The sequence below is a fragment of the Leucopleurus acutus genome (genome assembly GCF_964270905.1).
Source record: "Leucopleurus acutus genome assembly, chromosome: 12".
NCBI classification, from domain to species: domain Eukaryota; kingdom Metazoa; phylum Chordata; class Mammalia; order Artiodactyla; family Delphinidae; genus Leucopleurus; species Leucopleurus acutus.
The window spans coordinates 13275177-13419355 of NC_139154.1; the positions used below are offsets into that span (position 1 = coordinate 13275177).

A 144179-nucleotide genomic window follows, 5' to 3' on the forward strand; every position below is an offset into this window, starting at 1 on the left:
TGGCGGGAGCTCTCCCAGAGTCACCATTAGCCCCACCCAAGGGCCAGGTACGCTCCAGTGTTGGGTCGCCTCAGGTCAAACAACTAACAGGGAGGGAACCCAGCCCCACCCAACAGCAGACAAGTGGATTAAAGTTTTACTGAGCTCTGCCCACCAGAACAACACCCAGCTCTACCCACCACCAGTCCCTCCCATCAGGAAACTTGCACAAGCCCCTTAGATAGCCTCATCCACCAGAGGGCAGACAGCAGAAGCAAGAAGAACTACAATCCTGCCTGTGGAACAAAAAATTCATTCACAGAAAGACAGACAAGATGAAAAGGCAGAGCGCTATGTACCAGATGAAGGAACAAGATAAAACCCCAGAAAAACAACCAAATGAAGTAGAGGTAGGAAACCTCCAGAAAAAGAATTCAGAATAATTATAGTGAAGATGATCCAGGACCGCAGAAAAAGAAAACAGGCAAAGGTGGAGAAGGTGCAAGAAATGTTTAACAAAGACGTAGAAGAATTAAAGAACAAACAAACAGATGAACAATACAATAACTGCAATGAAAAATACACTAGAAGGAATCAATAACAGAATAATTGAGGCAGAAGAACGAATAAGTGACCTGGAAGACAGAATGGTAGAATTCACTGCTGCAGAACAGAAAAAAGAAAAAAGAATGCAAAAAAATGAAGACAGCCTAAGAGACCTCTGGGACAACATTAAACTCAACAACATTCGCATTATAGGGGTCCCAGAAGGAGAAGAGAGAGAGAAAGGACCCAAGAAAATATTTGAAGAGATTATAGTCGAAAACTTCCCTAACACAGGAAAGGAAACAGCCACCCAAGTCCAGGAAGCACAGAGAGTCCCAGGCAGGATAAACCCAAGGAGAAACACGTTGAGACACATAGTAATCAAATTGACAAAAATTAAAGACAAAGAAAAATTATTGAAAGCAACAAGGGAAAAACGACAAACAACATACAAGGGAACTCCCATAAGGTTAACATCTGATTTCTCAGTAGAAGCTCTACAAGCCAGAAGGGAGTGGCATGATATATTTAAAGTGATCAAAGAGGAGAAACTACAACCAAGATTACTCTACCTGGCAAAGCTCTCATTCAGATTCGACGGAGAAATCAAAAGCTTTGAAGACAAGCAGAAGCTAAGAGAATTCAGCACCACTAAACCAGCTCTACAACAAATGCTAAAGGACCTTCTTTAAGTGGGAAACACAAGAGAAGAAAAGGACCTACAAAAACAAACCCGTAACAATTAAGAAAATGGTAATAGGAACATACATATCGATAAATATCTTAAACGTGAATGGATTAAATGCTCCAACCAAAAGACATAGGCTAGCTGAATGGATACAAAAACAACACCCATATACATGCTGTCTACAAGAGACCCACTTCAGACCTAGGGACACATACAGACTGAAAGTGAGGGGATGGAAAAAGATATTCCATGTAAATGGAATTCAAAAGAAAGCTGGAGTAGCAATACTCATATCAGATAAAATAGATTTTAAAATAAAGAATTTTACAAGAGACAAGGAAGGACACTACATAATGATCAAGGGATCACTCCAAGAAAAAGATATAACAATTATAAATATATATGCAGCCAACACTGGAGCACCTCAATACATAAGGCAACTGCTAACAGCTATAAAAGAGGAAATCAACAGTAAAACAATAATAGTGGGGGACCTTAACACCTCACTTACACCAATCGACAGATCATCTAGACAGAAAATTAATAAGGCAACACAAGCTTTAAATGACACAATAGACCAGATAGATTTAATTGATATTTATAGGACATTCCATCCAAAAAGAGCAGATTACACTTTCTTTTCAGGTGCACATGGAACATCTCCAGGATAGATCACATCTTGGGTCACAAATCAAACCTCAGTAAATTTAAGAAAACTGAAATAATATCAAGCATCTTTTCTGACCACAACACTATGAGATTAGAAATCAATTACAGGGGAAAAATTTTAAAAACACAAACACGTGGAGGCTAAACAATACATTACTAAATAACCAAGAGATCACTGAAGAAATCAAAGAGGAAATCAAAAAATACCTTGAGACAAATGACAATGAAAACATGATGATCCAAAATCTATGGGATGCAGCAAAAGCAGTTCTAAGAGGGAAGTTTATAGCAGTACAAGCCTACCTCAAGAAACAAGAAAAATCTCAAAGAAGTAATCTAACCTTACACCTAAAGGAGCTAGAGAGAGAAGAACAAACAAAACCCAAAGGTAGTAGAAGGAAAGAAATCATAAAGATCAGAGTAGAAATAAATGAAATAGAAACAAAGAAAACAATAGCAAAGATCCATAAAACTAAAAGCTGGTTCTTTCAGAAGGTAAACAAAATTGATAAACCATTAGTCAGACTCATCAAGAAAAAGAGGGAGGACTCAAATCAATAAAATTAGAAATGAAAAAGGAGAAGTTACAACAGACACTGCAGAAATACAAAGCATCCTAAGAGACTACTACAAGCAACTCTATGCCAATAAAATGGACAACCTGGAAGAAATGGACAAATTCTTAGAAAGGGATAACCTTCTAAGACTGAACCAGGAAGAAACAGAAAATATGAACAGACCAATCACAAGTAATGAAATTGAAACTGTGATTAAAAATCTTCCAACAAAAAAGTCCAGGACCAGATGGCTTCACAGGTGAACTCTATCAAACATTTAGAGAAGAGCTAACACCCATCCTTCTCAAACTCTTCCAAAAACCTGCAGATGATGGAACACTCCCAAACTCATTCTATGAGGCCACCATCACCCTGATACCAAAACCAGACAAAGACAGTACAAAAAAAGAAAATGACAGAGCAATATCACTGATGAATATAGATGCAAAAATCCTCAACAAAATACTAGCAAACAGAATCCAACACACATTAAAAGGATCATACACCATGATCAAGTGGGATTTATCCCAGGGATGCAAGGATTCTTCAATATATGCAAATCAATCAATGTGATACACCATATTAACAAATTGAAGAATTAAAACCATATGATCATCTCAACAGATGCAGAAAAAGCTTTTGACAAAATTCAACACCCATTTATGATAAAAACTCTCCAGAAAGTGGGCATAGAGGGAACCTACCTCAACTTAATAAAGGCCACATATGACAAACCCACAGCAAATATTATTCTTAATGGTGAAAAACTGAAAGCAGTTCCTCTAAGATCAGGAACAAGATAAGGGTGTCCACTCTTGCCACTATTATTCAACATAGTTTTGGAAGTGCTAGCCACAGTAATCAGAGAAGAAAAAGAAATAAAAGGAATCCAAATTGGAAAAGAAGAAGTAAAACTTTCACTGTTTGCAGGTGACATGATACTAAACATAGAGAATTCTAAAGGTGCCACTAGAAAACTACTAGAGCTAATCAATAAATCTGGTACAGTTGCAGGATACAAAATTAATGCACAGAAATCTCTTGCATTCCTATACACTAATGATGAAAAATATGAAAGAGAAATTAAGGAAACACGCCCATTTACCACTGCAACAAAAAGAATAAAATACCTAGGAATAAACCTACCTAGGGAGACAAAAGACCTGTATACAGAAAACTATAAGACACTGATGAAAGAAATTAAAGATGACACAAACAGATGGAGAGATATACCATGTTCTTGGATTGGAAGAACCAACATTGTGAAAATGACTATATTACCCAAAGAAGTCTACAGATTCAATGCAATCCCTATCAAATTACCAGTGGCATTCTTTCCAGAACTAGAACAACAAATCTTAAAATTTATATGGAGACACAAAAGACCCCGAACAGCCAAAGCAGTCTTGAGGGAAAAAAACGGAGCTGGAGGAATCAGACTTCCTGACCTCAGACTACAAAGCTACAGTAAGCAAGACAATATAGTACTGGCACAAAAACAGAAATATAGATCAATGGAACAGGATAGAAAGCCCAGAGATAAACCCACACACCTAAGGTCAACTAATCTACGAAAAAGCAGGCAAGGATATACAATGGAGGAAGGACAGTCTCTTCAATAAGTAGTGCTGGGAAAACTGGACAGCTACATGTAAAAGCATGAAATTAGAACACTCCCTAACACCATACACAAAATGAATTCAAAATGGATTAAAGACCTAAGTGTAAGACCGGACACTATGAAACTCTTAGCGGAAAACATAGGAAGAACACTCTTTGACATAAATCACAGCAACATCCTTTTTGACCCACCTCCCAGAGTAATGGAAATAAAAACAAAAAATAAACAAATGGGACCTAATGAAACTTAAAAGCTTTTGCACAGCAAAGGAAACCATAAACAAGACAAAAAGACAACCCTCAGAATGGGAGAAAATATTTGCAAACAAATCAACAGACAAAGGATTAATCTCCAAAATATATAAACATCTCATGTAGCTCAATATTAAAAAAACAAAGAACCCAATCAAAAAATGGCCTGAAGATCTAAATAGACTTTTCTCCAAAGAAGACGTACAGATGGCCAATAAGCACATGAAAAGCTGCTCAACATCACTAATTATTAGAGAAATGCAAATCAAAACTACAATGAGGTATTACCTCACATCGGTTAGAATGGGTATCATCAGAAAATCTACAAACAACAAATGCTGGAGAGGGTGTGGAGAAAAGGGAACCCTCTTGTACTGTTGGTGGGAATGTAAATTGATACAGCCACTATGGAGAACAGTATGGAGGTTTCTTAAAAAACTAAAAATAGAATTACCATGTGACCCAGCAATCCCACTACTGGGCATATACTCAGGGAAAACCATAATTCAGAAAGACACATGCAACCCAATGTTCATTGCAGCACTATTTACAATAGCCAGGTCATGGAAGCAACCTAAATGACCACTGACAGACGAATGGATAAAGAAGAAGTGGTACATATATACAATGGAATATTACTCAGCCACAAAAAGGAATGAAATCAGGTCATTTGTAGAAATGTGGCTGGATCTATGTCATACACAGTGAAATAAGTCAGAAAAACAAATATATTAATGAATATATGTGGAACCTAGAAAAATGGTACAGATGAACCGGTTTGCAGGGCAGAAACAGAGACACAGATATAGGGAACAAATGTATGGACACCAAGGGGGGAAAGTGTCAGGGGGAGTGGTGGTGGTGGTGTGATGAATTGGGAGATTGGGATTGATACATATACACTAATATGTATGAAATGGATAACTAATAAGAACCTGCTGTGTAAAAAAATTAAAAAATTCTAAAATTCAAAATAAAAAAGAAAAATGTGCCACTTTCTCCTGGCCTCTGTGGTTCAGGTGAGAAATCTGCTGCAATTTGTTTTGGTTTTCCCCTATACAAAATGGTGTCATTTCTTTCTGGCTGTTTTCAAGATATTTTCTTTTTATTTTTCAGAAGTTTAACTGTCATATGTCTTGGAGTAGAATTCTTTGGGTTTATCTAACAGTATTTGGTATTTGTTCAATTTGAATTCATAGGTTTATATCTTTTGCCAAGTTAGGGAAGTTTTCAGCTATTATTTCTTTGAATACTTTTTAAGTCTTCCTCTCATTCTCCTCTCCTTCTGTGACTAGAGTGATATGATTGTTACTTTAAAAAACAAAACACCCCACAGTCACTGAGACTCTGTCCATTTTATTCCAGACTATTTTCTCTCTGTTTTTCAGAGTGGGTAAGTTCTACTGGTCTGTTCCTCAAGTTCACTGATTCTATCCTCTGCTATCTTCACTCTATTATTGAGCCCAAACAGCAAGTTGTTTTTTTTTTTTTTTTTTGCGGTACACAGGCCTCTCACTGTTGCGGCCTCTCCCGTTGCGGAGCACAGGCTCTGGACGCGCAGGCCCAGCAGCCATGGTTCATGGGCCCAGCCGCTCCGTGGCATGTGGGATCTTCCCAGACCGGGGCACGAACCTGTGTCCCCTGCATTGGCAGGCGGACTCCCAACCACTGCACCACCAGGGAAGCCCAACAGCAAGTTTTTAATTTTACTTATGTATTTTTCAGTTCTATCATTTCCATTTCATTTTTTTAAAATAATTTCTATATCTTTGCTGAATTATTTGTCTTCAGTTTCAAGAAAGTTTGTAAATGATTGAAGTATTTTTTGATAGCTTTAACATAATTATCAGATAATTCCAACATTTGATTCATCTCATTGTTGGCATCTATTGATTGTCTTTTCTCATTCATGTTGTGATTTTCCTGGTTGTTGGATGAGTAATTTTTTAAAAAATTGGATAGTGGACATTCTTGATAGCATATTAACAAAGCTCTGGATCACACTTCATTTTCGTCTTCTTTTTCCTTATTCTTTAGCAGGCAGTCCCCTGTTGAGATTTAGCATATGGGCGGCTGGGTATGTATGTTTAGTTTCTCTCTAAGCCCTGCCAACACCACCTCGGCAAAAGTGGAGCACTGACTCATGCTGCCTTGTCGCAAATAGGTTGGGTGGAAGTTCAGCACTCCCCTTGCTCCACTGACAACTTCCCAGTGCACTCGGGGCGCCAACTACCACTGTCTTGTTGCCTCTTAATGGGGCTGTAAGCTCAGCTCCCTGCTCAACGCGTTTGATACCACTTGCTGGGGGAATTGGAGCACCACCTGCTTTTGCCAGGCAGGAGATGGAAGATCAGCTTCCTGACTCAGCCCTGCCAAAACCATCCTGCAGAGGAATTGGAGTGCTGCCTCCACGTCCATGGATTAAAGGGGGTTGAGTGGAAATTAAGTCCCTGCTCAGCTCTGCTGATACCATGCTAGGGGTAGAGGATACAGTTTTTTGTGTGTTTGGCTGGAGTAGGATGGGTATTGCCAACAAAGTTTTCATTGTTAGGCCATTCTTTTTTCCATTCGTTGGTGAGGGCTTTTCTTGGAGCTTTTGTCTGTGCCTGTTTGTGGTGCTGGGTTGAAGGCTTCTGCAGTGCCCCATCTGAGATATGAGAGGAAACCTGTGAATTTACCACCATGGCATTTCTCAAGTCCCAAGACCCCTATGTGGCCCAACTTCTTCCTACCTTTCAAAACATTCCTATGTTTGTTCCTATGTATGTTCTTCCTACCTTTCAAAACATTCCTATGTTTGTTTTCTGTGCTATGTCCAGAGTTTTTTAGGAACAGCCTGGAGGTATGGGATTACTTCACGTTTGTGGAACTGGAAGTCTCAAAAGGCCATTTTTAAGCACTTGCTTAGTTTACTATCTGGAGTCTCCCCCAGGTTGTCAAAAGTCATGAATCTTTACAACCTAGACTCTGCCCTGAAGAGAGGCATAGTAAGATACATAAACAGATGAATCAAATGCATACATAATAAGAGGAAATAACAGCACCCCAAATTTTTATAGGGCTTCATGGTTTACAGAGTACTCTCTATATATCTACATATACATATATATTCTTATACATTTACTAATTACATGTATGCATTTACTATTGAAAACATATTTATATTACTTTATAAATAAATATATATAACTCAGAGATGTTGTAAGGTGGGTGAAGTAGATACTGTTATTTAAAAAAAAAATAAAGGCTGTTTGGTTAAGATTCTTACCAAAGAATCTTAAGTAGAAATGTTACAATTTTTGTGAATTTTAGCCCTAGACTCCTATTACCTAACCACACTACTTAGGATAAATGATCTTTTGTTTTATTAGAAACCCCATGTTAACAAGTAATCATGGAGCATAATTTTGCTTTTTTGAGGTACACTGCTTATGGGTTTTGGAGTCAGACAGACTCAAATTCAAACTCCAGCTCCACTGTGTACTAGCTGTGTAATCTTCGAGAAATTACTTAACTCCTCTCTGCCTCAGTTTCTTCATCTGTAAAATACGGATAAAAATAATATTTACTTCAAAAGATTGCTTTGGATAATCACACATTTAAAGCAAAGTGCCTGGCATATTGTAAGCACTCAATAAATGACAGCTATTATTATTACTAGGATAAATAAACAAAGCCGGGTGGGGGGGAACCCATTGCATTTCCATAATGAGGAAGTAATGATTCAGAATCAAAGATTTCAAAAGCAGGGAGGGTGCATCTACCCATTCCTGTTCGGCTGTGTAGCACCTCACATGTTGCTTAATGAACACTGACATCTCTGTAATTCTAGAACTGGAAGGGACTTAAAGGTCATCTATTTCAAGCTTCTCATTTTACATATAAGGAAACTGAGCCTGAGAGGGGTTGAATGAATTACTTCAGGGTTACAGTGCTAACACCCTTCTCGTTACACCTGACCTGGTAAACCACACAAAAGAGTGAGCAGGAAACAAAGTAAAGAAAGACACCAGGATTCCAAAAAGAAAAAGATTCAGACCAATACAACTTGAGGGAGCAGGTCCAAAAGGTGTAAATACCTCCCTACGGGACGTCATATACGAGAGCAGTGCCTACATATCATCCTCGTCGAGATCTATAAGGGGGTATCTAAACTAGAAGGCAACCAGTGAGTGGCTTACAGAAGGGGTGAAGGCTACATTGGGGTGGGCTTTGCTGGTGAGAGAGGCTGTCTCCTACAAACATTAGTGATGCGGAAAGAAGGTGGTAATGGATACAGAAGGAAAGGCATTCTTGTCAACACTGCCTGTCCAATCCCTAACAGTAGGTCATTATGGTAGGCAAGTATCATCCACGTCAGCAAACAGGCACGTAAGTGGCAATATGCCCCAAACCACAGAGGAGATATAAAAGAAGTGAAAAACATTCAGATCAATATTTTTTGCTAGTAGTTATGCTTTCACCCATTTCTTTTTTTTAATTTTATTTTTGACTGCGTTGGGTTTTCATTGCTACTCGCGAGCTTTCTCCAGTTGAGGTGAGTTGGGGCTACTCTTCGTTGAGGTGTGCGGGCTTCTTATTGCTGTGGCTTCTCTTGTTGCGGTGCACGGGCTTTAAGTGCACGGGCTTCAGTAGTTGTGGCTTTTGGGCTCTAGAGCACAGGCTCAGTAGTTGTGGCACACGGGCTTAGTTGCTCCGGGGCATGTGGGATCTTCCCAGACCAGGGATCGAACCCGTGTCCCCTGCATTGGCAGGCATATTCTTAACCACTGAGCTACCAGGGAAGTCCACCCATTTCTTAAATTATTCTTAGTAGCAATTTCCAGAAATGTCCATGTGGAGATTATTTTTTTGGCTTAAAAATGATAAAAATTGATTTTTAAAGAAACGATGAAAAGGAATGTTATTTTTTGTAATCCAGCATTTCATAATAATGCATTTTGTCAATTTAACCTTACTTTCATATTGGCTGTCAGCTAGAACAGTCAGTAAATGAGCAAGGTCTCTTAAACAAGGTCTGTTTTTTATAATTATAAACATAGTCTTTCTTACTCATATCTGAAAGTGCATTTTGCATAAAAGCATATTTTTAAAGCAGTTTTTTAACAGATTCTCAAATCTGAAAGATGAAATTTTGACTTTTTCTGTCTTGTCTCTGTCTAGTTTCAAGCTAAGAATAAGTCAAAATGAAAAGAATACATATGAGAATAAGGGTGAATTCTAAGTTATAGTTAACTATTAAACATTTCAAAAAGATGGCATGAGCAGTTCTAAAAACTTCTTTTTGTTAGAGAAATGTTAAGTGGACAGTAAAAGCGGTTTACAAAATAGTTACATATAACGAGGGCTACCCTTCACATATGGGTCTATGTGTATATGCAGGAAAAACTCTGGAAATTCACCCCAGATGTTAAAACTGATTTTTTTTTCTGGGTCTTGGGATTTCACGGGTTGATTATTTCTGTTCAGCTATTTGTATTTTCTGATTTTCTTACAATGAACATGTATTTTGGTCATAAGACAAAGGGGTTTTTCCCCTCTTCTTTCTTTCTTTGGATTGTTTTCTTAAATGTTACAGAGAAAGGAATCTGGAGTGGAGGGGAGGACCAATGCAAAGACCAGAATAATTGCAAATGAAAGGTTCTCTAGATTGAACAAAATATGGGGCAGGAGTCCATTTGATACTGGATGGGGTTTTTGTTTGTTGGCTGGTTGGTGTTCGTGTGTGAGTGAATTATTTTTTGTTGTGTGGTAAAAATGCAATCATAGAAAAATAATTTGCAGTTGTTCTGAAAATGGACTTTTTTGGTTGTTGCTTCTACAGACGCTTCTCTGAGAAATCAAGGTTTAGGCTTAAAGCAATTGTGCACTGGGTAGGAAGGGCCAATACAAAGTAAGGAGAGAACGTAAAGATCTCTGCCCTTAAAATTACTATTTTTCTCTCCTCGGTTAAATTTGAGGCCTCTTCTCCTCTTGTTTATTTTCTTTCCTTTAACAAATACCTAGAGCACTTTTTCTGTGTTGATTAAATCATAGGAGAGGAAAGAAAAGTCAGCCCTGACCTAGGTGCTAACAATCTAGTTGAGAAAACAAGGTACACACTGGAAAAGTTAACTAAAAATACAGGGGCAGTATGCATTTAAGCATTAAATGACTGAACAGTGAAGTCCTCCAGCAGTTAAAGGAGTGGCTGGTAACTTTACTATGGTCATGGTCTAGATCAGTACTGTTCAACTGAACTTTCTACAGCAATGAAAATGTTCATACTGTGCTGATTAAGACAGTAGCTACTAGCCATGTGTGGTTACTGAGTAGTTGAAATGTGGTTAGTACAATTGAGAAAATGAATTTAAAAATTTTTTAATTAAAATTTTAAATAGCTACATATGGCTGATGACTACCATATTGGGGAGTGGTAGACCAAGATCTGGAAAAAGGTATCAATAGTGAAAGGTATCAATAGTAATAGGAATTGTCCTGTTACTTGAAGAAAGGGGAGGATCTGAGTAGCTGAGAATAAAGAAAAGCATTCTAGAAGAAGAAAAAGCATGAAGAAGCTGTACTCAGCTCACCTTGAAAGTATGAAAGTACCCAGTGTTTGGATGGGGGATTGTGATGTGTCACTATGCTGGGCAGACCATGCAGCTGAGAATTAGGATTTGAAGCTGCAAGTAATGGGGAGTCGTGATTACTTCTGTTCAGTGGATAATAATAGGTCTTACCATATGGCAGGCATTATTATATTGAGTGCCTTACATGGATTGTCTGATTTAATTCTTCTGTTTTTTGGTCTGATTTAATTCTTATAACAACCTTTTGAGGGGAATGAAGAGTCACCTGGTGGGACTGTAGAGGTAAGAGATAAAGGCGGGTAAGAGAAGCAATTATAACCTTGGAAACATGTCAAAAGTACTAAGGAAGGTGAAGGATGTAGAAACTAAAAAGCCTCATTTAAGACATTAGGAAGTTAGACTCAACAGAACATGTGGAGGGTGAATGGAAAAGGGAGTGAGACAATCTTTATCCTTAGGGATACTGATGAGGACAAAATCCTGGGAAGCACCAATAATTCTGGGGTGACTGAAAGCAGCTAACTTAGTAGACGGATCTTGAGAAGGATGTAGTTGGCAATGGAAACAGGTTAGTGGAGTCAAGAAATCTGATGGGGAAAAGGTTTTCAAGGATCCTAGAGGTAAGTTAATGATGAGGATGGTGAAGTGGCAGAGGAACATGGGAGAGTTAAGGTAATGCTGACAAAAACTGAGGAGTCAAGAGGAGGAAAGTCTGTTGTAGAAGGGAAATACGGATTCTGTTCCTGACATGTTGACTGGAGGTAACGAGTCCTCTGGATGATGATGCCTTGCTAGTTGGGGGGAATGTGAAGCTGGTTTATGAGACACATCAAGGCTGGAGAGGGGCAAGTTTAATGTGTTCTCACAGTAGAGCAGGTAAAGGGAAAAAAGAAGGTTGAGGATAGAAGCTGGGACGAATGCTCATCCACATAGGTGACTGAACGAGAAAGAAGAGCCAGGAAGGGAGAAGGGGTGACGGAACCATACCACGGCAATGCCTTGACGGTGCAGGAAGAATTTTAAAAGTGATGGTTAGGCACAATTTTCATGTGTTGCATGATAAATAGTGATGGTGTGAACCCACCCGGAAACCCATTCCGGAGGTCAAGGGAAAAAAGAGTGAGAAAAGGGTGACTGAGTTTATCAAGGAAATCCTTGGAGAAACAGGAGGAACAAGTGCAGAGGATTTGTTTGGGCAGTTTGGCCATGGAAGGACTGAGAGGAAAAGGGAAACAGCTTGAGGAGGGTTGCATGAAGGTTTCCCCCATGTCCCCAGGTCAGCTGGCAGCTTAGGAAGGGAGAAGGGACCCTTCTTCCTTTAGGTATTTGACAACAGTTAACAAAATGGATGCTACAGGTAGACATACTTTGAGAAGAGTGGCAGAGGGTGCTGGAGTTGGATGTTTTTCACTGTCTCAGTGAAGCCGGAATCAGGGCCACCTGCCAAGAAAGGAGAAAGGAAATCAGGTTAGGTGGGGAAAAGAAAGAAGATATGTAACAGCAACCGTTGGGGCTGCCCTTGAGAATTACCAAGAAATAAATTACAGGATTGGGTGCTAGACCAACATGATCCCATGACTTTAAACTGCCATCTCAGATTTACTCCTGGGAACTGACAACAACAGTAACAACCACCATCACTATTTATCATGTGGTTATCACGTGCTTCTGGGTGTTTACACAAATTATCTCACATACTTTTCCTAACAATGACGTGAAGTGTTATTAATTCTGATTATTTCCAAATTATAAAAAAAGGAAATTGAGGCTCAAAGAGATTTTACCTTAATTAAAAAAAAAAAAAAGATTTCATACTATGTTGCCAGACAGTTCCAGGCACAGAAAAGACGGGCAAGGGGGCTGCCTTCGTGGAACTTTATTGAAGAGGTGCAAACAGAAAAGTAAACGAATAATTTGATCCGATCATTTCAGATTTTAATAAATAGAGCGAAAAGAATAAAACTGGTAGTATAATAGGTATTATAATAAATGATATAGTTTATTACATCCAATGGAGGAGGGAGTGCGGGAGGGTAGAAGATACATTAGTGTGGTCAGGGGAGGACCCTCTGTGGGACAAGTGTGCTAATGACAAGGTGGATGACAAGGTGGAAGAGATTTCCAAGGCCAAAGAAAAGCTAAGGACAGAGGCCCTGAAGCAAGAACCAGCTTGGCTTCTCGTGCAGGTGCAGCTCAGTGGGCAAGCAGGTATAGGCCAAGGTTGGAGGCGCCACGGCAAGTCAAGGAAAGGATTTACGCAAAGGGGGTTACTCTATCCGATTCAAAGGAGTAAGGCGCCGAAGAGGCAGGGGCCAGGCCGTCAGGATCTCCGACGCGAATTTGCATTCCGCGAAGCTGCCCGCATTAGACGCGGGGTGAGGCAACCGGTCAGGAGAGGCTCCAGGCCTAGGGGCCAAAGGGCCGAGGCCTGCGGGGGTGGAGGTGTGAGGCGTGTGACCTTCCAAGTGTCGCAAGAGTCGAGACAGCACCGCGGACCGCGCCCGGCCAGCAGGCAGCCCCCCTCTCCCGCCCCAGAATCACCCCCGCCTTCCATTCTCTTTAGCGACCCTCGCCTGCAGCACCACCCACCACTCCTGGCCAGGCTTGATTTTTCCTCCGGGGTGGAAAGTCGGTCTTCCAAAACTTCGGAACGACAGTACCCCCAGGAGTGATGGGGGATGAAATAACTCAGGGCTAGAGCGAAGTCCTACGGGAAATAGACCTTTTTATTTCTGCCTTGTTTTCCCTCTTGGCTTTCTAGAAAGGACTTGCTTCCCGGGATGCTCTCCAAGTCACCCCCTCCAACAGCGAGCCTATTGGTTTGGCCCCGAGTCTCGGATTGGCTGAAGGGTTACGCCTCGGCCAGGGATTGGAGGACGTTTGTTCCTTACGTATTCCCGGCGCCCATTGGTTCGTTTTCCCCGTTTCTGGGCGGAGTGGTTCGGGACGGTTTCCACCCTCTTGTTTACGGAGCGCGTAGTTGTAGCGCTCTCAAATCTCTGGGGCTGTCTCCAAAGTTCCCTATTTAGCTCTTCGGACCAATTGGGTCCTTGCTCCACCCTCTCCCGCTCCCTTGCGCGCCTCCCGTGTGGTACGGCCCACAGCTTTAGAGCGGCGGCGCAAGCGGACGCTCGTCGCGTTCCTCCGCCCGCGCTCGCCGGGTTGTCCCCCCCTCGAGGGTGCGCTTGGTACGGCCCGCGCCTCCTCCTTCTCTAGCTGGGGTGGTTGCCTCCCCCTCGGGTCGGTGGCGCTTGGTGCCGCCCGGGAGAACCAGGTCATCGGTCGGTTCCCGTGAAAACAAAAACAATCGGCGGCGCCTAGGCTGGCAGCCGAACGCGGGGATCGGGGGCGCGGGGCCGGGTGGGACCAGCGAGCGGGAGCAGCGGCGACGCGCCGGGGTCGGGGCGCCATGGGGCAGGCGGGCACGGGCTTCGCCGGGGTCCCCCGGCGCCGGGGCTAGCGCGTCCGCCGCCTCGGCCGCCCGCGCCGCCCGCCTGGGGGACGAGGAGCAGGACGCGGCCTCGGCCGGGCCCGGGCCGAACGGCTGCGGACACCCGGGCACCGGGGAGCCGAACGCCGCCGCCGCCGCCTCCGGGATGGATCAGTGCGTGACGGTGGAGCGCGAGCTGGAGAAGGTGCTGCACAAGTTCTCAGGCTACGGGCAGCTGTGCGAGCGCGGCCTGGAGGAGCTCATCGACTACACGGGCGGCCTCAAGCACGAGATCCTGCAGAGCCACGGTAGGGCGGCCCGGGTGGGCGCGCGGGGCCGGGCCCACCCGCCCGCGTCCCTCAGGCCCCGGCGGGCTGGGAGGGTGCCCGGTCCCGCCTTCCCCGGGGCGCGGAGACCCACCAGGCCCTTGTGACTTTTTCTCCTTCTCTCTCCCGATTTGTCTCGAACCTGCCCCGTCCTCGTTGTTAATTACAAGTCAGCGCGAACCCACCCGGAAACCCATTCCGGAGCCACGGGCTCCAGCCCGGGTTAAACGGGGATGGGGGCCGGTCCTTCGCACCTGCAAACTGCTACACTCCGGGGTGGGCGCTCCTCGTCAATTGCCTTGGGCCCAAGGATCTGGGCCATGAGAGGGTCAGTGCAGCGAGCCCCCCTCCTCCCCTGCTCCGAACACTTAGCCCAGGGACTTTCCTCGCCTTTCTTCTCTTTTTTTTCTTTCTTTTTCTTAAATTAGAAACTCGAGTGTTATTCTTAGCTGTGGATTAACGGAACAGCCGCTCCTGCAAGTCCATAATTTGACTCTGTGTAGAAGTAGCTTTTCTTCAACTCCGCAGCGGCACCGACATGATTCCTAGGAAACTGGCTAAATCAAACTGTTCAGCTCTCCTAGCCTGCGAAGAGACAGAGGCAACTCTCCGGAAACACATTGTAACATAAGTTGTTAGTTAGTTGCGTTACCTGGTCAAGTTTTTACTTGATTTCCTTTCAGAAAACAGATTTTCTCTAGAAGGGGTTTCCCCTATATTATTGCCCTGGGCCCTGGGGGCAGATACGTTGCCAGAGTTAACTTGTGGAAGCTGGTTGGGAAGGGTTTTGGGTTTTGGTTTTGTTAAAGGTCTGGTATCCTTAGATTAAAATATCCATAGTGTTTTATCCATCTGGGATGGGCCCCAAATCCCATCCCAGATGGGAGCAAGAAATAAAGGACTTTATTTAATGGATTTATTGAAGAGGTTGGGAGGTCTCAACTCAGAGGCTGAACAGAAGTTTCTGACAAGGGAGGTTTGGTAGCTGGGGTGATGTCGATACTGTGGTAGGAGCGATTGAGGACAGTGACAATAGCCGAGCTTCTCTCCACCTCTCCTTCCTTCTTGTACACCTTCCTTTCCCAGACTGCTTTCAGTTGAGAGTTAGTGCTCATCCATGGTGAGGGAGTCTTAACAGCAACATCTCATCGTGGACACCGGCAGTCAGTCACGTTTGAACTCCGGGGAAGAAGCAAACTAGAGACCATAGTGGGGGTACGACTTGGAATATGAATATGGAAAAATGAGCAGACCTAGACGGCTGCCTGTGATGGGGAAGGAGAGGTGGAGTGGGGTGGGACTCCTGGCAAGGCTCTGGTGAACTTGGTTTTGGACAAAGTTGGCCTTGAAAGACCAATGAAGATAGCCAAGGGCATAATGTCTACTGGTGGCTGAAGATGTATAGATGGAGTTTAGGAGGAAAGTAAGGTTTAAGATGGTTTCCTGGTGTCATTCCTACAGAGGAGAGTGAAGGAGATTACTTAGGCTGCAGGGAAGAACGACTCTAGGATCTAACCACAGGCTTGAACTCCTGTTGAAGAGCGGAGGGCCAGGAGGTGCCCCCGGAAACAGAAAGGACAGGCTTAGAAAAAGAGAGGTTGGTCAACTCGTATTTGCTATTGGGAGTCAGTGACCCTCTTTGCTTGCAGTTTCATAGAATTGTTAAAATAAACTAGGTGACTGGGAGTTAAGAAAAATAATGCAGATTGAGGGGTGAGGGGCTGCTTAAGTAATGGGGCTGAAGGTGTGCCTCCTCTGCCTTAAACTGGAGAGGAGATCTTTGTTTTGTTAAAGACAGAAAGGGAAGGAGTGGGTGCAGGGTGCAGACTTGGAGCGGTGGAAGGAACATTTCATTTTTGGGGACCAGGTCAGAGATTGAGGGCTTGGATAGGCAGAGCTTGAGAGGCAGAAGATGGAAAGTAAAATCCCTTTCTTCCATGAGAAGACAGAGGGCATATTAATTGAAGGGAAATGTGATTGTGAGCCTCATTTTAGGGGATTTGGGGCCCATCCCAGATGGGTAAAATAATTTTGAGAACTTGCTGAAGCAGGAATGTGTTTTAGACCTCTTTGCTTGGGAACTTTTCAAGGAACTTACGGTCAACGGGGTATTAGCCACAGAATTTGCTGTGCTATTCAGTCTGATGTGGTGAATTGTGTGTGTTCCCTCTTCAGCCTCCTATTTTTTAACCTTCTTGTCTACCAAATTGCAGTCTTAAATTAATAATCTCTTTGATTTTTAAAAAATTCTTTAGTAATAGGATTAAGTGACTAAAGGCAGCTATAAAACATGAAAGAAAAATAAGTACCACAAGTGCCAGGTCTAGTTTTCAAAATAAAGTCTACTTTCTTATGGTGTTCTTACATATAAAAACAACAGACATCATGCTTTGCTATCTGGGTTATGGTATTTTTCAAAGCAGGTAATTTCTAAAGTTCTCTGCAGGGTATTACATTGAATCTTAGATATACCCTTCTCAAAGTTATATCGACTGAAATCTGAATTTGGAACTCCATTTTCAAGTTTAAAGGGAAGTTTGCAAGGCTCTGAATGTACCTGTCTGGGCAAGTGATCTGGTGGCCTCTGGTGACCTGAGGGAGGGGCTCCAATTGGGACCCTCCATTAGGGCTTTGGATCTCATTCTCTGGGCTCATTTGTGGTGATATTCTTGTAAGAATGTGGTGTGAATAAAGTAGAATCTTGGACTTCATAGATCCCCTAGTTTGCATCATACTATTGGTGAGTGACTGCCTGATTTAGAAGTGTCCATTAGCGAGGGTCAGGGGATCAGGTCAGTTTTGGAGGTTGAATTACACTTTCTTATGTTTAAATTTCTTTTTTCTAAAGTTGTGAGTGGACAGCTATACCAAGTGAGGACAGTTAGGATGGTTTGTGGTAGAAACTGATCAAACATCAGTGGAGTTTAATTTGTAAGCCCATTGACAACCCAGGTCCACTCTCACCACTCTGATTCCAGATCGAAAACACTGCCCAAAGGGTGCTTGCCTGGCCTGCCCTAAGATCTCTCATTTGCTCTAAATTGCCCCATGTGGCATTTCCTCAACTCTGAGGGAAGAAGAGAGCACTGTTGTCATTTAGTTGTATCAGCTCTTCAATGAGAGTTTCCCTGTGAGTGTGAAGTTCAGTCTAATTTAAGAATCAGTATAGTTGATGCCGTTGATGCTGTTCGGCGATTGTTCACAGAGTGCCCTTGATCTCACGTGGATGCTGTGCTGGTTCTTCTCAAACTTCCCTCACGCATGTGCACTTTTATTTTTCAAATGGATTCACAATTTCACCTAAGTAGATTTATCCTCATTTTAGGCAGTGATATTTGTGAAATCATAGATTTGGTGTGTTAGGTATAATCAACTACGTATTAAAAATAAATTTGTAACTATTAAAATATTATTTCACATACAACTAAAGTCACCATTCACATCAGTGGTATTGGAACCACACTTTGGACAGCCCTTGATTAACAGATAAATGGTATAGATACATTTTGGTGATTTGACTTGTGATTATTTATTGTCTTTTTTTGGCAAGTATATTTATATTTTGTTTCTCATTGTACTTCTGTGGTGAAAGGGAGAACATAAAAGAACTATATATCATGTATTGCTGATACTCTAAATTAATATTTCGTGATAGAAAATTAGGCTGAAACAATTGGGTAACGGCTTTATGACATGTATGTGGTATACTTGAAAAAATTACAATCTTTGTAAGTGTAAAGGATGTACAGTATTTTAAAAAATTATTATTTTTAGGCTCTTATTAAAGGGAGTTCTCATATAGTTTCTGAAAGTGATTCTCAAGGAATTTTCTAAATTTAAAATTGTATTTATTTTGAGTAGATAATACATGTAAATGGTATAAATTCAAATGATAAAAAAGGATACCCAGTAAAAAAATCTCCATCTCAGTCTTTCTTATTCTTGGACCACTTCACAGCCAGAGATGCTAGTTTCCAGAAAAAATTTTAAGAGGATTCATGTGTGTGTGTGTGTGTGTGTGTGTGTGGTCTGACGCTTAGTAATAAAACTGTTTTAGGGCTTCCCTGGTGGTGCCATGGTTGAGAGTCCGCCTGCCGATGCAGGGGACACGGGTTCGTGCCCCGGTCCGGGAGGATCCCACATACCGCAGAGCGGCTGGGCCCGTGAGCCATGGCCACTGAGCCTGCGCGTCCGGAGCCTGTGCTCCGCAACGGGAGAGGCCACAACAGTGAGAGGCCCGCGTACCGCAAAAAAAAAAAAAAAAAAATCTTTTAAAGTATGATCCTCTATCTTTATTTATCTCTTTGGAGAATCAAAGAGAATTTAGTTACTATCTGCAGAATTGCTTCCTTTTTTTTTAAATTTGAGGGTGACAAATGAGAAGTAGGCAATTAAACATGAAAGAAAAAACAAAATAGATGATCATGTTTTAAACTAATTTTTGTGGTATTGTGTCAGTAGACAAAAACCAGAGGTCCATGGTCGCATGTTAGGCATACCTTTGCATTCTAGAATTTGGGTTGTATATACTACATACATATTGAAAAGTATGTTTATTTATATATGTAAATTCTCTGCTTTTCAGAGCCTACCAGTGTTGAGTGTACTGTGTTGAATGAATTGTAAAAGGATCAGGGTTTGGTGGACTGGTGCTTTGTCTTTTTATTCACCTTTATTCTTTGGTGTACTTCAAGTAGACTATGTAGCTTGGTCTTCCATTTGTTAATCAAACTTTTTGCTAGACAAGACACTCCTGAGAGAATAATGCCTTTAAAGTTCTGAATTGAATAAAATTTGACATCTACGTTGAACATCTAGTCTGGAAGGTAGCAGATAAGTAGGTCAGAAAAGTTTGCATGGATTAACAATAGCCATTGTTCAAATACTCAAGGAAGAGAATAGACCAGTCACCAAGCTACTTGGGCCTATTTTATATATGGTGAGAATAATAATAATAGGTTAGTGTTGGTGTTTTCAGTTGGGTTTAGAAGCAGATTTAACTGTCACCCATTCCTTTTCAGGCTCATTTAGGAGATATTCCTTTGTCCTTTGGCACCATACTCATTCAGACTAGTATATTACTCAGGATCCTTTTGGTTGCAAGTGGCCGAATAGTTTTAATTAAGATGGAATTTGTTGACTCATAACTAAAAAGGCTGAGGTTAGGTTAGCGGCTCCAGGGGCACAGAGGGTGTTGTGAGGACTGATTTTGGTCTCTTCCTCTCTCAGCTGTGCTTTCCATGGTTGGCTTCATTCTCAGCAGAGCTTTTTCCACATGGAAGTAGAGATGGCCAGTGGACTCATGTCATCCTTGTACTGCTTGTGATCCCAGATACAGGAACATGCCTGTTTTCTGTATTTGCAACAAAATTACCAGGGAATATCTTTATTGTCTTGGTTCAGGTCATAAGCTTCTCCTGAATCAGTAACTGGGCCTGGTGGGTGGAGTCCATTAGCCACCTTGGGCTGTGCTTAGCAAATGTCAGATGTATGGCCATGTGATCCACTATTGCTCAGAGGAGAGAGTTCTAGAAAGGAAGACTTGCACACCCAGACAGAAGTGATAGATGTCTGTGATAGTTGAGCAGCTACAAGTTACATTTGATAACAGTGTTCTTTGAGATGGTTTCTTTGTTTCTCAGCTTTTGCCTTGGCTTCTAACTGTAATGTTCATGTAATTCAAATACTGAGTTGCTGGTATGACTTAATCTGTAGACTAGAGAATACAACTCAATTCATGTTACCTTTGGGAACTTATTTGAAATTGCTTTAATGATTGGTATAATTTTCCTAGGGTTATCTTATCTCTTAAGTAGTTTCAGACTCTGGATAATAACATCGGTAAGGGAGAAACTTGCCAACACTTCTGTGATACTGTCATACTAGAGTTAGTAGAGAAATTTCCATTGTTTTCATGTCTTAATCTTAGTAGTTCGAGTAGTGAGAGTGGTGTTTTAGGCAAACTACTATTCACTTGGGATATTAAAACTGTCTTGTTTTTATTTTGGGCCCTGCTTCTTGATCTGTAAAATCTTTGAAAATGACCCCAAAATGCAGTTGAGGGGAGAACTGTTGGGCGGGGGGGCCCTGGCCCTGAGTTGTGTACATGTAACTCCCAGAAGTAGATAGACACCAGGGAGGTGATGCTCTCAACAGGGCATTTCGTCTGGCCTTCCTCTTAGATTACGTGCAGTCTAATGCCTCAAAGAACAGAGACTAGAATCTCTGGCAGAACTTGAGGCTTTTAGAAATAAGTTTTCATCTTTGGGAACATTGTTCAGGGAGTCCATAAGGCTTATGTTGCCAAGTCTTTCTCCACTTAAGAGGCCTGGGCACAGTGTGTTATCTTTGATGAGTTTGTTGTATCTGTGGAATCCATATAGATTTAATATCTTAGTATTGGTATATGAAGACATTTGGGAGGAGATAAAGAGAGACTTCTTTAAAAAGAAACATTGTATACATGGCCTCAGTCCTCCAGGAAGGTGGAGGCTAGTTCAGGAGGTAAGAGGATGAGTCTGTGCTTGTGGAGAAGAACATAAAGCTTTGTCTGTCCTTGAGCTCAGGAGATCTGGGTTTGAGTCCTTGTTCTACCACTTCACTGGTTCTACAGTCTTGCATAGCCTCTTTCCTCTTCAATAGACTGCTAAGTTATATTACGGAGTTATGGGAATTAAATAGATGATATGACCTGGCTTTGAAATCTGTAAAACAAGGTTTACTCGTTTTTTTGTTGTTGTTTGTTTGTTTTGCGGTACGCGGGCCTCTCACTGTTGTGGCCTCTCCCGTTGCGGAGCACAGGCTCCGGACGCGCAGGCTCAGCGGCCATGGCTCACGGGCCCAGCCGCTCCGCGGCACGTGGGATCTTCCCGAACCAGGGCACGAACCCGTGTCCCCTGCATCGGCAGGCGGACTCTCAACCACTGCGCCACTAGGGAAGCCCCTACTTGTTATTTTTAAGGTCTGTACCTTTAAGCAGTGTTAAGCAGTGTTTTAATTGAGACACTCTGACTATTTAGATATCTTTATTACTGGTGTTTGTTAACTACCATTCTATATCCAGTGGTCTGCTTAACACTGTAAGGCAGAGGTCCCCAACCCCTGGGCCAGGACGTAGCCGGTTAGGAACTGGGCTGCACAGCAGGAGGTAAGTGGCGGGCCAGCGATCGAAGCTTCATCTGTATTTACAGCCGCTCCCCATCACTAACATCACCGCCTCAGCTCCACGTCCAATCATCAGGCATTAGATTCTCATAGCAGCTCAAACCCTACTGTGAACTGTGCATGCGAGGGATCTAGGCTGCGTGCTCCTTATGAGAATCTAATGCCTGGTGATCTGAGGTGGGGCTGAGGTGCTGATGCTAGCGCTGGGGAGTGGCTGCAGATACAGGTTATCATTAGCAGACAGATCTGACTGCACAGAGACCATAATAAATCAACTTCTTGCAGACTCATATCAAAACCCTATCAGTGAGTGGCAAGTGACAATTAAGGTGCATCTTATGGAGTAGACTGGACATAAGCAACACACTTCAGGTGTCACTGTCTCCATCACCCCCAGATGGGACCATCTCGTTGCAGGAAAACAAGCTCACGGGTCCCACTGATTCTGCATTATGGTGAGTCGTATAATTATTTCATTATATATTGCAAAGTAATAATAACAGAAATAAAGTGCACAATAAATGTAGTGCACGATAAATGTAATGCGCTTTAATCATCCCGAAACCAACCCCACCCCCCGGTCCGTGGAAAAATTGTCTTCCACGGAACTGGTCCCTGGTGCCAAAAAGGTTGGGGACTGCTGCTATAAGGAATATTCAAAAGCTATACAAAACAGAGTCTTCAAGGAGCTGTATTTGGATAATGAGGCCAGACTTTTACATTTGAGAGGGGAAAAAACCATGGCCATAGCACAGTACACTATAATAGATAAGTGTTTCTGCTTGGTATAAATACTAGCAATTCAGAGAAATGGGAAGAGAGGACCCCTTAGAAGGAGCTGCTTGGAGGTGGGCTATTTCAGTTGAACTGTAGAGCACTTGGTCAGTAGTTATTAATCACCAAGTATATGTGGAACTAGGCTAAGTCTTGTGGAAGTTACAGAGGACAAGCAATCGTCCTCATCATGCTGTAAGAACTTCCTGAGTAGTTGGGGAGATAAGCCCAGTATGTTTTTACAATGCAAGGCCATGTGTAGAGGATAGGCCAAATGCTGATTGAATGGTACCAACAATAGGGTAGGGTTTGAGACAGGGACAGACTCTTCTAACCTGTGGGAAGTTTCAATAACAGACTGAATGTGGAGAGTGGGAATATAGGGCGGGGTGCCAGGAGAGGAGGTTGGCGAGAACAAAGGTGTCCTGGGAACAGTGAAGGACCAGAGTGGGGAGATAAGAGTAAAAAGAAGGAAAATTAAATTGGAATCAGGTTTTATAGGGTCATGGCTATCAGGGAAGGCGGTAGACTGGGAAGATACTGAATGACTTGGGGCAGGGGAGGGAGGTGCATTTTGAACAGGGAAGGGACAGGGACATGATCTGAGACCAGTTAGCATTTAAGTTGATCGGAGTTGGGAGTGAGGTTTGACTAGAGGCAAGAAGCCTAGTTAAGGTTTATTGTCAACCTCGATCTGATGAAATAGGCACCTGTTTTGGGGTAGCGATGGTAGAGATGGAGACCCATGCGTGGGCTCTCCTGAGGGAAGGAGTTACCAGGACTTGGTGCAGAGTAGGAGAGAAGGGCTGGAAGAATCAAAGGTTAATCTAAGGTCTGAGCATGAATGACAGGTAGACAATTATAGAACCAGGAGGAAAATGGGAAGTTTAGGAGAGGGGAAGGTAGAAATTTGGGTTTGATTTTTAAATGTGAAACTCACATTCAAATGCTAAAAGAAGCCCTATCTGGTTCACCTATTCATTTCAGAGATAAATAGATGTCTAGAGATTAATTCTCTATATTTCTAATTTGAACGACGCGAACAGGCTCTCTAAAAATATCTCGCAGACATTGAAAAACGTGTGCCTGCATCTTCCTCCTCTTCTCTGGGTAGTTCTTGCCTCACAGGCTACTGTAGAGCGTCACCTTTCAAACTTGTGCCCGTCATGTTGGACTTGCTCTCTGCTCCAGGAGCGCTGTTAGTCTGTACCACGTCACTTAGCTCTCAAAGATAAATTTTTGTGTTTTTGTGTTCTCTCGTGGTTGGTTTTGCAGCCCACTAGGCTGTGATTTGGTGCAGTGGATCAGAACACCTATCTGAATCTACCTTTCTGTTCAGAAAGGTCAGAGGTTGACCAACAAATACTATCCTTTACTTTGTACATTTGCCAGTACATTTGTACATCACATATACCAAAAAGTTTGTTTTGTTTTCAGGATGTACTGCCTCTAGAAAAAAAAAAATGAGTGTTTTCTCTTTGTGCCTTTTCCTTTTCCTCTGAGTAAATCTCTGATGAGCAGCTGCTGTGTTCTAGGTGCTGAGGTAGCTCATAAGAAGCTCAGAACGTCAATAGGCCACAGTTTGGTTTGCTACTCACAGTATGAAGTAGCCCTTTTATTATTATTTTTAATACCAGCCTTACCTTTTAGAGTTTCAAGTTTTTCTGTTCTAATATCTTGCAAGCACATCCATGTTCACCTTGTCCACAACTTCTTTAGAATCAGTCTTGGACTCTTATCCTTTATCTCCTTTTATTCCCATCCTAAATTTCTTTTTTTCTTTTTAAGCTTTTTTGTCTTTAGTCATGCTTACTGAGATAATATTTCATTTTATTTTAATTTGGTTTGGTTCGGTTTGGGCTTTTGGGATCTTAGTTCCCTGACCAGGGATCGAACCCGGGCCCCAGCAGTGAAAGTGCCGAGTCCTAACCACTGGACCGCCAGGGAATTCCTTCCTATCCTAAATTGCTTAATCTGTATAGAACACTTAATCCGTACCCTCAACGCTGCTGACAACATTCAGCACTCAAATGTTCATTGACTCTTAATGTTGTGATTTCTCCCTCCCCTTTTTAAAAAAAAATAAATTTATTTGTTTTTGGCTGTGTTGGATGCTTCGTTGCTGTGCACAGGCTTTCTCTAGTTGCGGCAAGCAGGGGCTACTCTTCGTTGTAGTGCACGTGCTTCTCATTGTGGTGGCTTCTCTTGTTGTGGAGCATGGGCCCTAGGTGTGCGGGCTTCAGTAGTTGTGGAATGCGGGCTCAGTAGTTGTGGCTCATGGGCTAGAGCACAGGCTTAGTAGTTGTGGCGCACGGGCTTAATTGCTCCGCGGCATGTGGGATCTTCCCGGACCAGGGCTCGAACTTGTGTCCCCTGCATTGGCAGGCGGATTCTTAACCACTGTGCCGGCAGGGAAGCCCCTCTTTAATTATTTTTTAAAGGAACTAATCTAGAATGAATTCTGGAGTATAGTTCTGTGAGGTCTGAGTTTTCATTTAGGTACAGTTAGGATTATGTTTAGTAAATGGATTTCTTTCTGTTTATCTGGATTAAAACTTGTGTGCCATTTTGCTTTCCCCTTAATTCCAAATTTAAAATCTCTGTCCATTTTATGAAAGCGGAGTTAACTTTTAATAACTCAGAAGAGCTCAAGTGCCATATGTTTTATTTATAAACTTGGATATTTACATTTTTTCCTGCCTCCACAATATTCATAAAAGCGTTAAGTAAAGTCTTAGTGATTTCTGGGGAGTCTTATTTATTTCTACCAAAATGTCCTAATCCTAGGTGGTGAGGTTTTCAGCTTTTTGGGAAACGTTAATAATCGTCATCATAGCAACACCTTTCTATGTTGTGCCTCACCATCTTTTATAGAGTGGTCTCAATTATCATGAGTCTCATCTCTCACGTGTTTGACTCTTAGGCAGCAATGTACTTTGTGGTGTAGTTGATACCTCTAAACTGCCTTTTATGGACCAAATTAGAACTTTTCATTATCTACTGATGAGCAGACATATCAACTGATGGCATTTGTAGAGCTACCTACCAACCAGCTGTTCAGTTTTAACAACACTTTCTTAACTGTGTGGGTGTAATTTTTTGTGGTTTTTTCCCTGGGCTACCATAAAAGTAAGTGGCAAACAAAATTGAAAATGCAAACGCTGAGTAGGGATGCAAACTTAGTTTTCAGTCTTAATGATAACATTGTCTTGCTTGTATTAGGTGGCCCAAAATGATGAGTAAATCATGTCACAAAGTTGTTCACATGGCTGTTTTAAGCCATGTGATTAGTAATGAAGGAAAATAATGGAACAACTATGAGCAAAATGATCAAACTGTATTAAAAGTTATTTGTAAAACCAAGTTAAATTAGGAATTTTATAATTTTTTGCTTTGTGGGAACCAAATACCCTTTTTTTTTTTTTTTTTTCCTGTACGCGGGCCTCTCACTGTTGTGGCCTTTCCCGTTGCGGAGCACAGGCTCTGGACGCGCAGGCTCAGCGTCCATGGCTCACGGGCCCAGCCCCTCTGCGGCACGTGGGATCTTCCCGGACCGGGGCACGAACCCGTGTCCCCAGCATCGGCAGGTGGACTCTCAACCACTGTGCCACCAGGGAAGCCCCTGGGTACACTTTTATAGGAACACATTATGTACTAAAGTTGAGAAGTATTTCACTTCTTTGGCAAGCTTTGGGATAATTTTCTTTTACAAACAAGGAAACTGTGGCTCAAAACACAAGCCTGTGAGTTCTTATTCCAAGTCTTCACCTACATGTTTAAGGGTATTTTGGGGGGAGTGTCGTTATTTGGAAAAGAGAAGGAACTTATAACTGGGGGGACTTTACTTTGTGAATGTGTTTTATTTAAAAATTGGTGTGTGTATTGATTGGTGTATTTATTTGGTGTTTGGGAAATTTAGGGTGCAATGCTCTTGGGAGTAGTACAGCTTAAGCATCCTGGGAGAGAGCAGAGGAACAGCGAGCAGCTAAACGTGAAAGGTTGGCAGCTGAGAGGGCGTTGGTTCACGGTGTTGGTAGTGCCAGAGCCTCCAGTGCTGGGCTTGAAATTGAGACTGTGTAATACACGATCTGTTATTTTTCTGTTCATTCAGTAAATAGTTATTGAATGCCTGATATGTGCTGGTTGCCATGCTAACCGCTGGAGATTAAACACTCATATTTTCTACCTTCAAGTAATTTCGTGGGGGTGATAGACAAATAAATATTTACAATGTAGTGTGAAACCCTGATAGAGAAGTACAGGAAGCTATGCAAACAAATATTTTTCTAATTTACAGTTTCCGTGAAACTAATGGACACAAATCCTGAAATGGCTAGGCAGTGAAGCTGAAGGGGGGCAGAGCTTGAAGTCTTAGCTGGGCTCTATAAAAACAATTTAGGAGTTAACTCAAATATGTTTAATTTAGTTTGGCAGATGTCTGATTTTGGAGGAGACCATGCCTATTCCAATTTCTGAGAGTATCATGCTTAAAATTTGTTTATAAAAGGTACTATTCTATTGCACTAAAAGAAAAATTATCTTTAACTTAGACCAACCATGTGTGTTGGTTCTTTGTTTGGATTTAAAATCTCTTACTGACATGCTAATTATTTTGCCTGTTGAATCAAGTCTAATGATAAAAGTGACCTTAAAAAAAAAAGTGCTTTTCTGGTACAGCCACTTGGGAGGACAGTTTGGTGGTTTCTTACAAAACTAAACATTACTCTTACCGTGAGATGCGGCAATCAGGGCTCCTTGGTATTTACCCAAAGGAGTTGAAACTTAGGTCCACACAAAAACCTGCGCATGGATGTTTATAGCAGCTTTATACATAATTGCCAGAACTTGGAAACAACCAAGGTGTCCTTCAGTAGGTGTGTGGATAAGCAAAGTGTACTTATGTCCAGACAGTGGACTAAATAAAAAGAAATGAGCCGTTAAACTGTACATGTATAGGGGCAACGTATATAGGGGAAATCTCAGTGCCTCCTCTCAATTTTGTTGTAAACGTTTAGCATGGCAACCAGCACTTACCAGGCATTCAATAACTATTTACTGAATGAACAGAAAAATAACAGATCGTGTATTACACAGTCTCAATTTCAAGCCCAGCACTGGAGGCTCTGGCACTACCAACACCGTGAACCAACGCCCTCTCAGCTGCCAACCTTTCACGTTTAGCTGCTCGCTGTTCCTCTGCTCTCTCCCAGTTTTATAACTGCTCTCAAAAAATAAAGTATTAGAAAAAAAAAGTACTCGTGGTGACTAAGTGGTGAGCACTGTCTCAGAACGATTTCTTTCATGTTTGTGTATGGGTTCTGAGTACAGGGAGGTCTATCGCATTGCCAGACACAGTTGGCACGGGACTTCATCCTGGGTAAAGAGTGGCCACTCCAGTGGCAAACCTGGAATCCAGCGTTCACCTTCATAGCTGGTTTAGTTATGGTAAAGATGGCTGTCACAGTAATTGCCCAGCTTTCCTCCTAGGAACTGAATCCAGTTAGATTTCTTTCACAGAATGGTTCTCCTTGAAGCACGTTTTGTTTTCAGACAAATAAATCAAAAGAACATTAGGACACTCCCTTCAGGACTTAGAAGTTTGGTCTCAGTCAGTTTGTTATTACAGTGATTTTCAAACCTGTTTTTACCTTTGGCTGCTTTCCACTGAATCCATTTGAAAATGCATTAGTGGAAGCCTTCTCTCTGAGCAGGGCTTTCCCAGGGTTCTCTTTCAAATTATTCCATTATACTTTTCTTGGGCTTCCAAATAGTTTGTAGAAATTATTTTTCCTTGGGGCATACTGAAGACTCTCTCAGTGTTAATTAATTGACCTTATATTACTAGTATCTATCATTTATAAAAACTAAGTTGCTAAGATTCGAAAATATCGATGGATTTCAGGGATGGGGCATAGAAGTTCAACTGGTAAATTCCAAATGCCCTCTCTCCAGCTTGGGCTCTGCTTTTCTGTTCCTTAACCATTTGCTTACTTTGTTGTCTACTGACTGTAGAAACAAACATGTCTGGATGGATAGGAGTTATGGTTTGCATTTTTTAGGTTTTTTTAAAAATTGAGTTACAGTTCTCATACCATAAAAATCACCCTTTTAAAGTGTGTATTTCACTAGCTTTTAGTACATTCAGAGTTGTGCAGCCATAACCATTATCTAATTCCAGAGCATTTTCATCACTCCCAGAAGAAAACTCATATCACTAACAGTCACTGTCTATTCCACCCTTCCCCCACCCCCTGGCAACCATGAATCTCCTTGCCTATTCTGGGCATTTCATAGAAGTAGAATTAAACAGTTTGTGGCCTTTTGTGTCTGGCTTATTTCACTTACTGTTTTCGAGGCTCCTCCATGTTGTAGCATGTATCAGCATTCCTTTTTATAGCTGAATAATACTCTGTCATATGGATTTGCCACATTTTGTTTATCCATTCATCATTTGGACATTTGGATTGCTTCCATTTTGGAGCTATTAAATGCTGCTATGAACATATATAAGTTCGTGTATGGACATACGTTTTCATTTCTCTTGGGTATATACCTAGGAGTGGAATTCTTGGGTCATGTGGTAACTTTGTTTAACTTTCTGAGGAATGTTTTCTACCGCTTTTGCACCATTTTACGTTCCATCAGGAATGGATGTGGGTCTGAGTCTATATTCTTGCCAACACTTGTTGTTGTCCATCTTTTTTTTTTAAATTTTATTTATTTATTTATTTATTTTTTGCGTTACGCGGGCCTCTCACTATTGTGGCCTCTCCCATTGCGGAGCACAGGCTCCGGACGCGCAGGCTCAGTGGCCATGGCTCACGGGCCCAGCCGCTCCACGGCATGTGGGATCTTCCCGGACCGGGTCACGAACCCGTGTCCCCTGCATCGGCAGGCGGACTCTCAACCACTGCGCCACCAGGGAAGCCCTGTCCATGTTTTTTGTTATAGCTATCCCAGTGGGTGTGAAGTTGTTTCTCACTGTATTTTTTTTTATATATAAATTTTATTTATTTATTTTTGGCTGCGTTGGGTCTTCGTTGCTGCGCACAGGCTTTCTCTAGTTGTGGCGAGCAGGGACTACTCTCCCTTGGGGTGCCAGCTTCTCATTGCAGTGGCTTCTCTTGTTGAGGAGCATGGGTTCTAGGCACGCAGGCTTCAGTATTTGTGGCACTTGGGCTCAGTTGTGGCTCACGGGCTTAGTTGCTCCGCAGCATGTGGGATCTTCCCGGACCAGGGATCGAACCTGTGTCCCTGCATTGGCAGGTGGATTCTTAACCACTGTGCCACCAGGGAAGTCCCTCTCACTGTAGTTTTGGTTTGCATTTCCCTGTTGATTAAAGATGTTGAGCACCTTTTCCTGTGCTTATTGATTATTTGTATATCTTTTTTTGTTGTTGTTGTTTTGACTGCACTACACAGCTTGTGGGATGTTAGTTCCCTGACCAGGGATTGAACCCGGGCCACGGCAGTGAAAGCGCCGAGTTCTAGCCGCTGGACCAGCAGGGAATTCCCAGTATATCTTATTTGGAAAAAATGTCTATTCAGATTCTTTGCCCATTTTTTTTTTTTTTTTTTTTTTTTTTTGCGGTGCACGGGCCTCTCACCGCCGCGGCCTCTCCTGTCGCGGAGCACAGGCTCCGGACGCGCAGGCTCAGCGGCCATGGCTCACGGGCCCAGCCGCTCCGCGGCATGTGGAATCTTCCCAGACCGGGGCACGAACCCGTGTCCCCTGCATCGGCAGGTGGACTCCCAACCACTGCGCCACCAGGGAAGCCCCCAAAATTTAGTTTTGATGAAGTCCAATTTAATTACTTTTTCTTTGGTTGCTTTTGCTTTTGGTGTCATATCTCAGAAACCATTGCCCAATCCAGGGTCAAGAATGCACCCACTTTCTTCCAAGAATTCGATAGTTTCAGCTCTTACATTTCAGTCTTCATTCCATTTTGATTTAATTTTTCTCTATGGTATGATTCTTTTGCATATGGATAGCTCATTATCCCCAGCCATTTGTTCAATATGACTTTCTTTTTAACTTTTTTTTCCCCCTTTATTTACCATCAATCCAAATACTTATATTAATAGTGCCTGCAGATGTGCAAGGCATATAAGACTGTGGAGTATACAGTTTACAATAAGAACTTGTCTTCCCTTTGGGTCTTACATCTAGTTGAGATTGATGGTGGCATATATACATGAAATCGTTAAATAGTGTATGATTCCGTGCCAGAGGAGTGGTGGAGAGAACAGAATTCATTAGGAACTGAGAAGACTGAGTAAGTCTGTGGGCGGAGAAGTTCATAGAGAAGATAAAGCCATTGACCTTAGATAAGGTTTAGATACAGAAAGACCAGAAATGGTCAGAGCAGAGCTTACTGAAGCAATTAGATTCTTTTGGCCCCAAGTATGTATGGGACACCTTTTAGACAGATTTAAAAATTTTCCTGGATTACCAAGTATTCTCTTAGCCTAAACTGTGTTATTAGAAATTGGAAGCACCTGATATATACTTTGCAGTTGTATTTAGAAGTGAGGGTAGTTTCTATTTTGGCCACCCCACATTGGATTGGGTACCTTATGGGCACTATCTCCAGTTTACTTATCTTTTTACTTCTCTCAGTGGTTGTCATTGAGTCAGACTTACTATATTCCCTCTTCACAGTCCCTACAATCTTCAAGATTCCTTTTCTTAAAACTCTGGAAAAACTATTCTTGTCATGGTCACTGATTACTTCTGTATTGTAGGTCAGTAGTCAGCTCTCAGTCCACATCTTACTTGGTACATAGCAGCACATTTAACGCAGTTGGTTACTCCCTCCTCCTTGGCACACTTTCTTCACTTGGCTTTCCGAACACCATATTTCCTTGATTTTCTTCCCACACCAGAGTGAGTATTTCAGTAGTCTTTGTTAGTCCCCTTTTCCAGTTCTACTCTGTCTTGGTCTCATAAACTTGGAGTTCCCAGGACTCCCTCCTTTTATCACTTCTGTGTGTCTGCCCCGACTCTCTCTTGTTGATTTCACTTAGTATCATATGTATGCCAGTAACTCACAAATTTGTATCCAACCTTGACCTTACTCTTGAACTCCAGGTTTATATATCCAACTCACTCTTACACATATGCACTGGGGTGACTCCTCAACATCTCAGCTTTCACAAGCCCCAAACTGAACTCTTTTATGTCTCCCTCCCCCTCATAACTGCTCAGCCTTTAATCTTTTTCATCTGAATTGAAGACAGCTTTGTCTTTCTGGTTGACTTGGGGTGAAAACCTTGGAGTCATCTGTGAGTCCTTTTCATCCCTCATACCCAGTCAAAATCTTGTTGGCTTTGCCCTCAGAATATGTCCGGAATCCAACCCCTTCTCACCACCTCCACACCTAACACCCTGGGCTGAGCCACTGTTCTCATCTGGATTGCTGCCACAGCCTCCTGACTCATCGCCCTGCTTCTGTCTTGTACTCCTATCATCAGCCAGAATGACTGTATTAAAATGTTACGTCAGTTTATGTAGCTGTTCTGCTCAAAACTTTGCAATGGGCATTCCTATCACTCAAAGAAAGTGAAAGGCAAAGACTCTACAGTACCAGAAAGGCCCTACAAGATCGGGACTCCCGCCCCGGTCTCCTGGGCTTCCTCTCCTACTGATTTCCTTTGCCAGAAATCTACTTTAGCACACTGGCCTCTTTGCTATTTCTTGAATAATCTAGGTATATTTCTGCAGTAGGGCTTTGTCCCCCTCAGTCTGGAACGCTTTCCTCTGTAGGGGAGGAAGAATAATTTTCTTTCTACCCTTGCAAGTTCTTGGCTGAGAATACTATATTAAAAGACAGATTAACCAGTGAAAAACAGACAGTTTGTTAACAGTATACCTCATGTGTATGTGGGAGATTCTCAGGGAAAAATGAGTAACTCAAAGAGGTGGCTTAGAATTCAGGCTTAAATACCATCTTCAGCTAAAGACAAAAGAAAGGTTGGTATGGGGAGGCCAGTAGTGGAGAGGTTACCAGGAAAAGCACAATAAACGAGAATAAGGTTTGTTATACAGATCTAAGTCTGAGCTGTCATCATGATAAAAAATTTCTTTACGGGTTTAGAGCCATTCTTCTCTGCCTGGTACAGAGAGGGAGATACCCTTACAAATGGAGATTTATTTTATAAATTTAGGTTTCCTTTACCAAAGGGTAACTTCTACTCTGTTTTCAGAGCTTCTGTGTCTGCTGTTTCTCAGAATAATCAGCTCAAAATCATCCTTACGCCAAAGAAGCGATTTTGGGGTGGCGTATTCTGCTACCCTTCACCCCCCCGAGGTCTCCACATGGCTAATTCCCTCACTTCTTTCAAGTCTTTGCCCAGATGTCATTTTCTCAGTGAGGCCTACGATGTCCACCTGTTTAAGATTACAGTTGCTCAAGCCACATACACTCCGCATTTGTTTCACTCTGCTTCCCCCCACCCCTGCCAGTGGCACGTATCCTTTTTTGTCGTACTGTATAATTGACTTACTTTGTGTTTATCTTCCTCACCAGAAGGTAGGTTTTAGGGCAGAGGGTTTTGCCTGGACACTTCTGTACCTGTCACATAATCGAGTGCCCAATAAATAGCTGTGGAATGAATAAACATCCTAAGGCTACTGTACGTTCAGGCTTTTTTTTTTTTTTAATTTGGCTGCGCTGGGTCTTAGCGCAGCCAAATTCCTGATGTAAATTAAAGTTTAAGAACCACCAGTATGAGCAGGATTTCAGGAGCCAGGTCTGTTGCTTACAGGTATGGATGTGTAGATCTATGAGGTAATTGACAAGTATAACTGAATTTGTCCTCTCTTCGTTCTCCTCTTTCTCTTCCTCCTCCCTATTTCCTGAGGAAGTAACACAGGGAAAGAGGATATAAACTGTAGTAACTTCCAGTTGATTCATTGTGTGTGTCAGGGTCCCCAAGACTACCTTTAGGTTCTAGCAATTACCAGGAGGACGCACTGGACTCAGCAGGTAGTCACACCCATACTTATGGCTAACATTTATTACAGCAAAAAGATACAAGGCAAAAATCAGCCAAGGGAAAAGTCACATGAGACATAGTCCAGAGGAAACCAGAAGAAAGCTTCCAAGAGTCCTTTCCCAGTGGAGTCACACAGGACACGCTTAATTCCTCTAACATCAAATCCTAACGAGTGTGAAGTGTTACCTACCAGGGAAGCTCATTTAGAGACACAGTATTCAGGTGTTTACTGGGTACTAGTCATACAGGCCCCCTCTGTCTAGCAGATACCGAAAGTCCAGGGATGCCAAGAAGAAAGGTAGCTCAGCACAAACCACATTATACAAACAGTTTAGGCACAGTGAGCCATTCTTAACCAGTTAGGGTGGTAGGAACCCTCCGGTTCCGGGCCTGCTTGCAAGGCTGACCCTTGGCTGGCATCTGGGAACTTGGATTTCAGGAGGGTTCCTACCCCCTAACTGGTTCAGAGTGGCTCACTATTGCTTACAGGTGGGGGTATGTTAACTCTTTTCTGCCCTGTTTCTCTTTTCACTGTTTTCATCATGGTATCCAAAGAAGTTTGTTCTTTCTTCTTTATGTAGAACATAAAGCATTTAGATTTCTCTCTCTTTAGGAAATTTAGTAATAATCAGAATGTGAGAATGCCTTGGACAGTTTAAGTGGATTGAAGAAGTGAGTTTATTCATGTAGGCATATCTTCTGAAAAATGCCTTCACAGTAGTATTGTCTCCTGATTTTAGTAATTACGAAAGTGATTTATTTCATGGTAAAATTTTAAAGTTTATTCCAAACAATAAAAAATTAAGATAGCTTTCTTAGAATTCACTTGAAAAATATTATCTATGAATGTGACCATCTGTTCAAAGCAGACACTGATTTTTCTTCACTTTACTTCCATCTTTCATGTTCCAAAGGGCCAATGTGTAACTTGCCATCTTTGGATTTGCTTTTGTGAATAACCAGTCTTCTTCCTTTCTTTCTTTTTTTATAGGTCAAGATGCTGAATTATCAGGGACGCTTTCACTTGTTTTGACACAGTGCTGTAAGAGAATAAAGGATACTGTTCAAAAATTGGCCTCAGACCACAAAGACATCCACAGCAGTGTTTCTCGGGTTGGAAAAGCCATTGATAAGGTATGGCGTTGAAGGGAGTGTCTGGCGTGCTTTACCATCATCCTTCATCTCCTGTCACTGCTTCAGTAACATCAGCTGTCTCAGATTATTTTATGTTGTTTCTTTTATCCTTGCTTTTAATAAACTTTTGCACATCTGGTTTTACTATGTTATTCAAGTTCCCTGTTGCTGTTATTTAAAAAACAAAAAGAAAACAAACCAAAAACCTTCTCTTTTTACAGCCTTGTTTTTTACCCATTTGCTTAAATGATTACCGCTCCTAGTGTCACGATGAGTAAATTTCCAAGAAATTTTAACTTACTGTGAGGGAGTTTGTTTATAGAAGTAACTTTTCCTACTTCCTGAGTAATTCCCAGGCCATGACTCTGCCTCTGTTATGGGATGATTAGGATAACACGCTTGCATCTGTCTCCCCTGCATCATTCTAGCTCTTGTTGTCTTCCTGTGAGCATGCTAGACACTTTTCTCCAGTGTTGCTTTCTGTGTGAGTGGGTTGGTTGCTAGCTAGCAAGGCCTGTCACTTGTATTGGGTGATTTTTCTTTTTTAATTTTTATTGGAATATAGTTGCTCTTGCGACATCTCTTAAATCTTTAACTTGGTGGTTTACTTTTAAGCAGTTTTCACCTTTAGCACTGGGCCAATTTTGCCCTTGGAGTTCATAGTCCTAGTGGCGACTAAGAGAAGTGGCCTAAGGTTACCGTGTGATACCTCTGACTCTTTCAGAGGAGTTTGAAATAGTCAAACGTTGGGGAGTTTGTGACTGGTTATGGACATTTTTGTTCACACATTGTAAACTTCCGGGAGGGTAGGAGGAACTTTTGGGGAGAGCTGTTTGTAGTAAAACCAGTCTTATGAGCTGCTCCATATGTATACACGAGAACAGTAGCTGTAACGTAGAAACTCGCGGAATCCAGAGAGTGGCTCTAACTCGTGGGTAAGTCTGTTAGAAATAATCCTACAGAGCAGTAGTGCTGAAAAGCTAGGCTCGAGGCAGCCTCAGTGAGCACCAGATGCTTGGAAGGAGATGTGGTTAACTGGTAGGTGCAGTGTGACAGGACTGTGAGTGGTGGGGCTCGGGGGACTGTTTGGGTAGCTGTGCCTTCAGAAGTGTTAGTGACCCTTTGGAGAGCTCTCGCCACCCCCACAGCGCCGTGGGCTTCGCCTCAGCCAGAGGCAGAGGAGTGGTGTTGGCGGCAGCAGCCTCATTCTTGGGTCAGTGATGGCCGTTGCCAGCAGGGTCTGGGAAGGCAGCAAGTGTGCTCCGAAATAGCTTTGAGGTTGTGATGCCTGTTTGTTAATTGCAGGGGCGCGAACACAGCTTGGAAGTGGCTTCAGCCTCAGCCTTCTGGGGGCTGTGGCGCAGGATGCGGTCAGCTGGTGCGTGAAGTGATTGTTGGCGTGTGCTGCTTAAAGACCTCCTGGAATGGTGACGGGGGCACTTTAGAGGTGGTCTTAAATCACTGTGGGTGAGGAACCCTCCGTTTCTTTAGGGTGAGGTAACTGCTGGTGGTGTTGAGGAAGCTTCGGATTTTGGTGGCTGACAGTGACCAAGGCGTTCTAATGATGGTTCAGACCCCGGGAGGTTCCTGGAGGCATTGACCACCAGGCTGCCTGCAGTTATGCCAGTGTCGGGGGGCAGCAGGACCAGAACGTGCCATGACGGTGAGAATAGCTGAAGCTTCCAAAGCAGCCAATCAGAGAAAGCGTCTAAGAAAAGAGCCCAGATTCTGGGAATAGGTAGGGACGGCCTCAGCAGTCGCACCTCAAGTGTGCGGACTACTGGCCACCAAGATTTGGAACATTTGGGCAAATAATTCAGGAGCTTTGCATTCTGCCACTGGTAGGGTGACCATATGTCCTCATTTCCTAGCTTATGTCTTGTCCTGTCATAATTATCATCAGAACCCTCTTTCACTCTTGTCCCCCAGCTACTGGTGACTTGCTAAACATGTCTTCCACCCGACCTGGCAAGTCTTTACAGATATTCACAAGGGTTATCATGCTCTGACTAATCTTTGAGACAAAGCATTTAAATGTATTTGGTGCTAGAAATGGAAGTTCTCTTTTTGAGATTGGATAACAAGGGAACACATAGTGAGTAATCTATATTCTGACTTTTTTAGGGGGGATGTGTTTGAGGTGAATGCTGCTAATTAAATATTTTAATTTACTCATTTCTCTTTTGAAGACATTTTTCAGGTACTTGGAAGTTATAAGGGCTTTTTCAAGTAATTTCTTTTTTTTTTTGGTAGGTTTTATGTTCCTGTGAAAGTAGTTTAGGTTCTAGGTGACCCGGCTTCTAGATTCTTCTGATCTATCATACGAAATAAGATCATTAAGTTGATAGTGGTGATATTTGTTGAATTATAGTCCTGGGGCACAGCAGAAAGCTTGGATCTCTTAGCCCAGTTCGCTAACATTTTCCAGTGCATTCTCTCCCCTTTTTTGGGGTGGGGTGGGGACATCTACTTAGCCTCAGCTGTAAACGAAGCTGTTACCCTGCTAGAACTACCTAGACCTTGTACATGAGCTTCCCATGCGTATGAGGAACTCTGTGTTGGCTGCTGTTGTCAAGACTCCTTTGCCTGTAAAGTCTTCGGGCTCTTCTAGTTTGCACCTGGTAAATTTGTGCAAGCTTCCGGGGCCGCCTGCTATAAAGGCTGGGTGGACTTGTGTGGACTGGTAAACAAACAGGATGAAGCTGAAGCCATTGTGGCTCAAGCCTTTACACAACAAACAGCCTTGAGTAATAAACTGGAATGTCATCCAGCGGCCTGTGAGTACCATGTTATGGACACATGTTCCCACCCTGCTGAGAGGAGGACAGTAAAGAAGCCGGTGACTCCTTTATGAGCAGGTTGGTTGTTGAGTGAGGAACTTCAGTAAATTTTTGACATGCTTAAATGATTTATTTTTTCCTTTAATGTTTCAGTGCTCCTTTTAAAGTTCTTTAGTCATCACTTCGCTGAAAATGTACACAGAAGAGAAGTTTATGATGTTAACCAAGACATTTTCTGGCTTTTAATTATTGCCAACATAAAAAGTTATTGAAGATTTGTGCTTTAACGTGTTGACTATCTCCAGATGCTTGTAGTATAATCATAGTTTATAATATATAATAACAACAACCATTGGGTTTTGTGGTAAAAATTTTTTTAAATGTGTTTTTAATATTTATTTTATAATTTTTAAATTCCTTCTCTATTTTAAGAAAATCTAGAATTCTCTCCTGTTTAGTGTATTTTAGTGTTTTACTTAGTCTTTTGACTTTTTTAAAGTTTAATTCCTAAGAAAAGTCAATGAAAACAATTATTGCTTTAGACTCCTGTGTGTGTGTGTGTGTGTGTGTGTGTGTGTGTGTGTGTGTGTGTGTGTGTGTGAAATAGTGCTAAGATTTTAAAGTGTCTAAAATTTGCTGTGGGACAGTGGAAAGTGAAACATACAGTTCTTTAGAAGATTGTGGTCTAGTTTGTTCATGTAAGGGTGCTTTTTGTACACATAAAAGAACTGGAAAGATTCCGAGGCAACATAAAGTAAGTTTGCATAGGATGGACTCTGCTTACTATAAAAGGGAAAGGGAAGGGCTTCCCTGGTGGTGCAGTGGTTGGGAGTCCGCCTGCCGATGCAGGGGACACGGGTTCGTGCCCCAGTCCAGGAGGATCCCAGATGCCGCGGAGCGGCTGGTCCCGTGAGCCATGGCCGCTGGGCCTGCACGTCTGGAGCCTGTGCTCCGCAACGGGAGAGGCCACGGCAGTGAGGGGCCCGCGTACTGCAAAAAAAAAATCAAAGGTTTCTGGAGTTGATATTTTAAATTTGATTTGGAAGAATGGGTAAGATTTAGAGCAGCAGAGCAGTGAGGTGTGGTTCTTCTGTGGCACCCAGAAAGGAGCCGAACAGCTGAGAAAATGCTCGACTCCTGTTAAAGACTCTCAGGGTCTGACTGGATTGGAGCGGCTGCCCTTGTCAGGACTAGGACAAGATCAGGCTGGGGACAGGCCAGTGATGGAAGGCGTCAGGATTTGTTCCAAGGAGATGAGGGGGAAAGGGAGGGAACGATGAAAGCATTTGAGCATTTGCTTGTCTTCGTTAGACAGGATGAAATTAGACTAAGGAGAAGTCAGGAGTAGGAAAATACAGCTGTCACTTAATGGAGTGCTGACCGTGTTCCAGACACTGAGCTGAGAGCTTTATATACATTCATAGCCCACGATGCACGTACATTACTCCCATCTCACATATGAGGAAACTAAGATTCAGAAATACTAAGTAACATACCCCAGGTGCACAGCTTGGAAGTGGTGAATTGATGCTTGGGAAAAGGTATCACTCAAGAGTTTGTTCTTAAACACTGTGCTGTGCTAGGAAATCAGTTAGGCCATTGCAGGGCTGGTCATGTTTTAAGGGGGAAAATCTTCTGCCACTAGATGGAGCATCTACACTGGTGAGGCAACATGATGATTGTTAAAAAAAATGGAGTAAGGCTATAAAAAGTGAAATAGAATATTTTAAGATAGTTCTGGGTGAGCCGTTTGGAACTGCCTTTTATGTAGGTATGACTGGGGTATGAGAGGAGAAAAAGGTACTGGCAGGAGAAAATTTGGGGGCTTCAGCCTTAAAAAGTCATTTGGTTTGAGTGGGTGAGGTTGGCTCTAAAGTTCTTACTGTGTAATGGATAAATCCTCGTAGTAGAGAGACGTTAACGAAGGAAGGAGATTAAGGGAGGAAATGAAGGAAATGAAAAAGGCTAGAAAATTTAGTCTAAGATGAAAAAGCTAAGTTTTGAGTTCTGAAATATAGGCAGATAATTTGATTTATGTTTTGGGTGGAATTTTTAGAATTATTGAAAAGGAATGTTGAACAAAGTTATAAAAAGACAACAGTGATTAGAAGCTAGGAACACATTCCCTAAAAATAAAACATGTTGGACTTCCCTGGTGGCGCAGTGGTTGAGAGTCCGCCTGCCGATGCAGGGGACACGGGTTCGTGCCCCGGTCCGGGAAGATCCCATATGCCGCGGAGCGGCTGGGCCTGTGAGCCACGGCCGCTGAGCCTGCGCGTCCTGAGCCTGTGCTCCGCAGCGGGAGAGGCCGCAACAGTGAGAGGCCCGTGTACCGCAAAAAAATAAAAAATAAAAAATAAAATAAAATAAAATAAAACATGTCAAACTAACCGCCTTCCCCCCCGCCCCCCGCCACCAACTACTAGCAAGACATTTAATAAAAATCCCATATTTTTGTGGTCAGGATGGAAGCTGTTCTTTTTAAATTATGTGGTTTGAATAGGAGCAGCCGTGTTCTCGATACCGTGTCCACTTTGGCCACAGTGCTGCATGGTGTGAGGATGGGCCTGAGCCATCCAGGCTTGGCCACCTTCGTTTGCTCCAGGGTGGGTACCTCAACGTCCTTCCCTAGGATCTTTCTCATTAGAGCCCTTATGGAAAGAAGGGCTGAAAATATGTGAGCCCTGGAGTGATTAGTAGCCCTTGAAAGAATCTGGTCTCTTGTGGGAAGCAAAACCTACATGTCGCGAGAATAAGGGAGGGGAAATCTTTTGAGACGCGTTTATCCTCCTGTCTACCCCTGGTTACCTGTGCCTCTTTTTATTTTATTTGGTAGTACGCGGGCCTCTCACCGTTGTGGCCTCTCCCGTTGCGGAGCACAGGCTCCGGACGCGCAGGCTCAGCGGCCGTGGCTCACGGGCCCAGCCGCTCCGCGGCATGTGGGATCTTCCCGGACCGGGGCACGAACCCGCGTCCCCTGCATCGGCAGGCGGACTCCCAACCACTGCGCCACCAGGGGAGCCCCTGTGCCTCCTTTTAAATCCTACTTGCTTGGGCAAAAGAGATTTCTGTTTGTAGGAACCAAGAGTCCTGACTTAAGCAGCTAGTTGCTCTCTGGGTCTCTTCACTTGTACTGGGCTTCAGTTTCTGTGAAACGATATTGGTTTTGTCCTTTTCAGTCTGGAGATCATTCTCAGAAGAGGAGTTGAGTTCCGCTTTCTCTGCCATGTGTCCCATTACGTTATTAGTTTTAGGCTCTGAGCAGAATGAAACTACATTATTTAGTTGGTAATGATAATTATTTGTTGAATTATAGTCTAGTCCACAGAGGAAAGCCTGGACCTCTGCAGTCAAGTCGCAGATTAGGATACAGGGTCAGAGAGCCCCACTGGATCTGGAGGGAGCACAAACCCACTTTTGCCTGCGTCAAGAGGAAACAGCTTGCTTGGTCTAGCATCCAAGCTAGGTTGGGTTGAGAGGGGAAACAGACCCCATCCCTATTACGCTGTGCCAACTAATCCAGTCTGTAATAGTATTCAGGTGACTTTAAATTAATGAATTTATTATTAATGCCTCTGTTAAAGTGCTTTTGTGTTTTTATTTTTATTTTCTAAAATGAAGCTCTTTTAAATGTAGAATCAGAAGATTTGGTGGCAAGGCCTGGCCCTCAGATTCAGCATCTGTATTATTGAAGGCTTACCAGGGGCTAGGTACTGATAGTAGATATCTTCATGTACATTATTTAATTTAGTCGTTAGCAACACCTTGTGAGCTAGAGATTGTGGTCGGCATACACAGATGTGAAAACCAAGACTTTGGTTAAGTAACCTGCCTGAGATCACAGAACTAGAAAGCAAATGGAAGAGCTGGGATAAAAGCCCAGATTTTAAGACTTTGAAGAGCCTTTCCCAGCTGGAGTTCTTTGAAAGAATTAATTCCTAGTACCCTGAGGGCACCCACTGTATGTATGAATTTCTGTCCTGTGCTTCTAGAGTGGTAAGAGGTGTGTGCCTTCTTTGGGAGAATTAGTAAAATAGTCACTCAGATTTCTGTAGTTGGTTCAGATAAGGAGGAAGTTGGGGAAGCAGATTGACCAGAGCAGAAAGGTATGTGAAATAACATGTAAAATAATTGTGAAGGACGGGGATGTAAATGTGACAGGTGGTTAGATTGTGGGGCATTTTAAGGATCTTAAAAGCCCAACAGAGTAGTTTGACACATGTCTGGCCACGCCACATGACTCCCCTTTGTTTATAAAGAAATAACTTATCAGTGTGCACCCCCTAACCCCCCCCCCCCCACCTTTCTTGATCTGGCTAATCTACCTATCTCTTAACTTTGAAAACTAAAGGAGAGGTATGAATGTCATGCAGAGGAGAGACTGGAATGTCTAAAAGGAGCAACATTTATAAATGCTCATTATGAGACACTACTAAATTTATTTTCCAACCCATAGTTGGCAAAGCACTGCTGTCTGATATGTACCTACATACGGATTATTTTATTACAGGGCATATACCTCATCATCACCTTTACTAAGTTTACTAGTAAAAATTTAGCAATTTTTCCCTAAAGGGTTTATAACAATTTATAGTCCTACTGAACATATATAAGTTTCTGTTTCCTCAGTTCCTACTTACACTTGGTATTATCAGACTTTTGTTTTTTGTTTTTGTTTTTGTTTTTTGCGGTACACGGCCCTCTCACTGTTGTGGCCTCTCCCATTGCGGAGCACAGGCTCCGGACGCGCAGGCTCAGCGGCCAATGGCTCACGGGCCCAGCCACTCCACAGCATGTGGGATCTTCCCGGACCGGGGCATGAACCCGTGTCCCTGCATCAGCAGGCGGACTCTCAGCCACTGCGCCACCAGGGAAGCCCTATCAGACTTTTAAAAAATTTAAATCAATCAGATGGATGTGAAATAGTATCCATTTGTATTAATTTGCATTTCCTTCATCATCTTTGAAGTTGAGCATCTTTTCATATGTTTGACCATGTGAATTTTCTCCTTTGTGAATTTCTTGGTTATTTGTCCATTGTTTTCTACTGGGTTATTTGTCTTTTTTATTGATTGGTAGGAATTTATTTTAAAAAAACCTCTTTTGGATACTAATCTCTTGGGGGTTGTAGTGAAGTCGGTATCTTTTCCCAGCCTGCGTGGAACCAGAATCCAGGTCTTTTTGTTCTCTGTTAAATATGCTTTGCAGTTTACCTCTCACTGCTAAATCAGATTGACTGGGTGCTTAGAAGGGAGGTTGATTCCTGGTGGGTGCAACAGTAGCACACAGTTAGGTTCACAGGCCAATTTTTCTTCAAAAGTAGATGGAGAAGTTTAAAAAAAATGAACAGTATTCAAGAGTTGGCACTTAGGAATTAAAACAAATGCTGAGTTTTATCGTGTATGGTTATCACTGCCTGCTCAATAATTATAATTTCATAAAATGTGTTTCAGAAATGGGTGGTGGGCAATGAAAGCCAGTCCTTAAATCTAACCAATTTGTAAGCATGTTCATGATACGGCAGAGAGGTAGGATGGTTTTAGATTTCATGGTTTCATAGTGATGGTCTGTTAAAGTCATTTACTCCTCCTCTGCCTAGCTTCCAGATTTTAAAACTTTTAACCCATCAAAAATGTGAATGATACTAAAAGTACATGAGGTGGTGTATGAATTTATGTGTCCTGATTTCTTTTTTTAAGCCATAATATCTTTTCTAGGCGGACACACCCTTGAATGTGTGCTTTTCTGCTTTTGATTCTTTTTTGAATCCTGCCTTCACATTTAAGAACATCTTTCCACTCTTTTTTTCTTTTCCTTTAAAAATATAAAAGGAAAAAGTATAGTGAAACAGAAGTGGTAATAGACAGATGTTTCTCGTCACTAACCACTTCTTGGCTGGTTTGCGGTGCTGCTGATTTCCTGGGCAGCCATGCAAATGAGTTTGGTCACCTAGCAACAGGGGCTAGAACTGATCCTTGCTCTGATGCAACAGTAAGAATGTGCAGTTAAAACAAAAGGAGTTCTGATACTATATTGCATTTCCTCAACCTTTTTTTTTTTTTTATAATTTTAGCTTTAATTTTTACTGCATGTGAGCAGAAAATAAGCTATGAAAAAAATTTACTTATCGACCTCAGTGGTTTAAACTGGAAAATCAGAACGGTAGAAGGGAGCTCAGAAATTTTCATCGAATGCATTGCTTATTCATGCTTAGTTGTATTTTCCAAGACTAGCAAATCAGTTCTAGAACTTGAATGTAGAAGAGGTATCCTGAGTGCAAGGGTATTCAATTTTTCTTACCACCTGTGTAGTAGTGACCATGGTACACATTATAGGAATAAAGTTACATGAAGAGCATCATTGTAAAACCATCTAAATTTGTTTAAATGTTAGACTCTGGGCTTCCCTGGTGGCGCAGTGGTTGGGAGTCCGCCTGCCGATGCAGGGGACGCGGGTTCGTGCCCCGGTCCGGGAAGATCCCACATGCCGCGGAGCGGCTGGGCCCGTGAGCCATGGCCGCTGGGCCTGCGCCTGTGCTCCGCAACGGGAGAGGCCACAGCAGTGAAAGGCCCACGTACCACAAAAAACAAACAAACAAAAAAAAATAAAATAAATGTTAGACTCTTTCATTTTAAAGTCATCAGGTTTTCTAGATGAACATTTACCTTTGGTATGTATATCAAGGAAAGATTTAAAGGAATTGTTTTGTTTGATTGGAGCAGTTACTGTCTGGTGGTAGCTATTCAAATCCTGACTAAGTATATACTACCAAAAAAATTGTCTGTTTTAATGTGGTCTGTGCTTTGAGCTGACCATTGTGTCTTCCAAAGTTTTTTCTTTCTTTCCTGCAGAATAATAGACACCTGATAAATCTGTTGGGGGTTGATGCGGTTGGGGAGTAATCATTAAATGAATAAGTAGAAATCTGAAGGTTGTATTTGGAGTGAATGAGGCTGACAGATCAGTGAGGAATCTTAACTAGTCTCAGTGATTCTTGCTTATAGGGTGCATTCAGACAGTTATACAGTTATAGGCAGATTTCTGAGTTCATAATAAATTCTGTCATCTGATACCCATTCCTTTAGTCATTTGAATGGCCATTTGTCAGGGGAAATAAAATATGGGAGAGTGTACATCAGCCACCCTTCTAGGCTTGTACCTTAGTCCAGAAGAGGAACAACATAGCACCATCTTCACTTCTAGTGTTCTAGTTGTCATAGACAGCATAAAGATATAATAATTTGCTTAAAAGTATTGATGAACTGTTATGAAATCCTCTCTCAACAGGCGGAATCTGATAAGCAGATGGGAAATTAGAGAACCTTATCCAAACAATTCTGGCTTTTCTTCGGTGCTAGATAGTCTATTCAGTATGGGCATGGAGACTATTGCTGTAGCATCTAGATACCCTGTATTATTTCCATTCTTTAGATTAAGTACCAGGCCAAGAAAGAGGTCTATAAAAAGAAAATGAAGAAAAATGAAGACTCAGAGTAATTTTGCTTTTTGTTTTTGTCTGAGTAATTCCAAATGTTAATGTGCACATTTAGTTTTAGGCTACTGACTTGACACCTAAGAAGAGATAGCTCTTTAAAGAAAAATGGGCTACTGTTGGAGAGGAGAGCTCTCCTGCATTGTAGTGATCGTAAATGGTAGGTGGTTTGCAGTTCTATTACTACCTGTTCGTGTATGTACTGTAAAATAATCCTTGTCGTGTGGACTGTATTTAAGCAATGATTGACTAAGATTGTAATTTCAGTAAATCTAAATGATCTCGTCTAATTAAATTCATGTGCTTCAAAAAAAAAGAAAGAAAGAAAGAAAGAAATGCAAGAGGTTTACCAGGGGGTAATGCCTATGAAAGATAAGGCGGTGGAAGTAAAATTGAGCAGGGAAAGCTTTCAGAGGTAGCTTTGTTTTTCCTTCACTCTTGATGTTCCGAGTTGTCTTCTACTAGTATAATTTCCCTTCTATCAGGAGAACTTTTAGCGATTCTTTTAGAGCAGGTCTTCTGCCAACAAATTCAGCTTTCCTTCATCTGAGAATGTCTTTATTTCACCTTCATTCCTGAAGGATATTTTCACTTGGTACAAAATTTGGGGATGACAGTTCTTTTCTTTTAGTACTTGAAAAGTGTGCCACTTTCTTCTGGTCTCCATGGTTTCTATTGAGAAATCTGTAGTCATTTGAATCATAGTTCCCCTATAAGTAGTGCATCACTTTTCTTGATAACTATTTCAAGATTTTTTCTTTCTCTTAAGTTTTTAACAGTTTGATTACGAAGTTTCTAAGTGTGGATTTCTTTGAATTTATCCTTTTAGGAGTCTGTTGAGCTTCTTGAATCTCTAGATTTATGTCTTTTGCCAGGTTTGGGAAATATTGAAAACATTTTTTTCTACACTATACTCTTCTGTTGTTCTAGCACTCTATTGACATGACTGTTAGATCTTTTGTTATTGTCATGCAGGGCCCTGAGGCTCTGTTCGTTTTTTCTCAATCTTTGGTTATCCAGATTAGATCATTTCTATTGATCTTCACTGACTTTTGCTCTGTCACCTCTGTTCTGCTGTTGAGTCCATGCAACAAGTTTTTAATTTTGATTACTGTATCTTGTTTCTTGCTGAGAATTTCTGTCTTTTCAGAAGTGTTTGCCCTTCCTTCTTGAAGCAATTTTATAATTGTTCTAACGTCTTTGATGATACCAACATCTGTCATCTTTGCATTGTTGTCTGTTGAACATCTTATGTGAATTTAGGTTTTCCTAGGTCTTCATATGACAAATAATTTTGGATTGTATTTTGGACATTTTTAATATTATGTTTTGAGCCTCTGGGTCTTATTTAAGTTCTGTGGAGAATATTGATGTTTTTGTTTTAGCGGACTTGACCTGGTTGGGTTCGGGCTACTCAGTCTTCTCTGAGTTTTAAAATAGTTTCAATGTCAGCTTCGTTTCCAAAGCAATTACAGAGCTATTCAGATATGTTCTGTTTGTATGCCGACCAGTGGCCATCCTGGGACCTGGAAACTAGGGCTGTCTCTTAGTTCAGTTTTCAAAGTCTGTGGTATGCTGCTGAAGGTCAGACCCATGCCTGTATAACTTGAGGTTGAGCCCAGGAGTTCCTAAACAACTTGGTGGGGGGATCACTTTCCTGCGTTCCTTCCTCTCTGTGATCTCCCTGCTACTTTATGGTTCTCTGGGGCTGCCTTTTTAGTCACCCAGCCAGAAATCCGGGACCTTACCTACCCTGCTCTCCTGTATATTTACCATAACTCTGCCTATATCTGGGGCTACAAGGTGGAAGGACAGAGAGAAAAGATGCAAGAGGGGTTTTTGCCCCTCGCTCCTGGGACCATAGCTTCTCTGACTGGAGAGGAAGGATCCCTTTCTAAAGGTGCCTCAGAGTTTTAGGCTTCCTGCTATGGTAGACAGAGTTCTAAAGTTCTCCCAAGATTCTTGTCCCATGGTTATTCAGTCAAACATAATCTAGGTACTGCTGTGAAGGGTAGAAATAGAAACTGATTTAACTACAGACTGCCTGGAGCTACAGTACAAGAAAAGGGAGGGAAAAAAGCATGCGATTTCCCCCGCTCTCTGTGTGGTAGGAGAATACACTCCTGTTCCCCATGCCAGCACCGAAGGGCTTCTCCTGGAGTGCTCTGTCTACATCCCGGGTGCCCAGTTGTGGGTTTTGGCTGCATTGCATCCAGGCTAAGAGATATTGGAGGGAGAAAAGTAGTAAGCTCACTGCCAGTTCTTTGCCTTCCTCCCCAGTCCACTTACTACTATTCACTTTTTTGTTTCCTCAGGTAACTACTCCATTCAGTCCTGATTTTGTAACTGCATTCAGTGGGAGAGACAGGTTGGGTTTTTAAGGATTCTTTTTTTTTAACAAATGGAGTCATAACTTTGTAGTTTTGTAGAAGTTGCTTTTTTTCACTTAAGGTGTTATGGACATTTTTCCATGTTAGTAGATACAGAGCAATGAACCTCAGTTTTTAATTATGAATAGTAATACTAGCATAGTAACAGCTACCATGTCATTGAACCAGTAAGGAAGTATATTAATTTATGAGGGCTGCTCTAACAAAGTACCACAGACTGGGTGGCTTACACAGACGTTTATTTTCCCACAGTTCTGGAGACAGGAGGTTCCGTATCAAGGTGTGGCAGGGTTGGTTTCTTCTGAGGCCTTTCTCCCTGACTTGCAGATAGCCATCTTCTTCCTGTTTCATCGTGTGGTGTCTTCGTCTGCTTGCGCTAGCATAACAAAATTCCATAGACTGGGTGGTTTAAACAACAGAAACGTGTTTTCTCATAGTTCTAGAGACTGAGAAGTCCAAGATCAAGGTGCTGGCCAATTCATTGCCTGTTGAAGGCAGACACCCTCCTTCCTGGCTTGCAGATGGCCACCTTCTCGCTGTGTCCTCATGTGGTGGAGAGCGAGCTAGCAAGCGAGCTAAGCCCTGGTGTTTGTTCCTTGTCTTTACAAGAGCACCAGGCCTCCCGGATTAGGGCCCCACCCTTAGGACTTCATTTAACCTTTAGCACTTTCTCCCAGACTCTGTCTCCAGATACAGTCACACTGGTTGCTGGGGCTTCCATGTAGGAATTTGGGAGGGACACAGACATTCGGTCTGTAACACATGGTCTTCCCTCTATGCCTGTCTGTGTCCTGATTTCCTCCTTTTATAAGGATACCAGTCCTGTTGGATTAGGGCTCTCCTTAATGACCTCATTTTAACTTTATAAAGTATTGGGAGTTAGGACTTCAACACAGGAATTGTGAAAGGATGCAGTTCAACCCATAAAAGTATTTTTCTCTGCTTAAGATAAGGAAACTGAGGTTCACAGACCTTGAGTAATTTTGGCCAAGATCACACATCTAGTAAGACAGAACCAGGATTCAAACCCGGGCAGATTGGCCCCAGAGCCTGTTCTTTGAACTATCTGGCCGTTCTCCTATCCCCAGTCTCCACCTTGGCACGGCAGTTGTTGGGATGTGCCACGGATTATTGAATAATCCTATGCTGGACATAATGGGTTTTCTTTTTTTTTTTTTTTTTTCTGTTAGACAGTGCTGCATTGAACATGCTTTTACAGGGATCACTGCACACCTTTGAAAATATTGCTATTGTATAATACCTAGAAATCAATTTACTCACAGAAGTCATTGTTAAATTTATGTATTTCCCCAAAATACCCTCAAAAAATGTGCTTGTTTACCCTCCCAGCGATAATGAGTGAGAGTGGCAAGTTTTAGAAAAGAGCAATGGAAAAGCTACTTCCTGTCATAGGCTACAGATGAATTGGAGTTGGGTACTTATTTGAGGCGTCTCAGAGTGAAACAAAGGCCATTGTTTCTGTTAAGTTAGGTGAGGTGAAAACATACCAAGTGATGTATCCTGGTCAATTCATGACGTGCTTTCTTGTTTTTCAGAATTTTGATTCTGACATTAGCAGTGTGGGAATAGATGGCTGCTGGCAGGCAGACAGCCAAAGGCTTCTCAATGAGGTGATGGTGGAGCACTTCTTTCGACAAGGAATGCTGGATGTAGCTGAGGAGCTCTGCCAGGTAACAGTGTGCCACCTGTGAGAGCACGAAACGGAAACAAGGGAAGTCCTTGCAGTTTTTAAGTGTTCTCAGCCATAGGCAGATTTTTACATTTTAATCATCTGGGCTGACTTCAGTTTACTAGGAAGTTTTGTTTTTTGTTTTTTTTTTTAAAGTTGGTGAAAATTATAGTCCTAGAACTTGTTATTCAAATTATTTCCTTATTCCTGCCCCAGAATGTTGGTCCCAGGTCATCAATCAAGGGTCAGAAGTGATGCTACTTTTTCAAACATCTCCTCTTTTGTTTTTTTTGTTTGTTTGTTTTTTTGGAATAAGGCCAGGGCATTTTATTTATTTTTTTAATTAATTTTTTTATTGGAGTATAGTTGATTTACAGTGTTGTGATAGTTTCTGCTGCACAGCAAAGTGAATCGGCCATACATACACATATACACACTTTCTTCTAGACTCCGTTCCCATATAGGTCCTTACAGAGCACTGAATAGAGTTCCCTGTGCTATACAGTAGGTTCTTATTAATTATCTTCTATATACAGTAGTATGTATAAAACATCTCTTTTAAGAGGGAAGGTTAGTATAGCAGAGGAGAAAAGGACAAAGAGGTTTATATTGCTTTTCTCATCTAGCCCAGCTTAAAGAACTTTGTTTATCAAATGAATTTCAAGCTAAAATTTACTTCAAGTGAACAGCATTTGTCTTTTATTCCATTAGACATGAAGTTAGGGGTCTCAGAACAGTTTACCAATACCACATAGTCATAATATTAGCAGCTGCCCTGTATGGAGTATTTACCACCCTCCAAGCCCTGCCTTATTCCTCACTGCAACCCTGTGAGGAAGAAATGGTTGAGGAAGAAATGACTGCTCCCATTCTACAGAGGTGGAATCTGAGGTCTGGAGAAGCAACCAGCCCAAGGCCATACAGGTTCTTAGTGGAGGAACTTGGATTCAGTTCCAATTCGTGTGTCTTCAGACTCTGTTCTGTGGCTTACATTCTGTGCTGTTGTACTTTCCATTTAGAAAAATGAAGGACCGTAAGGATTAAATAATTTAAAGCCAGTCTGTAAACCAGACCTCTAATGTAAGCCTTTTCTGTTAAACAATTCAGATAAGCAATAACTCAAGTCTTTCTCTGTATGTTATGGGATTTTGTGTATGTGTCCATATAAATTTCCTAAAATAAATTGTGTCATTTAGGATTAAGTTTTGTTTACAAGTAACAGAGACCCAAAATACCAATGCCTTAAAGAAGAATGAAGTTTATTTCTCTCACACAGAAATCGGAGGTAGTAAGCCATCCACTGCATATGTGGTAGCCACGTGCCATGAAGCTCTTAGGGACCTCGGCTGCTTGTAGCTCTGCTGTTTCTAAGGTGTCCCTTGTCCACATGGTCCAGGACAGCCCGAACCACAGCTAGACATTTTGTATTACAGGAAGGGGCAAAGAGTATATACTTAGTTTCACTGGCCAGAACTTACATCTTGCAAAGCCATGCCCAGCTTTATTCCATATGGTTATGTGCCCAGCTAAAATTTGGGGTTTACTATTATAGAAAAGGAGGAAGAATGATACTGGGGCTCAGTCATCAGTCTCTGCCAGAGAAATGCATGGTAAAAAGAAATTATCTTTAGTGATTTGCCTCACATTTTATAATGTAGAATATGCTTGTACCATATCTCTTTATTCTGATTACTGCTAATGAAAGTTCTTTCAATTTTTTCAGGAATCTGGTCTTTCTGTAGACCCAAGCCAGAAAGAACCATTTGTGGAGTTAAACCGAATATTAGAAGCGTTAAAAGTCCGAGTTCTGAGACCTGCTCTGGAGTGAGTTACTGAGTTTGTTTTCTTTTAAGTACTTTGAGAGAACTCTGTAAGAAAATGGAATCAGAAACACGTTAGAGATTTTGAGATTATATATATATCTCACCTGGGGTAGACTTCAGAGGCATCAAGGGAGAATTATTTTATTTCTTTTAGCAAAGTGAGTTTGGGGGATATGCAATATGAGAAAATGGTTAGGGCTTATTTCACTTATCAGTTGGTCTGAATTCCCATGAGAGAAGAGGGTTTCCTCTAGCTAGGCTACACCTCCGCTTTAGACTAGCTTTATAACTGAAGGACTGTTGTTCAGATGGTCTGAGTTTGATATTTGAACTTCCATAATGTTCACTGCTTGCATTCTAAAAAAAAAAAAAGCAGTTTAATTGGTTATTGGAACCAAGTGGTATACGTAAAGAGAACAAATATTGTTATGGAGTTTTACTCTAATTGCCGTCATAAAATAATTCACTGTGAACTGGTCATTGATGTGAATTATACGAAATTACTGGGTTAGCTCTGATAAATATTACCCTAGTACAGAGTCAGCAGAGTTTTTCATAAAGGGCCAGGTAGTAAATATTTTAGGCTTTGCAGGCCACGTAAGGTCTCCGTTACATATTTTTCTTTATTTTATTTTACAACCCTTTAACAATGTAAAAAAAACCGTCTTGACCATCTGGCATACAAAACAGGCAGCAAGTCCTGTTTGGCCGGTGGCCATAGTTTGCTGACCCCTGTCCTAGAATTTTTTAATGTGAGAATTATCAGGTTATTTGTTTTAAAAAGAAAGAAAGGAAGAAAGGGAAGGAGGAAGGAAGGAAAGTTATAAAATAAAAGGAAGAAACTGGGTGATAGAAGCAGTGATATTATTTTGAGGTCATAGCCTTAGAATCCTGGGATTTTAAAACTGGAAGTATTTGATATCGTTATCAGGAAAAAAAATAGTTGGGAAGATCCTTCATGAGTTTTAAAAAATACACTTCCTTTTCCTTCTACTAACCCATTTAATTTTTCATAGGTTAGTTTTCTGTTTCTCATCATTTCTCAGTTCTTAGAAAATTTTGCAGAGTTCTAAAACCAGCCTAGGTGAACAGGCAGAGATAGAGTCCTGTGTAAATATATAAATATCAAATTTCTGTATAAATTGTAAATATGAGGTAACTCATTTATTTTATTTTCGTTGCTGCATGTGGATTTTCTCTATTTGCGGCGAGCAGGGGCTACTCTTCGTTGTGGTGCAGTGGCTTCTCATTGCGGAGCGTGGGCTTCAGTAGCTGCAGCACACGAGCTCAGTAGTTGCAGCCCTAGAGTGCGGGCCCTAGAGCGCATGGGCTTTAGTAACTGTGGCACGCGGGCTCTGGGGCACACAGACTTCAGTAGTTATGGCATGCGGGCTCAGAAGTTGTGGCTCGCAGGCTCTAGAGTGCAGGCTCAGTAGTTGTGGCGCATGGGCTTAGTTGCTATGCGGCATGTGGGATCTTCCCGGACCAGGGATCGAACCCGTGTTCCCTGTGTTGGCAGGCGGATTCTTAACCACTGCACCATCACTGCACCACCTCATTTATTTTAATTCTTTAACGATGTAAACGTCACTTAAGCAGCACCACTGTGTACTATGCATATTACCTTTATAGTTTGATTTTTTTTAGATTTTATTGTGACATCCCTGTGAGATTAAATTTAGTCAAGTACCTCTAATAACACCTCTTAAACAAAATATGGCAGCCATTCTTCTGTCTACTTTTTATATTCCACCTAAATGATTAAACAATTATAAAGGAGAGTGAGGGAGCCTAAATATGAAAATGTAATGGGTTTCACAGTTGTCTTATAGTGATTTAGAAATAATGTATGAGTTGTTATTTGAGGTAATAGTCATTTATCCATTAATTTCTCAGGTTCATCATCAAACTTTTATTGAGTGCTTATGTACCAGAGACTGTGCTGAGTATTTGGACTGCCTTAGCCCTCAAAATTCTCAAGGCTTGTTCCTTTTGGAATGAAGAAAATTCATAAGACCCTTTTAACTTTGGGCTTTTTCTGTAAGATCTAAGTTTCTGACTGGTAACTATGGCATATATATCAATGATTTCTGTAAATGTTTTCTGTTATTTGTAGCCTCAAGCAGTGCCTCTCAGGCAAAGGGAGGACTCATTCCATCCACTTGGCACTAACAGTGGAAACTACTGTACAGCAGTCCCTCGGTATCCATGGGGGATTGGTTCTAGGGACCCCTGTGGATACCAAGATTCATGGATGCTCAAGTCCCTTACGTAAACCGGCCTGGTAGCCTTGCCTGTCCGTATCCACGGCTGCGGAACCTGCAGAGGCCCTCCATATCTGCAGGCTCCGCAACTGTGCATTCGGAGGGCCAACTGTACAGTAGAAATTTTCTCCTTTCGCTTTTCTGGGAATATTGCCATGTTAAATATCTGCATATGGGGATGTAGTCCTAATTATAGTTGTCTCTTTTGGAGTGCTTATCATATGCCTAGCATTGTTCTAAGCATTTTATTTGTATTAGTTTATTCAGTCCTCATAATAACCCCATGAAGTAAGTACTGGGTTTACAGAGGGGGAATTGAGCCTGGAAGTTGCTCCATGAAAAAAAGGATATGGAGTCAAAAGGTCAGTCGAGGAAAGCTTCACATGGTATTCCCTAATATTCTCCTGTAAGAGAGTCACTTTAGAAGTAAGGGAGAAAGAGAAAAACAAATAGCATATTAATATTGCTTACATGTGGAATCTAGAAAAACGATACAGATGAACTTAGTTGCAAAGCAGAAATAGAGACACAGATGTAGAGGACAAACATATGGACACCAAGGGGGGAAGGGGGAGGTGGGATGAATTGGGAGATTGGGATGGACGTGTATACACTATTGATACTATGTGTAAAATAGATAACTAATGAGAACCTGCTGTACAGCACAGGGAACTCTACTCAGTGCTCTGTGGTGACCTAAATGGGAGGGAAATCCAAAAAAGAGGGGATACATTTATACATATAGCTGATTCACTTTGCTGTACAGTAGATACTAACACAACATTGTAAAGCAACTGTATTCCAGTAAAAGTTAATTAAGAGAAATGAGAGATTCACTTTAGCATATTAGAGGGGCCATCAGCAGTCCTACGGTAAAGAAACTCATTTAACTTTGTAAAACCCATGCGTATTTAACCAAAGACTCCCTGTCTCCTAACACCTATTAAAACTCACAAAATTGGCGATCTGTAGAACATAAGTTTGGAAAATCTTAGTTTAACAGAAATCTCCATTACAGAAACTCAGACTTCTCCAATTCTTGCCTATTGGTGGATGCAAAGCAAATACTCATTCAACATATTTTATGGGCAAGGTATGGAAAATTCACTGTACTCAACTTGTACCAAAAATTTAAAAATGTGGGACATGAGTTTCAGGAATTTTGGTTCAGATACACAGTGGAAAATCTTTCATATTTCATGTGTGGCATCTTCTTTTGTACCTGCTGGGGGGTACAGAAACCACCGTGGAACCACCCGAGAGAGAAAGCAAAAGGTGAAAGCCTGCAGCAGTTCTCGAGGCAGCCTAGGCAGTTGAGGCAGCGGCCAACCAAAAAGATTAATGTGGATAGAGGTCATGGAAGGCCTAGATGAGAAGGAAGTCTGGTGAGCATTACCTGTTAATCGCAACGAATAAAAGACGGTGGAAAAGAAGTGAGTAAGGAATGGTGACATGGCAGAGAGAAGCGGCAGAAGAACAGCTAATTATATATACAGATGTAGTCAGGACCCTGCCTACTCTTCTGTTCCTGCCCCTATATTTCTGAGTTTGTGTACAGATTTTTCTCCTCATCCAGATCACTTTATCTGTTTTTTGAGTTCCTCTTGGCATCTAGCATAGTGCTTATTTCTTAGCAGGCACTCAATAAAAGATGGGATAATTTGAAGGAGAACTTTGAACAAACATGACCTCCTCCTTCATGTGGCAGATAGAAGCAAAGCCAAAAATAACTGGTGTCAACAAAAGAATAACAGTAACTTACTTTGAGGAGATGGAGAAAATTAGAAAAATAGAAACTGTCTGTAACTCTGTGCCAGTTACTGACGTTTTGAAAGTGCTGTCTCGAGGGGAAGCTGGTTGGTTGCCTTCCTAAAGGTGTTTCAAAGAGTAATCCTGCCTTGGTGGATTTGCCGCAGTCTAGAATCTGACTCTCAACCTTGCAGACTTGGGAACCTGTTTTTTTTCAATACCCAGAGCAGGCCCAGGGGCCTCATAGCACTTGTTTAGAGGAATTTGCAGCTCTATTTGCAAAGTCTCAGTAGAATGCCATTAAGAGAACAGAAACTAACTGAATGATTATAAGAAAGAGACGTTATAGAATTTTTCACAGAAGAAGAGAGAAAAACTATTTCATTAGTCTAGATCACTGCAGAGTTTTCGATTAGACAGGCCATGAACAGTATCAGGCAAGCTGTTGAAGTATGAGAGGAATCCCATCTCTAAGCCTAGCGATTAGGTGAGGCTAGAAATAAAAACCACAGAGGAATGCGAGGTGACCTTGCCATTGTGGTTTCTTGGTGCTGTGTGAGAACAGTGGGTCTGAGGAGAAGGAAATGGTTGCTGGACTTAGAGAAATTGTGTATCAGTGCATAAAACACAATTTATAAGCAGAGAAGGGTTTTAGAAAGTGAAAATGAAGGAAGCAAGCCAAGGTGCCTGGTCATAGAGCCTTGGCCGCCACTGGCAAAGAGGGTGACTGGGATTACGCTGTTTCTGGTGTCTGTTTTCTCGTTGTTAGTTTTGTCTTCCTGTAGGCAGGCAGTCTTGCTGATTCAGGCATTTTTAATAGCTACATAGAACCACAGAATAAAGACTCTGATAGATGTACTTTTGGAGAAGAGGAATCAAGGTTTGAACAAGTTGGGTTTCCTTCCCCCAGTCTGAGGGGGTTCTGTTTTGTCTTGTTTCTTTTTTTGTTTTGTTGTGTCCCAGGGGTTGTTAATTCTGAAAGGGCAGAAGAGCTGAGTTGAGGGATATTGTTTTAATTCACGGGGACCATGCACTAAGTCTGGTGGAGAGAGCGACTATTAAAAAGAAGCTAATTGAAAATGGAAAGAGGTGCCCAGTGGCAAGAACACAGAAGAGAAAAAAGCACAATGGAATATAAAGGCCAAAGGGGAAAAAATATCTGGGGTGAGGACATCATTTTCTGTTGTCTGTTCTATGTTTGTTGCTGGCAAAAGTCTGTATGAGGTTCCAAGACAGTAGGTACTCCTCAGGAAGAAGAAGAGACATGGCCATCTCTTAACCTGGATCCCTCCTCACCAAGGACCTGGGCATTACTGGAGATGAGTGGGCAAGCTATGACTATAGAGAGATTGAGAATCTTCTTTTACAAAAAGGGAAAATTGAAAGAAACTGTCACTGAGATTACATATTTAAAAGAATAAGGAGTTGAACTAGGCCAGGAGGGGGAACTAAAGGGACTCTAGAATTTGTTCTTATAAAATGTGAACGGTTATTAATTTAAGCTTATCAAAAACTTGGTTTTGTGGTGGGAAACTAGCAGTAAATAAGGCAAAGTCATATTTAAGTACTTTATTAAAAAATCACGGGCTTCCCTGGTGGCGCAGTGGTTGAGAGTCCGCCTGCCGATGCAGGGGACGCGGGTTCGTGCCCTGGTCCGGGAGGATCCCACATGCCGCGGAGCGGCTAGGCCCGTGAGCCATGGCCGCTGAGTCTGCGCGTCCGGAGCCCGTGCTCCGCAACGGGAGAGGCCACAGTAGTGAGAGGCCCGTGTACCACCAAAAAAAAAAAAAATCCCTAATCTATAGAACTGTGCTGTCCAATGCGGTGGCCACTTGTCAGAGGTAGCTATTGGGTATGGCCGCCAAGCCCTGTGTTACTAAGAACTTCATGTAAAGTTGAAGGTGAAACACGGTAGTTCGTGTGGTTTCTTAAACAGCATGGAAGAAGGACAGAAGAAGGACAGAGATCCACAGCAACTCTGAGATGAGTAAAACGTTAGTAGTTCCAGCGATGGACTCAACTCATATCTGAATTGCCATTTGAAAATATCCCAGAAATCCAATGCTAGCTATCCTAAAGCAAAGTGATAGGGTTCTTCACTTTTCTGGCTGAATTCCAGTTTCTGGATTTTTTCAGCACTTGATTCGGTCACCAGTAACATTCAGCCAGTCCACACCTGTGGAGTAAACGCATGTCACTCATTTCCCTGAGCTTCAGCCTGTACCCCCAAGAAGATAGCCCCAAGGTAGACTAGAAGAAGAAGGTATTTGTAAGCCTTTTTAAAACGCTGTGAAAGGTTTTAGTGGAGTGTGCCGTAGGAACTGGAGAGAGGCATTTTTATTCACTATTATCAGAAACAGATCCCAGCCCAGGCTGGCAGAATGGTGAGAGGAGAGATAAACAGACCAGTGCTGTCAGTTAGGTTTCTGGGAAAGAACAGCTAGCTCTGAAGGTAGAATCTTGTTTTAATTATTTTTGGATTAATATGGAAATTCTAAACATGGAGCTAACAATGGGCCAAGTCTTTTTGGAGGCCTGACGCTGAAGATAATTAATGCTTCATGTTTCTGTGGGATAATTGCGTCGATATGGGTTGCTTCTGACTTAATCACCTAAGTAAGTAGTATTGTTTTGGGGTCTTTTAATGGAAGAGGCCCAGAAGTTCTCTCTACTAGTCACTGCAGTGGCAGTGAGCAGAGAGAATTGTGACATGGTGACCTTATTGGGTGTCATTGTTTTGGTCTCCAGTGTTTCTCTAAACAAGGAATGGTTCCAAAGCTGGCATTGCTCTTGTGGCACACATTGGAGATGTGGGAGCAGAATTTATTTTAGAAACCACAGTAAAGCTAATAATTTACCTGAATGTTTACATGTAGCTTGCTGGTTGTAGTATAGTGATCGTTCGTTTTTTAAAAATTTTAAAAATTAAAAATTTCTGCTAGGAATGCCATTAGCCCGAATACAGCACCCCGTTCACTTATTAACTGTTTTTTGTCTTTCCGTCACGTCTTCTAGTGCTTTGTAGACGAGTGGATTCAGTTTTTGGTGCTGATTGTAGTTTTGTGCTTTTGCAGTCTCGTGTGCTTTGTTGGTTTTGGATTTGTTGTTACCAGGTTAATTAAGGTCTGTTCTACCCCTTATTCCTGCTCAGTGAATCACACAGCCCAATATTCAGTGTGAACTTCTAGCGAAGACAACTTCAAAAAATTTTGAAGGGGATTAACTGGTACATGCTGATTCCCACAGAGTTGGTTCTATAAAAATCAAAGCAGCAGTGAGTATTACATGGAAATGCCCAAGTAACTCTTTTAAATGTAATTTTCTTACTAATGACTTTGGAGAACGTTAAGCCTATCCCCTCGGTAAACACATGTTAAGTAGCTTATTATTGTCTGTGCCAGTCTCCCGGCTCAGTGCTTCTTCGAGACCCCTCATTTAATGCCCATAACCCTCTGAGTTGCCCCCGCTTTACAGTAAGGAAACGGACTTGAGAGCATTAAGTGACAGACTGCCCCGATTCACCCCACAGAGCCAGGATTTAAAGGGCCATGCATGTTTGGCTCTATTAACCTGTGCCCTCTATCACTGTACCCCATGCAGAGTAGAAGGGGCACCGAGCTGAGCAAGGCAGAGCCCCTACTTTAAGAGGCCAGAAACTGTCCTACCAAGTAGATTGTGTGTGAAGAGCTGGGAGAGGTTCAAATAAAGAACCTCTCGAGTTCTGTGGATGGAGAGATGAGTAGGGAACTTGTAGAAAATATGGTCATTGAGCCTGGGCCTTGAATTTTTCAATTCCGTTCTCAGCGACTCAATTTGTTTGATAGTACTATTGTAAAAATGTAACTAGCACCTGCACTGGGAGATAGTACCATGGCCTCTAATGTCATAGAAGGAACAAGTCCTCTATCTGGACCAGCTTTCATTCACCTGGACACATCACTGTTGATGGTGATGCATATCGCTACCTCAGGTTGTCTGAATCTGTTTGCATGCTTTTCTTGGCCTGCACCTCACTCTGCCTCCATTCTGTTCTGAAGAGGCCTCTTATTTTCCTCCTTTAATTCTTTATACACATGGCAGATGCCTCTAATTTACCCTGTTGGCCAGCCACCGTGTTCTTCACCTTCCCTGTGCTGCCTGTCGGCATCAACCTCTTGGTTTTCCAGCCTTCCCTCTTAGAAACAAGAGTGGAGGGGCAGAGATCTCGGTGATGACAGGCCCCGTTCCCAAGCTGCTTTCTCCATGGTATCACTCTGGGCTGTCTTTGCCTTTATAAAGTAGCCTCCTGCCTCTGAGAGCCTTATGTTTTTCCTCTCCTATTTCTTTTCTCTGTTGAACCGATGGACAGTTCTCTCTGCACGATTCCAGTGTGCCCAAATTTCATTTACCACAGTTTAGTTAAATAACACCAATTCCCCAACAACACAGTTCAGATTTCAGTCACCATGAAGTATTGTGAGTAATTGCATTAAATAAAAACTTCTCTGCCAGCTCTTCAGTCCACAGATACATAATAACACACGTGCATCGTGATCATGACTGGTCACCTCACTGCTTTTTCCGTCTGTTGGTGATTGGTCACAGTGCAATTCATTTCGCCCTCAGACAGCAAAGGTGTGGTTGTATTGCTTCCTTGCCTCTGCTGATAAGCCCACATGGCACATTACAGAAATGGATCATTGAAAGAGGGACTTGGTCCACAAAGATGAATTGCTAGAAGTGAAACTGAATGCATTGAGGAAGATTTGAAAATGATGACAGCAAAGTGAAGCTAGCACAAGACCTAGGCCTCCATGAAGCTATGGTACACTGCATATTGAAAAGTCCTGTGAATGTAAAAACCAAGGTTGAAGTCGCTTCAACACCTTTTAATTTAAATCGCACTGGGAACAGAAAGCTGCTTGTGATTTAAATGATGGCGCATTTACTTCTACTTTGTTTGTAAAAACAAACGAAACAAACCAAAACACCTCCCATCAGTTTGGCTAACTTTCAGGCCAAAGTGCTTAAGTTATTAGTTGCCTCATTGAAAGAAAACAGTTTAAAAAGGAGATTGAGGAAGGACTTTACTGTCAATAAAGGATGGTTTCAGCATTTCAGAAATCATCGTGAATCGACTAACGTTAAACTGTCTAGGGAGGCTGCTAGCGTGGATAAGAAAGCTGCTGTGAAATTCGTACCCAGATTCCAAAGATTAGGTAAGGCAGGTGTTAACGATGGTTGTCCAGAGAGACAACCCCATCAAGAACTTACACAACTAGAGATGTGGGACCACGAAGTGATCATGAAGGATATCAAAATAGATGAACTCTCTCGTTAGGAGGCAACACAGAGTGTTAAACCTATACTCACCTGGCTGGTTAACTGTGGCCCAGGAATTAGGGTCAAGAAAATACAAACATGGGGGCCCGGGTACAATCCTGGGGATGAGGGAGAGGCCGCATCAGCAAGCGTTTCACCCTAACGCTTAAATGTGCTTTTACGTGTCTGCGGGGCTAAAAATGGGGTAGACCAGCCTTAGCTTAGAAAATGACATTTTGCCAGAGAGGGAGAAATTTAGAAATGTTTATTCTAATCCCTGGCCTTGTGAGATTTAAGCTCAATATACTATTCAGAAGTTAAATGAAGATAATACAGTGTTTCAGAATAGAATGACAAGAAACATGACCCTTGAGAAACACGGGAAAACTTGTATTCTATGAATTTAGGTTTTGCATTCTCCCTACACTCTCTCTGCAGCTCTTTTTTGTAATCGGTATCTACTTTTCTAAGAATATTGTAGGGGGACAGCAATTAGCAATGCTAGTTTTTCCTGATTATTTTGTAGCCCTGTCTATAGCAAAATTTGAAAGTGTGTCAAAATAAATTCAAGGTGTAAATTAGGAATTACATTGTCTAAATGCCTCTCCAAGTTTAAAAATGAGGTATATATATCTATAGCTTGAAAAGCTTGAATTTCTAATTCATAGCCTGAATTACTTTTAACAAAAGTAATTTGCAATCACCATTAGCTCTTTGATGAAAAAAGAAAGTTAAGAAATTTTGTTTAGTTTTACATTAGCTAAAAAAAGTTAAGTATAAAAATAAGTAATATATGTTCATTATAGAAAACTCTCCTTTTTTTTTTGCGGTACGCGGGCCTCTCCCGTTGCGGAGCGCAGGCTCAGCGGCCATGGCTCACGGGCCCAGCCGCTCTGCGGCACGTGGGATCTTCCCGGACTAGGGCACGAACCCGTGTCCCCTGCATCGGCAGGCGGACTCTCAACCACTGCGCCACCAGGGAAGCCCAAATTCTTCTATCTTAAAAATCACTGTCATCTGGACTGCTATTAGCTGCTGTTCATCGCTGTGTCCTCCTGGGTGTTTTTAGCCCCCTGGTGCTGCTCTAATAGCTGGTGCCCTATTCCAGTGAGTCATAATCCACACGGTAGCAGTTGATGTGTGAATCCAACTTTCCTAGAGTCATTCCTGTTAAAAATTTTGGCGAGTAGAATTTTTTTTTCCTATATATCACAACTTTTCCTCCCCTTTAACATTGTATCGTGAACATTTGCGTATAAAAATAGAGTTTTTCCTCCTTTGTGAGTTGCCCACTTAAGGACTTTGCCCTTCTCTGTTGGTCTTCGTCGTTTACTAAAGTTTGTAGTTACTCTCTGTTAGTTCCCTTCTTTGACTCTTGCAAACGCTTGGATATATACCTCATTATCAGAAACTGAAAAAAGAAAAGGCTCACTGCCTTTCTTTACTTGGTAGTAGGAAAACATACTCATGTTTTTATGAGTTAGAATGGAGTAGGAAAAACTTTGGTAAGTGATCTGATTTAAATATGCTTGCTTGGACCTGGAAGTCGGGAAGGTACCTGACAGACTGGAGACGGGCAAATGCACAGCACTTTTGGTACTGGCAGCTGGTGTTGGGCATTCATAAAAGAGAGCTGCTGGAGGTACCTGGTTGGTGTCACCAAGTCTCCAGACTTGGTGTTGCAGCCAGACTGCATTAATCTTAGTGCCACGTAAGGATCCAAGACTTACTTAAATAAATTTAAGCAAATATTTCCAAGGCCCAAGTGATTATTATTTTTAAAAATCACATTGATTTTGAGGTCAGAGAAGCTTCATGATTTGACTCTAAGACGTGGATGTGTATCAACAAGTTGATTCGAATATTCATATGCATGTGCAGACCTTTTTGGGAAGGACAGGATCCAGTGAAAGTGCTGCTTCATGAGATCTGATCCCAGTCAACTGATTCATTATGAATAACTTGAAGCATTTTACTCTTGTAGTTTGTAGAGTAACTCAGTGTTTATATTCATACCCAATAGTTCAGATTCTGAGGGTCCTTAGTGAATCGGGTTAGGTGGGGAATATTTGTCCAACTAAAGATCAGATTAAAGAAGAATGATACTAACATCTTCTACATGTTAATATGTTTAAAGAAGTGAAGCAGTGTTTCTTACCACTTGCTTGCAAATCTGATTTTAACAGCTGTCTGATAATGCTTTTCTGCTTTACTGCTCACCTTTAACTGGTAGTCCCAGCTCAAGGTTATTCCAACTGTTTGTACTCTATTATTATTATTTTTTAATTTTTTTTTTTTGGCGGTACGCGGGCCTCTCACTGTTGTGGCCTCTCCCGTTGCGGAGCACAGGCTCTGGACGCGCAGGCTCAGCGGCCATGGCTCACGGGCCCAGCCGCTCCGCGGCATGTGGGATCTTCCCGGACCGGAGCACGAACCCGTGTCCCCTGCATCGGCAGGCGGACTCTCAACCACTGCGCCACCAGGGAAGCCCCAACTGTTTGTACTCTAGAGGCCTGCGTCACTGTACTTTGGATGATTCAAAACTGCATGTTGTTCTTTCCCTCATTAGCACTGTTTGTACAAATCTTTTTGGTGCTGTGTTGACACTGTATGTTATTTACACAGCTTTATCTGCCTGATTAGACTGAAAGCATCTTGAGGGTAAATACTTATGATTACTGTTTGTAATCTCAAAGCACGTATAGCACCAGATCTTGCACCAGTGAAAGTTTAAACATAGATGTTCCCCTTCAGCATCTTGTGTTTCATTTATAAACATGCCAATTTAACAGGAAAAGAGTAGTGGATCTAGGCAGTCAGTAATCAGTCTCATGGCTGACACCTGCTTCATATTGTGGCCTGGTACAGTTCCAAATATGTCAGAGACAGTCTTGTCTTGGTGTTAAACCTTATTAAATATGTAATTGTCATCTAACTTAATATTTTTTCTTTCTTTCACTGGCTGCAAAGCATCTTTAGGTATAGTTTGTTTACTTTCTTTATGAAAGTCTCTGGGCCTAGGGCTTGATGTTACCACTGACTTCCACAAGATGGCAGACTAAACCCATTTTTTGGTGTTAGGTGTTTGAAACCATTTTTAACACACATGCTCGTGCTCTTAATTACTGTTAAAAATCTTTTTTGAAAAAAAAACTTTTTTGCTTTTTCTTTAGATGGGCGGTATCAAACCGAGAAATGCTCATAGCCCAGAACAGCTCCTTGGAATTTAAGCTACACAGGCTCTATTTTATTAGCTTGTTAATGGGTGGAACTACAAATCAACGAGAGGCATTACAATATGCGAAAAATTTTCAGCCATTTGCCCTGAATCATCAAAAAGGTGAGTCTAGAGTTAGCTGTTTTTAATGGTTGGAACAGGACCATGGCCGCCACTGGAATTTAAGTTTATCTTAACTAGATCTAATATACATTTGCTAATAAACTGAAACAATTGCAGATGATAAATCACTTACTAAAAAAAGCTTCTTGGCTGGCTCTAGAACAAAAGTAAAGCGTTAAAGCCTCTTAGTTGAAAAGTCAGAGAGAGACATTGCATTTTGGGGGATTCTACAGTAACCTAAGAGGAGACAGAGAAAACGTGAAGTATGCACTTGCATCCCCCCACCGTACTGCTGTTATGGCCACGACAGAGTGTCTGAAGGTGCAACAGGGTAGCAGCAGTTACTCCCAGGTGTCAGTGTAGAGGGACTGACTAGTTTTACAGCCAAAGATATGTGATGACCCCATTTATGACATTACTATTACTTCTCTAGATAATGGTAATTATACTATGCTGTGTATAAATTATAAGTTCAGTATTTAGTGCTTCCCTTTTCTTCTTCTTTTTCTCTGTGCTGTTTCTTTAATAGAAACCAAGCTTAAGTACCAGAATTTTAAAAGACATTGTCAGTTAGTTATTTTATGCCATGTCAGCTGGGGGAATTCTTGCCTTTTTCAATGTATTGCCTGACAGCTCTGTTTCAGGTGTGATCATCACACCTCCAAATTGCTTCTGCTTTTGTTTAGACATTCAGGTTTTGATGGGAAGCCTTGTGTACCTGAGACAAGGGATTGAGAACTCACCATATGTTCACCTGCTTGACGCAAACCAGTGGGCTGACATCTGTGACATCTTTACACGGGATGCCTGTGCCCTCCTGGGGCTCTCCGTGGAGTCCCCGCTCAGTGTCAGGTATGGAAATTGTCCTGTTATTGAAATGTGCGTTGCATTGGTTAGTTCTGCTTAATTTGTTGTCTAGTTCTTGATGTTTAAAGCTGAGAGAACATGTGTCTTTCTGAAGAAGAGTACAGTTGGTATTTCAAGAGATCGTCACAATTGGCAGTGACCTAGTTCTAAGTGTGGTCTGTGATCCTTTGGGGGGTCTCTGAGAGCCTTTTCCACTGTGTTCACGTTGTGGGGTAAACTGCTCCAGCCTTAGCACAGATCGGGGCAGTGGTCCCAAATCCCACAAGGACTGGCTGTATTCCTCATCCACCACACACTTGCAGATATTTTAATTTTACTTAAGACTGTTCTTGACAAAACGTTAAAAGTCACTCACTTTATTAAATGTCGACCTTTGAATGTACATCTTTTTAACATTCTGTGTGCCCAAATAGGAAGCTCAGATAAAGCACTTCAGCTCATGCCAAATCAGACAGTATGATGATCGTCTCAAGAAAAAGCATCTGTATAATGTTTGAGTTATGAGCTAAAAACTAGTTGCTTTTTTCCTGGAACACAGTTTTCACTTGAACACAGTTTTTGCTTTTACCTCTTAGAAGACAGACTATAGTTACTCAGACTCAGGTTTTTAGCAGATATGTATTCAGATGAATGAAGTAAGCTTGTCACGTCAGGGAAAGCAACTGGTGGTATCTTTTGCTCCGGTGGTAAAATTCAAGATTGTAAGCTAAAATAGAAAGTTGGGAAAACTTGAACCGACCACTGTAAGCTTGACAGTTCCCCAATGCTTAAAGACATTTCTGATGAGATTGGTGGTAATAATAATGAATTTGAATTTTTTGATATTGCATAATGAAATGTGCTAACACTTGGAAGATCAGTAAGATCTCACAAAATCATGCATGAGTAAAAGATTCATTCAGAGTCCGAGACCATTGGGTTTTAGTGGAGCAGGGTACGAAAAGTACAATGGCAAGGATTCAGATTCCACTTTCCAACTAACATTTAAAAAAACTAGTACTTGTTGGGACTTCCCTGGTGGTCCAGCGGTTAAGACTCCATGCTCCCAATGCAGCGGGGGGCTGGGTTCGATCCCTGGTCAGGGAACTAGATCCTGCATGCCACAACTAAAGATTCCACATGCTACAACTGAAGATCCTGCGTGCTGCAACCAAAGACCTGGGGCAGCTAAATTCAAAACAAAACAAAACTACTATTTGTTGAGTTTTAGTGTGGCATTAAAGAAGACTATCCACAGTTACCTGAAAAGGTGGTGTAAGTGCTACACATCTGTGTGAGGCTAGATTTCTTTCACTTACTTCAACCAAAAGAATACATTGCAACAGATTGAATGCAGAGGAAGTCGTAAGAACCCAGTTGTCTTCTGTTAAGCCAGACATTAGAAAGATTTGTAAAAACGTAAAACAATGCTGCTCTTCTCACAGGTTTACTTTTGGTTTGGAAAATACAGTTATTTTTTGTGAGACTGTTATTTATAACATGTTTTTTATTTTTAAGTGAATTAATCAATATTTTAATTCTCAGTTTTAATTTCTAATACAATAAATAATGATAGGTATAACCCACAAAATTAAATGCTCTTTGAGATCCTTAATGTTTAAGCCGGTAAAGGGGTCCTGAGATCCAAAAGGCTTAAGAACCACTTTTAAGAAATAACTTTTTGGGGACTTCCCTGGCGGTCCAGTGGTTAGGACTCTGCTTCCACTGCAGGGGGCGCAGGTTCGATCCCTGGTCGGGGAGCTAAGATCCTACATGTGCCTTGCTGCGCAGCCAAAAAAAAAAAAAAAGAACCTTTTTAGCTCTTCTATTTATTTGGCTCCTCCAGTGTTTTGAATCCCTGCTACGTGCCAGGCATTGTGTGAGACAAGAGATGAATAAGGCGCAGCCTGCATTCCACAGGGGCTCCACCTGAACGGAGGAGACAGACTCGTGCAGTTAACTGTAAGGTGTGGTGGGGCTGCAGGTCTGGTTCTCTGGGACAGACTCTGAAATGAGCGGAGACTCACGTGCAGGAAGTGTGCTGGGATCAGCTCCTGTGGGGAACGAAAGCAGCAGGGTCAGGCAGAGGGAGAAGCTGGACTGTGATCCAGTCTCACCAGAGGCCTCAGTCCACCCCTGCGGAGCTCTGGAGCTGCAGTGGCCTGTGGAGTTGTCCCAAATTGGTGCAACTTTTGTATCCTCAGGTGGAGCAGTCATCGAACGTGTCCCTGGTCAGGTCGCTTTCTCCAAATGAGGACAGTCCTGAAGGGGACTCAGTGGAGAGCTGACCGCCAGCACTTCTAGATGAGAAAGGTGCTTCTGCCCTGTACAGGGGTGATCTGGGTCTGGAAGGAACTGTGAAAGAAAATGTTTCAGAGTGTCATTAATGTTAAGAATGCCATTAATGGACTTCCCTGGTGGCGCAGTAGTTGAGAATCCGCCTGCCAGCGCAGGGGACACGGGTTCGAGCCCTGGTCCAGGAAGATGCCACATGCCGCGGAGCAACTAAGCCTGTGCACCACAACTACTGAGCCTGCACTCTAGAGCTCGCGAGCCACAACTACTGAAGCCCACGTGCCACAACTACTGAAGCCCACGTGCCACAACTACTGAAGCCTGCGTGCCTAGAGCCCGTGCTCCGCAACAAGAGAAGCCACTGCAGTGAGAAGCCCAGCCACTGCAATGAAGAGTAGCCCCTGCTCGCCCCAACTAGAGAAAGCCCACGCACAGCAACAAAGACCCAATGCAGCCAAAAATAAAATAAAATAAAATAATTTAAAAAAAAAGAATGCCATTAATGACTGGTAGGCAGAGCTTATTAAATCTGGTGGTTTTGTAAACTAAGACTGTGTGTGTGCGTGCACGCACGCAAAATAGGGGGCTTTGTAATGCTTTGAATCCAATGGCCAGGGTCCTCTGCACATAGCACGGAGTCTGGAGGAGTTGACGTTTCCTAGGACCAAGCTTTCTGACACCTGGCCTGGCATTAACATTTCCTCTTCTGCCTTCCCAGTTTCTCAGCAGGTTGTGTGGCACTGCCAGCTTTAATTAATATCAAAGCTGTGATCGAACAGAGGCAGTGCACTGGAGTTTGGAACCAGAAAGATGAATTACCTGTGAGTGCCATTTTCTGTTAGTTATTACCTCTCCTGTCATTAGAAGAACGTGGATGTTAAGGATTTTAAATGCCTGTCTTGCCTTTTAGTCAGGGAACATTACTGTAGCCTTTTGACAGGGGTTCTTTTATGTGTATGTAGACATGATTAAACAGTAGAAGTGGGGAGCTAGTACATTTTGGAGGCGCTGGAAGATCTTTCTTACCATTTTGACTTAGAGTTGCAGTGACAGCTAATGAAGGAAAGCATCAGAAGTGGGGAGGGTGGATATACTGTAGCATGTGGTATGTTCTAAGTGCAGGTGCTAAACCACTCATACTGTGAGCTTTTTAAAATATGAAAGCAGTGAGTCCACTTGATTTAGTTTTGTCTGGAACGTTGATATTTATGAGATCATGGGCTTGTGCTGGTTATATTTTTCTAATACCAATTAAAATAAGTGTATAGCTGTTAAAGGTCGTCGCAGTGACATCTGCGGTCATCAGTGGCCCTCCCGTGCTGTGTGTCCACCGTTGTCATGGACTGGGCCATGGTTTTAAACATCTGCTCCAGTCACTTGCCAGCTCTGTAACTTCTCAAAGCAGTAGTTTGTCCGTCTCTGAAATGGGGACCGTCCTTCTCTTTATGGGGCTATTAAAGGCTGGAGGTAACAGAGGGATGCTTAGAATAATATAGGACACATAGTAGGTAGTCAGGTTTTGTTGCCGTAGTAGTTATGACATGGAGCAATAACAAAGGTCATCGTGTGTGTATGTTTCCATCAGGCCTCTGACAGTAGGCACTGAAACTTTGACGGGAATTATCATTCCTGTCTTGACTTGGTCACAGATCCTAAAGGGCCAAAATATGCATTTGGCATTTTTGCTTTTTTTCTGCCACCCCTGTGCGCAGGTTTATCTGCAATTACCCTGTTCTTCCAGCTGGTAACTGTCAGTTGGTTGCCCCAGCTTCTCAGAGATCTGTCCTGATTAAAGGCGCAGGTGCACTGCCAGTCCTGAGCGTGGTCGGGACACGAGCAGGACCCTGCATGGCTGCTGCTCATCTGAGCAAGTGAAACGAACTTGAGTCTTCACTCGCTTTGCTGAGGCAGGTGCCTGCAAGAACCTGGCAGTTTCCCAGGTGTATTGTCAGTATCTTTGACACTTGCGCACTAGAGCAAAGCACACTGAAATCTGAATTCACCCAAAGCCTGTGTGTCAGGGTGATAAAACAGTTGCGGGGAGGGCGGTGGGGGGGATGATCTGGTCATTTTTTCTCAGGATTATTGTTACCCTTTGCCGCCTTTCTTGAAAGAATCTGAGCAATAGACTCTTATGTTGATACAGCCATTTTAGGTTTAAAAGGAAGGAAAACAGTAAGAACTCATGTTTGTGGAGCCTCTGTGCTGTGCTAACCACTATGCTAAGGTGGTTTCATAGCGTTTGTTTTGTTCACTGCAAAGAGAGAGAGCTGATACAAGTGCTGTGAGCTCAGATGGATGGGCTGTGAATTCTCCTGCTGAACTTTAATTTAAAGCCCTTGTTTCAGGTAGTTTCTCTGGACAGTTACACATAAAACATGGAAAAGATCTGGATCTGAAGCCCACACAGCAGTAAACAATGTTTAGTCTGCCTTTAAAGGAATTATCACGCTGAATTGTATCACCTAGCTAAGGGTGCTGTAAAAACAGTCAGGAGTCTCGCGGGTTTACTCTTCGATATTTGCTGATGGATTTTCAAGAGTATTTGACTTCTAGAGTGTTGCCTTGCCTTTGACTCTTGCTCTCAGGCAGCAGAATTTGGTTTGATACGTAGTGTTAAAAATAATTTAGAATTGTGAGGTAATACTTTGAATCCCAAAGACTGTCCATCTTTGGTTAGTTTAGAAGAGTGCTGTAAAAAGTTACCTTCAGATGAGTAGGTTTGATAAATGTTCTTTGCTGCAGAGTACGTACTGACATGTGGATGGTTTTCTGTAATATAACTTGAGCCTTTTACCTTTTTTTAAAAACAGATTGAAGTGGACCTTGGTAAAAAGTGCTGGTATCACTCAATATTTGCCTGTCCTATTCTTCGTCAGCAAACCACAGATAACAATCCACCCATGAAATTGGTCTGTGGTCACATTATATCAAGAGATGCCCTGAATAAAATGTTTAATGGTAGCAAGTAAGTGTCTGACTTTTTCAGTGGCAGTAAAAAAAAAAAAAAAGAAAGAAACAAATACTCTTTTGGAACTTAGTGGGAAGATAAGTAACAAGGATAAATAAATGTAGCTAGAATTTAGAAAGAAATAGATTTCTTAACTACTTATTTAGTTTAGTGGGTGGTATCTTTTCTCAGTCTTTATTAGTCTTTGTTCATGAATTTATTGATTAGATTTATAACCGTGATCTTTAACTCTTAACTTTTTGGGTGGGTGGTACATTGTCAGCCCAGCCCTTCCCCTCCCTTTTACACAAATGGTAGCATACTATATACACTGTTCTGAACTTTGCTTTTTTTCACTTAGTGATACATCTTGGAGATTTTTTTCTGGTGTAGAAAGAGCCCTCATTCTTTTTTAAAGCTGTAGATTATTCTGTCCTATGGAAATGTGATAATTTATTTAACCAGCTCCCTGATGATGAACATTTAACTTTTGTTACTATAAAGTGAATTACCGTATCTATATGTGATTTATAAATTTGTAGAATTGTAATTCAACAGGTATATACATTTATAATTTCTATACATAATGAACCCAAACTTAAAAATACAGTCTCAAAACCCTATTTCTAGCTAAGGCAGCTAGAAAATTTCTCATTGGAGTTCATTTCAGACCCATTATGGTGAAGTCTTTCTTTTAAGAGAAGGCCCTGGAGCAGTTCATGTTCTTCCCAGAAACCCTGGGAGTGCAGGTAGGTGGTGACTTGAAGCCAGAGCTTGGTCTTGGTTCAGACCATGTTGGTTTCACGTGCCACTGCAGGGTATTGTGTGCCACGCCAGGGCACGTAGGCGGCTCTGGGTAGGCTGCATGCCTTGTAGGCTTAGCAGCTGGCATCAGGTTTGCTGCATGTGAGTGGATTGTGACACCAGTACCTCTGAAAGTCATTTTGAGATAGGTATAAGCTAAACCTTGGAGAAGAAAAATTGGATTTACTTCTGAAACCCCTAAAGCAATTTTCAGAACAGTTGTCTTTGTTTTCAAAATAGTTTTCACTGATTTCCACTGAAGAAGAGCCTTGGAGTTTAACGTCTGGCTTGGATGGTGTTTCTTTGTGACCCTTCAAAGCTTGGCTGTTACATTAAGGGAAAGCACAGTTAATCCTCAAAGCAAAAAACAGACGTGTGTGTGTGTGTGTGTGTGTGTGTGTAATTGTTAAAGACTCTATAACTAGATAAAAATTGAATGCTCAGTACTGATCCTGTTCCTTGATTTAATGTTTTCTTTCTTGTCTTTAGATTAAAATGTCCATATTGTCCAATGGAACAAAGTCCAGGGGATGCCAAACAGATATTTTTCTGAAGAAATAACTTTAGTTTGCAATTTGTAAGTGAAACTGAATCGAGAGAACGTTCCATTTAATGCAGCTAACCAAGGACTCCCATGTTTATATAAGCTAATGCTCCGGAAACTTTGCCAACATTTTAGTGTATACACACTGAGGGGAGTGCTCCAGATGAATATTATCATAGGGCTTTATTATATTCTTGGTCTTCATTTCTGATCAAGTAAATACACCAGCAGTTGTCATTCAATGCAGGTTTTTGTACTTAATTATATGGTGATTTTTTTACTTTTTAAGAGCAGAAACAGAAATTTACCTTCCTGCCATGTGTTTAATATCTCTCCTGCTTTTACTTTTGTCATTCTCCTGATAACTGTAAGCCTTGAGAATGTTTGTGAAAAAGTTTTATTTCCTGTTATGTGTACATAATTAAATGAAAATTCTTCAGAAAAAGTTTGAAAAACTGAATTGTGGTTATGAAACTAATTTGCAGGGGTTTTTTTGCTTAAGGAAGAGAGCTGTGATAGATTCCAAATTTGCTTTTTGATGTTTTCCTCTGCTCCAGCTCTCACCAAGTAGTCAGCAGACCTGCATCTGAGGTCTGCTTGTAGCCCCAGCAGGCTGCCTGTTATAAAATTCCATCACCAATTTATTAGCAGGTTGGTGTGAGCAGTCTTCCACTAGAACAGAGTGGAAGCAGAACTATTGTTTCTTTGCTTTTATTGCCAAGAGGTGCTTGTTTTAAAAGAGTGTTCAATAAAACAAAATTGTGAAGTTAGAAGTGTTCTTAAGTTGATATTTGCTCTCTTGGTCTTGGTAGCCCTCTTCTCTCAAATCTGCTTTCAGGACTTGGCTGTTTATATTGCGTCTGTATATCATTGCAGGCACAGTGTTGCGTGTATGTGTATATATATATATATATATATATATATATATATATATATATATATATATATGTGTGTGTGTGTGTGTATATATATATGTGCACCAGCATCAAACATTGTGTATCTGGAGGGGAAGAAGCATGTTCCAGTCCTAAAATGCAGTTACCAGACTCATCACTTTCAACCCTTAAACTTAGAAGCTAACAGATTTTCTGTAGTGCAGAATATGTTCATTGCTGTTTTTATATTTGAATAGTATATTGTTCAATGCCTCTCTTCTGCAAAGCATATCATCTCACTGACTGTGAATCTGTATATTATTCTAATGGATACAGATAATGATCTTTTCTCTTGTGAGGTATCTTCATTTAATGCACTGTCCAGAAATAGCCATGCGTAAGAGTCTTTCTCTGGATGCTGAACTACGTGGAAAAGACTTCTGTGGACATAATTCTGACTTAAACCCATGAAGTTACTTCATTTTGAGAAGAATGTCATATGGAAATCACCAAATACTTTGCAACTCTGTGTCGTCTGACATGGAACTGAATACCAATAGAGGAAAACTTTCATGAGAAAATGAAGAAAGAAGAAAACACAGAAGCAAAGAGAAACGTGACGCTTCACATTTTAAACTGCAGATTGACTTCGTTTGCGGGGGAGGGAGATACCAGATTTGGTGCTAAGTTAATTGGAAACGGGCAGCATTTGCTGTAGTGTATCCTAGCCTGGCTGGTTTATCCTGAAACGTTCACCTGAGGGAACGGGGATTTGTTTGTAAAGGAAAGGGGTACTGCTTGATTGCTGTGTGTGATCAGGCTGATGGCAGGAGGTACTGTGTGCTGGGGGGCTTAGCCAGGGATCGATTGGCCTGCCGAGCCGCTCGCCGTGCCCAGCCTCCGGCTCAGCCTCATGGCTTTCCTGTTGGCACCCTCTGTCCACTAACACAGTGAAGGAAAGGAGCAGAGAGAAGCTCCTTGGACTCCAGGAGAAGGTAGAGAACTCCAGGCGACACTCTGGCCGAGGATGTAAAATTGCTTTATTATGTATTTTTTCCTTTGAATGAAACCCAGAGTGTCTTTTTTTTTTTTTACCTTTTTCTCACTAGGCCAGATGTAGTTTTAGTTTTAGTTACAACTTACTCTCACCTTTCCACCTCAAATACCTGCACAACATTTAGGCTTTACATAAGGTTGGGACAATACAGACATTGCTCCAGAGGCTGGTGGTAAATGTCTATTGGCGGCCAGACACTTCACACAGCTGGCTCAGGCCAGTTTCAAGGAGAAAATCAGGAGAGAGCTCTGCTTTGTCCCTCTCCCCGTGTTGGAAATCCTGTTGACAGTTTTCTGTGCAGCTCATGAAACTTTAGAAAGAATATGCTTTAATGGAAGCATTGGATTTTACAGCTTCCTGTGCAAGGTCCTTGTGGTCCCACTGGGCAGGGTTAGGGCCAAAAATTTGAAACTCTATTGATCTGACAATTTAACGTGCAAATGATGTCTTCTAACCTTCTTTAATTAAATGCATGGACTTCAAATTCACTGGTGACTAAATGTGACGGAGAGGTGGATTTGAAGAGGCCAGACCTTAACCAAAGATGCTGAAATACAACGTGCTGTCCTTTCTACTCTAGAAACACCTTCACCAGTGGTGTCAGGACCATGTCATTACTGAGGCCGTCAGTCAGCTGTGCGGGAGGATGCGCTTCGTCGCTCTCTGCTTCCTCCTGCAAAAGGTCGTGGAAAAGAGCCAAGGTTTTTACAGTCAGACTAGTTATGTCCATTGAAAACAGAATTTCAGAGTGGTTTCTTAAATTTCTTTAGGAAACCATTTCCATTTACCAGTCATGGACAGAGGCCATGGGACTATGCTAAACCAGTAAAACCTGATCAGATTCTTAGATTCTGATTTAGAGCATCTGTGCTTTCAAGTACCATCTGAAGTGCAGTGGCTAAGGTTGTCTTTTGATCTTTTTTTCTCCTTTGTGTGATCATCACAAATGCCATTTCTGTTGCTTTAGTGGTGATTCTAAGATACTTCTAATACATAAATGAACGGGTATTGGTGCCTCTTGATTTTTAAAATTTTGAAGAAAAGAGCCACCTCATATTCATAGGGTGTGTGAGTATTTTGTGGGTGAATGAGCCTTTGATTGAAACTAAGGAGATTATGAAGTAAATCTTTTGTTTTGATTTTTGTGTAGCAGCTGATGTATACCGAGACACTAAACCCCACGCCACATTTTGTGGGGGAATGAGGATCCTTTTTTCTCTCCAGGTAGTCCCACAGGTTATGCAGTTTCAGTTCAGTATATTTTACGCTGTGAGTTATTTTCCACCTCGGTGGTTTCAGCCTTTGGGACAGTAGATACTGCAAAAACCGGGAACTCTTGGTTTATCTGCACAAGACAAGCTGCTGGTAGACATTAGCCCTCTGGTTTTCCAGCTCAACCTCTGATTAAGTGGATTGACGGTCAGGCTGGCCAGTCTACTTAGTCAGCTGACTCAGGTTATTTTCAGGGAAGGCATGGAGGCATGTTTGGTTAATTTCATCACTAGGATGTGTAAGGTGAAGACACAGACCAAATACCTTTAATTACTTAACTCTTCGTACATTGTCTTTGGTAACACCAGCATGCTCTGGTCTTGGGGGGATGTTAGCAAGGAACACAACAGAAGGTTCAGTGCTTCGAAAGCCCGTCCAGCTGTGGCAGGTTTTATGTAGCACGGTGGTGTTTACCATAAGCAGGTACAAACTTCATGAACTGTTCTTAACGATAATTGAATAGATACCAAAAATGGAATGACAAGTGTATTTTAATAGCAGATGAGGCAATTAGTTTTAGGGCGAGTTTTTCCGCTGTTGATTCTACTTCAAGACGTAGGGAGAGAAAACAGTTTCGTTTTCAAGACATTTCCCTCTACAGTTTGATACTGTAGTGAGCATATGCTTCACTTACTTCCAAAGAGGCAGAAGCAGCTGGAACTGGCTTATAGCACATGCTTTGTTTCACGTTATGGGTGATGACCTACACTCTTATTTTAATGTTCTCCAGCAAGGCAGATGTGGGGCTCACGAGGACTTAGTGCCTGATCTTTTCTTTGGGGAAGGGGTGGGAGTGAATGTATCGGGGATGGGAGGGAAGCTAAGAGAAGAAAATGGGAGCGTGAATGAGTGTGCATGTGTCTGAAATTCACCATTACCCCCACCTGTGTCTAGCAAGGAACAGGTATTTAATGTATTTTGCTCCTGACTGCAGTGTGCATGTATTTTTTTGCCCTCCTCCATGTTTTCTAGACTTATACTAAAAGGATTCATCAAATCATCTTGTTCAGATGGCTCAGGATTGTATTTCTTTTGCTTACCCTGTGCTCTTGGGTTCTATAGTATTTCTATAATTATGTAACAATAGTGTTGCACTGTAATCTATCATATAGAGCTATATGTATGGAAAATTTTGATCAGTTTTTTTAAGAAATGTATTCTGTTTGCAAAGGCACAATAAAGTTGCATCTTATAGACTATAGGCAATAAAGCTAACAATAAACCTTATTTAACACAAACCATATTCACATTCTCTGTTCATTTGATCTTGAGAAAAGTCTAGCATATCCAGTAGTTTCAGGGATATCATTTTAACTTAAAAGGTTCTGATATATTTAATTTATAAATTTCAGACTGATATAATAGAGTTTTGGAAAACTATAAGAAATGCTTTGTTAATGTGTGTATTCCTATGTAAAACACATGGCTTCTCCTGTGTATATTTTTAAAAATTAAAAAGAAATGCACATTTGAAAAGTGTTTTGTGGAACCAGTCTGTATAAATGTGACAGGTGCCAGAGGTAGGAGGGAGGGAGTATGGAGGTAAGAGAACATCGCTGTCTGTATTTGCTGAGGGTCTGCATGTGAAGAATTTAAGCAGATATCTTTGTCACCATCTCATCCTGTTTCTGGGCCACCGGCAGTGTGAGAAGAGAAGGTGGCTGGGCACTGTCCCCAGTTTCTAAGGGGGGAATCGAGTTAATGTTTACAGGTTCCTGCCCCTCATACTCATCCTGTGCGTGCCTGGGACCCTCTGACCAAGTGAATAGTGTGTGACCGGGAAGAGGGGCCCGGAAACAGCTCTGCCCAGGCTGCTGGTGGAGTGGGGCGTGAACACCCAGCTTTGCCGAGGAGGAACAGAGGACGAATGGTCTCGTCATACACCGTGACACACTAAGGTGGTAGAGACCAAGGATCTGTTTGTGCTGCTTCTGTATGTTTTCTCAGAGAGAGAGACTCATCAGAACTATACGTTTAATGCTTATGTGTGGTGCGCTCTGATATTTTTTATTATTTGGTTAATGCTCGTCAAAACAATTGATTTCATGACTCTCTAAGGGGTCGGGATCCACTGTTTAAAAAAGGCTTGCATTGGGAATTCCCTGGCGGTCCAGTGGTCAGGATTCTGCGCTTTCAAGGCTGAGGGCCAAGAAGCCGTGAGGTCCGGCATGAAGGGATGCGTGCATGCATGGATGGATGGATAGATGGATGGGTGGTTAGGCAAGCCAGCCAGCCTTGCATTAATGGACGATAGTGTAATGATCCAGTCACAAAACTTCACTGAAATCTCCTGTCAATATATATGATAGAAAGTATTTTTTCTTTTTCCAAAAACCTTTTCCTTGCAGCGGGGTGTTACGCTCCCGTGAGCCTTCCACGCTAGCAAATGTAATAATTCTGAACATTAGAAGCACTGCCTAAGCAAGGGCTCACGTGTGTCAGGGAATTTTGTACCTCCTTAGCTATGCTTCCTTCCAGCTTAGAAAAGTGCAGAGTGCTTCAAGCTAAATACTGGCTTGTGCGATAGAATCCATTAGTAACTTAAGCAGTTGTGTGCCTGTTAAATGCAGAAAGTATTTAACATATCATGGAATGGCATCTTCAGTCATTCAACATGGAATTTTTTTTTTTAAGTGCCAGGCACTGGGAGGAAGCAAGTTCCTGGGCCTCCAGGAGCTTATGGACTGCTGGTAGGTGCAGAAAAGTAGAAAAGTACAAAGACCCTGTAGTGAGGTTAATTCCCACCAGTGACCTAGCTACTGGAGGAAGATGGGAGAGAAGAGAAAGGAGAGATGTAATGATTTATGTGTGTGTTGGGGGGGGGGGTTGGCTGCACCCCGCAGCTTGCGGGAATCTTAGTTCCCTAACCAGGGATCGAACCCGCGCCCTCGGCAGTGAAAGCGTGAAGTCCTAACCACTGGACCGCCAGGAAATTTCCTGATTTGTGTGTCTTTAAGGTCCACTCTGGCCACAGTGGTCTGAAAGGTGGTTGGGGAGAGGAGGAGTTTAGACCCTGGGAGGCCAGTACAGTAGGTAATGAAGCTGAGTAAGTTTCTCTCGAGCACTCTAGGTTCCGGGAGGAGAGTGGTGAACAAGACAGACTTGGTCTCTGCCCTCAGCGAGGGTGATCTGAGAGAAGTGTGACGAGAGCGCAGCGAGGTGGCGCTTTTGTCACACAGTGCTCCGAAATCTTTCGTAATATATAGAGGCATTGGAGCGTCTTGTCTCTCAAGCCAATGGGACTCCTCGCTCTGGTATTCTAGAAGATATTCCCATTTCTTTCTATTGTCCCCAGTTTCTAGGTGAGTTTCTAACTTCTCCACACTCTGCTACTTATACTGGTCCCCTACACTATGGGGGTTGTGTAGTGATATGCCAGTCTCCCGTTGGGACTGGTCTTTTTTTTTTTTTTGCGGTACGCGGGCCTCTCACTGCTGTGGCCTCTCCCGTTGCGGAGCACAGGCTCCGGACGCGCAGGCTCAGCGGCCATGGCTCACGGGCCCAGCCGCTCCGCGGCATGTGGGATCTTCCCGGACCCGGGCACGAACCCGCGTCCCCTGCATCGGCAGGCGGACTCTCAACCACTGCGCCACCGGGGAAGCCCGGGACTGGTCTTTTTACTCCGTCTGAAGACTGCATTCAGCCACAGAGCAAGTGCTGCCCTTCAAATGAAGGTCTTTGGTGTCCTTTCCCCTCTGAAGCAAAGATGTACCTTAAAAGGAAACACGTTATTTGTTAGCGTTCAAGACTGTTTCGGGAGCTTTCCCCTTTTGATCAGGTTAGAAATGCATTTTAGGTTTCCTATCATTCAACACAAGACTGTTGCTTTTAGTTATTTTAGATTAGGGAGCTAGTCAGCCCTACAGAGGAATTTCACAGGAAATTATTACATTGTCGTGAAAGTTTTGACAGGTGGTTCTGGAAATCTGGGCTGAGGGTCGTGTCTGTGCTAGTGTGTATCAGTTAGCACCATGTGTGCTGCAGGCAGTCTGGGGTATGTGTGGTGGCTTCACGGTATCAGGGGACCCAGGCTCCTGTCATTCTGCTCCACAGCCTTGACGTGTGGCCTCAGTTTCACCTCTGATCATATCTGTGTTCCAGGCAGGAAGGAGGAGGAGAGGAGTGGGGAAAGAACAGGCTTCCAGCTGAGTTAGCCCCTTTGAAGTCTTTCCTGGAAGCTCTATGCAGTGACTTACTAGCCACGTTTGGCTGCAAGGAAGTCTGGGAAATGTAGTCTTTGAGCCTGGCACATCGTCACCTATAATAAAATGAAAGTTCTGTTGGTAAGGAAGAAGGGGAGAATGGTTGTTAGAAAGGCAGCCTGCAGTCTCTGCCACACTTAACCATGTATTTCAGCCAGGAAACAGGTGAAATTTGAGTCACAGAATGGACTTAAGTCATCAGCACCAGTAGTCAATGCTTTCACCTGCCCTGAGATACTGGACAAATGAGGAGTTAGCTATCAGTGCTTTTCACTGACAGTACGTCTCCTTGAGCTGCATTTCTTGGCCCCTGGTGGTATTCAGAAGCAGCAACCTCGCCCTAACTTCCGACAGAACCCCTGTTCTAGTCTTGTTCTAGAACATTCTTCCCATTTGTTGAATTTCAGAGCAGGTGGTGCCCTTTGTTTTCTACCTTGGGCTGCATAGGTAAAAAAAAGTACATTTGGTTTTGAGATGCTTTTAGACTTTTAGAGAATTTTTAAGTGCTCTACAGGCAGACCTTGTTTAATTGCACTTCAATTTATTGTGCTTCACAGAGACAGTGTTTTTTACAAATTGAAGGTTTGTGACAACTCTGTGTTGAGCAAATCTATTGGTGCTGTTTTTCCAACAACATTTGCTTACTTCATGTCTCTGTCACACTTTGGTAACGCTAGCAATATTTCAAACTTTTTCACTATTTTTTGCGTTACGGTGGTCTGTGATCAGTAATCTATGATGTTACTGCTACGACTTGCTGAAGGCTCAGATGATGGTTAATACTTTTTAGCAATAAAGTTTTTACAGTTAAGGTATGTGCATTTGTTTAGACATAAAGCTACTGTACACTTAACAGACTACAGTATAGTATAAACATAACTTTTATATGCACTGGGAAACCAGAAAATTCGAGTGATTTACTTTATTGTGATACTTGCTTTGTTGCAGTGGTCTAGAACCAAACCCACAACATTTCTGAGGTTTGCCTGTATTTGCCTAATTTTAAAATTAAAAACAGACTGTAAAATATTCAATCTAGCAAAGCAGTTATGAGTTTGGGCCATGGGATTAGACCTGGGTTCAAATCCCGATCCCACCAGATTCTAGTTGTAGAATCTTGGGCAAGTGGTAGAAGCTTCCTATCTATGCCTTAGTTTACTCACCTGTAAAGTAGAATAAAAGTTCCTACCTCATGGCTTTGATGAGGCCTTGAATGAGATACCTGGCCCACGGTGAGTGCTGAGTAACCGGTAGCTATCATTTCGTTAAGTCAATGAAACATAAGACTGATGACATATGCGGGTCACAGCCAGCTCAGAGAGAGCAGAAAAGGGGAATTTGTAACTGGCGTGCGAAGGTGAGATAGGCCTGCAGGGATGGGGCCTTCAGTAGATGCTGAGATGACCAACGGTCGGGCATATCCTTTTCCCACTCTGCTGGCTTCAGCCAACTGTTCTACTCTCCTGTGCAGTGGACAGGCACAGCCCCCACCAGCACAGGGAGGGTGGTGGCACTCAGGATGCCAGGCTGAAGGGAGCTTCACATCACACCGTGCAGAGGCCACGTCCATCTGGGACTGAGCTCTTGTGAGATTTGTATGAAGGGCTGTCTTCCGCACACAGGGGTGGAGATCCTTGGGTATACTAGCCCGTGGATCCCTCAGGAATGACTATCGTGTACCCCTTTTTGCAATAGAAATTGGAAGAATCAGACACACGAGTGGCTGCATTCAGAGTGTAATTGGTACAACAGTAGTTTTGAGAAATTCAGTACAAGTTCATTTTTTCAGTATACATTTGTTACTATGTTCCAGGACCTGTTCTAGGCACTTGGAAGATACATAAAAACATGTGTGTTCTTGCCAAGAACCTTTTGAGATAGAGACTATTGTTACCCTCATTTTACAAGTGGGGAAACTGAGGTATTGAGACGTCGTCATTTGCTGGAGAACACACAGTTAATAAGTAGCAGAGCCAGGAAGCTGCTTTCAGAGCCTCTACGTGTAACCTAATCTCAGGCTATCATGGCCTCCTGCAGCTCCCTTTGGTGGAGAGGCGCTGCTCAAACCTGCTTTTCGGAGCAGGTTAAGAAGTACCTGTCCCTACCTGTTGTAAAATCGTGTGCAGGAAGGATTTGTATACAGGCCCAGGGCAGAAGGGAGGGACAGCTTCTTGCTGGTTAAAAAAAAAAGAGAGAGCCTTTCCCTGAGCCACTTGTTGTTGAAGAGTCATGGGGGATTTCCAAGCGTATGGTGGGCTCTCTTAAAAACAGTTTAAAAGCTGGAGAAAGAAACGACCAATTTCTCTGTTTTTTTCTTCCACAAATAGGATACATTTTGTTAAGAGAACGCATGTTTGTTTAATGAACCGCACTGAGGCTGGATTCTGGCCAGCTGATAAACAAGTGTACTGCCTAGTACAGAAGTCATTTCTCTAGTTCCTGTTTTTCAGGGTCCAAACACGTGCTGTGGGCATCTTTCACATAGGAGAACTTGTAAACCCAGAGCTTCAGGCTAGAGATTGGCAAGCAAAATACGACTGTTGGACCTGAGGCCTTCGGCTTTGAACTGCAGGTGTAGAACAAGCAGGCTGGATGTCTGTGGTCTCCGGAGAGCCCCGAGCCTAGATTCGCAGCCCACCCCTAGCATGCTTTAGGCCTCGTGGTCTGCAGACTGGCATTCTATTTTCTTCCTGGTCTCGAGGGCCAACTCTAATGAATGCTTTTTCCTATGTTGATGTTTTTAATCTCCAAAATGTTGTTTACCATCTTATTTGTGGTAAGTGAAACCCTTTTGTAGGGGGTATGAAAAAAAAAATCAGTAAGTATTATATTTAACCCTCTCTGGAGCCTCCCTAGTATGGCTTCCCGTACACCTGAGCTGCAGGTTAGAGCTCTTTTCCTGTCCCTTCGCCCTGGCTCAGATTCTCTGACATTGGTACTCCACGGCCATCCTCTCAAGTTAGTCACATGAGGACAGCCATCCTTACAAGTTTCTGCCATGAGGAGAGGAGTGCCCTTTGTGGGATGCTTCTCTCCTCACCTCTTTCAGGGAACCCAGAGACGGCCCAGAGCCTGGCAGCCGCTCCAAGCTGGGCCTCAGTCCCTGGGGTGCCCCCCCACAGCCCTGGTCTGGTTAGCTTGATACGTTCAGGAGGAGGGGTCAAGAACCAGATTTTGTCTCAAAGGAACTTTCTCAGCTTTCATTTCTGCTTTCCCACACTCGGGATACTTTCTCTTCTAGGATTTTGTTCTCTAAAAGTAGACTGGGGCTTCCCTGGTGGCGCAGTGGTTGAGGGTCTGCCTGCCAATGCAGGGGACACGGGTTCGAGCCCTGGTCTGGGAAGATCCCACATGCCGCGGAGCAACTGGGCCCGTGAGCCACAACTGCTGAGCCCGCGCGTCTGGAGCCTGTGCTCCGCAACAAGAGAGGCCGCGGTAGTGAGAGGCCCGCGCACTGCAATGAAGAGTGGCCCCCGCTTGCCACAACTAGAGAAAGCCCTCGCACAGAAACGAAGACCCAACACAGCCATAAAAAAATAAATAAATAAATTTTAAAACCTTTAAAAAAACTGACATTTCATTACCCTTAATTCTGTCATAAAGTTCTATATTTTAAAAAAAAAAAGTAGACTGTTTTTAAAAGTTAAGGCTGTGGAAGGCAGTTTCTGGGGGGCAGGGAAAGTTCTATTTCTGCCCTGGTGCTGGCTATGCGAGTATTCATTTAATAACGACTTGGATCTGTATGCTTAACGACTTGTGCACTTTTCAGTATGTATATTTTACCTGAACAACAGAAATGAAGATTTTGTGATTTATTATGAGAGGAGTATCAGCTCTTCTGCTGCCAAGAAAGCACAAAAGGAAGGAAGATGATACAACAAGAGAGGAATCCATTTCAATTGATGTGAAAATGGGGGGGGGTCCAAGGTGAAAGTGGGCAGTGATCCAATAATTTTAGGTATTCCTCCTAAAGATGTGTGCAGCATTTTAGTAGTGTTTGTTATTATAGCAGTGGAAAATTGAAAACAATTAAATGTCAAGTCATAGTTAAGTGATGGCACAACCAAAAATGGAATGAGATTTTGCTATTATAAGTTTGCCATAGAACTTCCCTGGTGGTCCAGTGGTTAAGAATCCGCCTTCCAATGCAGGGGATGTGGGTTCGATCCCTGGTCGGAGAACTAACATCCCGCATGCCGTGGGGCAGCTAAGCCTGTGCACCACAACTACTGAACCCGCGCGCTCTAGAGCCCGCGTGCTGCAACTAGAGAGAAGCCCACACGCCGCAACGAAAGATCCCGCATGCCGCAACGAAGATCTCACGTGCTGCAACTAAGACCCGATGCAGCCAAGTAATAAAAAAAGAGTTTGCCATAAATGTTTGTTTATTAAAGCCACTTATAAAAGCATAGTGCAATCCCATTTTTAAAAAGTATATATTTTATATATATGCATAGAAAATAATCAGGAAGAATGTACACCATAATATTAACAATGGATTATTCCTGAGGTAAAGAATTATGGGGGATTCTTATTACCTTATCTATTTAAGTCTTTTCTTCCAATGAGCATGCATTTCTTCTACAACATGGTAAGAGAGGAAATGCGTGTGTAGGGCTGCAGTTTGGGCTCTTAGCTTCCTCACCAGAGTCTGTCTGCTACGTTCCCACATCTGCTGGTCCGGGGGAGGCCAGGGCCTGTACCAGCTGCTGTCACCATTCTGCCTTTACAAACTATAAAAACTCACCGATGATCCCAGGAGCATGTTCAAATACAAAATCTCAAGTTTAGAGAGAGCTGACTTCCATTCAGCTTTCCTGATGCTCAAATCGTGTTTGCAAAGGGCAGCCTCTCCTCTTTCATGGGTCCTTCTGCAGCGCAAGGGCTGGGAGAACCATCCTGCCTCCACTTTGGGATTTCACAGAGGTTTTCTTCAGAGGCCTAGTTGTTCATTTTCCAGGATTCAGTTCACCCCTTCCACTTTATTTGAGGAATTCCTGTCATCTGTATTGTCTCACGCTTAATTATTAAAAGGTCTGATCCTGTTCAGCTACATCATAGAACTCTGTCAAGTTCTCTTGTCTTATTTCATTACCTCCTCGGGGCTCTGGGCGCAGTAATGGGTCTATCACAGGTGCTCAAAAAAATCACTTGTGGGCTTCCCTGATGGCGCAGTGGTTGAGAGTCCGCCTGCCGATGCAGGGGATGTGGGTTTGTGCCCCGGTCTGGGAAGATCCCACATGCCGCGGAGCGGCTGGGCCCGTGAGCCATGGCCGCTGAGCCTGCGCGTCCGGAGCCTGTGCTCCGCAACGGGAGAGGCCACAACAGTGAGAGGCCCGCGTACTGCAAAAAAAAAGGAAAAAAAAAAAAAAATCACTTGTTCTCTTGAGGCTTGAGACACAGCTCCCCATTCTGAGACAGAGGCCTCCGGAAGAGAGACCTGGACTGTGTGGAGGTCGAGCCCTGAGCCCTGCTGGGACTCTGATACAGCTGCTGCCCATCTCTGGGCTTCAGCCTCCTCCTTTGTAAAATGGCTGGGGAAGAGGTTGGGGCTGAGTGGGTGCCGAGGCCCCCGCCAGCCCTCACAGCCTGCTTCCGAGAACACAGCTTGCGGTAGCTCTGGCCTACCTCCCCTTTACCCCAATATGGGAGCACAACGGTATTATAACCCTTGCGGTGTACCCTAGACATGGTAGAGTCTCGTTTTGTGTCAATCAAAGTAAACACGTAAAGAAAAAGTTAACTCTTCCCACCCCACCCCCAGGAAAACAATACTAATGAGAATGAATACATATGGAAGGAAGGAAGGCTGGAGAAACCAAAAGGGAAGGACTCCTGCTCTCCCTGTCAGGAGAGTTCTCAGTTTGAAGTCTTGTAGTGGCTGTCACGCGGGGCCCGTCGCCACGTTAGGTGCATCTCTCTGAAGGGCTGGGCTTGCCTCCCTGTCTGACCACAGGCCTGGAAGAGAGGCAGGTGACCATCACTGCAGCAAGAGCCCCTGCCATGCGATGCAGCATCCACCCGTGTCTACCCCCCCCCCACCAACCTCCCAGCCTTCATGGGGGTCTGAGGACTTGTCCCTGCGGCACCAGCATGGCACCGGGTGAATGACCTCAGCAGCCTGCCAAGAGCTTTCCTTGTGCCACCTTGTTTCATCCTCATGGCAACCTGAGGGGTAGCCACCGGGGATGAGAAGTTAGAGAACGTGCCCAAGGTCACACAACTAGGAGGCGGTGGAGCCAGGATCTGAAGCCAGTTAGCCCAGCTTCTTAGAGACTTTGTCAAGGTCCCCATGGGGGTGAGAGAAGCAGGCTGGTAATCAAGCCATCATCTGACTTGATTCTCAGCCCTCAGGAGGATCACAGTGTTAGGGGAGGATGTGAAAGAACCACTGTCGTCAACCAAGCAGAGCTACTTTACCTGAAAGTCCCTTTGACAACCCAAATTTGATGCTGCACTAAAAATGTGTTAATTCAGTACTGGGCTGGCACCTTCTAAACGGGCTGATTCATCGTGAGTGTCATGTCTACACACACCACCCTCCAAAACCTCTGTGTTGAAGCTGAGCTGCCCTTGGTCATCACTGAGTTGATTAACTCGTGTGTGAGTTCCTCATATTTTTATGCAGATTTTTAACCTGCATAGCTTTGTATTTCAGGGCAGAGTTTTATTCTCAGTGGCTCATTTCAAAATGAGAATTTTCAGAAAAGATAGAGATAAGGGACGATTCTCCTCCAAAAGCTCCCAACTGTACCCTGAATATTGAAATTGCTAAAAATCCTTCTCTGCTTTTAAAGAGTCTTCATCCCCTTGGTATATCACCTCTAGTATATGCATTGGAAATTCATTCCATTTCCACTGTTAAAAATAATGATGTATAAGACAGTGAACTTGGGTTCCTGCAGAGAAATATCAAGGAGTGTGAAATGCGAACCCCAGGTATAAAACTTGAAACATTTTCACCTACCGAAAGGAACTGGTGAATATAGTTGGTTATCGTTAACGCCCTCTGCCTCGGCCCCCAGCCACAGAGAGGAGCCTGGGATTTGAATAGCAGTTGCAGCTCTGCTACTTGCTAGCAGTATGGCCTTGGACAAGTCACTAAACGTCCTAAGCCTCAGTCTCCTCGTCTGTAAAATGGTGGTCACAGTAACTATTTTAAAGGTTGTTATGAAACTTGAAACTTTTTATATATATATATATAAAGTGTACCAGTGATATATGGCACTGGTACACTTTAGGCTTTCATCGAATGGTTGTTATTATTCAATATTATTGATAATTGGAGTGTAAGCATAACTCTGCCACCTTGGGTAGGTTTCCTGATCTCTGAGCCAGTGATCTGTGAGATGGCACTGTGGTGTTTCCCCCGTGGGGTTGCTGTGAGCATGAGGCAGACCCTGGGTATAACTCCCGCCACAGAGCTGGGCTAGAGTGGGCGCTTGCTAGATGTTAGCACAGCGCTGCGTGGCCGAAGCTCGAAGGAGGGAGGAGACTGAGGCCTCTCTTCCGGACACTGTTTTTTGTTTTTGTTTTTTCCTAATCACTTCAGAACGATCATGGGCTGGAACTGGATGAGGGAGTCAGACCGCCAGATAGCTAATTGCCCCTAACCCCTGGTCCTCCTTTCTTCCCACTGCAGTCCTTGGCAGCAAATGGAGGCCCCGAATTGCCACAGGGAAATTAGGAACTGAGGCCGTTCTTTATTTGGTTCAGGTGATAAAATTGGCTGTCTCTCAAAAAAGGCTAGACCAAGCCAATAGGAAAAAATAAGTTTTCTTAAGAAAAATACAAGACCCAGCTGGAATCATCCAGATAAATTGACCTCAGGTCTTTGGAGGAGCTAGGATTAATCGGGGGACTCCTTCAGATGGGCGTTTTGATACTAGGCCAAATAAGACAGACATTTCCTGAAGTCATACTTCCCTCCCGCTAAGCCCGACCTGGGCTTCCATTTTCTCCCCAGTGTCAGGCTTCTGCCGCTCTTTTTCAGGCTCTATGCTGACTCCCTGGCCCCCAGGACTCCACTGCCATGGCCTCTCTCTGGGTAAGTTTCCCACCATCTGCTGCTTGGGAAGCCAGGACCTGTGTCCAGGGCTGCCTGGAGTTAGCAGGCCCAGAGGTTATAAGAGACTCACCTGGGACATTTGCAGACGCGTCTTCGGTTCCCTGGATAAGGAAAAAGAAGGGATAAAGTGTCTGCCCCATCACGACGAATAGTTCCCAAATATGGTTTCTCCTTCACTTTTCCTATTTATTTAGGATTATAACTTTTTTTTTCTAGTGTGGCTATGACTATTTTATGTAAAGCAAACGATAACTACATCGACATTATAAAAAAAGATATAAACTTGTAAAATGACATTAGTGCATAATGATGATTGACACTGTGAAGATTAATTTATACTATAAAGAAATAAACTGTAAAGCAAGCATGATATAATATTTATATTTTATGGTTTTAATAGTTATTATTAAAATTTTTAAAAATTGTAGTCGGTTTACAATATTGTGTTAGTTTCAGCTGTACGGCAAAGTGATTCAGTTATACAAATAATACGTATATATTTTTCAGATTCTTTTCCATTATAGGTTATTACAAAATATTGAACATAGTTCCCTGTGCTATACAGTACGTAAGATTATAACTCTTGAGAGTCCAGGTGAGGGCTTCTTTCCTATCCCTCTTTGTATCAATTTAAAAAACATTACATATATACGCTACCAAATGTAAGATAGATAGCTAGTGGGAAGCAGCTGCATAGCTCAGGGAGATCAGTTCGGTGCTTTGTGACCACCTAGAGGGGTGGGATAGGGAGGGTGGGAGGGAGACACAAGAGGGAGGAGATATGGGGATATACATATATGTATAGCTGATTCACTTTGTTATACAGCAGAAACTAACACACCATTGTAAAGCAATTATACTCCAATAAAGATGTTAAATAAAAAACATTGCAAATACAGATGTGGGTGAACGTGGGTTAGTACAATCACCTGCGTGGGATCCAAGACGGGGTGGGGGGCTCGCAAGCAGGGGGACCAAGGATAAACCACTGCCTGTCGTGGTTCTGACCCAGCCCTCCCGGGCACAAGTCCCAGGGCCACAGAGCCCCTCCCCTACCGCCCCCCCCCCCACCGCCCCCTGTCCCAGGCGTTTGTAATAAGCCCAGACCTGTGCGCTTGCTACAGGCTTTGCCCATGGAACATCCCACCCCTGCTGCTGCCGCTCCGGGGCACTGTCTTCCTAAAAACCTCCCGGAGAGTGGAAAGAGCAGCGCGAAGGGGCCTTCCCGCGTTCTCTCTCCAGGAAAGACAAAGGCTGCGCCTGGCCCTGCGGAGCAGCTCGGAGTCCCAGGAGTTGCAACCCCGACTCCCGGCAAGGGCTGCCTAGAGCGAAGCCGCGCAAAGGGCGGGAGTCGGGCTGACTCTCCCCGCCGCAATTCCCTAGGACTTACGACGGTGGCAGATGACCGTGATGACCAATAACAGGAAAATGATGGCGCAGGTCCCGGCCAGGGGCGCCCAGATGTAGATATCGCAGGAGAAATCCAGCCCCCTTGTGTCTACTGACGACACAGAAGACGCCGACATTTAGGAGCGGGCCCAGGATCCCTCACCCCACCCAGCCAGCCGGGGCACTTCCTTCTCCCGGCTCCGTCTCTCGGTTTCCCCACCACTCGGGCTGCCCTCGGCTCCACCTTCAGGATCAGGGCTGCCCCTGGCGAGGGCTCTCCCCGCGCCCGCCTCACCTGCGCTGCCCGCCGAGGGCCGGCACACCTCTGGGCGCGGAGACACAGTCTGCAACGCTTTGGTGGGCGCCCGCGTGGCTGGTGGCGTCGCCGGCGTCGTGGTGGGCTTCGCTGCGGGAGCAACAGAGAGTGGTTAGGGGCCGGGCTGGAGCTGTGCACGGGAACCCTCCCCACCGCTCCGCGCGCCTTGGCCAAGTGGGCGCCTCCTCCCGATTTTCCGCTGGAGGAGCCGTAGACCGCCGCCCTCGCGGAGCTCTGCGCTCAGGGCAGGGGAGATGGGGTGGGACCTCCTGGTCCGCGAACCGTACCCGGCGCCTCGGACGTGAATGCAGGGCCCGTTCCCCTCCGCCCGGCCTCTCTCCAGGGCCCCACCGGAAACCTCGTGGGCTTGGAGGTGATACCCGCATTTTAATGACCAGCAAAGGGAGGCTCAGAGAATTTAAGTACAACTTGCCCAGGATCACACAAGCCCGGAACTCGAGCCCAGATCAACCGGACCTAAAAAGCCATCTTCAGTTCCTATCCAGTCGCACTCTAGCCCTAGCCTCAGTTTCCTCATCTGTGAAATGGGAACAGTATCTAAGTAGCCCCGAGGGGCGCTAAGAGGCTCGAAGCGTGTGAAAAATGGACTCAGACTGAGCCCCAAACCCCACACCGAGGGGTGCCACGCCCCTGGCGCCCGGACCTGGCAAGAAGACAGGCACGAAATTGCTGAAGTACATAACCGAGTTGCTCATGAACGAGCAAAAATAGTAGCCTTGGTCCTCCTCGTGGAAGCGGTGCAGAGTGAGGTGGAAGTTGGCGCCCTCGGCCTTGGTGCCGGAGATGTAACTGGTGTCCAGCCCCTCGGCCGGCTTGGACCGCGTGCTGGAGAGGTACATTAGGAAGATGGGTCTGGAGGCGTCCCCGGGCTTCTGGTAGAGCCAGGAGCAGCTCGACGTCATGCTGGACTGCAGCACCTCGCAGTGCAACTTCACCTTCTCGCCCAGGCGAGCCTGCACCTGCACCGGCGACATCCGGAACGAGAATGACTCGAGGACCGTGGCGGCATCTGCGGGGCACAGGTAGTGAGGCTGAGCCGGGAGCCCCGCGCCCCCCGCCAGCCCCGGCCCCATCTTCCCCAGGGGTCGCCAACTCACGGAGCAGCAGGCCCAGCGGCAGGAGCAGGGCGGTTACCGGCGAGGCCATGGCGCGCTCCCCGCGGCGCCGCTCCGCTAGCGGCTCGAAGCTGCGGAGGAGCGCAGGAGCCAGTGGGACGCCGACCGAGGAAGTTGCGCCCTTCGGCCGGCCGCGGAGCCGATTTCGCGTTCGGAGGATGTGATGTCACGTGAAGCCCCGCGGAGGAGAGAGTCGCCCTCCTTTTCGCGGTTGTCACCTTCCAGCCCAGAGAGGGGGCTGGGGGCCGTGAATGGGGGCCGTCGAGGCAACCTTGACGGGAAGCTGGGAATGGTTGAGAACCACGGGTTTGAGGACAAGGAAAGGGGCTTGGAAGTGGCCCTTGGAATGGCTCTCCTGTGGGTGTGACAGCGGCGGAGGACAGAGATGAGAGATTTCAAGAAGGGAGGGTGAGTGAGCAGGAAGGAGAGAGAAGTGTCCACTTCCTTTGCCCTCACTTAAAGTGGCCCTAGCACCGGCACCTTGGGGCTTTGGGGCCGTAAAATGGGCCCTGAGGGCTGAAGAGGAGTTCGTGACTGGCCCACTCCTCCGGAACTCCAAGGGGCAGCAGCCACTCAAGCCTTGTGTGACCTCTGCTGACCATACCCTTCAGGCTTTCCCCAGCAGCTGAACCTGGCCACACAGCCTCATTCCTTCCGGCGTCCACTCAGCAGCCTCCACATCAGCCCCTCTCCTGGCCAGTCCCCCAGGCACCCTGCTGTGAGCATTATTCTCCGAAAGGCGATCTGGTGGTGTCACTCCCGCAACCTTCCATGACCTGCAGGACTGCGTGGCAGCTCAGCCCTGGCTTGGCTCCTAGCCTTTGGGTGCTGGCTCCTCCCAAGCCTCTGCTCTGGTCTTTCCCATCCACCTACCACTGCATTCCCACAGGGCTTGAGATTGTCTAAACTGTGGGCTCCTCTTGCCTTTGCTGTTCCCTATGCCTGGAATGCTGTTCTGTTTCTGCCCCGGGCCCAGCTCCCGTGCTAGGGGACTTGGACCTCACTCCTCTGTACCTCTGTCTATGGCTGCTTGGTGGGGACAAGTGTGCAGCCTGGGTGAATGCTTGGGTGGAGACAGTTCTCCCTGTCTGAACCTGACACACACTGGGCCACTTATTTTTTGTCTGCTGCTGTCCGGAAACCTTCCGCCCCATAGTGGGTGCCCTCTCTCATTTCTTCAGGGTCTTCCCACTTTGCATCCCATAGTGGGTGCCCTTCATGCTGCTACGTCCTGATTCTAGAGACAAGCCACCTGGCATTATCTGTTCCAGGTGTCTGCCCCACCTGTGAGTTCTGCCCTGCGGCAGTGGCGAGAACTATGTTCCAGACACACACACCCGCCCACCCCCACAACCCCCACCCCCCCACCGCGAGATCGCATGTCACATCACAGCTTGGGCTGAGCTGTGTTTGCAGAACTGTACTCCCCTCGTGCGGTCTGAACTTAAGTGTTGGGTGGGCTTTTTTTTTTGTTTTTCACTTTGATTTCAACCCTCTCCCCCCGCCCTCCGCCCAAAGCATCCAAGGTGCTTACTCTAACGTGGACCATTTATATTTAGACATGTTTTTAAAAGTGTCTTTTAAATTACAAAAGTTATATATTCTTGGAAAACTTCAGACAATACAAAAAAGAGTATGGGGAAATTTCCCTGTCTCAGCTCTCCTCGCCGTCATCCATTCTCCAGAGAAAACCACTGTTAACAGTTAAGTGTGCTCCTCAGATATAATCTATGCGTAAACAGCTGTTTATACATCATTTTTGACACATGGTTGTACTATACACATATTTTTTGCAACTTGCCTTTCTTGTCTAACAGCAGAAGAAAGCTTTCCATGTCAGCACCTGTAGATCTACTCCATATTTCTAAAGAGACGCATTTTATATGAGTGTTCCCTAACTTAGTTTTCCTATTAATAGGCATTTAAGCAGTTTCTCAATTTTTGCAATTACTAGTAAGGCTGTAGTAGATACAATGTATCTGTATCATTGAGGAGTCACTCATGCACATGTAACATTTTCAGATGGAAGACAGGCAGGTTGGGGAAGAAAAACCCTTTGTAACTGTAACTATGACTGTGGCACACAGCGGTGGGTCCCCTGGCATATCAATATATGTGTGTGTGTGTTCCTGGCTGTGTAGACACAGTGCTGTGCCTTAACTTACATCCATGAGGGTGACAAAGGAACAGCCAAGTCCAGATAGGCCACTGACAAGGCAATCCTCTTTTTAGATAGTTTCCCATTTCGCTTCGTCTCTGTTCCCACTGCAGGAATGTTAGATGGCCCTTCTGGCCCAAAGATGCAATCAGGAGGGTGGTGAAGAGGATGGTCAGCCACAAAGGCAATCCTTGCTGGTGGAGGAAGCATTGGAGGAGAGCCAGAGTCGACCTGCAGATATTTGGATCTTGGGAACCAGGTCCCTGAGTACGATGATGGCCAAATTCTGAGGTACAAGACTTGAAAATAGAATCGTCCTATCCCAGTCTCCTGGAAGTGAACTGCAGCTGGTTTGGAGGTCTTCGAGCCTTGCAGTTAAGAAAAGTGTCAGCCATGTGTGTGGCAGCCCCTTTTGTGCAGAGCATGACAGAGGATGGGGGGATGTCAGGGCAACATGTCAAACCCACCAAGGAGGCTTTGCGACCCCAATGATATTTTTCGCAGAACTCGTAGATTCTCAATGAAACCACAATGACATCCGCCCTGCAACAAACAGGAGAACAGATGCAATTGTGCAAGTTCTGGGGATGCTTGTTTGCTGCAGGGCCAGGTGTGCAGAGGGCTGGGTGGGGCCTGCCAGGTAAGCTTCCACATCCCACACTGTGTGGCACTCACATGGGGTGGAAGAAGAAAGGGGAACTGTAGCACTCTGTCAAATAAACTCCTTATTTTTAGATATCCAGAGAGAGAGAGAGAGAGAGAGAGAGAGAGAGAGGGAGAGAGAGAGAGAGAGAGAGAGAGGGTAAGAGAGCAACCCGTTTCTATGCTGAATTTAAACAGGTCTTTGTTTTTTCTCAAGGTGTATGTTCTTAAGCCATGGAAATACTTTTTTACATTAATTAAAGACTATTCAGAACACATAACTGCGCAGGGCAGTGTTAGGAAATTAATCAGCTCCTAAGACGCTGACTCAGGGCCAACCCGGAATCACGGTGTTGGAAGTTGCCTGTTATCTCCCCTTGCCGGTCCAAGAGACGTTACCGTCTCCTTGGACAGAGTTAGCTTGTTTGGGCCTAGAAAGGCCTTTGAACTCTAGAATTATCAGAGCCTTGCTTTATCTCAATCACAAATACCTCTTAATTCTACCTCACTTCTGCCATTTCCACTTTTCCACCCCCCAGACTCCCAAGTTCAACGGGGCTACTGTCATCTCTTGTCTGGACTTTTGCAGTGGTCTCCTAACTGGCCACCCCACTTCTACTCTGGTCTCTTCCAGTGCTTCTGGTCCCTTTCAGTGAAGATCTTGTCCTGCCAACCCTGTGCTCCATCCTGCGAGGGCTTCCCATGGTCCCTAGGAGAAAACTGGGGGATCCCGGATGTTGTCTGAGGCCCTGCACACTCGTCTCTGCAGCCCATCTTTGTCCCCTCCCACTTGCCTCCTTCACACCTCCTAGGCTTGGTGCCCTGTTTCTCCAAGGAGCCCTGCTCCTTTCCACCTCAGTGCCATTGCCTCCATGCTATTCTTTTAGCCTGGCTCGTTCTCAGCTCTGCTCTCTGCTTAGTAAACTCCTCTTCCTTAAGACCCAGTTCAAGCATCTCCTCCTCATGGACTCAGCCCCTTGCCCCCTCCCTGTGCTCCCAGGCAGTACAGACCATATGCTTCTCAGTGTCACCTGGACCTTGGGCATCCCTGGACTGAAGCACTTACTCTGCACAGCAATGGTTTGTTTGCTCATCCAGCTTGATGACCAGACCCTTGGTGTCTTGAGGAAGTGACCTTGTATTGTTCATGTTTATATTGTGGTGCCTAATAGACCATGGCACACACTTGGTCTTCAAGAAACCCTTGTTTTATAAAAGCTAAATGCAGCGTAGAGCAGATCGGAGGAGGTAGAGATTGCTCATTTCAGGTAAGAGTGCTCAGGAAAGGCTTTACAAAGTGGCTGGTTTGTAGATAAGGTAAGAATTAGGAGAGAGGTTGCTTAGAATGAGGCACTTGACTTCTAATCAAGATGGTGCTGATACCATGTTTTAATACGTAGTAATGGTATGGTTGAAGGTAAAAGAAGGAGACGGAGGAAGGGGAGAAGATAGATGCATTCAAAAGCAAGGTGAGTGTCATCCTGGATGTAGGGGTGGAACCAGGGCTGAAATCTGGGGCCATCTTGTTGGGATCTGTTCTTGAGTCTGTCTTGGGTCAGGATTTCTCTTGGTGAAAGTCTGGAGAAAGCTGTGCGCTTCTCCATAGTCATGGCTAACATAGGGCTGCTCCCATATAGTGTCGGGAAGGCAGGCCAGAGACTGGAGCTGTGGCAGTGTCACCACTGGACAGGAGCCCAGAGCCATCAGAATAAGGCCTGGTTCTGACTGTGAGCCCTGAAAAAACCCAGAAGGATGCAGTATAAACAGAGAGAGATTTTTTTTTTTTTCGGTACGCGGGCCTCTCACAGTTGTGGCCTCTCCCGTTGCGGAGCACAGGCAGGCTCAGTGGCCATGGCTCACGGGCCCAGCCACTCCGCGGCATGTGGGATCTTCCCAGACCGGGGCACGAACCCGCGTCCCCTGCATCAGCAGGCGGACTCTCAACCACTGCACCACCAGGGAAGCCCCAGAGAGAGATTTTTTAAAATTCCCGTTCAAGATGAGATTACATAGACACTCAAAATTCAAAATATATGTAAAGATATTTAACTAAAATTGGGATGGGAGTTCACTCCAGAAGAGATGCAAATTATAGAACAATCTGAAAAGAGTTTGAAACAGAGAACAAGAAGGTGTAGAAAATGCAGAAATTAAACAAGAACAACTGAATAAATACTGATAAATACTGAGCACCCTGGAAATGAAATCTATATATAGATTAGATATAAACTAGGATACACTCTAGATTAGACATAGTTGAAGGGACAATTAGTGAAATGGAAACTAGCATTGAGGAATTCACAGAGACTGCAATGCAAGGAGATAAAGACAGAAGCAGTTTGAAAAGCTATTGAGATGTGAATCTGCACTGTGAAATGTTTAATGGGATTTCAGAAAGAGGAGAATAAAGGGAGTATGGAGAAGGAAAAATGGAAGAGATCATTGCTTATGATTTTCCACAATTAAAGACACAAGCGATCAGATCAAAAGTGCTCCCAGAATGCCAAATAGGATAAGTAAAACTATGTCCATCTCTGAACATATCAAGATGAACCACAAGACTTCAAAAGCAAAGAGAGGAAGGCAACCCAGAAGAAGTTGAGATGATGTTTAAAATATGCTTGGGGGAGCCTTAGTCACAGTTTGGATGGGGTGAAGAGAGTAAGAAGCTGATCTGTGATGGGAAAAACCCACATATTGGTTGACAACTTGTATTCACGCTGTGTCATTCTCCTCTCTTGGTGCAGACACACATTTGCTGTAAAGTTGCGTCAACTTGCTACAGATCTTTAATGTCGAGAACATTCAAACAGGAGCATCCTGAATGCAGCTGGAGAGCCAGGATTTGAATTCAAGTGAGGGGCCAGGGCTGGGGAGGCAGCCGCTGCAAGGGGGAAATAATTTAAGTTGTGAGAGTGGGTCTGATTGCAAAGACAGGTAGAGTGGAGGGGAGGAGCAGAAGAGGATATTGAACCTTTAGGGAAGGCGCATATTTAAGGAGATGGAAGAAAACACTGGCATTAATTCAGGTGGTGTAGGAACTTCAGGATGGGGCTTGAGAAGTTGGCAAGCGTTTATGGAGAGGTGGCTTCTGCAGGTGTGGGCTATAAAGGAGCTTTGGGAGGGCATTCAAGCTTGGGACAGCTTGAATACAGCCTGTAGCAGGAAGAGATTGTAAGCCTGTGTTCAGTGCCTGGTCCACTTAAGGACATGCTTATCAGAGGAAGACTCACAGGTAGTGAGGGAGGCGGGGGAGGGACGGTAGGCTGGGGAGGGTAGGGAGTTGGAGTAATGTTGGATGAGGTGACATTGATGTCTGCACCTCATTTATTGTTCATTCACTTAAATGTTTCTTCCATTCACTTTTTTTTTTTTAAGTTACGAAAGCATTTGGACACTGAAAAAATAGAGCAAATAATATAAAACACTCATATGCTCCTCGGAAAACACCCCTCAAAACTAATGTGTTAGCATTTTGTCATATTTGCTTCAGATAAACGTTACAGATACAATTGCAGCATCCTCAAATAACTTGCCTCCTCCCCAGAAGCAAAAATTGGGTTTTTGTCTATCAGTTGTGAAAGAAGGATGTTACTTTTCCAACTATGATCCTGGATTTGTCTATTTCTCCCTTTAACTCTGTCCACTTTTTGCCTGTATATTTTGAAGCTTTGTTGTTGGATACATACACATTTAAGATCGTTCTGTTTTCTTAACAGATTGACCCTTTTATCATTACAAATTGTCCCTCTTTATCTCTGGTGATACCTTGTTTTGAAGTCTAGTTTGATATTCATATGTCCACTCTAGCTCTCTTACGTTTTCTGTTTGAACGATATCTTTTTCTATCCTATTATTTTCAACTTGCCCCTCTCTGTTTTAATACTTTTACTGTATATATATATATATATATATACACACATATATATACATATACATGTACATATACATATGTACATATACATACATGTACATATACATATGTACATATACATATATATATGTATTAGCTGTATATAATTTTTGAGAATGTTTCAATATACAGAAATATTATCATACTGAATGTCTTTGAGTTTGATTTATGCTGAGACGTAAATTTAGTTCATTTAACTTAAATGCTGTATAGTAGTATTATCTGGTGAATATACCACAGTTCAGTAGTTCTCAATCAGGGTCTTCATACCTCTGGGGGGACGTAAAGACTGTCCTTAAGGATACACATAACTTTTTAAAAATTTATTCTATTGAAGTATAGTTGATTTATAATGTGTTAATATCTGCTGTACAGCAAAGTGATTCAGTTATACATATACATACATTCTTTTTCATATTCTTTTCCATTATGGTTTATCACAGGATATTGAATATTGTTCCATGTGCTATACAGCAGGACCTTGTTGTTTATCCATTCTATATGTGAGAGTTTGCATCTGTTAATCCCAAACTCCCAATCCCTCCCTCCCCCACACACCTTCCCCCTTGGCAATCAAAAGTCTCTTTTCTATGTCTGTGAGTTTGTTTCTGTTTCATAGATAAGTTCATTTGTGTCATATTTTAGATTCCACATATAAGTGATATCATATGGTATTTGTCTTTCTCTTTCTGACTTACTTCACTTAGTGTGATAATCTCAAGTTGCATCTATGTTGCTGCAAATGGCATTATTTCATTCCTTTTTATGGCTGAGTAGTATTCCATTGTATATATGTATATGTACCACATCTTCTGTATCGATTCATCTGTCGATGGACATTTAGGTTGTTTCCATGTTTTGGCTATTGTGAATAGTGCTGTTATGAACATCGGGGTGCATGTATCTTTTTGAATTACAGTTTTGTCTGGCTATATGCCCAGGAGTGAGATTGCTGGATCATATGGTGATTCTATTTGTAGTTTTTTGAGAAACCTCCATACTGTTTTCCATAGTGGCTGCACCAGTTTACATTCCCGCCAACAGAGGATACACATAATTTTAAGGGGTTTGTTTTCCAGATCCCAAAAGCCTGTTTATCCTTTTTCCTGAGACAGGTCTGTCCAAGAACAAATGCCTTTGTCAAGTTTTCACACAGATTCTCCGTCCCCAGCCCACATTTCATAATTGCTCTTTTCCTGCTTTGAAACAAAACAGCAGACTTCCCACCCTCCTGTACCTTACTGTGGTGCAGTCAAAGAGAAACGCCCAAATAGTTTTCATTTAGTATCCGTCTGCTTCGGAATTGCCAAAGAACGCATTTCTCCTGAGTAGAGTCCGCGAGATGCTGGGAAACAGGGCATGCGGGAGAGTGCTAGAGGCAGAGCTCCTCAGGACAGATTCCCAAGTCTCCTCACTCTACCTGCCTCTCCACTGCAGAGCTGGAATTCAGAAGCGAGACAGTTATTATGGGATGTACATTAACATGTTCATTAGACTTGCAAAAGGGATCAGACTTCTTTTTTTAACAGAACGGAAGCCTGATTTGCTAGTTGGTTTGACATTGAAGCCTTTAGCTCCAAAGTTGTCGTGAAAACAAAGTGTAAAGCCTTTTTTTTTTTTTTTTTGCTGTACGCGGGCCTCTCACCGCTGTGGCCTTGCCCGTTGCGGAGCACAGGCTCCGAACGCGCAGGCTCAGCGGCCATGGCCCACGGGCCCAGCCGCTCCGCGGCATGTGGGATCTTCCCGGGCCGGGGCACGAACCCGCGTCCCCTGCATCGGCAGGCGGACTCTCAACCACTGCGCCACCAGGGAAGCCCCTGTAAAGCCTTTGATAAGATAAAAAATATTTTATCAAAATATTGTTTTGGTAAATTTGTATGGTAATTAAAAATATTTCTATTTCCCCAACCCTTTCTAAGTTCATCAGGGTAGGCAAATGCTTTTGGTGAGAGAGGAACAATGCAGTTGATAGCTACTTGATAGGCTGTAGTATAAAGCCTATTTCGGTGGATTCCAGAAATTGAGAAGTGAATAACTCTAAAGATCATGACCAAGCCACATGCAGGTCAGTGCTTCCTGAGTCTTTCCTTCCAACACAATTGGAAGAAGACCTACTAGAGCTGGCAACTGTTAGAGATTGAAATGAGTCTCCCCACCCCCCCCAAAAATTTACATATGCTGAAGTCCGAATCCCCAGTATCTCTGAATGTGACTTTATTTGGGGATAAGGTTTTTACAGAGGTAAACGAGTTAATATGAGGTCATCAGGGTGGGTCCTAATCCAATATAATTGGTGTCCTTAAAAAAGGGGAAAGTTGGTTACAGACACATAGCCAGGGAGAACATCAAGTGAAAATGTTGCCAGATCTCAGCTTCTCTGTGCACTGATGCCGAACAGAAATACCGAGACAGAGATGTTGGAGGATGAGAGAGATGGCTTTATTTTTCTCTGCCAGGCAAAGGGAAGACACAGTAGGCTAGTGTCTCAAGAACTGTGCCCCCCCTCCTTGGGGAATTGGAGAAGATTTTATACGTGGGGCTCACAGGCGGGGTATGTGATAAGGATCAAAATAGTGAAGGTCTTGCATTATTTTTCCTTTGCATTATTTCAAAACAGTCATAGCTGGCGTCAGGCAGCCCGGTAATTGGGGTCCAGCATTCTGGTAATTGGGACCGTTTGTCTCTGGTTTATCCGCCGGCGATCTTCTTTAGAAATGCAGAAGCTACAGGGAGTGATTTGTTACCAGGGGGCATAGGGAATGTAGTGATAGGCACAGGATGTAACTCACACAGAGTCAGGGGTGATAGGTGCAGAATGTAATGTACACAGTGTCAGAGAGTGAGGTTAGCTTTGTGAAGAACAAATCTAGTTACAGACACTACAGATTAGTAACAGTTAAAATAAAACAAAGGGGTGATTAACTCTTTCAGGCCAGGTTATGTTTCTTCTCTGGCCTGTTCACTGTTCCCTTTGTTTTCCTTGCTCTCAAGAGAAGGAAAACTTCATTTCTATTTTTGCTGCAACAAAAATAAAGACAGAAATAGGGGTGATGCTTGTACAATTGAAGGAACACCAAAGACAGCCAGCAACCCACTAGAAGCTATGAGAGGGGCATGGAACAGATCTTCCTTTCAGCCCTCAGAAAGAACTAACGCAGTCAACACCTTGATCCCGAATTTCTAGCTTCCAGAACTGTGAGACAATACGTTCCTGTGGTTTAAGCTACTTACTTTGTGGTACTTTGTTAGTTGCAAAATAACAAAGCAACTAATAGATCATTAAAATTACCTTCTGATGATGGGTCACTATTGTGGGGTGATTGGGGTTGTTTTGGCCGAAAAAATTTTGGAAAAAGATAAAAGATTTAGTGACTCTGCTGTAACAAAACCAATTGTTTATTTATGGAAACAAGATTTTTCAGTGCTTACTTGTTATGAACAAAACAAAAACAAAACAAACAAAAAAAGGAAAATAATTGATGCTGAACTCTGTCTCATTCTAACGATAGGTAATATTATCCTGTGGGTTCATTAACTAATTGGACTCTATTCATCTCATTAAGAGATGAATTTCCCCTTGTCGACTTAAAAAAATGCACAACATGAGAGGCGCAAGTTAAGTTTTACTGGAGGCAAAATGAGGACTGCAGCCCAGGAGACAGCATCCCAGATAGCTCTGAGAAACTGCTCTAAAGAGGCAGGGGGGAAGATCAGTATATATGTGATTTTGGTGAAGGGGGAGTACATTCAATCAAGCGCATATTTTTTACAGAAGGTTGCTGCTAGCCAAGAAGAGCAGACGTCAGTCACCATGAAGGATTTTAGTGCTTTTCTAGATATGAGGAGATACAAGAATTGGGCTCATAAAATGGGCTCCTGAAAATATCTAACTATCTGAAGACCTGTTCTGCCAGTTTTTCCCAGAGCACAGAGTGCCTCATTTCTGCTCTCTACCTGAACTCCTTTCAGCGGGTGTTGAAAGTCAGCAGCTGTAGCAGCTCATGATTTAATCCTTGTAGAGGTCGATGGCAAGTGCCAATGGGAAATGCCAATTCGTAGCTGACACCCTTAAAGTTACTTTTTTAGAAAACTTCTTGTTTTGAGATGATTACAGATTGACACTGCAATTATAAGAAAGAATATAGACAGAGTCCAAGTATCCTTCATCTACTTTCCCCCAATGGTAACATTGTGCATAACTGTAGTATATTAGAACCAAGGGTTACTTTTTATGTTTAATAATTTAAATTTTTATAATTTAAAATTAATTTTATTTAAAATTTGTTATTTTTGAACAATTGTGTACTACTGATAGTTGCAATGATGGCATAATCTAAACTTTTAATACTTAGAAATTTATGATTGTAGGAAATTAAAACTTCAGTTTGTATACTTTTTTTCTGGCAGAGCAGTATGATCAATAAAAGATCTTCAAGCATAAGAACGTATTATATTAGAATAAATGTCTATGGAGGAAGCGGGATAGAATTCGTAAGTTTGAGGAAAAAAAGGATGATGGAAAATTTCCAAAAGTTAAAGAACTTGTTCTTGTATTTTTAAAATGGGTGATGGTGTTGCAGCAAAAAATAGAAATGAGACTTTTCTTTTCTGATAAACAAGGAAAATAAGGAAACAATGAACAGGCTGGGGAAACAGCCCATAAAGAGTTAAGCAATCTTGGTTATTCTTTTGCTGTTACTACTAACAAACACTTGTAGCTAGATTTGTCCTTCACAAAGCTAATTACTCTCTGACTCCATATGAATTACCCTTTGCACCTGGCATTTCTTCTCTCCCTACACTCCCTTGTAGCACTCTTCATTTCAGAAAGAAGGTTATGGGCCGATAACTTCAGGGACACCAGACGAGGTCGCTTCGCTGCCTGATGCCAGCTTTGGCCATGAATTTTCAGAAGAAAAGAAATGCAAGACCTTATTTACTTTGAGTGTTATCACCTACCCCAGACCATGAGCCCTGGGCTACAAAAACCTTTCCCTATTCCCCAGGGAGGGGGGCACAGTTCTTGAGGTGCTAGCCCACTGTGTTCCCTCTTTGCATGGCAAATAATAAAGCTACTCTCTCTCGTTCCTCCAAAATTCTGTCTCCGTATTTCTTTTTGGCATCGGTGCACAGAGCGCCAAGATTTTTGGCATCCATGGTTGAAACAAAATTGATACATCATCTGTTTATATTCTATTAGAAACAAAAAGATGTAAAGTTTTATTTTAAAATACCAATATTTACAACACATTGGAAATTATATACAAGTATACTATGATGAAAAGTGTTTGATGTCAAGTTAAAACTGAGTGAAGAGGTACACCACACTCACAGCAGCATTATTGACAGTAGCTAGAACGTGGAAACAACCCAGATGTCCATTGATGGGTGGCTGGATAAGCAAAATGTGGCATATACATACAATAGAATATTATGCAACCTTAAAAAGGAAGGAAATGTTGACATATACTGTAGTCATGGATGAACTTTGAGGACGTTAGGCTAAGTGAAATAAGGCCGTCACAAAAAGACAAATACTTCACTACAAATGCTTCACTTACACGAGGTACATAGAGTAGTCAAAATCAGAGACAGAAAGTAGAATGGTGGTTGTCAGGGGCTGGGGGGGGAGGGGGAATGGGGAGTTGTTTAACGGGTATAGAGTTTCAGTTTTGCAAAATGAAAAGTTCTGAAGATGGATGGTGGTGATAGTTGGACAACAATGTGACTGTACTTCATACCACTGAACTGTGCACTTAAAAATGGTTAGGATGGTAAATATTATGTGTATTTTATCACAATAAAATTTTTTTAAATGAGTGGAGCACATAGTCTTTCACATTTAGGGGGTGATACAAGAGAAGTAGGATTTGATGACAAATGCCACTGTTTACTTCTCTAGTCCTCTGTTGATGGACCTTTTGGCTGTTTCCAGGTTTTGCCATTATAAACAACGCTACGGTGAACATCCTCGTACATATACTTCCTAGAGTCCATCTACAAGATTTTCTCTAGGGTATCAACCTGGAAGAGGAATGACTTAAGGAGGACACTGACCTTGAGAGGAATGATGTCTTGAAGCATCTTCTTCTCTTACCCCCATAGCTACTGGCAAAGTTCTCTCCAAGGTGATGGTACCCACTTACACTCACACCAGCTATGGATGCATTTCCATTTACCCACATGCTTTCTAATTCTTGGTTTTGCCAGTGTTTTCAGTTAGGCCAATCTGATAGGTGTGAGTTGGTATCTTATTGTTGTTTAAACCTGCATCTCCCCAAACAAGGATGGGATTGAGCGTTTTGTCAGATGTTGGCCATTCAGCCTCTTCTGAAAAGCACTTGGCTGCTTTCTTTGCCTTCTTTGAGTGTCAACAATGTTAGTAGCTTCCACACACCAGGTGCTGTCCCTATCTTCCAGAACTCACATCACTTAAAACACAAATTTCATTGGTGCTTAAAGAACATGCTTTCTTGCCAGTCAGTTGTTCACTATTCCTTTCAACAACCAAATGAGGCTTCAGCTCTTTTCTCTGTTCAGACTGTCCTGAGTCTTGCTGTAGTCACAGTTCAGCCTCTGTCAAAAAACTCTGCGAGGCAAAATAAACTATCAAAAGGCCAAGGCTCCTTTCTGTCCCCTCGCCTTCTCCCTCCTCCCCTCCTTCTCCTCTTTCACCTCCTCCTCCTTTTTCGGTGAGACGGTTTGTCGTCTTGAAACCTTTTACCCAAAACAGAAACTTTAAAAAGTCAGTGGAATTTTTTCTTTTGCACAAGAGGGTTAATTTTTTTTTTAATTTGGCCGCTGGTGGAGTATCCATGAAGTAACCTGAACTCGACCGTAAAGCTTTTCACGCTCCCATTTCACAAACTATGACAAGCCCCTCATGCAACTTTCCGAGGGGACCTGAGTTGTTGTCTCCGGTTACCTGCGGGGTGAGCTGTGGAAGCCGGAGGACGCAGCAATGGAAACATTGCAAGAGGGGAGAACGACTGTTTCCACGGCTAACCACCAGGGCCAGAGGGCGGGCCCCGTAGGACGGTAACCCATTTATCAGAGTCTTCTCTGGGAAGAGGAGGAGGGAGGTGTGGATCCTGGGAGAGGAAGGAGGGCAGAAAAGGCGGAGCTAGGGAAGGAAAGAATAGATGAGGAAGGCCAAAGGCTTTTCCCTCCCTTCTCGACTCGTCCTCCGGTTCCTCCCACCCACCGCCTTTGGCGGGGGCGGAATGATGGGCGTTAGAGGATTTCTCAGGGTGGTTTGCACCTTCTCAGTTTAGCAGGAAGGAGAGAAATGAGCTGCTTCTTTCACACCCCAGACATTGCGGTAAACTGCCCTTCAGGAATGTTCCTGGCTGTGCTCAGAGGCAGAGGCATGAAATAGGATCTCCACGCAGAGACCCCCAAGCGATCGCGCAATGGAGAGGAGCTACAGGGGGCTGGGGTGCGGGGCTGTGTGTGTGTGTGTGTGTGTGTGTGTGTGTGTGTGGGCGTGCGGTTGCCGTGGGTGTCTCTTGCCGGCCGGTGCACCGGCTAAGCAAATGGGGACAGACAAGGGAACACGTGGTACCACGATGAGGGTGCCAGGATGTGGTGGGTGCCCCCGCGGACAGGCGCACGAGGAGCCCAGCCTCCCGCCGCCCTCAGCCTGTGGGGTGGGGACTGGGGAGGGCGATCAAAGCGACTAAAGCCAGCTGGGCCCGGATTCAGTCTTCCTGGAGGCGAAGCAGCAGGCGTGATGGGAGTGGGGGGGTCGGGTGGCGAGCCAGGCTGAAGGCAGGCGGTACTGCAGAGGTACGGTGGCCCGAGGCGGGGCTGTGGAGGCCGAGTTGATGCCGGAGAGGAGCTGGGGGCCGGTTGACACTCCTTCCCTTCTCGGTTACTCGTTCTGCACAATTCTCTCGGCCAGACTTGGGCAGAGTTCTCAAATATCCACCCCGATTGATCCAAGGCCTGGATTCTCCTCCACCGTTTCTCGCAGAAATTTTTTCTGGGACAGCCAGCCCTCATCGGAGGGGGCAGCACATTTCTCACTCTTACTCCAGGAAAACAGGGGCCCCAAACGAGCGGCAGGTGCTGGCCTTCTGCAGCTGCACGCATAGGGCACAGAGCTCAGCCCGCAGCACTGGGGTAGAAACTGGGGTGCTATAGCGGGTGGGCAGGACCTTGCGGGTGGCGGGGCGGGGCGGGGGGGAGGCAGGTGAAGAAGCGCCTGAGGGCCCCTGGCTGGGGGCGGGGGGAGGAGAAAGGAGAGTTCTAGAATCCGGACCTGGAAGTGAGCTCAGAGAAGATCCGATCCAACACATTTATTTTATAGAGGAAGAAAATCGGAGGCGCAGGGACGGTGAGCCATTTACTAGAGTAACTCAGGAGGCCAGAACGGAGCCAGGACCAAGTACCACGGGACGCTCCTTCCCGCTCCCGAGCGCTGCCTGCCTTGAATAAAATCTAATGCCCCGCTCAGTCCAGCAGGGGGCGATGTTGCTCTAGTTTGGGCCTGGTTGGGCGCGGGGCGGGGCGGGAGGAATTGTGAATTCAGTCCGCGCGTGCCCCCAAGCAAAACTGAAGCCGGTTTACGCTCCCTCCCAGCCCGCCGGTGCCCAGCCCTCTTTAATGACCCCACCTAGCTGTTCCCGGGCTGTGGCTTTGGCCTCGCTCTTCTCAGGATCTCCACCCCGACTCCCAAGAGTCCTATTACAGGCCCCTAGAGTTCTACTTTTCTTCGGCAACCGAGGGTACATTGGGGGACGGAGTGGCGTGGGGTGGAGGGCAGGAATTGCATTTGACTGGGGATCAAAAGACTGGTTGAAGACGGAATTTCTGGCCCAAGATAGGGCGGGGAGATATCTCGGGTAGACTCCTAACCTCCCCCAATCCCTCAGTATCTACCAGTGAATGCTAAACCATCTGTGCGATGCATCGTCCGCGGAAATAAAATGTCAACGCTTTAATGGTGGAGAGGAGTCCCCAATTTGAGAACCTCTCTTCTTTGTGCCAGGCTGTGAGTTCTCCCAACTCTCCTTCCCTCCGTTGTCAAAAATGAAAAGGGACCGGACTGGAGATCCTGGGCCGTCGCAAGTTCCGGGAAGCCCCGTCCGGGGCTGACCCAGCAGCTGTCTGCTGGTCCCTGGCGCGAACGGCGGGACCCAGGCGCGGAGGGGAGGAGGACAGTTTCCTCCAGCTTGCTCATCCAGACCAGCAGCCCCGAGGGAGGGCAGGAGGGGTGCACCAGGCAGGAAGCGGACGGGGTCGGGGGGCTTGGGATGCCCTGGGGTCAGGTGGAGCGGCTAGCCCCTGGTTTCTCTCGAGCAGGGCGCGGTGGTTACTGTGCAGGGTAAGGTCCAGGCGGCGGGTCGGGTCTCGCCCGCACTGGGAGCGGGCGGGTCTGGGAGAAGGGAAAGCTTCGGAACACTAGGTGAGAGGTTAGGGGCCAGGGCCTCTCTGAGGTTCCTTGGCCTATTCACCGATTTTGTTCCGCTCTTGGTTTTAGTTTATGTGGAAGGCTCAGCCCCGCACTGGCCCAGGAGGTGCTAGGAACCAGAGCCCCTTGGTCAAAAATTTTGAAAAATAGAAAAGAAAAAATAATCCCTCATAGTGCCAGTATGGAACTATAATCTCTCAACATTTTGGTGTATTTATTTTGTCTTTTTGTTGTATTTTTTTGGGGGGGTTAAGCCTTTTTTGTTCGAATCCTATACTTATATATTAAAAATTTTTTTCCGTTATTGTCATCATATCTCCTCTTCAGGTTTCCAGGCTGCTTTTTACAATTCTTGTATCGTACACAGTTCTCTTCTAACGTATTCTTCATGAGTCTCACCTGATATCTGCGTAATATTCTGTTTATATTTTGACCAATTAGTCCCCCAGTTAGTGGGACATTTAGGTTGTGTACTTTTTCATTATGATACAGTGGTTTCTAAATAGTATGTAATTTCAATTTTTGTGTTTTAATTATCCTAAGCGTTCTTTAAAAATGTTACAATTTTTAAAGTGGATAGATTTTTTTTCCCCATTTGTTTTTAATTTTATTGTCCTGTGGTCTGAGACTGTGGCTTGTATGTACGCTTTTGGAATTTATTGAGCTTTTGATAGATGGTCAATTTTTAAAATAACTTTAGGCATAGTTTTGAATGAATTAATAAAAAATTCTATATATTAGATCAAGCTTAGTAAATATATATTATCCATATTTGCTATGTTCTTTATTTTAGTCTACTTGATGGGTTAATTTTTGAAAGAACTGTAATTTTTCAAAATATGTTGGTGGATTTGCCATTTCCTTTTTATATTTCTAACAGATTCTGCTTTACATATTTATTTATTTAAAAAAATTTTGTTCCAGTTTTATTGAGATATGATTGACGTGTAACATTGTATAAGTTTAAGGTGCACAACATGATGGTTTGATATACGTATACATTTCAAAATTATCACAATAAAGTTAATTAACACATTTATCACTTCATATAGTTACATTTTTTTTCTGTGTGTGTGAGTTGAGACCATTTAAGATCTACAGTCTTAGCCACTTTCAAAAATGCAATACAGTATTGTTAGCTATAGTCACCATGCTGTACATTACTTCCCCAGAACTTATTCATCTTAGAGCTGGAAATTTGTACCCTTTGATGGTTTTATTTCTATATTTTAAAGTAACATTATAAGGTGTAAAAACCACGTGGCTGTTGAGATGATAAACAAATACAGTCATTGGCATATATATCTTTTTATGCATTTTTGAATTATTTTCTTGACCTGGATTTTCAGAAGAAAATGGCCTTGAAAGCCAAATTGGCCTCTTAAGGATGTGACAGATGCACATTGTTGGCTGCCACATGGTCAGCAAAAGGTATAAAAAGAACACAAACAAACAAGACGCTAAGAAATGGGGATACTTTAAAACTTTGATTTTTATTGAGGTTGACCTTTTTTTTTCTGTAGGTCTAATCAGTTGAATTTTCTTTTGTGTGTGTGTGGATAGTCTGTTCTCATCTTTCTGTGCTTCTGTTTTCTAACTTTTAATTTGTGGAGATTAATCTCTTCCAGCTCTTATATTCTAGGAATTATGTTTTTGTTTATTCTACCACAAAACACCTTATTGAAAAAGAAAAAATCCATCCCTTCAAACCAGACACCTTGAATTCACCCTGACTGCCTCTCTCCCTGCTACCTGAGCAGATCTTTCAATGTAGCACACAAAGCAGATAGGGGTCCTGTGGGACCTAAAGATTATACAGTTGGGGGGAGGGGCTTCTTTAGCTCTTTTTTTTTTTTTTTTTTTTTGCGGTACGCGGGCCTCTCGCTGTTGTGGCCTCTCCCGTTGCGGAGCACAGGCTCCGGACGCGCAGGCTCAGCGGCCATGGCTCACGGGCCATGGCTCACGGGCCACAGCCGCTCTGCGGCATGTGGGATCTTCCCGGACCGGGGCACGAACCCGTGTCCCCTGCATCGGCAGGCAGACTCTCAACCACTGAGCCACCAGGGAAGCCTCCAGCTCTTTTTTTATAGTGGTGAGATTTTAGGGTAACTGGGCTGAAATATGGGGAAAAGTGACGTCTAATGAGATTACATGATTTTCCCGGGATCGAAAGTTTCCTGTTCTAGTGTCCCTCAGATAAAGGGGGTGTGGTAAGAGGGAGGGTAGGGTAAGGCGTGGGGAACTGGAGTCCTTTGCTTTTTTTTTCAGCACCAGCTTGTCATACACAAGTAGCTCTATCCATTTACAGTATTCCTTCAGTATACCTTTAATGTCCACGCTATCAGTAACTATGACCCTACTTTCATTTCTCTATTAGTAATTTGTGTTTGCTTTCTTTTTTTCTTGGTTGGCCTGGCTAGAGATTTATCAATTTTATTGATCTTTTCTTAGAACCAACTTTTAGTTTCATTGGTTTTTCTCTATTGTTTCCCTGTTTCCAATTTCACTGATTTCTGCTCTAATTTTTATTTCTTTTCTTCTACTTGCTTTAGGCTTAAATTGTTCTTCTTTCTATCATTTCCCAAGGCGAAAGCTTAGGTTATTCATTTTAGACCTTCCTTACTTTTTAATATGTGCATTTAATGTTATAAATTTATGTGCAGTGCCTCTAAGCACTGCCTTTGTTGTATCCCACGAAGGTTTTTTTGGCGGTACGCGGGCCTCTCACTGTTGTGGCCTCTCGCGTTGCGGAGCACAGGCTCCGGACGCGCAGGCTCAGCGGCCATGGCTCACGGGCCCAGCCGCTCCGCGGCATGTGGAATCCTTCCAGACTGGGGCACGAACCCGCGTCCCCCGCATCGGCAGGCGGACTCTCAACCACTGCGCCACCAGGGAAGCCCCCATCCCACAAATTTTGATAAGTTGTGTTTTCATTTTCATTTGATTCAAAATATTCTTAAATTTCTACTGAGACTTATTCTGTGGCCCATGTGTTTTTAGAAGTATGTTGTTTAATCTCCAAATATTTGGGGATTGTCCAGATATCTTTCTGTTATCTGATTGCTAGTTTAATTTCATTGTGTTCTGAGAACATACTTTGTATGGTTTTTATGTTTTAAATATGGTTAAGATGTGAGTTATGGCCCAGAATCTGGTCTATTTTGGTGAATGTCCCATGTGAGCTTGGGAAGGATGTATATTTTGCTGTAGTTTGACGGAGTATTCTGTAAATGTCAATTAAATCAAGTTATTCGATAGTGCTGTCCAGGTCAATTAACTCACTACTATTTTCTGCCTGCTGGCTCTATCAATTACTTACAGAAGGGCATCGAAATATCCAACTGTAATAGCGGATTTGTCTATTTCTCCTTGTAGCCTCAGTTTTTGTTTCATATATATATATATATATATATATATATATATATATATTTTTTTTTTTTTTTTTGCGGTACGCGGGCCTCTCACTGCTGTGACCTCTCCCCCTGCGGAGCACAGGCTCCAGACGCGCAGGCCCAACGGCCATGGCCCACGGGCCCAGCCGCTCCGCGGCACGTGGGATCCTCCCGGATGGGGGCACGAACCCGCGTCCCCTGCATCGGCAGGCGGACTCCCAACCACTGCGCCACCAGGGAAGCCCCTGTTTCATATATTTTGATGCTCTCTTTTTAGGTGCATCCACTTTAAGGATTGTTAAGTCTTGGAGAATTGATCCCTTTAACATTACGTAATGCCCCTTTTCAACCCTGGTAATTTTCTTTGTTCTGAAGTCTGTTCTGTCTGATTATTCCAGCTTTCTTTTGATTAGTGTTAGCATGATATAGCTTTCTCCATCCCTTTACAACTTACTTGAGTCTTTACATTTAAAGTAGGTTTCTTACAGACAACATAGGGTTGGGTCGTGGATTTTTATACTCTGACAATCTCTGGGCAGTAGTGGAGGAAGGAATGAGGGTGAAGTAAGTATGAACATTTATTTCTTGAAATAAAAAACTGAAGCAAACTGGAAAAATGTTAAAGTTTCTAACTCTGACAAGGGTCCCTGGGCATTTATGATATGACTTTCAGTGCTTTTATTTGACATATTATGCAATTTATTTATTTTTTAATTTTTTTACATCTTTATTGGAGTATAATTGCTTTACAATGGTGTGTTAGTTTCTGCCTTATAACAAAGTGAATCAGTTATACATATACATATGTTCCCATATCTCTTCCCTCTTGCGTCTCCCTCCCTCCCACCCCCCCATCCCACCCCTCTAGGTGGTCACAAACCACCAAGCTGATCTCCCTGTGCTATGCGGCTGCTTCCCACTAGCTATCTATTTTACGTTTGGTAGTGTATATATGTCCATGCCACTCTCTCACTTTGTCACAGCTTACCCTTCCCCCTCCCCATATCCTCAAGTCCATTCTCTAGTAGGTCTGTGTCTTTATTCCCGTCTTACCCCAGGTTCTTCATGATATTTTTTTTCTTAGATTCCATATATATGTGTTAGCATACGGTATTTGTTTTTCTCTTTCTGACTTATACCCTGAGCAAACCATAATTCTAAAAGAGTCATGTACCAATATGTTCATTGCAGCTCTATTTACAATAGCCAGGACATGGAAGCAACCTAAGTGTCCATCAACAGATGAATGGATAAAGAAGATGTGGCACATGTATACAATGGAATACTACTCAGCCATAAAAAGAAACGAAATTGAGTTATTTGTAGTGAGGTGGATGGACCTAGAGTCTGTCATACAGAGTGAAGTAAGTCAGAAAGAGAAAGACAAATACCATATGCTAACACATATATATGGAATCTAAGACATATTATGCAATTTAAAGCAAAAATTCAAAGACTCTGTCCTCTTTTGAAGTTTTTTATAGAATAATTACATATAACAAGTACCTGCTGTGTCCCAGGCACAGTCTGAAGTACTGGATTTCGCAAGGTTAATGAACCATCTGTTTCCTGGCCTTAAGTCGGGGTGGGATTTAGGCCGTTCAAAAATAGCCAGAGAAATCATGTATCTGAGAAGGGGTTAATATCCACAATATATAAACAACTCATACAACTCAATAGCAAAAAATCAAACAATCCTATTAAAAAATAGGCAGAGGAACTGAACAGACACTTTTCCAAAGAAGACATACAAATGGCCAATTGGTACCTGAAAAGGTGCTCAGCATTACTATTCATCAGGGAAATGCACATCAAAACCACGATGAGGTACCACCTCACACCTTTTAGAATGGCTATTACCTAAAAGACAGGAGATAACAAATGTTGTGGAGGGTGTCTGGAGAAAAAGGAACCCTTGTGCACTGTTGGTGGGAATGTAAAGAATTAAAAATAGAATTAAAAATAGAGTTACCATATGATATGGCAATTCCACTTCTGAGTATTGCTCCAAAGGAAATGAAATCACTGTCTTGAAGAGAGATCGGCATCCCCATGTTCACTGCAGCAGTATCGACAATAGTCGGGATATGGAAACAAGTTAAAAGTCCATAGATGAATGGATGGTTAAAGAAAATATGTATATAAACAATGGAGTATTGTTCAGCCACATCCTGCCATTTGCCACAGCATGGATGGACCTTGAGGGCATTAACTGAGTGCAATGAGTCAGACGGACAATGATAAATGCTGTATGATCTCCTTTATATGTGGAATCTAAAAAAACTGAACACAGGGAAACAGAGAAAAGATGGGGGGGCGGGGTTGGGTGATGGGGATCAAAAGGTATAAACGTCCAGTTATAAGATAAATGAGTTCCGGGTGTGTAATGTACAGCACGGTGACTGTAGTTGGCAACACTGTATTGTATATTTGAAAGTTGTTAAGAAAGTAGGTCTTAAAAGTCCTTATAATGCGAAAAAAAATTGTAACTATGTGAAATGAGGGACATTAACTAGACTTAGTGTGGTAGACATTTCACAATATGTATATATCAAATCATTATATTGTACACTGTAAACTAATAAGGTATTTTGTCAATTATCTCTCAATAAAACTGGGGGAAAAATAACCAGGATCACTTGCCCAGGGTCACACAGCAGCCCAAGTCTGCCAGACGCCAGCCTCTGTCCTAACCACTGAGACATTCTGTCTGCCCCAAGAGCTCCGACCACCCCTCCTCCAGCCTCACCTTTTTTCCTGAACCACGCTGTGTAGCTGGAGTTAGTTGATTTGAAAAGACCAACTTTATTCTCAAATAATCCAATAACTCAGACTTTTATCAGGTTACACAGGCTTCTCGCAAGTTTTTCTCCAAACTCACCTGCTTGCTGCCCCTGAAAGTCTTATGGAGCGGCTGGGCTATTTCTGGGATAAGTGGAGAGTGGGTAAGGCGTTGGAGCTAGGTGTTCCATCGTACTGCTCCAATTCATTAAATGCTGTGTGATTTCGATCATGCTGGGGAACCTCTCTGAGCCTCAGTCTCCTCACTAATATCTACTTTAAATAAGGCTGTTAGGAAAGTAAAGAAGAAAAGGAACGCACAGATCCCAGCATCGTGCTGGCGCCTGGGAGGCACTCAGCAGATGGGAGCTTTATTACTCTTCTTCATCTTGTGGTGAGGAAGCAGCTGGGGTCTAGTCCTTGCGCACTTGAGCTGAGCCACACTGGGGGTCCTTCATGCCCCGGCCCACGCTGAGATGCAGGGTGAGTTGGGGTCACTCCCGCAGGGCTTGGTAAACGAAAGCTGGAGGATTGTTTTTAAGCCAGTGTGGACCCCCAAGTGGAACATCTTCCTTCCCAGGGCAAACCCCTTCAGAACCCTTGGAAAATCCCAGTTTCACTTTTAGCAAGACCCTGCCGCAGCGGGGGAAAGCCCCACTGTAACCAACCTTCTCCAAAGGCAGAGTCCCCTTGTGGGGGGATGCGCTCGTTCTATGCCCCTTGCTTCCTGCACCCTGCTCTTCCCACTGCTAATGCCTGAGCTCCATCCCATCTTGCCTTCTTTATCTTTTTGCCTTTTCCAGCTCTGCTTCTCTCTCATTTTGGACAGCTACTGCACTGCTTTCAGGTTCTGGGTTGTCTATACGCCTGGATGAGGGGTCTCTGCCCAAGGACCTCAGTGAAGCCTCTCTTGCTGTCTCCTCAAGCAACTCAGTGTAACCCTGTACTGACGTTACTGCTTCCAAATAATCCTGCCCTAACTTGCCTCCAGGCACAGGGTGGAGTAAACCAGGTACCCTCCCTAGGGCTTTGAGTTCCTGCAGTGTTTCTAGCATAAGCCCTATGCTTTAGGTCTATAAACACAGCAGGAAGGTCTGTGTACTACAAGGGAAGCTGTTCCACTTGGGAAACACAGAGTTTTAAAATGTTGCATTTTTCTAGGTCACGATAAGATGGACTTCGTTAAAGTTAAAAACTTCAGCTCTGCTAAGACAATGTCAAGAGAGTGATAAGACAAGCCACAGACCGGAAGAACTATTTGCAAAAGGTACATCTGATAAAGGACTGTTATCCATATTATACAAAGTACTTTTAAAACTCAACGATAAGAAAACAAACAACCTGATTAAAATAAGGGCCACAAGCTTAACAGACACCTCATCAAAGGGTATAGGAAAACGGCAATCTAGCATAAGAGAAGATGCTCCACATCATACGTTATTAGGGAAACGGGAATTAAAACAACGAGTTACCACCACACACCTATTCGAATGACCAAAATCCAAAACACTGGCAACATCACATGCTGGCAAGGACGCGCAGCAGCAGGAACTCTCACTCGTTGCTGGTGGGAACGCAAAACGGCGCAGCCACTTTGGAAAACAGTTTCCCAGTTTCTTTCAAAACTAAACATACTCTTATCGTATGATCCAGCAGTCATACTGCTGGTATTTACCCAAAGGAGTTGAAGACTCACGTCCACACAAAAAACTGCACAGAGATGTTTATAGCAGCTTTATTCACAATTGCCAAATTGGAAGCAACCAATATGTCCTCCAGTAGGTGAATGGATAAATAAAGTGTGGTACATCCAGACAAGGGAATCTATTGAGTGCTAAAAAGAAATGAGCTATCAAGCCATGGAAAGACATGGAGGAAACTTAAATGCATATTACTAAGTGAAAGAAGCCAATGTGAGAAGATTCCATCTATATGACATCTGGAAAAGGCAGAGCTATAGACACAGCAGAAAGACTAGTGGTTGGCAGGGGTTAAGGGGAGGGAGAGACGGACAGGTGGAGCACAGAGGATTTTTAGGGCAGTGAAACTACTCTGCATGATGTTATAATGATGGATACGTGCCATTATACATTTGTCCAAACCTATAGAATGTACAACACCAGGAGTGAACCTTGGTAATGTAAACTATGGACTTTGGATGATAATGATGTGTTCATCAATTGTAACAAACGTACCACTCTGATGGGGGATGTGGATAAGGGGAGAGGATATACATATCTGGGGGCAGGGAGTATATGGGAAGTCCCTGTACGTTTTCAATTTTGCCGTGAACCTAAAATTGCTCTAAAAATACAAAGTCTTTGAAGAAATGTGGCAATCTCCTAATACAGAATCATACCAACACTGAAAAAGTATTTCCCACCTATAACCCAGCAGGGCGATAAAAAAGTGATACCTTTTTTATTGTGGGTGAAAGTGGTGTAGAACTGGTACTTGCTGATGGCCTGGAAAGCAATTTGAAACCAAGTATTAAAAGCTACAAAAATATTTGTACCCGTATGTTCTGGAAAATTTCTCCAGTGGATGTAATCTTAGACTTGTCACAGTAGGGTATGAACAGAGATGTTAAAGGTTGAAAGCGATTGAAATGTTCAGAAATAAAGGGTCATTTAAGTAAACTATGATAATCCACTCAATACAATCTTAAACATTAAAGTCATGAATTGATGGGACCTCCCTGGTGGCACAGTGGGTAAGACTCCACGCTCCCAATGCAGCGGGCCCGGGTTCGATCCATGGTCAGGGAACTAGATCCCACATGCATGCCGCATGCCGTGCAACTAAGGAGCCCACCTGCCGCGTAAGAGCCGGTTCAACCAAATAAATCTTTTTAAAAAATTATGAATTGTTGTAATTATGAAAACTGTGTAAGAACAAGAAAAATGCTTTTAGTATACTTAATAAAAATATACACTCAGCATGATTACAACTAAAAATGTTTAAAAACATTAGGTGAAAATACATCAAGATGCTTTTTCCTCACTCTTTTTTCTAGTTTCTAAGTTTCTGCGATGTGTATTACCACGATTCTATTACTTTTACAAATAGAAGACTTAAAAATAACTCACTTCCCTTGCCGGGAGCAGTGCTCACTGCAGAGCCGCACTCTGCCCGGAAACAGCCTTCAGAACTCGGCTTCTGTCTTTCTGGGGCTGAATCAGGTAGTGTGTGTGTGTGTGTGTGTGTGTGTGTTGCTTTCTGTTCCATATTGTCTGTGTTGTGTATTCCTATGTCGTCTCATAATTTTCCAATTTAGTATGTTTATGTCTTTCCCACAACTATTAAAATTTTCAAAAACTGTGGCAAAATGTATATAACATAGAATTTGCCATTTGAATCATTCAGTTACAGTTCAGTGGCATTAGGTACATTCACATTGCAATATCAGTGGCATCCAACTCCAGAACTTTCTCACATTCCCATCAAAAACTAACTCTCCCCCCACCAACATTCTACGTTCTGTCTCCATGCATGTGACTACTCTAGGAACCTCATCTATGTGGAATCATATAATATTTATCTTTTCCACCATCATTTTTAAAGCTCTCTAACGATAAGGACCAAGCCCCCGATTTATTTTCATTTTAAACGTAATGTGTATTTGCTCATTTATGTCAATATTACAGTGCTAGGCAGAGGGTTCAGCAACGCTCAAGAAACGCACGTGGTCAGTCTCCGGGGCAGTGGCACAGAGAGAACAAGGGAAAACAGAGAAAGAAGGACACAGCATGAGAAGTACGCTGAGTGTGGTGACGGAGAACCGCAGGGGGCTTTCTGGAAAACCTGTGTTGTCGGATGAGTGGAGGAGGGGTCCTGGAGGGAGTCGAGGAGGAGCCCTGGGGGGTCCAGGCAGAGGGAGGGGAACACAGAGTAAGAGGATGAAGGGGTCTTTGCGCAGGGTGAGTGTGTGTGTGTGTGTGTGTGTGAGTGAGCGCGCGTGCAGGAGTCCTGCGGGAGATGGCAGGCCCGGGGGCTGAGGAGTGTATTTTAGGTGTGGTGGAAGGTGTGGAAGACCTGCTTCTCTCGCCAGTTGAGAGGAAGAAGTGCCCCGGGCTTGGCCAAGTGTACAGCCAAGAGCAGGAACAAACGCCAGTATCTCGTGCGGACTGCTGACTCCACCACACCCTGTACCCGCACGACCTCCCGGGCCAGGTGCCAGGGAGCCCTGTTTCCCAGACACCAAGGCCGAGGCACAGGTCAGTGCAGCCTCTCAGCCAGCACTGCCCAAGCCCGGAACTGCCACTTTGCTCTGCATCTTGGTTTACGGCTGGGCGGCTGTGGGTACAGTGCCTGTGGTTCGGCAGGCAGGCGATTGTTATCTCTAAATTTGTAGGAGTGAAAACAGGCGGAGGGACCAGAAGCCGCTGCCCAAGGTCGAAGAGCAAGTGAGTGAAGACTGAATAAGTGATTGCATGAAAGAGCGAATGAAAAGAGAAAAAAAAAAAGGGTCCTATGCCCCCGCATCCTCTCCCTCATTCCCTCCCAGGGTCCTGGGGGAGGGAGGTTTCATCACTCCACTGGGCCTGGGGAAGACAGAGGGAGGCCTGTGGGGGGAGGAGGGGAGAGGAAGGGGGAGCAGGGCCCACCACAGAAGATGAAAAGAAGATTCTAGACTCTTCAGAGCACACTTGGGTGTGCTTTCTTCTGCTTCTTTCCTAAAGCCTCGTCTAGACCTTACTTACTGTAAATGCAACGTTATGTCCTGTTTTTCCATTTCTTATTTGCATAAACATTCTCTGAGCCTCTTACAAAATATTTGACATTGTTGAGCGTTGAATAATTGTCTGCCAAGTAAATGGACCACAATTTATGAAAATTTCCTCTTACTGTCAATCATTTACATTGTTTCGATAATTTCTAAAGTCCACAAACAATGCTGTTAAACAATTCGAATAACACCAAGAGTAACCTTTCCTGAGACTGATCTCCAGACTGGGTTTCAAAGGTCTGAGCAGTTTCTTTGGGCCCTGTCGGTTTTGACCTCCCAAGGTACCTAAGGTGTCTGGGCCTTCCACAGAGGTCAGAACCGAGACACTGCATCTGTGCTTGTAAGTGAACTTGTTCCTCAGCCCAAACAGCTGCTGGAGGGGGGCCGCCCTATATAACGTCCCCACATAAAAGGGGCAGGTGTCGGGTGGGATCCAGGGTGGCAGCAGCTCTGCCTGACTCCCCTTGTTCATGGGGGTCAATTGCCTGCCTCAGGTGTCCCCCCAACCCCTCCTTGGGCCATTCCCTTCAACTTCCCTTGGGAAAGAGTCCAGAGTACAGGAATTCTTGCACGTTTTAATCTGACCTCATCTGAAGGGCAGCCTCAGAGTCCCCAGCTGTTGCAGCAGACCCCAGGCACGCAAAGACAGAGGCCTGTGGCTGGCTTGCGGTTGCTGTGATCACGCTGAAGTCCGAACGGCAGCCCTGGCAGGTACCACTCGGCACTTCTGCTAGTGGATGGTGCCCTGAGGCCCTGGGGGAGACCCTGCCCTGGGAGCCTGGGCTCCCGCCAGCTCAGCCTCAGACTGGCTGATGCCCCTGGGCCAGACACCTCTGGCAAGAAACCAACAGAACATACAAGGGAGAAGAAAACTGCTGAGACCCGTTCTCGGTACCACCTCCAAGTCTGAGTACTCAGCAGACCGTCACCAAGGCGTGGGAGCTTTCCAGAAAGGACCACCTCCTTCCTGGTCGGCTTATCTCCTGCCCATCCACCGTCACCCTTTACCGCCCTTACCTGACTGTATCAGGCCCAGTGACTCAGCAGGTGTCTGTCAGCCACCCCCAAAGACGCACTGAGGAGAGCAGCCGTGACCCTGTTCTCAGGGATGGGACACCATTTGGTCATGAAGGGGAGCACGTACCTGAATGTGTGGACATCGCCGGCTGGAGCTCTTGGAGGAGAACATCCAAGACAGTGCCCCCAAACTCTGATAAATCGGTAGACCCAGCAGACTGAGGCACCCGTGTTTTTAGGTGGTTTTTTAGAAAGTCTCATTTTTCTTGTATTGATATGCCCTTGAAACCCTGGGAGGAAGTGCGGTCTTGTGGGGAGCATTTGCTGTCGGAGGAGTCCATCTGGGCCAGGGGAGTGAAGGTCACACTGTCCCCTGCTTAACCAGCGACACCACCTGGCGGGGTGGCAGGGTGAGGGAGGTATAAAGCCAGCGTGCTTCTCCCAATAAACAAAACAAACAGCAACCCTAAAGTGGTGACTTTCTCGCAAACAATGGAATATTCAGAGAATCTGTGATATGTGGGTTTGTAAATGAAGAGGAAACAGGAACCACTGCTCAATTCATAGTGATACCATTGAAAGTTGCAGTGGTTCTGGGCAAGGGGAACACCAACAGATGTGCTGGGAAAGCGCATGAACCCAGGAAGGGTGGCGGTACATCTGGGGGCATCGCCTGAGCCCTGTCACATGGAAGGAACCCCAACTCACCCTCTTAACCTTCTCTGTATGGGTACCTTACTGTGTCACTGCTGGGTGTGAAGAGTGGCCATTAAAAATACCCACTTCCTGAAAGACAGGAGAGCTGCTTCAAGATTATCCCTGATATATAGTGTCAGCCGTACATATACATGGATCCATTCTCCCCCAAACTCCCCTCCCTGCGAATTTTATGGCAGCAAAAAGGTCAACTTGGTGCATTCGTGATTCAGAACTGCCGTCAAGTATCAGTCATTGAGTAGACTTGCTTTTGAGCGGTTCTTGGAAGTTTGCAGGGACTTCCTTCGAGAAAAACATTTTCGAGTGGAATTAGTTAACTGCGAACTGGGTTGCCCAGAGAATGTGAGTTCCATGTCACAGGAGGGATTTAAATGCGGGGATGAGGGTCGAGCTCTTGGCAAGGTTGTAGTAAAGGGTGTTGAAAGCTTATTTTGGAAGCTGAATCAGATAGGCTTTAAGTTCCTTTCCCAACATAGAGCTCTATAACTCTAAAGGATAGCATTTTACCGATTGCAAAGAGTTTCGAATTTTAGTTGCAGTTTGCTCCAGCCACAGGAAGAGTAGGGAAAGAGCCCACGGGATGTCTTATATGCAGGGATCATGAACTGTGGGGTTTTGTATGGTAAGACCAGGTAAGCTTGTGCAGGACCCAAGATTCAACTGGTCTTGCTCCAGTCCTCACGGGTTGGGGTGTGAAGAGGACATCTCACCAGGTATCACTGGGTGGTGGTATTCCTGTCTCTGCCTTTTGCTTTCCAACCCCGGGGACTTGTTGGAGGTTGGGCTCAGCATCCTGCTTATAAAATAGCAAGAATGCATAAGTGCATGAGGGGTTAGTTGAGACAGTGCAGGTAAAACAGGACGGTACCAAGCACATAATAAGTGCCTAATAAGTGGAGATGGTGGCTGGCCATTGAGGTTGAATCGAATGTCAGTAAACAGTGCGTGAAAGTGTGGGTCATCTGGTTACTTTAAACTTCTAGTGAGATCGGAGGCAGGCCACCCTTCTCTGAAAACAAGTAGAAATGTGTGTGCGTGTGTGGTCAGACCCACGGACAACTTTAAAAAATAGATGTATAAAGTATAAATTTTAGATTTCTTTTTATTGTTTGTTATGTGATGATGATTTTTTTCCTCTCAGAGGAGATTTTGAAGCTGCAGGGAATGCTGTTGTGGAGCTCAGTTTGGAGGGTAAGATGCCTTTCTGACAGTCATGGACTCAGAGATGTGAAATCCTCAGGGTGGCTAGAGAGGGTGGATCTGTGATGTTCAGAGCCAACGTGTGAGTGTGAAGTTCTGTATGTTTAAAATAGTTATGTTTTAAATAGTTACAGCCTGAAAAACATTATTTTCAAAGTCATGTGTCTTTTTAGAGAAAATTTAGGATATAGCAAAGCAAAGAGAAGAGGCAAAGAAAACATTCATACAATTCTACCCCACAGATATAACTGGCAACCTCTGTTAGGTCACCTTCCAGATTCTCTCTTTTAAAAGTGGAGCCGGGATTTCCCTGGTGGTTCAGTGGTTAAGAATCCACCTGCCAATGCAGGGGACACGGGTTTAAGCCCTGGTCCGGGAAGATCCCACATGCTGCGGAGCAGCTAAGCCCGTGCGCCACAACTACTGAGGCTGCACGCCACTACTACTGAAGCCCGTGCGCCTAGAGACCGTGCTCCGCAACAAGAGAAGCCACCGCAATGAGAAGCCCGCGCACCGAAACGAAGAGTAGACCCCACTCGCCGCAGCTAGAGAAAGCCCGCGCACAGCAACAAAGACTCAGCACAGCCAAAAATAAAATAAATAAGTTAAAAAAAATACGCTGTGGGATGTTATGTGGCAGCCTGGATGGGAGGGGAGTTTGGGGGAGAATGCATACATGTATATGTATAGCTGAGTCCCCTTGCTGTGCGCCTGAAACTATCACGACATTGTTAATCGGCTATACTCCAATATAAAATAAAGAGTTAAAAAATAAATAAATAAAACTACATTGTGGGGACTTCCCTGGCGGTCCAGTGGTTCAGACTTCGCCTTCCAATGCAGGGGGTACAGGTTTGATCCCTGGTCGGGGAGCTAAGATCCCACATGCCTCATGGCCAAAAAACCAAAACATAAAACAGAAGCGATATTGTAACAAATTCAATAAAGACTTTAAAAATGGTCCACATCAAAAAAAAATCTTAAAAAAAATACATTGTGTACATAGAAAACAAATTCATGGTTACCGAAGGGAAAAGGGGAGAGAGGGATAAATTTGGAATTTGGGATTCACAGATACAGACTACTACGTATAAAATAGACAACAAGGACCTACTACTGTATAGCACAGGGAACTATATGCAATGTCTTATAATAACCTATAATGGCAAAGAATCTGAAAAATAATGTATATATGTATAACTGAATCACTTTGCTGTACACCTGAAACATTGTAAATCAACTATACTTCAATAAAAAATAAAAATCAAAAAAACAACAAATATATTGTGAATATCTTTCCAGTTACTAAGCATTCTTGCACAGCATCATTTTAGGGGCTCTCTTTACATTGTATTGTTGTATTTTCTTATTTCACTGGTGGATACTTAAGTTTTTAGCATGTTTTCAGTACGCTCGCATGTCTTTGCTGTTAATAATCCCTATGTGTAACCATAAGGACCTTTTCATGATAAATTCCCAGAAGTGGAATTGCTGGGTCAAAAAATATACACAACTTTATGGCTCTTGGTACATGTTACCAAATTGCCCTTCACGGTAGTGGCACCAGTCTGTACTCCGAGCCATGGAATACTCATGGGCTCATTTTTCAGCACTCTTATCTAGCTGGAGTATTATTTTCTGGTGTAATCTGGTAAAATGCATTTTAAAAATGGATTCCTTTTTTGTTTATTTTTTGTTTGAACAACTCCAATCTGTATTAGAAACAAGTTTGTCTTTCATTTTTATCACAGTTTATTATTCATTAAAATACTGATCTTCTGGTTTCTGTCCTTCAGTATATATTTTTAAAACATTCACTTATTGAAATCGCTTGCAATTTCTTTTGGTGCAAGATGTGAAAGGCTAAAACTTGCTTTTTCCCTAATAGTTACTAATTGTCCCAGCACCCTTTATTATAGAATCCAGTCTCTCCCCGTGTATGTGAATGCCGCTTGTAGCGTATAATCCATATATTCTACTGGGGTCTGTTCTTGAATCACTGTATTTTAATTACTGGGATCAGTAATTGTAAGCTGACCAGTATGTGTCTAGTAGCTGCTAATCCCTTTGGGAGGGAGAGACTCTTACCTCTGAGAAAGAAAACTTTTCTGATTCTCAAAAGATGACTTAGTCACACATTCTTCCATCTCTGCAATTTTTTCCTCTGTTGGGACGTAAGGATGGGAAAAACAGGCCTTCACGGTGAGGAAGAAGGAATCCAGAATTCAGAATGTGGCCGACCAGTAACAAAAGCTCGTGTGAAAACTTAAGATCCCCCAGTCTCAGAGGGTAGGGGTGGTCACAGAAGAGGCTGGAGACCAGCCTCAGGTATTCTGACACTTTGAGAAGTCAGCCTGACTCTGAGACCCTGATAAGAAATTAAAAACTAAGAGTTTGGGGAGATGGGAGAAGTTTTGTTCTCAAGCTTTTAGAAAAAAATAAAGTTTTTAAAGGATCAAAGAACAACCTCTCAGTAAGTCAATAGCTTCCTTGTACCTATATGCTCAAGATACATCTTTTTAAATGCAGGAACTATAATATGTTCATCTACTGCAATAACAAATTCTACTTCTGTGGAAAAAAGTACAGATGAGTGGAAATTGTGCTCTCTCATCTCACCATGCTTCTGAGCGACCTGAGTGTTCATACCACGAACCCACAGCAGGAGCAGTACAGACTTTGGGGGGAGGTGAATTGTAATTTTAGATAAATTTAGAGGAGAAAATAAATTATCTGGAGTGATTGGAAAACTAAAACTGGAAAGTAAGAGGTGATATCATATCAGGTTGAAGGATATAGAAACATCAAGTTTTACGTGCACCCGATTAGCCAGCTTAGAGATGGTGAAGGCCGGTGGGTGTTGGGTCGCTGTGATGCTGCCTCGGCTCCGTCCCATTGCTGGTTTGTCCTTACTGCTCCCTTTGTGCATATAGCTTTGTAAGCTGCCCCAAATCCTTTCTGGAATTGGACAGTGCCAGAATAAATAAAAATATCTATTCTTAAGTGTTTTCCGATGTGTTGTGAAATTGAATTTTAACTAACAGTCAAGTTAATAAAAATAAAAGGATTACTTTTGTTTTAATCTCTCATTACTTAAAAGACACTAGTTCCTTTTTCAGTGCTTGTTAGCACAGTGCCTCATGTTGGTAGTCAGTTAGGTGTCCTTCTACAGCGGCATATATTGATACCTCCTCATGCAGTCATATACGCTCAGTTACATATATATATATGTAGAGCGTTTTCTGCAGATGATTATTTGCTTTACAGAATAGGATCATATTTTAAATACATTCTGTTTTTGTTCTCTGAGGATCCCTGGCAATTTTGCCAAATCATTTTTTTAAGTCATTCCTTTGATGGCTGTATGATATTTTAAGGTGTGGATAGATCACAATTTATTTAGTGATTCCCTACTCATTAACTTGGGGTTGTTTCCAGTGTTTATTTTACCCAAATAAAGGAAACTGAAATAATCATCAGTTATTTGTATATTTATTTATTGTATATTTATTTATATAAATAAATAAATATATAATATTATTTATATTATATATTTGTATATTTATTTGTATATTTATTCTTAGGTAGCGGTATATTTATTTTGTATATTTATTCTTAGGTAGCGGTGCTTTTCCTTTATAGGGGACATATTCCCAGGAGTGCTGAGTTAGAGTATGTGATTTATATTAGACGCTACTAGATACTGCCAAACTGTTTTCGAGGCGTTTGCAGTGTCTCACGATACCGTCGACAACCCCCATGAGGCTGTCCACATTCTCTCCAGCAGCGAGTGGTATCCTGCTTTTACATTTTCACCCAGTGACCATTTGTATGCAAACGACGGGTTTCCATTTTCTGGAAAATGTCTTCTTAACCTTGACGAGTCGCAACTCGTTCTATGAAGATGAAATTTTTCTGTAGAGGTTATGGCGGGAGATTGAGAACATGTGAATCAACCTTCGTCTCATAAACACACAGATACACCCAGAGGTCTTAATTTAGTTTGGATACTAAAAACAGGGCAGGGAAGCCGTTGGGGAGATTTTGTTCTGTTCAGCAGACTCTGAACAGGCTCAAGTATGGGACAGTTGTCCATTGAAAGGCCTCGTCTATCAAATCAGGCCTAGCTCACAAGGCAAACATCCTCTACGCCCCTCACACACAGCAGCACACTCACTCGGATATTACCTAGATAAAACCTCAGTAGCATCATTCCCTCTTCCACGGATCAGCTCCTTATGCACTGGCTGGGCTGGCAGAGTCCTGAGAGAGGAAGATGCAAAAGCCCTTGGAGGTGCAAAGCCCTTGGAGGAAAGACTGGGTGCAGTCTGAGCCCCAGAGTGCTTTTCTTTGCGTCTCCTTCAGCCCCCCACACGGCTGGGTGGGCCACCATAGATGGGGTTCTGGGTTTCTGGGGAGGTGGGCTTTGAGCGGGGTCCAGAGAAGGTCTTCCACAAAGGCCTGCTCCTCTTGTAGAAGTCACCTTTCTTCCCACCCCCAAATCTCTCTGGGTCCCCCAAGCTTGGTTGAGGCCCGGAGTGTGGAGAAGGGGGAGAGACAGGAGTCACATCCTCCCTTTGGCCCCGCCTGGCCCTCCCCGGCCAGCAGGTCTAGCCAAGCCGCCAGCTTTCGGCCCACAGGAGGCTGAGGGGATGCAGGGGGTGAAGGAGGGTCTTCCGCTTCCCGCCAACACTTCAAATCTTCCCCTCTTCACGTTGCCCGCACCCAACCACAGAGACCTCCACAAATCTGCTGTGAGAGGCTGCAAACCCTTCTGTCAGCGGGAACACAGCTTTTCTGTGAGGAAGCAGTTCATGCCTTTGCCTGTGTTCCCATCAGCTGGGTATTTACCTGGTGGCTTGTTTGCCATCTGTTCAGGCCTGGTTCGAGGGTGGGGCGCGTGAGGTCTCCCAAGGGCACTCACTCTGGGCGTCACCCAGGTGCCAGCCCTGTGTCCGTGTCCCCGAAGATGATGTAAGCCCAGGATTTGTGCCAAGGATACATTAGGTGCTCAATTAGCATCTAATACATTGAGCTTCTGTTCTCCAGGGGGTTTGTCGACTGTGCTTGGCAGAGTAAACATTCAGAAAGTGGAGAAGTTGAGTCCTCACCGCCTTGGGATGCCCAGCAAGGTTAGGTGGGGTATCCAGGAGGAGAGGTGCTGACGGGCCGGAGAGGGAGGGCAGTGCTCCCGGTCCACTGCCATTGGAGCAACCTGCCTGTGGGCACACGAGGCCTCCTAGGCGAGCCTTCTCTCTTGTTTGTTTGTTTGTTCTTTAACATCTTTATTGGAGTATAATTGCTTTACAATGGTGTGTTAGTTTCTGCTTTATAACAAAGTGAATCAGTTATACATATACATATGTTCCCCTATCTCTTCCCTCTTGCGTCTCCCTCCCTCCCACCCTCCCTATCCCACCCCTCTAGGTGGTCACAAAGCACTGAGCTGATCTCCCTGTGTTATGCAGCTGCTTCCCACTAGCTACTTAGTTTATATTTGGTACTATGTGTAAGTCCACGCCACTCTCTCACTTTGTCACAGCTTATCCTTCCCCCTCCCCGTGTTCTCAAGTCCATTCTCTAGTAGGTCTGTGTCTTTATTCCCGTCTTACCCCTAGGTTCTTCACGACATTTTTCTTTTCTTAGATTCCATATATATGTGTTAGCATATGGTATTTGTTTTTCTCTTTCTGACTTATACCCTGAGCAAACCATAACTCAAAAAGAGTCATGTACCAATATGTTCATTGCAGCTCTATTTACAATAGCCAGGACATGGAAGCCACCTACGTGTCCATCAACAGATGAACGGATAAAGAAGATGTGGCACATATATACAATGGAATATTACTCAGCCATAAAAAGAAATGAAATTGAGTCATTTGTAGTGAGGTGGATGGACCTAGAGTCTGTCATACAGAGTGAAGGAAGTCGCTTGTTTGTTTATTCATGTAGACTCTGGCCTCAGGGCTTGGGAATGCTGACCACTTGTGCAGGTGGCAGGATGGGGCCAGAGGGCTCCCACAGGTCTTGGTCCTCTCACTCCAGGAAATGAGGGAATGGCTAGAAAGAAGGGAACTGCAGCCTAGAAGCCTCTTTGGTGGCAGATGTGAGTCTGGAGGGCTGTGCTCTGTCGCCCTGTCCACCTTCATCCCAGCACAGGGTGGGCTGGGCACACAGATGTTGCCCAAGTTAATATATTTGAAGTGGCAGCAAACAGCCTAAGGAAGAGGGTCACTAACTGCAGGGAGAGGGACAGGTAATTAGTTCACAGAAATGAGGGGCAGGATGGGAGATGGCCTGCCATCAATAATATATGAACCTAGAGACTGTCATACAGAGTGAAGTAAGTCAGAAAGAGAAAAACGAATAGCGTATATGAACGCATATATGTGGAATCTAGAAAAATGGTAAAGATGAACTTATTTGCAAAGCAGAAATAGAGACGCAGATGTAGAGAATAAACATATGGATACCAAGGGGTAAGGGGGGTGGTGGCATGAACTGGGAGATTGGGATTGATTTATATACACTATTGATACGATGTATAAAGTAGCCAACTAATCAGAACCTACTGTAGAGCACAGGGAACCCTACTCAGTGCTCTGTGGTGATCTAAATGGGAAGGAAATCCAAAAAAGAGGGAATATATGTATACGTATAGCTGATTCACTTTGCTGTACAGCAGAAACTAACACAACATTGTAAAGCAACTCTACTCCAATAAAAATTAATTAAAAAATAATATATGAACAGAGAGGTAGGCAGTTTCCATTCAAACTTAGAAGCAGAAGTTAAGCTCTAACGATGAGGACGCGCATGTAAAATGCCGTCAATTAATGGAAAAAAACACGACCCCGGAGAACCAATGATACTGTGCAGGAACAGGCGTGCCTTTTTCAGCACTTCTGCTTTCGGCTTGATAAGAATCACACGTGTCTGGCTTCCCTGATGGCGCAGTGGCTGAGAGTCCGCCTGCCAATGCAGGGGACGCGGGTTCGTGCCCTGGTCCGGGAAGATCCCACATGCCGCGGAGCGGCTGGGTCCGTGAGCCATGGCCGCTGAGCCTGCGCATCCGGAGCCTGTGCTCCGCAACGGGAGAGGCCACAACAGTGAGAGGCTCGCGTACCGCAAAAGAAAAAAAAAAAGAAAAAAGAATCACACGTGTCTCGCATATTTCTGTGACTCTCAAACTGATCCAGTGCTGGGGACTACGGTTCCCTTCTGTTGGAGTTGATGCACTGAGCTTCGTAGCAGGAGGACACCAGGAGCCAGTGACTCACAGCCACTGAGGAGTGTCAGTGACGCATCTGAGGAGGTTTCCCAAGAAGTGACAGAGAAAATCTCTTTTGTCCTCCACGCCTGGAAAGGCCTCTGAAGACAGGGCTCTTTCTCTCTTTCCCTTTGACTGGGTGGTAGATTCGATCAGCTTTGTAGCCCACACGGGGCCGGGGATGACTTTCTGAAAACAAGTTGCTCACTCCCCACAGGTAGAGAGTGAGCGGCTGGGGTGAGGGGGTGGGACTGAGTAAGGATGAAAAGGAGGGGGATGTGGGAGCCCCCTTCTTCCTTTGAACTTGGCCCCGCTGGGGCTGGGCGGGCGCCACACCTGCAAGCTGGGGCCCAGAACCCTCCACCCTTGCTTCCCACTAAGAGGAAGGGAGGGGAGGAAACAAGCACTGCCCCAGACCCTCCTATCTGTGGTCATTCAAGGCCAACAGCAAGACCAAGGAGGAGATACTGCTGGAGCCCCCATTTCAAAGGAAAGAACAGGCTCACAGAAGTCAAGTAGCTCCCCCAATGTCGTACAGCTGGTAGAGTTAGGTCCTGTTGTCCAGCCGTATCAGCGTGCATCACAGTGATTTCTGTTGTACAGATTTTTAAAAATCATGATTTATGAACAAATCCCTCACTGATGGATATTTAAGCTGATTCCAATTTTTTAAGATTACAATCACCAGAGCCTCTTTTAGAAGAAGTTGTTTCTTTTTTCCAAACCTCCGTTTTTTTCCCCAGTTATAAAAATAATAGATGATTATTGTAAAAATTCACGGACCACGGAAATGTACCATGCAGAAATGGAAATTCCCCAGAGGAAATGCCATCAACAGTTTGGAGCATATCCTTCCAGACCTTTTTCTATTCCTATAGGAACAAATATGTCCAGAGGTCTTGATTAGAGAAAAAAAATCAAGCAATAAGATTCAATATTCTATGTTATATATCGTATATTATATTTTATAAGATTTCAATTTTCTGTTTAAAAAGTACTGCAGGAAAAATCTGGAAGAACAAGAAACTTTCAAACACCAATTTTACACATTTCTGAAATGTTCTGTACTTGGATTTTTAAAATATCTCTTTATAGAAGTATAATGTATATCTATTTCCATAGCTATATATGAAAGTTGACATCTCATGACTGTACAGCTCTATTGACTTTTCACAAATTGAACAGACCCCTATGACCAGCTCCCACATGGAGAAACAGAACATGCCCACCCCAAACCTCCTACTCCCTTCTCATGACCGTCCCTGCACCAAGGGTACCCATATCCTGACTTCTAGCTTATATATATTTGCCTGTTTTTATCTGTGCTTGAATTTTAACAGTGACAACGTATTACATTTAAAATGAGAATAATCAATACAGATGTTATAATAGATGCAGATGTAGCGGTCATTATTTGATGCCAGTGTATAGGCTTCTAGCTCATTCCTTCACAGCTGCATGGAGTCTCTTGCGTCACAATTGATCTAACTGGCTCCTTTTGCAGGACATTTGGATTGGTTCCAATTTTTGGCTAATAGGCAACACTGCAAGGAACAAGTTGAGGCATATTTCTTTGCGCACATCACTTTGAGATGTGTTTCTTTAAGATACGTGCCGAAGAGTGAAATTGCTAGTCAAAAGATAGCTAAATGAAGAAAAAAAGTTTTGATATTTTGCCATAATGGCCCTCCAGAAAGTAGCAAATGCTCAGTTCCTTCTTCAAAACAAAAGTCAGGTGCTGAGTGCAGACCTCCTCACCGCAGCTCCTGCCGCTGGCAGCCAAACCAGTGCCAGCTCCCCGGGCAGACGGAGCCCAGGCTGCCCCAGCAGGTGCCTGTTGCACAGAAAACAGAAAGGCACCCCCCCCCATCCTGAACCCCAAACCCCACCCCATGCAAACGCACAAACAACTAAACACAATCACAAAGACAGTAGCGGGGAGATGCAGCGAAATAGCAGAGCCCGTAGTGGGCTGGGGGGCCTTGAGATCTGTTCTTACTTCCTCTGCGGACAGGGTGTGAGCCTTCAGGGAGGGTAGGCTGCATGTCTGGGCCTTAGTCTATTATTAAACAGGGCGTCTCGGAGCAAAGTGAACCCCGGAAGAGTCTGGTCAGTCTTGGGAGGCAGCCCGTTCTGTTGTCCTTACAGCTGATGGGCAGTAAGAGTCAGTTTCTCTTGAGCACCTCCTGCATCTACGCCTTTCTAACTCCCACCCACCACTGCTATAGTCCTGCTGCGCCCCTGACTCCACAGAGAGCCTCTCAGATGCTGGGAGACGGTCTCATTGGCCCTTCGTCACATTCTGCGGCTGCCAGAGGCCTCTGAAGACGGCCTGGTTTGCCATTGCCCTTCTTAAGTCCCACCTCCCAGCCCTGGGCTTGCCAGGAAAAGCAGGTGGGACTCTCTCCTCCTTTGACCTGGGCCATGTGCTTCTGTTAATGCAGTCAAAGTCTGGATTCTTCTTTGGCTCAATAGCTCTTAAGTTGCTCAAGCCCAGGCTGGGGAACTAAGACAAGATCCAGGGGCTTTTACAACTCCTTCATCCCAGCTCAGCATTTTCTCCTTGCATCTTTCTTTGACTATTGAAGCTGAGAGACAGTAAAATATTAATGGACATGTGACAGAGACCCTGATGTGTCTCACCTTCTCTTTGGTGCAAGGTCGCCGGCCTCGTGGCCAGGAGTCCCTGGGGCCCCATGCTCGGTAGGAGTGAACAGGTGCTAGTGAAGGCAACTTGGGGGTGGGCTGGAGGGGGGGTGGCCCCTGGGGCACCTGCTACCTGGCTCTGGGTGCCGGGTGCTTCCAACCTGTCCAGGCTTTCTCTCTGCACCTACACAGTGGAGTACAGCATGTTTGGGGGCAAATGGAGAGCTTGACGCAAAATGAAGACATAGTCATTTTAACCTTCTCATCTCTTTTTAACTGAGCACCGACATCTTTGCCACGTAGATGCGCTTTTGTGTGTTTACATCACAGGAGCCATGTGCATCACTGACTCAAGATTTTATTTTTACAACCAAGATATTATCATAACAAGAACAGAGAGTAAGAGAAGAACATACAAGCCATGGGAGGGCAGAGGTGAAAGCTGAATGACTTCCTGGTGGGAGATCAAGTGGCCTCACGTCCCCCAGTCCACAAGTTCCAAGCCCCAAAGGAGGTCCTCAGAACCTGAAGTGAGTGTGGGAGCCAGGTCAGTCCCTCTTGGGAGCCTCATTTCCAGTCCGGGTCTGCTCTCTGGAGCCTTCTGTGAGGAGGGTCAGCCCCAGCCTGGGAAGACCAAAGGGACCCATCCCAGCGCATCCCACGAGAGACTCGGGTCTCAATGTCACTGCCTTACCTGGACAAAGCAAGGCGGTGGCTGGATGGCCAACACTGAAATTCCCAGCCCAGCCCAGGATGAGCACAGGAGCCGGAGGTGGGGCGCTGGTGCCATTTTTGTGCTCAATCCTCCTTGCAAGTTGCCTTGCAAGTTGCAGGAAGTGCCCTGGGGTTCTGAAGCCTTCTCTCTAAGATCCCAATGACTGTGTAACAAGTTGCTCCCATGCACGAGGCCCACAGAAAGAACTTGCAGTAGTTAAAAGCAGGCAGCTTCAGCAGGTCAGTGACACTTCCATGGTTGAGTGTGTCCTTTCTCTCTCATTTTTCCAGATCTCGCTCATCACCGACCAATGTATTTTTGTAGCAGGACACCAAAAACGTATCCTCTGCTCACTTATAAGACCTGAAAACAACAGCAAGCTGTGAAACCACTTATCAGGCAAATGCTATTGTATTTCCTGTAAGAGAGATAAATGGCGTGTCAGGATGCAAGGCTCCACTCCAAGTAAGTAGCCTAGGGCCAAGAGTTTTGTGTTGGTATGTTTTTAGGGCCCAACTCAGTCATTAAGAAAAATTGAAATGCTCAAAAAACGCAGCCCTAAGAACTCTAGCTTTGAATAGTGTTACTTCCTGCGGTACCTTCTAAGGTAAGGGATTCACCCATGCACACTAGGGGACCAGAGGCACGTGGCCTGCCGCTAGATGATTTTCTAAGGCCAGTTAGAGGCTGGGGAATGTCTGCCCCAAATTGCAACCTGAATTAGTAACAGCTGATCTTTGAGGCCCAGGGACTATTTCATCCACACCTGGATCATGATAGCAAAACCAGAGGTGGTTTTCAGACTTCTTTTTAGCCACAAACGCTTTTGTTCAACGACATCTTACAGGTAAGTGTAATTACAGGCAACGGATGAAAGCAGAGCTGTTCGGAATGAAAAGGGTGAGGGGGGCTAGGGTCCCACCCGGGGCCACCCCCAGCCCCTTCCTCGCCTGAGCTGATCCTCGGAACCCCTGGGGTTTGCCATAGCATGAGGTCCTGCAGCCGACTCCTCCCAAACTGGCATCAAATCACTGGGAAACAAGTTAAAACGAAGGGGTGAGGGGGAGGCACAACACAGGCAGTTCCTTGAGGGGGAGTCGTTCTCCACAACAGGTCACCACAAGGAAGATTCTGAACAGAACATTCTGGAGGTCTAGAGTTCGACAAATACACTTAAGTTACTGTCTCTTAAGTACGGGGTAGTTTCTAAATCCAGCACGTAAAGTGAAAATTGCACACCATCAAAATTACCATCGAAAATTGCCCACGAAATGCAGCAGGCATGTTTAAGCAACTATACAACACAATGTATACAAATATATACATGCACAACGTGTGTAATTGTGTAGAGCAGACAGTCGAGTGAGCATATATGAAAATGTATCATTTCAGAGTATTTAAAAATACATTTTATGTTGTACACCTGAAACTAATATAATATGGTCTGTCTCTTATAATTCCACAAGGAAACATGTTGTTTCTCGGTTGTTGGGCTCGTAAAGTCGCCTTTTGTAAGTACCATGAGCTGCTGCCTTGACTCCAAGCGTCCAGGGGCTGTGCACTTAGACGGTGCCTCTTCAGTAAGTCCTTACAATAGCCATGTGGTTGGTACTGTTATCCCATTTTACAGATGAGGAATCAGGGGCTCAGAGAGGTGAAGTGACTTGCCTACAGTCCCAAGGCTGCTGAGTAGCAGACAGGACTCAAACCCAGATCTGCCTCACAACGAAGCTACTCTTCAATCTAGGAGCGGGGCCTTTCTTTCTTTTTTTCAAACGCTCTACATAGAGGGGGAGTGTAATGAATGAGATAGGTAGGTGCGAAACAAGCTCTATTTTGAGGCAGAAAAGGCAGTCCAAGGACACTGCCCGTGGCCAAACAGGGGTCCAGAGCCCTTGAGTCTGGGAGCCTCAGGCAGCCTTGGCCTCTGCCTTGGCTTCTGCTGGAGCTTACTCAGCTCAGTGGGCATAAGCAGCGAGCCTTGTAGCCCCCGTGTCTATGTGACTCAGCCGGCGGGTTTGCCAACTCCTGGGACCCAGGTGGGGTCAAGTCCAACACACACCACCAGGAGGGAAGGAATTCCACTGGTGGAGATGCTGGCCTTGGGGTGAACCGACTTGTCTTTGAGTTCGAGGCTGCTCTCTACTGTTCCAAATGCTTTAAGCAAGTTTTCATCTGTAAAAATAACCCTCCCGTGTCATGCAGGACCAAGTTGAGTGAAATAACGGGTGGCAAAGAGTTTGGGACATCCTACTCGTTCTACCCATGCAGTAGTTGATTGTTTAGTCAGTATCTTGTAATAACGTAAAACAGAAAAGAATCTGAAAAAGAATATATATAACTAAATTACTTTGCTGTACACCTGATGCTAACACAACATTGTAAATCGACTATACTTCAATAAAAATTAAAAAAAAAAAGAGTTCACTATTATTCTCAGGAGAGCTAAGAGCTAAATCTTACCATACTTGACATATACTTAGACGACTAATCGGTATTCTGTTTGCTTAGGTTCTCTCTTTGCCTGAACTCCACGAGCCCATCTATTTACACAGTGTGTGATCTTTTTGAAGGTGGTGTGTGTCTGGGGCTCTCGCAGTTGGAGGCTATGGGCAGCAGCAGGGGCTGAGGAAGCCGGGGCCACACCCAGGGTTGCGGCCCGGGCAATTTTCCAAGGCCCCAACCACTTACTGTTTCAGGAGGCGAAGCCGAGCTCTCCTCTGCAGGCCTGGAAGGAGAAAACAAGACCGCTGGTTGGCATGAGCTGTGAGCCACTGACACCGAGCCCCAGAGAGGGAGGAGGGCGATGAGAGGGGCAGCTGACACCTCGGACCACTTCCTTGGTGCCAGGCTCTGCTCCACACACCTCATGGGTTTTAACTCCCTTACTGTTTACGGCAAACCTAAGAGTTGGTACTCTTACTATCTCCGTTTTGCATATGGGGAAGCTGACATAGAGAGTGAGTGTGTTACTGAATGACTTGCCCAAAGTCATGTAGCTAGTAAGTGGCAGTCTGTGTGCCCTTAAATGCGCCACCTTGCCCTTCACAGCAGGTCAGGAAGCAGAGGTTGTACAGACAGGTGGTCTTAAATCAGAGCATGTGTATTCTGGGGAAGTGCAAGGTTTCCCCCTGGGAGGAAGGAAGGAAAGATGAGCATGTCTAGTTACATGTTTATCTCATCCTTTTTATTTTTGAAGCACATTTAATAACATGCATAGACTATTAAATAAACACAGTTAGCATAAATATTAATCATTTAAGAATATAAATATAGTTATAATTATATATTAAATATATACATACATAATATATTAAATAAATAAATACAGCTAATTGAAGTTAGGGTTTATAACTAGAAGATTTTTTTACGGATGAGGTCCTTGATCAAAAAAGTCTGCAGACCACTGAACTCTAACGGTTCTTGGAATGGAATAAATGGATCCCTTTTTTGGGGGCGGCAATTGTATGCAAAAATAGGCACATGGTGCATTTCTCTGCTGAGAGGGTCCATATTGCCATCATACGTTCAAAGGGGTCTGTGACCTATGAAAGAGCCACTGATCTAGTCCACGTCCTTGTGGGCCACCCCGTCCCATTTTACAGAAGCCCAGAGAGGGTAAGTGACTTGCACAAGGTGGCACAGGTGAGCAGAAGAGTCAGGGCTAGAGTCTGGGGCTCTGGGCTCTTGGCCAGCTGTGTGGGCCTCCCCTGAAGCTCCCAGGGGGGCCCGTAGAAGGAGGTGATCCCACCTCTGAAGTGACGGGGTGCAGCAGCCATCTCTGAGTTTCCCCACAGCCTCACAGAAGGGAGGATTTCTAGCTTCTGGGAACATAACCCAAACCCTACCACAATCTCTGTGCACCTGCTTCCATCCCAACTGCTCACGGGTGTTCCTGATTACTGAGCACATACCCCGAGCCGGGCACTTGGGCGGGACTTTACAAAAGCAGCCCTGGGAAGTAGGTAACATGGTTACCCGGGGTGAGGCAGCTGAGGCTCAAGGAGGCCAGGGCATATGCCCAAGGTCACTAGATCAGGAATCAGCAGAGTCGGATTCAAATCCAAGTTTGCCTGACTCCAGAGACAGGGTGTTCTCTGATCCCTGAAGCTTGGCCTCAGGCCAAGAATCACTTCTTGGAACTATCATGGGTTCAGGGTTGGAGGGGCAAACTTCCAACAGGCTGCCATGTGCCCTGCTTCCCTAGAGAAGGAAGGACCCTCAGGGACACCTCCAACAGCAAAAGGGGTCGCCATGACGGCCCAGGAGGGCACAACTTACAGTGTAGGTGAATGGCCACGCCCAAGAACACCAGCAGAACAAGGACGACAGCCACCAGTGGGCCGACAATGAGGGGGGCACAGGATGGGCCTGGAAAACACACACGTATTAAATATTTGAGATGTGCAGATGAACACAGAGAGGGAAGAATCAACCGGAAGCCCCACCTCCCAGAGAATACCGCTGTTTACGTAGTTCCTTCCAGTCTTTTTTCTGGGCTCTTTAAACACATTGAGATCATTTCATATATAAAATTTCATGTCCCACGTGCAAATTTTAAAAATTAATAAACTCAGGAGCTATTTATGTTCAAATGAGATAGACAATTTGCATGCCTGGTAATGGGATTTTTCTTATTTATTTTTAAAACTTTTAATTTCAGAAGAAATACCTGAATATATTTTCACTGTAAAAGATTTAAGTATATGGTTAGAATGCCCCTTGGCAACGCAGCTCCTTCACAGAAGTAACTGTCATTGTTAATTTGCATGTACACATACATAATTTACATAGATACATCCCATAGAGCTTTTAAAAATACAGAGGCTTATATAGTACAAATTGTTCTGCAACCAGGTTTTTTTTTTTCCTTCACTTAAACATGCTAGCACATTCTTTTTTTTTTTTTAACAGACATTTTGTTTGTTTCCTGTGTTTTGCAAATACCTCTGCAGAAAACATCCAGGTACATTTCTTTCCTTATGCAGGAGCCTGCTGGAGGCAGATACTGTAAACGAGAACTACTAACCATAGACTATATCCATCTTCAATTATAACAGATACTGTGAAATGCCTTCCAAAAAGGCTGCAGTGAATTCCATTCCTAATCACCCGTTGTGCACCCTGCCGACCCTTGGCATTATCAAAGTTTTTAGTTTTTGCCAGTCCAGTGGGTGAAAAATGATATTTCACTTCAATTCACCACTTGTCCATTTCAGCCTATTTTCATAGATTGGCCACGTATGATTTTTCTTCTATCAGTTGCCTATTTGTTCCTTTGCCCATTTCGTATGCTATGTAAACAGCAGAGTTTATATCATCGATGCCCCAAATCCTTCTCTGGCACCCTTTGTGTCCCTGTGGCTGGTCCCTATGAGTAGCTGAGGGAGCAGAATGAGGACCCATGGGTGAAAAGGGAAAGGCTGCAGATTTGGGCTCAAGGTTAAAAAAATTAGAAAGAGTTTTTGATGTCAGGGAAAGGGGAGAAGGTTTACTGAAGACCTGTTATGTGCCAAGTATAGTACTAACTACAAACGTCCATCTTGTGAGGAAGGAAGGTATTACTGTCATTTTCATCTCTCATTTTACAGTTCAGAAAAAACCAAGATTCAAAGAAGTTCAATTACATGCCCTAGGTCACCTGGATACTAAAAGGCAGGGCCAGGATTTGGACCCAGATGCCCCGAGTTCTACAGCCCCTGCCAGTCCCATCGTGACAGCTTAAGGGCAGGAGAGGTGGCAGAAGGGATGCAGTGGGCTGCTCCGTGGGAGGGAGCCTGCCATCACCAAGGCTGCATGGTGCCACGTGGAGAAGAAGGTTGGGTGAGAGGCCCTTGGAAGTCCTTCCCACCTCTGATGCGTGAGGGTTTCTGTCTGCCTCCCTCTCATCTCCCCCATGGTTCTCCCGACCTGGGGGAACCTCAGAAACATGGTGTGAAGTGAAAGAAACCAGGCATGAAAGACCACATATTCTATGACTCCATTTGTATGAAATGTTCAGAAGAGGCAAATCTATAGCAACAGAATGTAGATTAGCGGTTGCCAGGGGCTGGGGTGGGAACAGAGATTAGCTATAAACAGGCACAAGGGATCTGACAGTTTGATGGAAATGTTCTAAAACTAGATTGTGGTGATGGTTGTATAACTCGGTAAATTTACTAAAAATCATTGAGACATGCACTTGAAATGGGTGAATTTTATGACATGCAAATTATGCCTGGATAATGTTTTAAGTAAGGGAGGTGGACACAGGCTGCAGGGATCGGGGAGAAGGGTCAGGGGAGGGCTCCTGAGCTACGACCTGAACTAGAGGCCGAGAGACAGCTACCCGTCCTCGGGTCCTCGGTGAAACGCGATCACCTACCAGGAAAACTGCCGCTTCTAGTAAAGGTGGCGAAAATCCTGCTTGGGCAGGGAGCCAGTGGCCAGAGACACACCAGCGACACTCAGCCCCACCTTCTTTGCCTCGCTCGAGTCTTGGGGTCTCCTGAGATCTGTATCTCACCACACTGTTCCTGTGACAGCAGTTCAGAAATTGTCCCCCAGCACCTCCCCAGCTTGTCTCAAGGGGAGCAGGCCCCTCCCCATGGCGGCCTGTGGGTTTCTTTCATGATAACAAGCTTTGAGCTCTGTCTAGGTGCCCCGCCAAGCTGAGCGCCTTGTGTATAGTATCGCATTTTATCCTGCCTTGCCTGCAGCCAGGTGAGCATTCCCACTTGCCAGGTGAAAGAAACTGAGGTTCAGAGAGGCTGAATCACTTGCCCAAGGTCGCACAGTATAAGCAGCGGTAGACAGGGATGCAGACCTAGGCCTGGCTAACTTACCACTAGGCTACACCTCCCCATGGTCCTCACCCCCGATACAACCTCCACCTACTCCCCTTGACGCCCCTCCCCCCAACCTGGCCACCTTCACACACATCCTGGTTATTCTTAATAACCTACTAATGTTGGAATTGCATCTTACCCTGGGATTTTACTGAGGGTTGGTACCAGAAATGATGCAAAAAATCTGAAGACCATTTTTCCATCATTTATAAAGTGCTACTGAATTCGCTGTCACTCAGCGGTCCTTACATAAGAATGAACAGAGCAGATTTTTTTCTAGCATTTAGCGCCAGGATGAAGGCTTTGATGCCCGGTTGTTTCTTTATATCACTGTGGTGGGAGGAGGGGTGTTAGTGATGCCGCGTGGCTTGGGGTCTGCTCTTTGCTTCGCTGGGTTTTTTGGTTCTTCCAGAGCCAGGGCACAGACCCAGGTTTTACATCCTCATCTTAGTGCCTCTACTGTCTTGGCCTTTTGTGTCCTTTTTTTGGTTATGCCCTGCCTGAAATCCTTTAGGCAAAGTTGGGGGGCATACTTTATAAAATGAGCTCGTTCTGTCTCCGCCTTTATGTTCCCTAAGGCTCTGTCCTTCTGTACATGGGTTCTGATTTGCTTTTGACTGTGAACTCATGTGGCAGCTTCCCTCTCCCATGCCCTGGATCCTGCTAGATGCCTCCCCCCAGACTCTTTCTGATACTTTATATAAATATTTAAGACAAAGCAACACCGGTAGCATGAGGCGGCCCTGGTGTGGCTGCTTGTGGTTTGTCCTATGGGTGGGAGCAGGTGACACTTTCTTTTCGTCACCAGTAACTCTTGGGGGACAGAGGTCAGTGTTTTTCCAGAAACGCATTTGGCTGATGGGTTCGAGGCAAGTGTGTGTGTGCGTGTGCGTGTGCGTGTACTCAGCTACGGCGTCTGGTGCTTGTAGCACAGAGCAGTGAGCTGGTTTACTCACTAGTAAACATATATAAAGCACACACTGTGTGCTAGGTCCTCTATTAGGCATCAAAACTGGGGAAGGTTAAAGTACTGGTCGTTTGTCTTTTTTTATTACTTTTTATCGGAGTCTAGTTGATTTACAATGTTGTGTTAGTTTCTGCTGTACAGTAAAGTGTATCAGTTAAAATAGGCACATCTCTACTCTTTTTTAGATTCTTTTCCCATATAGGTCATTACAGAGTATTGAGAAGAGTTCCCTATGTTATACAGTAGGGCCTTATTAGTTATCTATTTTACATACAGTAGTGTGTATATGTCAGTCCCAAAGTGTTGGTCCTTTGGGTTGAGTTTTTTGTTTGTTAACAGCTCTATTAAGATATAATTTATATATTGTAAAGTTCACCTGTTTAAAGTGTATAATCTAATGGTTTTTGTTATAGTCACAGAGTTGTGCATCTATCACCACAACCTAATTTCGAACATTTTAATCCCCGTCAAAAGAAATCCTGCGCCCGTTAGCTGTCTTCCCCCCATTCCTTCCCCAAACCCCCAGCCTTAGGCAACCACTAGTCTATTTTCTGTCTTCAAGGAATGTCATATTCTAGACATTTCATATCAAGGGGGTCATATAATATATGGTCTTTTGTGACTGGCTTCTCCCGCTGTAAAATATTTTCAAGATTCATCCATGTGGTAGCATATCATTACTTCACTCCTGATTACAGCTAGATAACATTCCATTGTATAGGGAGTCCATATTTTGTCAATCCATTCATCAGCTGGTAGACATTCGAGTGGTTTCTACTTTTTAATCCTGCTAGGAACATTTGTATGCAAGTTTTGGGTGGATGTATCCTTCACTGAGTTTTGTCCTGTGATGATTTGGGAGTGTGTCTCCCACTAGAGTGTGAGCTGCTGGACGATAGCACTGCTGTCACACTCAGCTCCCTTTCAGACCCCAGCTCAGGGCTAGAGAAACAGGCTGGAGTCCACACTTGGGAAGGGCTTACGGAAGGAAGGAAGGAATGACGGCGGGGAGGGACGGAGGGAGGGAGAGTGTCTGCTGCCCTTCTGAGAATCCAGGGGTGTGGGAGAACTCACCCTTCCGGGTCACTAGGTTTGGGCACCGTAACACTTTCTTCTTGGGAGTGGTCTTCTTGGTGGGCTGCGGAGTGGTGGGAAGGACATCAACTACAAAAGCAAGACACATGTTTTGGCCAGGTAAACAGCAGGTGGATTCAGAGATAAAACTTACTACTGCACATCTCATATCCAGGGACTAAAGTCTTTCTCAGTGTTCCCTAGGCTGCTATAGGGCTTGAAGGTCACAGATCACTGGAATTTTTGATCTGCTTCCCAGACTCTCAGATGAACCTGAAGGCCTAGGGATGGGGGTCTGTTTGGTGTCCTGGAGAGAGGGGCTCTGGAACCACCCAGATGTGAAAAGAGCCCCAGAACCCCTGATTAACCACTGCGTGACTGGGGGCAAGTCCTATCACTTTTCTGTGCCTCAGTTTCCCCCATGTTAATCCAGTGTCACGTGCTGAAGTGTTGGGACAGGGCAGAGAGACAAGCCCACAGGGCAAAGGGAGGCACCTGGGGCTCGGAGATGCTAAGGGAGGGGGGACACCGGGCGCCGCTGAATCCAACCCCTGCCTCTGAGGGTTGGGGAAAGACATTTCACTGAAATGATTTTCTGCAAAATGGTAGGAGAGGGAATCAGGTGACATCATGAACTTGAACTCTAGAGTCAAGGGCAAAGGGAGGGGCAGCCAATGTTTGGTCGTTTGGGCCCGGTAGCTTCCATATAAAATGTGGACACTTCAGACGCTCACTGCCCTGAGCCATGATCAGTAGAGAAAACGTGCCCCACTCTGCCTGCTCCACGAGGTTTCCAGAAGAGCCAACTAACCAGAATTAACCCTTCCCAAGCTCCCACCTTGGGCTACTGCCCATGCCAAGAGCATCAGCTGAAGCTTACTGAACCCAACAACTCTGGGGACTGGCACTGTTTTCCCCATCTGATCTCCGAAGAAACCTAGGCTCAAAAGATTGAAATAAATCACTTGCTCAGAGTTCAACAGCCACGAAACGCCAGGGCCGGCATCTGAGCCAAAAGATGCGCGTCTTAGGCTCTCACCCCGCGCACCGCCTCAAGAGCAAATGTGTTTCGACAAAAAGTTAAGCACATCAGATCATCAGAGTGCTGAGGGAACCTCCTGGAAAAGGGGAAAACAGCCCCAGTCTCTTGCTCTGAAAGCCTGGGAGGAGCTCGGCCCTCTGCTGCGGTGTTTTGACCTTCCATTACCCCCTTTAGTCCTCACTGCCTTGGCAGTATTCATTCCCCTACCTCCTACCCGTGGAGGCACAGAGGCTCCCAGTGCGGCAGCGGTGAGCCTGCGAGGGGGCAGCTCTGCAGCGCTTCGTGCCCTGCCTGGGCACAGTGGCCTGGGGACGGATGGGGGGCTTTGTGGGGGAGACTTGTTCTACTTCAATGTCTTCTTGCCCAGAGGCAGGTCCCCTTGATTCTTCCTGATACCACTCCGCCACCCCCAGTTGTCCCTACTTCTCTCCTCTTGGAAAGGGGCAGGAGTTTTGAGCCCAGGTTGTCTTGAGGGGCCTGGAAAAGGCCCATCTTCCCCCAAATACTTTCTCTACCATCCAGGCTTCCTCCTTTAAAATGTACTGACCTTCTGGCAGGAGGGCAGGCTCTGACTCTGAATACCTGTACCCTGCGGAGATGATACGGTTGCCAGCACGTGTTGTGGGGAGGGACTGCCATTCCCGGGGAACCAGGCAGTGAGAGGGGTTTGGGAAGATCAAAGCCAGGAGTGAGCGGGTGGTGGTACACGTGGCGGGAATCTTCTGAAAACCAGTTTTGCTTATTTCACCATCCACCTTTCCTGGACCCTGAAATCTCATGAGTGGGCAGTGTGGGGCTTATAGAGACAGAAACAATAAATCAAACCAAAACCCCAAACTCACAAAAGCCCAATTTTCAATGCAAGAATCAGTTGACACCCACCCCTCCAGGGATGCCTCGGCTTCCTGTCGGGAGGGCTCTCCCTACCTTCCCTACCTCCTGATTTAAGACCCGAGGTTGGTGACATGTGACGAGGGCATCCCTCTGGTTTGTGTCTTCCTGATCACGTCGCTATGCCTGCACCTCCCACGCTGAGTGGTCTAATTCCTGGGGGTCCCCTTGTCACTCTCAATGCCCCCAGCCTGAAAAGATCCCAGGGGAGTGGGAAGCAAGACCGTGGGAGGCCCACTGGGCGTTGGCCTTGGGCTAACCTGGGGAGGGCGCTTTGAGGATTCCTTCACACCCTTGATAGTTTAACCCTCACCATCCAATACGGCAGCCACCTGCCACGTGCGCTACAGAGCACTTGAAACGCGGCCGTCTGACCCGAGATGTGCTGTACCCATAAATATAGAGCACTTAGTATGAAAAACGAAGGTAAAATATGTCAGTAATAATTTGTATACTGATTACACATTGAAATAATAATATCACTGATACACTGGGTTAAATAAAATCTATTATTTAAATTAATTTTACTTGTTTCTTTTGATTTTTTTGAACCTGGCTATTAGAAAATCTTAAAACATATTTCTACTGGACATGATGACTTAACTGCTGAGGAACTGCAGTTTCTAAGGGCTGGAGGGAGTCATGGAGGCCCTTAGCAGCCCCACAATACAGATGGGAAAACTGAGGCCCAGGGAGGGGAGTGACCTGCCCACAGGCACTGGGTAAATTTGCAGCAGAATTTGCAGCTGGGTCTGGGATCCAGCCTCCTCACTCCTTGCAACTCTGGGCGTGGGTTCAAGCTCTGGGTCCCCATGCTCGTTCTTTCCCTGCGTGCACACTGGGAGGGGATTTCTGAGACCACTAGCAGGTCTGGGGACTCGGCCCAATCCAGCCACAGCCTCAGGTGAACGTAGCATGGCTGAAGGACAGTGTGCCCTGTCTCCAGAAGAAGCAGCGATGCTTTTAAGCATCCCATCTACAACGGGATCAAACAGCACCTGCCTCCCAGGGTGCTTGACAGCATTAAGTGAAATAACTACGTACGACACTTGTACCTGCTTGGCCCTGGGTTACTTTTTGTTTCAATTAGCGGTAGTGCAGTTGCTTCTGGAGGTCCTTCCCTCCTGCGGGGCGGGGCTCACTGAGAGTGGGATGTCCCAGGGCCTGGCACGCACCCGGCCCCCAGCGGGTGCTCAGTGCTCATCTACAGCACTGAGCCAGATTCTTACCCACACTCAGCTGAGTTCCCTTCCCAAAGGTCAGGTCGGGGTTCCCAACCGTCATGCAGAAGTAGACGCCGCTGTCGGAAGGCTTCACACTCTGGAGGCTGAGAGTGTACCGGGAAGAATCTCGAAGCACAGTTAGCCTCTCCTGCCCCACCTCCTCGCCGTACACAGTCCCTCTGGTGAGATCCCAGAAGGCCAGGAACTCGAAGTGACTGTTAGCGCTCGGGGCCAGGCGCTGCCTCAGCCAGTAGATGCGAGAGTTAGTGGGGGAGGTTTTGGCTTCACAGGACAGCATCACCGTCTGATTGGTCTGAGCCGTCGTGGACGCAGGGGTCTGCAGAAGTACTGAGCTGCCACGCAGAGCTGCGAGAGGCAGAAAGGGCAGAGACCATCAGCACCTTTTCTTGGCCAGGCTCGTGGGGCCTCAGAGTCACCCGTAGTCAAGTACGAGAGAAGTTATGAGACAGCCTGCCCAGTTGTAGGGCCTGGGGAAATGCTGTGTGGCCCCAGGACTCAGAGCTCGAGCACCCCATCCCCCATGCGATCGTCCACCAGGCAGGTGTTCATGATGCCAGCTGACAAAGGCGACAGGGGAGAGAGCACCGTTTGTTGATTGCATGCTTATGCCTTGCTCTTTGCATAAATGACCTCAATCATGCCACAGACTTACGCTGGGATTTTTATTCCCATTTCACAGATGAGGAACTGAGGCATGATATGACTTATTCAAAGTCCTGCTTACGGCTAGTAAGTGCCCGGGGGTCAAACTCAAGGATTCAGTCTGAAGTCAAAGCTGGTTGCCTTTCACCTTGTCCTGCTGCCGCTCTAGGTAGACCTTCAAAAGGCTCCAAGCAGCTGAAGGAGACCCAGGGCAAGCTCAGAGAGGAGCTCAGAATCACCGGCAGAGCACATGGCCGGTCTGGCCAACCTAAGAGAGGGCCAGCCACCGTTTCTGGACAGTGACAACCAGCAAGAGGAACTCACTCTCCCCTGGTAGGCACAGTTCTAGCCCATTACTCCCCAAGCCCGTAATCAATTGGTCTCTGGATCCCCATTCCCGAGTGGAAGGACAGACACCCCAGACGTGGCGCTGGGAGTTCATTTCAGTCTCAGATGGGAAGCCCCTGCAGGTAGGGGATTGTTCAGGAAAGCTAGAGCAGAACACACAGACCTGGCCTTGAACCCCGTCTGTGCCCCATGGCGTTGTGGGACCTCAGGCGAGTCGTGGAGCCTGTCTCCTCCTATAAAAGGAGGGCGGCTTACTGCAGTCCTGCCTGCTTCTGAGGCTTAGAATGTCCGAAAAGCACTGCCAAGTGGAAAGTGCTAAATGTGGGTAAACCACTGTCTGTGTGTCTCACATCTCAGGGGCTGTTACTGGTAGCAAATGAAATCGTAAGGAGAGGATTAGAATGGGTCCTTCATGGCCAAGTCCAACAAACTGAATCTGACCAGGCAAAGCTTTCATTTTAGCTGCGGGGCGGAGGAGACCGCAGACCAGGGCAGAGACCCAGGAGCATCAAGGTCCAGAGAGGACACAGACCTGGATGGGCGGAGGAGGACACAGTCTGTGTGTGTGTGTGTGTGTGTGTGTGTGTGTGTGTGTGTGTGTGTACCCAAGGCTTTCTGAGGTCGTGGCCCACATTCATAATCCTGCCTGTACTTGGAGCTCAGGCTCCCTGGCCCCAGAGTGACCTTCTCTAACACTGAAGAAATGAACACTCAGATGGCTCTGAGCTTCTGCTCGCACTGAGAATGAAAGGGTACCTGGGGCCCCTGCTGGGCCTTCTCTCTTCTCCCCAAAAGCCATACTGTCTTTTTAGCAGAGTAGAGATTCTTCATTGTGTGGGGTCATTGACCTCCTGGGGGAGATAGTAAGAATCGACAGGGAATTCCCTGGCGGTCCAGTGGGTAGGACTCCTCTCTTCCACTGCTGGGGACACAGGTTCGATCCCTGATCAGGGAAATAAGATCTTGCATGCTGCGCGGCTTGGTCACAAAAAAAAAAGAATCACTGTGCTGAATATGGTACGTGCATTATTTTGTTTAATCCTCACCAAATCTTTTGGGAGGAAACATATCATTTTACACATGAGGAAACAGAGGCTCAGGAAGGTTAACACAGCTGCTTAACCTTATAACAGAGGCTGCTTAAGGTCACACAGCCTCTTTGTGGTGGATCCGGATTCAAACTCAGGTCTGGGACCCCAGAACCTGAGCTTTGAGCCACTCCTTGAATTGAGGAAACCCGGATCCACAGCATGG

At 44.1% G+C, this 144179-nt stretch overlaps 3 protein-coding genes across 3 annotated transcripts in view; 1 reads left to right on the forward strand and 2 right to left on the reverse strand.

Annotated features, from left to right (window-relative positions):
* Nucleotides 1-14113: 14113 nt before the first annotated feature.
* On the forward strand, nucleotides 14114-75642 carry RMND5A (required for meiotic nuclear division 5 homolog A). Its single transcript, XM_082851963.1, has 9 exons — nucleotides 14114-14621; nucleotides 34567-34709; nucleotides 48928-49062; nucleotides 50785-50885; nucleotides 63372-63538; nucleotides 64225-64390; nucleotides 67398-67500; nucleotides 69493-69647; nucleotides 70923-75642. Exons 1-9 carry the CDS (start codon nucleotides 14480-14482, stop codon nucleotides 70984-70986), a joined length of 1176 nt encoding a protein of 391 aa, XP_082708089.1. The 5' UTR covers nucleotides 14114-14479; the 3' UTR covers nucleotides 70987-75642.
* Nucleotides 75643-84289: 8647 nt separating this feature from the next.
* CD8A (CD8 subunit alpha) lies at nucleotides 84290-89323 on the reverse strand (the record flags this gene model as incomplete). The annotated part of the gene is made up of 6 exons (XM_082851973.1): nucleotides 84290-84341; nucleotides 86522-86552; nucleotides 87842-87952; nucleotides 88136-88246; nucleotides 88821-89186; nucleotides 89275-89323. The coding sequence occupies 6 exons, from the start codon at nucleotides 89321-89323 to the stop codon at nucleotides 84290-84292; spliced, it is 720 nt and encodes a 239-aa protein (XP_082708099.1).
* Nucleotides 89324-132577: 43254 nt separating this feature from the next.
* The window catches only part of CD8B (CD8 subunit beta), a gene marked incomplete at its 3' end in the record, with an annotated part of 13110 nt that continues 1508 nt past the window's right edge, over nucleotides 132578-144179 (reverse strand). Inside the window, exons 2-5 of the mRNA XM_082852432.1 lie at nucleotides 141921-142280; nucleotides 138759-138848; nucleotides 134172-134261; nucleotides 132578-132618 (exon numbers count right to left, since the gene is read on the reverse strand). Coding sequence (XP_082708558.1) covers nucleotides 132578-132618; nucleotides 134172-134261; nucleotides 138759-138848; nucleotides 141921-142280 — 581 coding nt within the window. The remainder of the gene's footprint in view (nucleotides 132619-134171; nucleotides 134262-138758; nucleotides 138849-141920; nucleotides 142281-144179) is intronic.

What these genes read in the sequence shown, in the direction of transcription:
- RMND5A (XM_082851963.1), top strand. Translation starts at nt 14,480, where the DNA reads ATGGATCAGTGCGTGACGGTGGAGCGCGAGCTGGAGAAGGTGCTGCAC. An exon ending in TTGGAAAAGCCATTGATAAG is followed by an intron (nt 34,710 to 48,927) that starts GTATGGCGTTGA and finishes CTTGTTTTTCAG; the next exon opens with AATTTTGATTCTGACATTAG. An exon ending in GAGTCCCCGCTCAGTGTCAG is followed by an intron (nt 64,391 to 67,397) that starts GTATGGAAATTG and finishes CTGCCTTCCCAG; the next exon opens with TTTCTCAGCAGGTTGTGTGG.